Here is a 143,805-nt window from a genome sequence, read left to right on the forward strand (position 1 = left end):
ACATATTTGTGAATTTTCTGGTTTTCCTTCTACTGTTCATTTCTAGTTTTATTTCATTGTGATTAAATACAATGCTTTTTATGATTTTAATCTTTTAAATAAAGATTTCTATGACTTACCATGTTCCATCTGAAGAATGCTGTGGGTGATCTTGAGAAAATTTTGTCTTCTGCTGTTGTTGAGGTTTTTTAAATATATCTACCAGATCCAATTAGCCTAAAGAGATATTTAAGTCCTTGATTTCCTAATTTATCTTTCACCTGGTTGTTCAATTCATATTGAAAGTGAAATTTTGAAGTATCTTATTGTTATTTTAGAGCTATTTCTTCCTTCAAAACTGTCAATTTTTTGTTTACTTTTTTCTCAATTACAGTTAACATTAAATATTATATTATTTCAGGAATGTTTTCTTCATATACTTAGGAACTCTAATATTTAGTGCATGATTTATATGTTTTTAATTATTATATGTTTATAATTATTATACCCTCTTGCTGTAGTTCACCTTTTATTACTATATAATGTCCTTCTTTCTCTCTTGTAAACTTTTTTTAATTTAAAGTATATTTTGGGCAGGTTCTCTTACAACAACTGCCTAAGAGGTGCACTGTAAGAAGCAACAACTGCTCTTCTTCCTCTCACCATCTGCTCTGCAGCCGCAAAGCAATGATCATGTGCGAGTACATCTCCATTCACATTGGCCAGGCTGGTGTCCAGATCTGCAGTGCCTCCTGGGAGCTCTACTGCCTGGAACATGGCATCCATCCCAATGGCCAGATGCTAAATGACAAGACTATTCGGTGATAAGATGACTCCTTCAACACCTTCTTCAGTGAGACAGGCACTGGCAGTCATGTGCCCAGCACAGTATTTGTAGACTTGGAACCCACAGTCATTGATAAAGTTCACACTGGTACCTACTGCCAGCTCTTCCACCCTGAGCAGCTGATCATAGACAAGGACTATGCTGCCAATAACTATGCCTGTGCACACTACACCATTGGCAAAGAGATCATTGACCTTCTCCTGGACTGAATTGGAATCTGAATCGGAAACTGGCTGACCAGTGCACAGGTCTTTCGGGCTTCTTGGTTTTCCACAGCTTTGGTAGGGGAACTGGTTATAGGTTCACCTCCCTGCTGATGGAACATCTCTCTGTTGATTATGGGAAGAATTCCAACTGGAGTTCTCCATTTACCCAGTCCCCCAGGTTTCCACAGCTGTAGTTGGGCCCTACAATTCCATCCTCACCACCCATACCACCCTGGAGTCCTGGAGCACTCTGATTGTGCCTTCATGGTTGACAATGAGGTCATCTATGACATTTACCATGGAAACCTCAATATCAAGCACCCAACCTACACTAACCTTAATAGGTTGATAGTTCAAATTGTATCCTCCATCACTGCTTCCCTCAGGTTTGATTGAGCCCTGAATGTCAATCTGATCAAATTCCAGACCAAATTGGTGCCCTATCTCCATATCCACTTCCCTCTGGCTCGTATGCCCCTGTCATCTCTGCTGAGAAAGCCTACCATGAACATGTTTCTGTAGCAGAGATCATCAATGAGTGCTTTGAACCAGCAAACAAGATGGTGAAATGTGATCCTTGCCATGGTAAACACTTGGCTTGCTGCCTATTGTACCATGGCAACATGGTTCCCAAAGATGTCAATGCTGCCAATGCCACCATCAAGACCAAGAGTACCATCCAGTTTGTGGACTGGTGCCCCACTGGCTTCAAAATTGGCATGGATTACCAGTCTCCCACTGTGGTGCCTGGTGGAGACCTGGCCGAAGTACAAGTGGTGTGCATGCTGAGTAACACCACAGCTATTGCTGAGACCTTGGCTCACCTGGACCACAAGTTTGACCTAATGTATGTCAAGCATTCCTTTGCCCACTGGTATGTGGGTGAGGGCATGGAGGAAGGAGAGTTTTCTGAGGCCCGTGAGGACATGGTTTTCCTAGAGAAGGATTATGAGGAGGTTAGGGTGGATTCTGTTGATGGAGAGGGTGAAGAAGAAGGAGAGAAGTACTAAAGTTAAAATGTCACAATGGTGCTACTTTTACAGGGAAGCTTATTCTGTTTTAAACGTCAGTTAAGTTATATGTAGCAGTGTATACTCATATACAATTACTGGCCTGTGCTTTAAAACATGATGCTTTGTTATAGACCTAACCAGTCCATTTCTCTGATGGGTTTGAATAAAGTATTCCCTGTCTTAAATTAAAAAAAAGTGTATTTTGCCTGATATTAGTATAGCCAACGTGCTCTCTTTTGGTTACTATTTGTAAGGCATATATTTTTCTATCTTTTCATTTTCAACCTGTATGTGTTACTAAATCTAAAGTGAGTCTTTTGTAGACGGTGTATAGTTAGATCCTATGTGTTTTTTCAGCTTTATTGAGGTATAATTAACAAATATAATTGTAAAATATTTAAAGTGTACATCATGGTGATTTGCTTTAAGTACACATTGTAAAAGGATTCCTCCAATCTAGGTAATTAATACATTCATCACCACACATATTTAACTTTTTTTGTGAGAACATTTAAGTTCTACTTTCTTGGCAAATTTATATTATATAATACAGTGTTATCAACTATAGTCATGTTTATCATTAGATCTTCAGATCGTATTCATTTCATAGCTGAAACTGTTTTTTTAAACCATTTTGTTTGTGATTTTAGTTCATTTACCTTCATAATAATTACTCATAAGAAAGAACCTTACTGTTGCTATTTTGTTATTTGTTTGCTGTAGACCTTATAGATATTTGTCTTTCATTTCCTCCATTACTATCTTTCTTAGTTGATTTTTGCAGTTACATGTTTGATCTTCTTTTTGTTTATATTTTCCTTGCAGTTTCATGGGGATTGTCTATAACATCCTAAAGTTATAACAATTTACTTAAACTGATATAACTTCACTTCAGTGGTATATACTAAATCTTTACTGCTTTACAGGCCCACTCTCTTCCACTTTATGTCACAAATTTATCTATATATATTATATACTCATTAACATGGATCTAATTTTTTATGCATGTGTCTTTTAAATCTATAGAAGACTTCTGGTCAAGATGGCAGCATAAGCAGACATGGCTCACCTCTTCACACAACCACACCAAATTACAACTAAATATAAAACAACCATCATTCAAAACTGTCAGAAACCTAGTTGAATGGAAGTCAGACAACTACAAAATTAAAGAAACCACATCCATCCAGACTGGTAGGAGGGATACAGATGTGAAACTGGTTGGTTCCTCACCCACATGTGGTGGATAAAAATTCTGGAGGGTATCTTGGAAATGAGGAATCCCAGCCCCACACCAGGCTCCCCAGCCCAGGGTTCCAGTGCCAGAAAGATAAGTCCCTACAACTACTGGCTGCAAAAGCCAGTGGGGATTGAGTTGGTAGAAGAAACTGCTGGACCCCCATGCATTTTCCCTTAAAGAACCCACACATGAAATCACCTACTCAGATTCACTCCCTCTGAGCTCCAGCACTAGGATAGTAGTTTGAAAGGCATCAGTGAAATATACAGAGAAACTGAAGTGTCTGGCATTAAGGCAAGCAGAGGCCATTGTCCCTTTTCTGAACCCTCCCCCACACAGCTGGCAAGCTGGTGCCATAACTGATACTCCATCAACCTGGCTAACACTGTTTGATCTGCTTTAGGGATCCCCAGAGACGCCACCCGATCCAACTTAAGGCCCACTGGAGCTGCTTTTCCATGTGAATGGCTGGTCTTGGCTCAGGCTTCACAACTTCCTAAATCATCTCAAATAAGCAACAAGTGGCTCCAGAGAATGCTGGATCTGGCACTAGCAGCAGCCAGCTTAGATTCACAGCTTTGCTTTGCCTGGGAATCTCTAAGCCAAGCACAAGTAGAACCCATCCAGACTGTTTTACAGCTATGCAGGGTGGTCCCAGGAAAAACACAGGTGGGGGCTGACCTTGGTCTGCACATCCCAGGAAACCAAAGGGCCAGAACACCCAGTGGACAGCTACATACCACACTGGAGCACCACCACCCTGCCCGTGCACAGCTGATCCTCTATGGAAGGTGGAGGTTTGTGGTAATTGGTCACAGACAATCCTTGAAGCTAGCTGGCCTGGATAAATCCCTCCTATTGATCTGCCAACAGCAACCAAGACTCAACTACAATAGGAGGGTGTACTCAGCCCACACAAAGGGTGTATCTTGAGTACTCAGCTTGGGTGATAGGAGAGGCTGTGCCACTACAGGACACCTACTATATTAGGCCACACTACAAGACACAAAGTCAAAATAGCTCTACCAAATATATAGAAACAAATATAGGGAGGTTGCCAAAATGAGGAGACAAAGAAATACAGCCCAAATGAAAGAACAAATCAAAACTACTGAAAAAGAGCTAAATGAAATGAAGATTAGTAATCTATCAGATGCAGAGTTCAAAACACTGGTTATAAGGATGTTCAAGGAACTTAGTGAATACCTCAACAGCATTAAAAAGATCCAGTCAGAAAGGGAGGATATGCTAATTAAATAAAGAGCAATTTACAAGGAAACAACAGTAGAGTGGTTGAAGCTGAGAATCAAATCAATGATTTGGCACATTAGGAAACAAACAAACAAACAACAACAAAACAATCAGAACAACTCAAAGAAAAAAGAATCCAAAAAAATATGAGGCTTGTATAAGTGGCCTCTGGGACAATTTTAAGAGGTCTAACGTTCACATAATAGGGGTTCCAGAAGGAGACAAGAAAGTACAAGAAAGTGGAAATCTATTTTAAAAAAATAATGAAAGAAAAGTTCCCTAATCTGGTGAAAGAAATAGACATGCAAGTCCAGGAAGCAGAATCCCAAACAAGATGGATGCAAAGAAGTCCTCTCCAAAGCACACCATATTTAAAGTGCCAAAGGTTAAAGATAAAGAGAGACTCTTAAAAGCAGCAAGAGGAGTTAGTTACCTACAAGAGAATTTCTATAAGACTGTCAGCTGATTTCTCAAAAGAAACTTTGCAGACTAGAAGGGATTGGCAAGAAATATTCAAAGTCATGAAAAGCAGGGACCTACAGCCAAGATTTCTCTACCCAACAAAGCTATCATTTAGAGTCAAAGAGCAGATCAAGAGCTTCCCAGACAAGAGAAAACTAAAGGAGTTCATCATCACTACACCATTATTATACAAAATGTTCAAGGGACTTATTTAAGAAAAAGAAGATCAAAATTATGAACAATAAAATGGCAAAAATGTATATCTACCTACAACTGAACTTAAAAAAGAAACTAAGCAAAGAAGAACAGAAACAGAATCATGGATATGGAGAGTATTTTGATCGTTGCCAGGTGGGAGGGGCATATGGAGAAGAATAGGTGAAGAGGTGATGGGATTAAGGAGAACAAATAGGTAGTTACAGAATAGCCATGGGGATATAAAGTACATTATGAGAAATAGAGTAGCCAAAGAGCTTATACGCATGACCCATGTATGTGAACAATGGTGGGTGGATTCCCTGAGGGAGTGAGGGTGCTGGTTGGAGTGGGGGAAAGGAAGAAAAATCAGGACAACTGTGATAGATAATCAATAAAGGAGAAAAAATCTATAGAAGAATAAGGGTGGAATTACAAACTAAAACTATAGTACTACTGGTTTTTATATTTGTTCATTTATTTACCTTTATAGGAGAACTTTATATTTTCATATGGCTTTGAGTTACTACCTGGTATCTTTTCAATTCAACTTGAAGGATTCTTTAGCACTTTTTATAGGGCAGGTCTAGTGTCAATGAACTCCCTCAGTTTTTGTTTAATGAAAATGTTTTAATTTCTCTCTTATTTTTGAAGGACAGTTTTTGCTGTATATAGATTTCTCCATTGACAGGTTTTTTTCTAGCAGTATAAATATATCATCTTACTGCTTTGAGTCTTGCAAGATTTTGCTGAGAAATCTGTTGACAGTCTTATTGAGGATCCCTTGTACTGGGTAAGCTTCTTTTCCTTTTCTGGTTTGAAGATTCCCTGACTTTGGATTTGACAGTTTGATTATAATGTGTCTCAGCATGGGTCTCTTTATCTTAGTTGGGGTTCATTGAGCTTCTCACATTTGTATATACATTCTTTAAATTTTGGAAGTTTGGGGCCATTATTTTTTCAAATAATTTTTCTGCCCTCTTATGTCTTTGTTCTTCTGGGACTCTCATAGTATATTAATTTTTTTATGCTGTCCCCAGAAGTCTCTTAGGCTCTCTTCTAATTTTTTTTACCTTTTTTCTTTCTGCTTCTCAGACTTGACAGTTTCATATTTGTGTTATAGTTTTCTGATTCTTTCTTCTGTTGAATACCTCTGGTGAATTTTTCAATGATATTATTGTATTTTTCAGTGCCAGAATTTTTATTTGGTTCTTTTAAATAAGTACATCTCCTGTTGGTATTCTCATTATGTTCATATATCATTTTTCAGAATTCCTTAGTTCTTTAGTTCTGTATTCCTTTTATTCTTACGCATATTTGAGACAGTTGTTTTAAGGTCTCTGTGTAGCAAGTACAATGCCTGTGTTTATTCAGGGACAGTTTATGGGGACATTTTATTTTATTCCTTTGAATGGGCCATATTCCCCTGTTTCTTTGCGTGCTTTGTGGTATTTTGTTGAAAACTGAGCTCTTGGAAAATAGACACTTCTCCTAGCCTTTGAAAACTGGCTCTGTACAAGGGAAAAGTTTTACTAATCAACCTGGTGTGAAGACTAAGGTGTACTCAGGCCTTTCTGGACATGTCTCTTCCTTGGGCACATGTGTGTGCTGTTTGCCAGTTCTCCCATATACATGGCTGCTTTTAAATGTCTTGATTTCCATAGAGTCTCACTCTTCTTCCTCTCAGGACCTTAGTTGTTTTATTGCATTTCTCAATCAGTAATCTTTTGTCTTGTGGCCCTGCAGGTCTGTCAGCCCTTGCAATTTTCATGGGCTGTTCCAGCTGTGTTCAGTGGCTCCAAGCTGTGCTCCTAGTGGCCATCTGAGTTCCAAGTTAGATGATGCAGAGACCAATCCATCAGGGAGCCCCAGGACAAATTAGAACATTCAAATTTGGTTGGTTCTATTCTATCTAGTTTGCAGGAGGGAACTGGGCACCAGGACACCATTTCCCCCAAAGTGTGCTATGCCAGGAAGTGGTTGGGGAAAAAATGAGTGAAGACCCCATGAAATTTCCTACTATTTTGAATCTTTCTCTCAGTTGGGCATTCACTTGTTTGGTATAGATCTTGACTGATTTCTAGAGCTCCTATAATGCTATTTTATCCAGTCTCTATTGTTTATTTAATATTTCAATGGAGAACCAGGGCTAGTGATTTTTAGTCTACCTTCTTGCTGATGTTTGGCCTGCATTCATTAGTTTTGATATGTTCTATTTCATTTTCATTACTCTCAAACTATTTTTTAAATTTTCCCTGTGATTTCCTTTTGACCCATTCTTCAGTTGACCCAGTCAGGTATATGTTGTTTAATTTCCACATTTTGGTGAATTTCCCCAATTTTTTAAATTTTAATTATTTGTAACTTAATTCTTTTGTGGTGAGAGAATTCTTTGTATGATTTCCATCTTTTTAATTTTATTTAGGATTGTTTTATGGCCCAGCATATGGTCTATCCTAGAGAATGTTTTAGGTGTGCTTCAGAGAATGTGATTCTGCTATTATTGGGTGAAGTGTTTGATAGACATCTTTTAGGTCTAGGTGATTTATAGTGTTGTTGAAGGCTTCTATCTATCCCACTTATTGAAAGTGGGGTTGAAGTCTCCAACTATTATTATGCAATTAACTGTTTCTTGGCTTCTTGATTCATCATAAAATTCTTCAATCTTTCAATATTTTCTTGGTACCATCATTAGTAAATGATATCTATATAGTCAGCTAGGGCTATCATAACAAAATACCATAGACTTAGTGGCTTAAACAACAGAAATTTATTTTCTCACAGTTCTTTAGAATGAAAAGTCTAAGATCCAGATTCTGGCAGAGTTGAGCTTCTACTGAGAGCTCTCTTCATGGCTTGCAGATTGCTGCCTTGTTACATATGGATTTTTCTCTAAGTGTGTGCAGAAATGAGAGAGAGAGAGAGTGTGCTCTAGTGTCTCCTAAGACACTAACCCTATCAGATCAGGGCCTCAATCTCATTATCTTAACTACTTCTTTACTCCAAATATGGCCTTACTCCAGAGTTGAAGGTTGGAGCTTCAACTATGAATTTTGAAAAAATACAAAGATTTAGTGCTTCTACCTTTAATAGCTTCTACTTTCAAGCATACCTCATGATCACAATATATCTGCTGCTATTCCAACATTTACTTCTATGATCTAGACAAGAGAAAGCAGGTAAGGGTAGAAGGGCACTTGCCAGATGAGTAAGATTTCTTTTAAAGAAGATTTCCCTAAAGTGCCACTCAGATTTCACTTAATGTTATGGGCCAGAGCCTTGCCACAGGGTTACCCTATTTGTTAGGAAGGCTGTTAAGGGTGGTTTTTGTTTTGTAGCTAAGCACATTGTTCCCTCAACAAAATTAGGGTTTGTTTAGTAAGGAGAAACATCCTCCTCATGGATATTGGCCTTGTGGGCCCCTACCATGTTATACAATCTTTCTATCCATGGAACACATTTAGCCTGCCCCACATCTCATCCAGTGATTGATTGTATTATGCTCAATGTCCAGGCTCCCTGGATGGTGTGTAGTACTTGCCATCAAGATAGGATGTCAGGACCTATAAATTGAAAAAGAAGTCAACAGTCCCAAACACACCTGATACACAATGGTGGAGGATGAGATGTCCACAACAAAGGGTCATTTAGAGAAGAGATAGTAAGGAGAACAGTGCAACAACTGACCCAGGATATGATCAGATGCTGCTTGGGCAGTGTAGCAAATGCCTTGGTTAGCCCACGAGACAATCCTGGTTCTGATTTCTGTGTTGGTCTTCTGGGTCTGTTATCCTCCATTCTCACAGCTGCTGTGAACATTGAGGAGATGTCCCTCCCAGAAACCCTAATCAGGGCTTTAGCAGCTTGCTTCCTGTTGGCCTGAGTATATGATCAGGGCCCTGTAGCCAGCTTTTTAATTTTATTTTTTGATAGTATAGGTACTTAATTTACTTATAGAATATATCCCTCTGGTCAAATTTATGTGTAAGCTGTGGAGAAAAGGGGACACTAGTGCACTGTTGGTGGGACTGCAGACTGGTACAACCACTATGGAAAACAGTATGGAACTTCCTCAGAAAACTAAAAATGGATCTGTCTTTTGACCCAGCAATTCCACTGCTGGGACTATACCCTAAGAACCCTAAAACACCAATACAAAAGAACCTCTGCACCCCAATGTTCATAGCAGCACAATTTACAATAGCTAAGTGCTGGAAGCAACCTAGATGCCCATCAGTAAATGAATGGATCAAAAAACTATGGTACATTTACACAGTGGAATTCTATACAGCAGAAAGAAAGAAGGAGCTCCTACTCTTTTGCAACAGCATGGATGAAGCTGGAAAGCATTATGCTAAGCGAAATAAGCCAGGCAATGAAAGACAAATACCATATGACCTCACCTTTCACAGGAACCTAAACAACAAAACAAAGAAACAAGCAAAATATAGTCAAAGAGACTGAAATAGAGGACAGAATGACAGTGACCAGAGGGGAGAGAAGAGGGAATTTCAGGGGAGAATGGGAAAGGTTAACAGGAACAAATTTAAAGGACACATTGACAAAAACTAGGAGAAGGATGGTAATGGGGAGGGAAGTGGGGAGGGATGGGTGGGTGAGCTGGAATGGGAGTAAAAGGGAGAAAACTGTACTTGAACAATGATTAAAATAAAAATAAAATAAAATAAAATAAAACCATAAAAAAATTATGTGTAAGCAACCATAGCCCAATAACTTGCCTCCTCATGGCTTTTTGTTTTATTTTTATTATAAAGCGTATCATTCATAAAATAGCGAATATAATTTCATGGACATTTAAAAACGGAAACAAACCTCCATTTTCCCCAGTGGCACTTAAAATCCTGACTTTGTATGTTCACATATCCCTTTACAATATGTTTAATTTTGTCTGTTTCTGCACTTTTCTTCTACAATTTGAGTTTTCCCTTTCAACATTATGTTTCTGAGTTTCAACCATGTTGATTCACATGGCTGTTTTTATTTTATTTTCACTGCTGGTTGTATTTTTTGTTTTAGGAAATTTGTTAATTAATTCTACAGCTGAGGATGGCTACCATTCTTATTTTTTTATGAATACTGCTGCTCTGAAGATTTTTTGCAACTGACCTCTAGTGTATAAGTTCAAGAATTTCTCCAGAGAATATACCCTGGGGCAGAATGCTGGGGCATGGAATGTGCACAATTCACTGTTTCTTTCCAGACTATTTTCAACAGTGGTTTGCCAGTTTGAAGCACCCTTAGTGCTATTCGACATCCTGCCCAACGCTTGGTGTTTTCTGACTTTGAAATTTTTGCTAGCCTGAGAAATTTTATCTCATAGTCTAAATTTGTATTATCCTGATTACTAATTAAGTTTGAACAATGTTTATAAGTTTATGAGCCATTTGTGTTTCCACTTCTGGGCAATGCCTCTTTGATTATTGTGCCTATTATTTGATTGAATGGTTTATCCTGTCTTCACTGATTTATGGAAATTCTTAATATTTTCTGGACAATAATTCCATGGCAATTATATTTACTACAATGACTATTTTTTTAATCTGAAAATTTTGGGCTCTGTAATTGTCATTTGAAAAATAGGTTCAAGTGGGAAGGTGACACAATCTGATTTTTCTGGTAGGTTTGCCCCTGTCATCTGTCAGAAAACTCTCAATGGAGGAGGATAAGAAAAGGCCTGAAGTTCCATTTCTTTATCCTCTGCTAAGACTGCTTCTTCCCATTCACAATACAGAGAACAGAGGGGATGAGAGCAGCTGTATTAAACTTTTCAAGGTTCCAAATGACAGGATCAGGATCCTCAGTTAATTTAGAATTCAAGCTGTAAGCAGAGTTGTATTTCCCTTCTTCTCTGACTCTCTCTTGGGTTTTCTCTTTCTTATAGCACTTGGCTCAAAGCAGCAGAATGAGCGGAGTCAACACATGTCAATAACCTGTCCCCCTTTCCACCATGTGCCCTAACATACTGCCTTGGTTGACATGGAATCCAGTTCCCAAAACACTACAGGAAACAATTTGACCAAACATTTCACTACCACATAACTAAACTGGTGATAACTTTTCTACCTGCCAGGTCTTGACTTTCACAGCCCCAAACCTAACCCTCTCCATTCAGTCAATTTTAAAACTTTAGATTCTGTAACTTGTAGCCAATACTCTGAAATAGCAAATTAGAATCAATTAATATCATTTAAGATCTGATGGGCAATCTGGGGCTGACATGGTGTCTTCATGAGGTCCTTAGGGTTGTAGGCTCCTTTTGTATTTCTGCTCAATGGGCAGTTAGCCTTCACAAGGGGGCTGCCTGAGCTTCAGTCTGCATATCCACTTTCAAGGCAGCAAGGAGGTGAAAAACACAAGGCAAAAGAAGAGGGGTCAACTGATTCAGCTTTCCCTCCCTTTTTTTTTTTTTTTTTTTTTTTTGCTTTATAAGCATTTAGGGACTTTTAGGCATATGGATAAAAAAAGAGGGGTTCTATAGAAAGTAAACTCACAGGATGATCTGATCATAAATCCCCAACTAGACAGGTCATAGTGGGTAGTCATGCCCCAGGCATATAACTTTTTTTGTAAAAAGTTTATTTTTGTCTTAAATAAGCCCTATCCATTGTTTCTGTGCATCAGAAATAAGCTGTAACCACCCTCAAGAAAGCATAAATTTATCTACTACCCCGTAACCCAAACCTCACCTTGCTTTTTCCCACCTCCATGTAATCTTCTTTATGTTCCCCCCTTAATTTCAAATGCATAAAAGAAACTGCAAAACTGTTATTCTCCAGAGCATTTGAGATCTTGTTCTCTGGCATTTGTCATTTGTTTGGCTCAAATAAACTCTTACAAATATTCTTTACAGGTTTGGACATTCCTTATGTCAACAGATGGGAAAGATGATGGATTTCACTATCAGGTTAATAGAATATAACTTCAAAGAATACTCTTCCAGTGTGGACAATGCAGTGGCACATTGAAGCAAATGTTAAAACAGAAACATTTAACCTACAAAGAAATTTATAATAATAATTTAAAACTTCATCAGGCAGGATTATTTCATTTTAAAACACTAAGAAATAGGACCATTAGGAAACCAAAATCAACTTCCAAGGGTACTGAAAGGAATGTAGGACAAAAAAGAGGGGTGAGCAGTCAAGATGACAGGCAGATAGGTAAACACTGGGTTCAGAATCTCCCACAACCACATCAAATTTACACCTAAACTACAGAATAACTACCATTCAGAACTGCCTAAAATCTAGCTGAACAGAAGTTCCACAACTAAGGATATATAGAAGAAGCCACATAGAGACTGGTAGGAGGGGTGGAGACGCAGAATGGGTTGATCCCATACCCAGGCATGGCAGTTAAAAACTGGGAGGGATAGCTTAGCTTCAGAGGCCACTTCATTGAGGAGCCAAGGCTGGTCCCAGCCCTATGCCAGAACACCCAACCCAGGGTTCCAGTGCCCAGAAGAGAAGTCCCCATAATGTCTGCCCATGGAAACCAGTGGTGATTATGACTGAGTGAGAAGTCTCCTGCAGTCCCAGGTATGGACTTACTTGGACTTGTTCACTCTGAAATCCAGCAGTGGGACAGCAGCATGAAAGGTCCCATGGATATATGGGGAGGAAGTGAATTGTCCGGCTTCAGGACAAAGGTTGGAGGAACAGTTTTCTCCCACACAGAAGTGTTGGCTCTAGCCATTGATTCTTTTCTGAGCCTTCCCCTTACAGTGCAGTAGGCAGACACCACATCTGAGTTTCCATCACCATAGCTCACAGTGTTACCCATGCCCTGATATTCCCTGTGACCCCACCCCAGAGAACTTCCAGGCCCACCAGAAACCACTATTTTAAGTGGTTTTCCCATACAAATGGCCTCTCGGCGTATGCTTTAGACTTCCCTAAAAACTCTTGAATAAGCAGCTTCTGGCCTCTACATACTCTATACCTCTTGCTAAGTGACCTCTGACCTGGTACTGTTGGCAGCAAGCCTCAGTTTGAAGTGTGGCCTCTGCTGGGCACCTCCAAGCTCAGCACAAGTACAAACACCTGCAGATCATTTTGTAGCTCATGCTGGGTGGCCAAGATCAGGGTATAGGCAGAGGATGACCTTGTCCTGTACCTCCTAGGAAGCCCCAGAACCAGCATACCAAGTGAATAGCTTTGGACCATGCCAAATTACAACTCAATGACCTCCATGAGTGTCATACTCATGGACGTGGAAGACACCAGAACCCCACTGAAATGAGTCCTGCTTCTTTGGGTGGGTCCTTCCCTGCACAGATGCTCCTACACTGTAGTCATAACCAGTCTTCACAACCAATAGACTTGGTGGTCAGTCCATCCCTGTGAAGTGCCAACAGCAAACAAAGCTCAATTAAACAGGATGCACACAGCCCACACAGTGTAGGAGGAGCATACCCAGAGTACCTGAGTTTGATGTCAGTGTGCCACTACGCCCTACAAACACTTACTACATAAGGCCACTCTACCAAGATGGGGAGATGTAGCAGCTCTACCTAATACACAGAAACAAACATAGGGAAACAGCTAAAATGCAGAGACAAAAAACAGGCCCCAAATGAAAGAAGAAGAGAGGCTTCCAGAAAAAGAATTAGATGAAATGGAGGCAAGAAAACTACCAGATACAGAGTTCAAAACTGTTTATAAGGACCTTAGTGAGAATTTCAATAACATACAAAAAACATGGAAACGATAAAAAAGAACCAGTCTCAAAATGAAGGATACACCAACCAAAATGAAGAGTAATATACAGGAACTCAACAATATAATAGATGAAGTAGAGAATTAAATCAGTGACCTAGAAGACAAGGAAGCAGAAAACACCCAATCAGAACAGCAAAAAAATAAAAATAAAAAAATAAATCCAAAAAGTGAAGATAGTGTAAGACCCCTCTGAGACAATTTCAAGCATACCAACATTCACATCATGGGGGTGCCAGAAGCAGAAGAGAAAGAGCAAGAAATTGAAAACCAATTTGAAAAAATAATGACAGAAAAATTCCCTAATGTGGTGAAGGAAATAGAAATATATGGTGACTGAATGGATAACAAAACAAGACTCTCATATGTGTTGTCAAGAGACAGACACTAAACTGAAAGACACGCAGAGACTGAAAGTAAAGGGATGAAAAAAGATACTTTATGTAAATGGAAACAAAACAAAAACCTGGGTAGAATACTTATACCAGACAAAATAAAATTTAAAACAAAGGCTATAACAAGAAACAAACAAGTACCCAGCAACCCCACTTTTGGGTATTTATATCTCCCAAAACCCAAAACACTGAATTAAAAAGACATACATCCATATGTTCATTTCAGCATTATTTACAACAGCCAAGATATAAAAGCAACCTAAATGTTCACCAACAGATGAATGGATAAAGAAGAAATGATGTATATGAGGTCTGTTCAGAAAGTATCCAGCCATGTAATATGAAAAATAGAGACATTTATTGAAGAAGATACAAGATACAAGAAACATTGTACATAGGACAATGGTTCCAGTATCCTTCAAAGTAGGCACCCTGGGACCTCACACAGTTCTCCCAGCATCTCTTCCACTGTTTAAAACACTCTGAAAAATCTTTTGTTGGAATCTCCATCAACAGCCCCTTCATAGTTTCCAGAATCTCATCTATGGTCTGAAATCTGCTCCCTTTCAAAAGTGATTTTAGTTTTGGGAAAAGCCAGAAGTTGCAGGGTGTCAAATCTGGGCTGTAGCAGAGTTGAGTCACCTAGGTGTTTCACCAAAAATTTCTGTGGGAGACGTGATGCATGAGTAAATGTATTATTTTGATGAAGCTCACCAGTTGCCTGTAATTGCAGCCTTTTGAATCATATGAACAGCTTCCATGGAGGAATGTTCAAGCTTAATGCAAAATTTGATGTGGATTGTTTGCTCTACTGATTTAGTCATTTTGGATGTGATGGTCACACTGTACAGTGCTCACTCAGTGACATCTACCACCCCCATGATTAGTACAGTGAAGTTGTCATTGTTCACACATGTACATTCAATTTAAAACAAAGGCTATAACAAGAAACAAACAAGTAACCAGCAACTCCACTTTTGGGTATTTATATCTCCCTAAATCCAAAACACTGAATTGAAAAGACATAATCCATATGTTCATTGCAGCATTATTTACAACAGAATGGAAGGGCACTCTCCTTGGTTGCCAAGTTACAGCAATATCTTGCAAACCATTCTTGTTATATTAACAATGGCTGGATTTTTTCTGAATAGACCTCATATATACAAAGGAACATGACTCAACCATAAAAAAGAATGAAATCTTGTCATCAGCAACAACGTGGATGGACCTAGATAGTATTATGCTGAGTAAAATAAGTCAGACAGAGAAAGACAAATGGCAGATGATTTCAGTTATATATGGAATCTAAAAAAACAAAAAACAAAAAACAAAATTAAATGAACAAGCAGAACAGAAACAGACTCTTAGATAGAGAGAACATTTTGATGGTTGCCAGAGGTAAGGCAGGCTGGGGGGATAGGTGAAAAAGTTGAAAGGATTAAGAAGTACAAGTTGGTAGTTACAGAATAGTCACGGGGATGTAAAGTACAGCATAGAAAATACAGTCAGTGATATTGTAATAACTATGTATGGTGTCAGTTGAGTGTTATGTTGATCAGGATGATCACTTTGTAAATTATGTAAGTGTCTAATCATGGGGTTATACACCTGAAATTAATATAATATTGTATGTTAACTCAAATTTAAAAATTAAAAAGATAAAAAAGAAGAAATTAGTATTTGTTGAATTATAAATATAGATTTTCCCAAAGACAGACATTATTTTCCCTCCAACTTCATTGAGGAATAACTGACAAATAAATTGTACATATTTATAGGGTACACTATGATGATATAGTACTTATACACACATATTATGGAATGGTTACCAAGATCAAGATAATACACCTATCACCTCACCTAGCTAAGGACATTAGTTACTATTCAATGACATATCTTCCTAATACAAAATAAACACCAAATCAGTGGTCAGGAATTCAAAATTTACATGCACAAAGAAGGCAAAGCAAAAAACTGAGGGTTTAGCCTGTCAAATATTTCCTTCAGTAACATTCTCTACAGAAGCACTACCAATTTTTACCCAGCAATGCCTCCTATACTGGCATTCAGGCACAGTGATACTAAGCGAAAGAACATTCTCCATTGCCTATAGGGGTTATCAATGGACAGCTGGAGACCTAAGGTTCCCTATATAGGTTGTCTTATCACATTTCAAATATGCATTTTCAGGGTGTGATTTTGTTTTGAAGCTCTTTCTCTTGAATATGTGCCCTATGGGTACAATTAACAGTAATAAATGAAACTCTAGCTTTGAGAAGCTAATCCAGCCCACCATACTTGAGAAACAGTACCTTGTGGAATATACTGAGGTTAGCTCACCTTCTAAGGGATTTCCCCCAAAAGTCACCTATCAATGTCTACTTACATGTCATTGGCCAGAACTTAGTCATGTGGTTAGCCCTCTCTTTGAGGGATTCTGGGAAATGTAGGTTTTGTTTTTGGTTTTTTTTTTAAGCTGGGCACAAATAGTTAAGCCTCAACAAAATCAGGGTTTTGTTAACAAGGAAGAAAAGAAATGATATCTTAGGTGGGCTATTCTAGTTAGTTGTAGCAGAAAGGAATTCATCTCATGCAGAATTGTTGTAATGGCTAAAGAAGCAAGTCTAGGCAATGTTCCCAGATGTAACTGCTTAATTGGTTTACTTAACCTCAAAAACAGTTTTTCTGAAGCCATGTTTGCCAGCAAAATAAGTGACTTCTGCCCAGCCTGTTTCTTCATTTTACTTCTAAATTAGAGCTTTCAGTGAGTGCATCTTATTGGTAGAAACAAGGTCACAGGTCTACAAGGAAGGCTTGGAAATGTAGTTTTAAAGAACTCAGCCTTAAGAATGTGTGAATCACAGTTGTGATGAGCCAGCATGTTTCATTGATTCTAAGACATGTGATTTTTTTTTCATTTTCATGTCTCTAAAATCAGAATGCTTCTGACAATTGGTGATGGCTCTTGGCCATTTGGCAGGTTTGACATTGTCTGCATGAAATTGCCTTAAAAGGTCAAGAAAGCAGCTTCACCAAAAGTGGGCAGATGGGGTATCAGTGGCTTGGAATAAAATTCTGGAGCCAACAGTGAAGAGCTCTGCTCATATATACTGCAAAACCGGTGTTCCCAATGTTCCCAAAGATAGCAGAGGGTACAGAACCTGCAACACAGACAATTCTGGGTCACAAAGGCACCCAGAAGAATTGTGCATGAGACACAAAGAACTTCTAAAAATGATCAAACTGATTATATTGCTTATATTTTCCTTTTTTAAGTATTCACAAGATATACCAATGCCTCAATACATATAAAGGAGATCTTTCAATATGAACAAAATGCAAATGCTAAGTGGTAAAAAAAATGTATAATAGTTTCATTGCCAGTGTTTTCCGTTATTGGTGTATAAAATAATGGTGAATCTTACAATTGATGGCATTTTAGGTTTGATGAAATACCTGTCACACCATAGAAAAAAGTTGAAAGAATTTTAGGTGACCATGGCAAATGTCTATTGTAAATTAGGGCAGTGAGGAAGGGTCTCTCTTCTCTTGGCCACCAGAGGTGGCACCATAGGAGCAGAGGAAGCAATGGTAATTATGGGGCACTGGACATATTGGGGTGTACCTGGTTTCACTGGGTCAGTTCTCAGGACACCCCTGGCTACACAGGGCAGAGCAGGGCAGGGAGCTGCCCAATGGGTTGGGACTGAGTCCTGAGTGATCCAAAGGAACAGGAGGGAAGCATGACTCCCTGAGAACCACGATAGGGTCCTGAAGGTGGTAGATGAGTGAAAGGTAGTGGCTGCTGTGTGCAGAAGCCTGCTTTTTCCTAGGGCTTTTCAGGCTCCAGAGCCTGCCATGACCACTCCTCCTTGGTTGCTCACAATTCACACACCATAGCAGGCTGTGTGTGTGCTCACACTTTTGTCTTCTTAGATCAAACCCTCAGCTCTGTGAGGATGGGGACTGTGTCTGTGTGGTCCCCAACACATAGTACAACTCAACAAATACTCATTAAATGAATGAATTAATAAGCTAACAAATAATAGGTATAAGATGAGGACAGTGAGACTTAGAGAAGCCATTTGCTCCAGGTCAAGGAAGGCCTCAGGCAACACCACAAGTAGCTCTGGAGTCGGGATGGCCCTGCAGTGTTGTCCCAAATTGAGGCATGGGAGGCAGGACTTTACAGCCTGTGTCAATCAGTCACTGAATGTAGACTGTACCAGAAAAGGAGACATAACAGCTAAGGGAACATTCCAGAGAAGTGGTCAGTTGCAACTTGTCAGCAGCCAACATTCTCTCAAATGTGGGAAAGTGCTTGGTCCTAAAGGGCATATCTGGACAGCATCCACTATACCCACAGAGGCTGTCATCTCTGGATGAAAGAAAAAATCATTCTGGGTGTTGGGGGGTGTGAGTCCATGGTTGTCTGAGTTGGCTCTGATCTTGTCAGGGGCATGCGCTATGTTTATCCAATGTCTGACTGTGCTTCTGTGCTGACTGTGCTGACTGTGCTGAGGCAAGAGACACTCAATGCATACTTGTTGCATTGGACTGAACTGAGGGGAGGGAACGATCATGAACAGAGCACTTACCATGTGTTGGCATTGTGCTGGACACATCATACACTGTATCTCGTTTAATCCTCAAAACTTCCTGGGAAGTAGGTCTCCTTTCACACGTAAAAGGCTAGTGAGGTTAAGATGCTAATCAAGGTCCCACAGGTAAATAGCAACAAAGGCAGGACTTGAAGGCAGACTTGTTTTACTTCAAAGCTCAAGCTGTTTCCTTGGTGGGCCTGGCCTTCACTAAAGCCTGGGCTTGGAGGTCCAAGAAGCAGTACTGACCCTGAGTCTGTGGAGCTTAAGTAAAGGAGAAGGACATCTGACCTCCTCTGTTAGGGAGAAGAAAGGCTTCCTGGAGAAGGGGACAATGAGTTGAGCCTTGTGAAATTATGCTAGGCAAAGTGGGGCTGGGGAGGAGGGCATTGAGCAGAGCACATTCTAAGAAGTGGGAACAGTAGGGAGGCAAAGAGCTGAGGCATAGAATACAGGCCCTGATGGCCTGTAGAGCTCCAGGTGGACACAGTCATGGGTGCACAGATTGATGAGCAAATGGTGCCCCTTCCTCTGGGTGGCAGCAGCTCCATTCTTGGTTCATGGCTTGGTAGGAGGAGCACGGGCTGGATTTCAGTTCCTCCAGTTTGCCTTGGTCTGCTACAGGCAGTACGCAAATGGTGCCACCACACGCTGCAGCCTCGGTGAAATGTACAGTGAATGCATCATCTGTGAGGACTAGAGAGAAGGACGTGGCACCCTTTCTTTCCATCCCTAAGCTCTGGCTCAGGAACAGGTAATGCCGGCACAAAATTGATTTCTTAATGTTTTCTCTCTCTGTGTAATCTCTATTTCCTTCCAGCTGATTCCCATTCCCAACACCCTATGACCATATTGGGTATTGTGGTCTCTATTTTTATGTTAGAACCCTTTCTCAGATGTTGAGTGAGGGGCTAATCAGCTGATTGGTAGCTCAGAATGTTTGGAAGGGGATTGACTGTCACTGCAGGCTGATCTGGCTGGGCTGTTTACTGGGGAATCCCCAATGTTGAATTCTTCAGTATCCTGCTTCAAGGGTGAAGGCTGAAGAGCTTTCATTATAGGAATGGAACTGGGTGGGGTTGGGAGCAGGGAAGGGAGAGAGTTAAATGGGGTAATGAGTCAGAAGCTTAAACACCTTGGCTGTGCCCCTGCAGGGGCAGGGATCTATGCAGTCTCACTCCTTGCTTTCACCATTTCTCTGGAGTAGCAGCCCCCTGGGGAAAAGGTGGTACATGTGGACTCCCTGCAGATGCTGGTGCTTGTAACTGGGGGAGTTTCTAGGTGGGGCTCTAAGAAGATAACAGGCTCTTGTTTGGTTCGTGGAGGGAAGGCACTATGACAAAGTGCATGTGGCTGTCACCCAGGGCAATTCACTGACTGCAGAGTGGGAAGCAGGGCAGTTCTCATCAGAATAAGAATACTTGACTGACAGGAGAATCTCAGGGGAAGAGAAGAGAATTGGCAGAAGGCAGTAGTGAGATCTTTGGAGTAGGGGAAACTGAGGTTCAAATCTCAGCTCCTCCACTTGTTAGTCATATATTCCTAGTCAGGTTGCCTGATCTCTGGGCCTTCGTGGACCTCCATAGTCTTATCTGTGAACTGGGCACATCAGTTGTCTCACAGCGCCAGTGTGAGAACTAGACAAGCTAGTAAACATAAAGTTCCCATGCATTGCTTGGAACATGCTAAGGATTGGATATACAGTAGTTATTTGTTAGAATCTACCCACCCTGTCTGGGCTATCTGGTGAATGATAAATTTTGATAATGGAAGTGAGCTTTGCTTTAAGAGCACCAAACCAGTCATGCCCAAATGTATCAGTCTGACTATTTGAATCCTAAATAAACACTTTTTAAAAATCTTTTCATTTTGGAATAATTTTAGAATTACAGAAAAGTTGCCAATATAACACAGAGAATTCCAATATACTCTTCACCCAGTTTCCTCCATTGACAACATCTGAGATTACTGTGCACATTTGTCAAGACTGAGAAGGTGAGATTGTACAGTGTTATAAGGAAACTCCAGTCTTATCTGATCTGAAGGAACATCTTTGAGAAATCACTGTCTTCTCTTGAGAGAGCAAGTGAAGTTATTGACAGAGAAACTGCACCATGGTGCTGGAGGTGACCAGTACGGACCATTAACCAATGGGATTCAAAGAATAAAAATGTGATTTAGCCGCGTTTGCAGGGTAGCAGGGTGATGATGAGGCAACTGAAAACTAGGAGGCCTCAGTTCCTGCTTCAGTCTGCTTTTAATCTGCATTTTAGCAAGTCTACTTACCCATACCTCTGTTTCTTCATCTGTAAAGTGGGAATAATATTCCTTGCCTGGTGCCCCAGGCAACTTATGGCAGATACTAGTTCCCCCTCAGATCCATTCTCCCACCTTTCTCAGTAAGAAATCCCTGATTTTTAGCTGGGCACATGCCACTCCAATAAAAACTACATCTCCCAGCTTTCCATACAACCAGGTGAGGCCAGGTGACCAAGTTCCAGTCAATGGGAAATAAACAGAAGTGGTATGTACTCTTCCTTGAAAAGAGAAGGTCTACCTTATGCTACAATAATGGCTGGAGCTCCAGTTGCCGTTTTAGACTGTGCCATGACAATGCAAATGAAAGGTACACCTGGCAAAAAAACAAGATATAAGAAGTTCTGGCTTCATGATGCTGTAGAATACTATGGAGTAATTAAACTAGACCTCCTCAACCTGTGCCCTATGAACATTTTGTGCCAGATAATTCCTCGTTGTGGGGGAGTGTTCTGTACATTGTACAATGTTTATCAGCATTCCTGGCCTCTGCCTGCTATATGCCAATAGCCCCTAACCCCACGAATTGTGGCAACCAAAAATATTTCTAGAGAATGTCATGAGTCCTCTGGGGAGCAAAATCACGTCTGCTTGAGAACCACTGCTCTAGACTGGTTCTGTCCAATAGGAATGCAAGCTACAAATGCAAGCCACAGGTTTAAATTTGAATTTTCTAGTAGTCATTTTTAAAAAGTAAAATAAATAGGTGAAATTAATTTCAATAATATACATAGGATATTTAACTCAATATGTTCAAAATACCATTTACTATGGGATCAACATAAACTTATTACAGGCTAATTTTATCCTTTTTATACAAAATATTTGAAATTGGTATGTACTTTACACTTATGACACATCTTGATTAAGACCAGCCATACTTCAAGTGCTTAATGGCCACATGTGACTCCTTGGTACTGTATTAGAAGGTATTCACTATAGACTTTTAGAACTTTAGGGAGAAATAAGCCTCTACCCCATTTAAGCCATTTTTATTTTGGGTTTTCTGTTACTTGTAGTAACATTTAATCCTAACTAGCACCTGGGATTTTTGATGTACCACACAGTTTTGAACACTAGAGAAGTAATTAAAAATGAGATTAATGATGTACAGCTGAAAAACTGAAAGCGCTTTAGAGAAGAGTGGGAGAGGGTGTTCTGTACCCTCCATGCATTGTCTCCCTTTGTCCCCCATGGAGCTTCGAGAGGTGGGCATTGCCTTCATTCCACAAATGGAGACTCAGCTTAGAGAGCGTGGTGGGTGCTGGTGTGCCCAGACCAGGTGACCCCACCCCCTACCCTGGTGGAGGCACCCAGGTTCCTGCTTCAGGGAGTTTTGTCAATCAATTATATTGAGTGGGTCCTTCTCCCGGACCCACCCCCAGCTAATTCACCTTGCTCAAAGCCATGTCCCCTCTCCATCCCTCCCCAGGGGCAACCTTCCTCTGACCAGAGCTCCTATAGGATCCACTGAGGTCTCACAGCTTAAACTTGCCCTTCCGTGAACTCCTTCCTCACTCCCAGACAGCTGCTGATCCCCACAGCACTCCTCAATAAATGTCCATTGCATAATCAGCAACAAGAAGTTAAGGGATATGCCCAAGGTGGCACAGCCAGTCCACTCCCCAGAAGCCAGAGGTCACTGGGGCTTATACTGTAGCTGGGCTGCTGCTTACTCCAGGGGCTGCCCATGGCTCCCATTATTGTGTCCCTGAGAACCATACACTTTCCTCCTTCTGCACCTTTGTATATGCTGTTCCTCATGCAGGGCAAACCCCCTCTTTTCTTTCATGTACAGAAGTCTTATCTCCCTCAGGGCTTAGGTCAAATTACTCTGCCTTCCTCCCTTGGGAAGTTTGCCTGGGTTATGCAGCTCTCAGCTCTCTGGATAGCTTAGCATCCCTAGTGTGCCTCTGCAGTCTCCTTGTGGATACATGTGTACCAGCCAGCTCGGGAAGGACCCATGGGAGGTTTTGAACATTAGAGTTGGATGAGGGGAGAAAGGGGATGCTGAGATATTTCTTTGTTGGGCATGACTCCTTTAAATTTTGTGCATATTTCTATGTTATTCCCAGAGAATTAGTTAATTATGTTAATGGAGTGGGGGGAAGTAGAAGAGGGTATAGGGGAGATAAATGGTGATAGAAGGAGACTTAACTTGGGTTGGTGAACACACAATACATTATGCAGATGATGTATTATAGAATTGTCCACCTGAAACCTATATAATTTTATTCACCAACATCACCAATAAAGTCAATAAAAAATAAATTAAAAAATTACATAATAGACTATACTATTGCTTTTCCTATTAGAAGTATCTGCCACAGTGTTTCACATCAGTCCACATCCGTCAAATTAAACAAGCAGTTCATAAGTAGCCTCTCTGTGATGACTCTGTGACAGATGCAGGGGACACATTTCAAATGAGGACATGACCCTGCCTGCATTACAGAGCCTGGTGTGGTCATAGACTTGAGGAAGGTCACTGCCTTCCCGGTAGGGCCAGCAGCTCCTGAGGGCCTCAGAGGCTCAGCCTCCCCACCTGTCTGCTGCAGGTTGGGTGTTGCCCAGATTAGGCCAGGACTCTGTGCTCAGCTTTCTCACCCATGCCCTGGCGTAGGCTGGCGGATCGAGAAGCTGCACTATGACAGGGTACTGAGCATGGAGGTCCTGAGTCAGATGGCCTAGATTCAAATCTTGAATCTTAGCCAGCTTGCCTTGGGCAAGTCACTCCAGCATTCCAACCCTCCATTTTCTCTGCCTGGGTTACCATACTGAACTTCAGGGATGTAGTGGGGATGAAATGCATTAGTTAAATTGAAGCTTGTGCAGAGCCAGTGCTCAGTAGATGGGAGCTTCCTTTCTGCCCCCTGCCTTCAGCCCTACCAGACCACGCACAGAAGTCAGGGTCTGAGGGGCTATAAAGAGGGCCTGGCAGGCCTGAGACCAGTCTTGGAGGGCTCCCTCTGCCAGTACTGGATCCATCCCATCGTCCTGCCTGGATGGTATTCATAGCAGTGAGGGCTGGCCCTGCCTCCAGCCTGAGGACACTGTACACTCTGTTTTGGCAAAACACCATTTGGCAAGTCTGTCAGTATAACAGGAGAGGCTCTTCCTAGCAGAAAATCCCTGCCCAACAGTTCTTCAGGGGCACCCTGCCTAGAGGGAACCCCTAGGACAAACTGCCTAGGGGCAGGCAGGGTGTTCCTCTGGTGATAGGTGGACAGACAGGCACCGCAGTCTCCACCTCCTGTTAGTCTTTTGCCCTCTTCCTTCCATCTCTTGGCCTTGCAATCTTTGGTGGCTGGCTTACTCCACTGAACCTCAGCTTTCCCATCTGCAAATGGACATTCAACCCCTACCTCTGAGGGCTACTGTGGAAGGTGTCCAGCCCAGAGCGCATATTTTAAAAATAACACTTGGGATTTCAGTTCTTTCCCCTTCAGATATTCTTAAGTCAAATATAACAACAAATATAACAAGGGGTCAAATAGTCTGACCCCTTATCAGGGTCAGACACTGTTGAGGCCCTCTAGCCTCTTTCATTGACCCTGAAACCAAGCAGGGCTCCTCACATGTGAGCCCTGGGCAGCTGACACTGGGGAATGGGGCACAGCCTGTCCATGGAGGGGACATGGTGTCCAGGTAGATACGAGCTGCTTGCTACCTGCAGATACTGGGGGGCAGCCACACGTGCCTTTTCAGAAGGGGCTCTATCCTCTCTCTCTAGGAAGAACATGTGAAACTTGAGTGCCGGCAAATTACAAACAAGATCCTTCTCTTTTTTCTCCTATGTGACAGTCAGGGCCTCTGAGGCTGCTAGTTTTGGCATAGCCTTAAAAATAAATCCATTAATGAAGTATTTCAGATTGCTAAAATATATAAAAAGTGTTATAGTGGTCAGTCATGTACATACTATCCCACCTAAGAAATAATTAATGTAAATAAATCACACAATGGAGCCCTTGCTCCACAGAGGCAAGCCCTACTCTGTGTTTTGTGTTTATTACTTCCTAGTCACATATGGAAGAACCCCTGTAAAATGTATAGTTTTGTTTTGTATGTTTCTAAGCCTTATCATAAAGCAATATCATACAATGTGTAATCTACAACTTGTTTTTCTTTGCTCAACATTGTGAGTTCATCCAAGTAGCTCTACTTTCATGTCTGTAGAGGATTTGTCATGTGACTAGACCACAGTTGATATATCTAGCCTGCTATTGATGGGCATTTAATTTGTCTCCAATTTTTGCTATTATGAACAATACTGTGATAAACATATTTATACAGGCTTTTTCCTCTGGCTAGAATTTTCTCCTTCCCCGCTTTGGCCATCCTTCAACTCTTATTCATCCATCAAAACCATCCTTTCAAGCCGAAAGCTCAGCAGCGGGTCATGGGATGTCCTAGGCACAGGAGGTGCAGGCGAGAAGATGGATGGTCTTGATGGGGCCGGGGCATTGGTGTACAGGAGAATGATGAAGATTAGGAAGAGCAAGAGGCTGGCACTTCAAGCAGGAAAGGGTCCAGACTGCCTCCCACCTCTGGTGCCCCAGAGCCCACCAAATGGAGGGTGAAAAAGAAAAAGAACAAGAAGACCGAGGGATTGGACAAGAGGAACGCAGATAATCATCAGAGTAGAAGCCTAAAGAATCAGCACTGTCTTCATTTTTTCATGACATCTTAAGTCCCACCAAAGATCATGACCCAAGGCAAGAACAAAGACATGACAAAGAGGAAAACAAGTTCACCTTCCTTTCTCCCCCCGTGTAAGTCTCCCCCAAATGCTGAAATAGAATAAAACCTTTCGAACTACCTCCAGAGTCTGAGTTGGGATGGAAGTCTTCCTGACCTAGAGGCAGAAAAAGAAAGGATTCACATATGGAAAGTGAATGGGAGGAAGTGGTACCAGATTTTGGCCATCAAAGGCTTCTGCTGTGACCCCTGTGTGTGGGCACCTGAGAACCTAGCCTACCTCTTAGATAAACATGGCAGCCCTCTTTAAAAGCCGACCTCTTTAATCACTACTTTGAAGGAAACTTTATTCCAAAGCCCCCATACTGTGATTTAGTTATTACACTACTGAGTAAAAACCCACTCATGATACTGACAAGTTTATAATTTATCCTTACCACAGGTTTATGTATTAAAAAAAGAATAATAACAAAAGGGAATCAAACCTAAAAAATAAAAACAAAAACAAACAAACAAACAAAAGACCATCCTCTCAAACATCAGGCCATCAGGCCCAGAACCTTCTCCAAGGTCAGCTGGAGTTCCTTGAGGAACTTCCAGGAGGATATTGCTCCCTGGGGAACCTGTGGGGCCCTGGGCTACTCCTTGGGAGCAGACACACATCTGACCATAGGACATTTATTCAGTCTATGTGAAGAAAGGATACAGGGCCTCAGGACAGGAATTGATGGTAGCCAAAGATCATAGACCCTGAGATGTTGCTTCAAAACCCCAAGCCTTGGTTTTCTCAGGCACAAGACAGGGTGATGGGCCTACCTCTCAACATTAGGAGATTCCAGTGTGTGGACCAGGACTGGCAAAGTGTAAAAGCAAATATTCCTGAGTAAGTGAATGGTGGATACTTACAAAATAAAAAGAGGGACTGGCAGGCCATTGTCTCATATCTGTCTTTTCTCTTTTCCTCCTCACTAGACTGGAAGCCCCTGCAGTCCAGACTGGGCCTAAATGTGCCCTGTAACAACAAGGATTCAAAGGCAGGGTTATGCTACCATGTGACTCAGATGCAGTCTCTGTGGGCTTTGTTAAATCCTACCCTCAAGAGAGTCAAAATCTAGGAAAGGGAAGAAGGTATGCAGTCACCTGAAATGTACAGAAAGAGTCAAACATTCCTGAGAGGCTACACTCGCCTGACCCTGAGCTTTATCACAGCCCTGAAGCAAAGGTTTATGATCCCTTTTTACCAATGGCCAAACAGATTCAAAAGGCCCAGGATATCATTTCTTCATTGGTATAACAAACCATCCTGTAATTTAGTAGCTTAAAACCACCAGGGCTTGCTGGGATGTCTTCATCTGTTCCATGGGACTCCTGGGGCAGATCCACTGGTGCATCCAAATGATCTCTGCAGTAGGCAGGGATGTCTGGAGACTCACCAGGCCTTTCTCTCCACTGAGGCAGTTGGATTCTATACAGTGATCCAGAACTTGAGGGAGAGGAGTTGGCAGCTTCCTGGCCTTCTAGGGCCAGCCTGGAACAGGGACATCATCTCCACTGCACTCTATGGTGAAAGCAAGTCACAGAGCCAGCCCAGAGGATAGTGAGGAGGAGAGCAAACAAACACCATCTCTTGATGGGAGACTATCATGCAGGCAATTTACCTCACCCAGGGTCACCCATCCTCACAGAGCCAGATGGTAAACTCAGGTCTGAGCCATTGTAATCTCTGTTTCCCATATTTGGTGCCCTTCCTCCAGGCTTCTGCACATGCTGTGTGCTCAACTCGACACCCTCCTCTATTCCCTACTTCACAGATTGGCCTAACTTCCATCTACTCATCCATCAGGATACATTACTTTACCTGGGGGGGTTTCCAGGGCTCAAAAGTCCTCCTTTATATTCCCAGAGGAGCAGCCTCTACTTCCTTAATCACACACACTGAACTGCAATTGCTGCGTACCCACTGCCTCTTCTTTTAGAACGCAGGCTTGCACCCTGGAGCCCAGTGCCACGCCTGGCACATGGCAGGTGCTCTGGAGGAAGGAATCCAGTAAAGGTAGGCTCTTTCCATACTACCCAGAGTGCCTCTTATTTAAATGCTGTGCTTGCCATGGACCCTGAGATAAAGATTAGCGTTAAGGATGTTAATTGGGAAGTTCCTCTGAGATTGACACCTGTCCAAGGGATGAGAAGGAAACAGGAGTGGACTGAGGGAGCTCCCCTCCCTACAGCTTCAACTGGTCCATGGGGAGTCCTGGGGCTGAAAGAGCCGGTCAGCAGAGATGGCCAGACTTCTTAGTTCTGCCTCAGTAGTGACTCTCTGCAATAGAGGCAGTCCCTGAAGTGGCTGAGGGATATCTGCTTACAGTGCTCCCTGTGGCTAGTCCAATGAGTCCTTCCTTGAAGGTGGACCCGAGTGGCACATTTTCATCTTTCTCATGAGACAGAAGAGCAGTGGGAGGTAGTAGCAGTGAGAGCTCTCCCTGAGAACTGCTTAGGATAAGTGGCCTGCCAGTTGTGGTTAGAGGAAAGGGAGCTGAGAGAACAGAGTGGGGAGCTGGGAATTCTGGGTCCAGGTCTCCATGGGACTTCATTTTGTTTGATTAACACTCGGGGACAGAACTTGAGTATAGGTTATGGCTGTTTGATCTCTGCTCCCTCCTAACTGATCCCCACTAGGGCCCACTGTCCAGACTTCTTCCAGACTGATCTTTCCTAAAGGCAAAGCAGATATGCAACTCCTCTACTTAAAACACACAATATAATCCCAGCTCCTTGAAGGGTCTGCTAGGCCCTCTATGATGGGTCCTGCCCACCTCTCCCAACTCATCCGCCAAGGTCTCCCTTCTGTCACCCACCCCCAGCCATGCCTGAGTAGGTCTGCCTCAGGGTCTTGGCAATTACTGTTGCCTCTGCCTGGAACCACTTTCCCTCCTATAGATGCTTCCTCAGCCCAACGTCACCTCCTCCAGGTGACTCTGGTTACTCACTTGATGCATTCCTTTTTTCATATTTATTCAACAAGTACTCATAGAGCACTTACGGCGTCCCAAGCACTTTTCTAGGCGGTGGGTTAGAGTGAGTTACCACCCTAGGCAATAGGGTAAGTTAGAGTTCAGGCCTTGCTCTATTGGAGCTTGCATTCTAGGAAGGAAGACAATCAACGCGCAAGTAAAAATAAACACACAAGGATTTCAAAGAGTGTCAAGTGCTATGAATAAACAAGAGCAAGGTAAGGAGTAGAGGGTGATTACGTTTTGGTCCCTAACATCTAAGCTCAGAGTGTCTTTTTCTCAACTATTGTGAGGCTCTCAGGACCAGCCCTGGGCACAAGGTCCGGCGCGGTCCCGGAGGAGGCGCTTGAGATGAGTGGGGCTGCGTTTAGGGTCCCTTGAGTCCCACCCTCGGGATACTTGGCGGGGCAACACTCTCCGCGCTCTTAACTCCCAGGAAGGGCGCGCTAGTGCAGATTAGCCAGTAGCTACGGCCTGGCAAGGAGGGAGGGCTGGGACGCAGCCCCGCCCCCTGAGCGGTGCATAAAAGCTCCGGGCTGGCCAGAACGGTGTTTCGGAGAGTGCTTTCTGTTGACTGTGCCAGGTAGGCGCAGCCTGCGTCGGGTCCTGCACGCCAGTCGTGGCGGGCTCGGAGGTCCAGCCATGCTGTTTTGGCACACGCAGCCGGAACACTACAACCAGCACAACTCCAGCAGCTACCTGCGGTAAGTGCCGCGCCGAGCCCCCCCCCCCCCCCCCCCGAGGACCGGGACCGGACGGGGTCGGCGGGCCAGGCTCTGTCGGATGTCCGCTGCGCCTAGAAAAGCATTGGGGTCCGGGTTCTTCAGAGCCCTCGCAGCGCTACATTTCCTCGCTTTCTGCCCTTTGGCTGCTGAGAAGATACAGCAGCCTAGAGTCCCGCTCAGGGACGGACAGACGGACGCCAGCGTGACCGATCGCGCGGTGTTGGGGACCCGGCTTGCAGAACCTGGTGCCGGGGAGGGCGCCTCCCCTTACGACTCCCGCAGGCTCGGAGCGCACACCTGTTGGCCGCAGCTAACCCAAGTGCGCCTTAGAGCCTCGTCTCCTTACCTCTGGCGTTAGAGTTTTGCTTGTCCCGAAGAAGTCTAGTGTCCTGCTCTTTGCCCCTCCCCGTCCGGTCCTTCTCCGAGCCTCGTGCCCTCTCCAGTGTCCTTGGTCCCGCCAAGGGTGGAGTAGGTGGCGAACGCTGACTTGCATCGCAGCCGCAGTCTCGCGGGTGCCGGCGGGGGCTCGAAGGGTCTAGTTGCTCCCTCTTTCTAGGTGGTCTTACGCGTTTTGTCCTGAGGCCCACACGCTTCTTGCCCTTGATAGAAATCTTTCTTCTTCAGGGGTTTGACTAGCGCTCTTCAAGAAGAAAAATAAGTCCTGCCTGTCCGTGAAGTTCTCTTTTATCTGTTAAACTTAGGAAGTTGGACCCCATTAGCGTCCATCTCTGGAGGATTGTTTGCCACTGTTCTGCAGCTGCCCGGGTACTAATGGGCAATCATTTCACTTTCTGAACTCGCCTGAACCAGCTTTAGCCTGTCTTTATTTCCATCCTAGTCACAATTTATGAAATGTGCCCAATTTAACCCAAATGGAATTTTGGATGGGCGCAGAGAAAGGGAATTGTGAGGCCGAGGGAGTCTCTGGAGCTGAAAGCCCCCAAGTGAAAGCCCCTGGGAGTACTTTTTTTCTTTTTTTTTCTTTTTCCCTCCAAGAAAGTTCCACTCAGGTTTAGCAGTACATGTTAGCGCTTTTTTTTTTTTAACAGCTTCTTTGAGAATTTATTTTTATTAACTGTACAGGTTATTTGTAAATCCTGGCTTCTTTTTTTTTCAAGATTTTATTTATTTATTATTTATTTTTAGAGAGGGAAGGGGGGGAGAGAGAGAGAGAGAGAGAGAGAGAGAGAGAGAGAGAGAGAGAAAGAGAGAGAGAGAGAGAGAGAGGGAGAGGGAGAGAAACATCAATGTGCGGTTTCTGGGGGTTATGGCCTGCAGCCCAGGAATGTACCCTGGCTGGGAATCGAACCTGGGACACTTTAGTTCCCAGCCTGCGCTCAATCCACTGAGCTATGCCAGCCAGGAAATCCTGGCTTCTGATAGGTATTTGTCCAGTAGTTCTCCTTGAAGACATCCCCCATCCAGAAGGCAAAGGAATGACTGAGTTGGTGTGTCTGTTGTTTTTTATTCATGGTCAGGATCATAGGGGATGGCATATGTCTAGGGTCTTAATTAAGGACTGATGGCCTCCCTGAAGACCTTCATGATGTCACAAGAGGGAAGCCCTCTGGGCATATGGTAATCCCAGGCAGAAGATCGTGTCCATTCACTTACACAAAATGCTACAACATATTTATTATAATGCAAGATGCAGTTTTAATGAGTTTTGCCTAAGTTTTAGTTTGTGGCCATTAAGTGTGTGCCATACCTTAAAATTGATTTTGAAGGTGACCTTGAATGGAGGGTGAGTGTATTTAAAACTTCCTGGATACCTACAATGTCATCCCATTAGGGAGTAATTCCCCTTGCATGGGAGGCACCTCTGCTACTGAGGAGGAAATTTGTCTGTGGAATACCTGAGAGGTTTTGGTATTGCCCTGGAGGTTTGGGGGAGGGCATGGGGTTGAGGTGAAAAGTGCCATAAAGCCATATTGGTTTCTGGGATCATTTTGGGTCCATGGATAAAGAAGCATCTGGTCCATGCCCCCCACCCTTTTATTTCACTTCTTAGAGGCTGGGTTTTTGCCTTGTAGAAGTTGACCTCAAGGAAGGCCAAGTTCTTGGCGGCGGGGGGGGGGGGCAGTAAGTAAATATGTATCTTGTTCCCCCAACTCTAGAGTGAGGGTCTTGTCCTCTTCCTTGGTTTTTATATTTTATTTTTGGTTGCCTCCTCACTGCAGAACTTTTGCAAGTTGTTTGACCTTACCAGGGTGGTGGCCTTTATAAAACTCTGTTCTCCACCTTTTCTGTTTGGTGTTCTCATGACTTTTATTTCTTGGCAAATAAGGATACCAGGCTTGAAACAAGTTACTGTTGAGTGATGGTTCTTACTCTGCCCACCCCCAACCCCCTTTTTTTAAATTTAAAGGCAGCAGCCAGCCCATGCATTATTAATTTAACATGGTCTGGGCAAACATGAAATTATGCCATCCCTGGGTGGGCAGTCCTGCCTGCTTCTCCCTTGTTCCTACATAACCACTGGGGTTGGGGGTGTGTGCCAGTCTGGTAAAAGGAAGGCATGGTGTGTAGGGAGAGTCAGCATAGCACTGTGCTCTGGTCTTTTGGGCCATGGACCATGGCAGGGGAGGTGCACTCACAGGAGGTTTTCCAGGTGCGCTCCAAGCCTGGTTTCCTTCTGGGAATTGGTTAGACATGGCTGGGGTGTGTGCTGAGTTTGTGTTTTAGAGACATTCGTTTATTGTGCTGTATAAGGAACAGATTGTACCAGTGGCTCTGCTGTTTATACGGTGAAGTGGGGTCAGTAAATCTGATTTATAACCTGGACACACAGAAGGAGGAGGGTTATCAAGATAAGGGCAATGGCAATTTTTTGGCACCTGTTTTTGTGCTGCTTATAATTTACAGGTCTTAAACAAGTCTGTCCTGCCCACAGGTCATTCATGTTCTCAAGAATTTCTTTTTTCTTTGCAAAGGCATTTAAAAATACATCTAGAAACATGTTCTCTAGTCATAGGCTGCTGTGAGGCTAGGTTTCTTTTTAAATATGTCAGGGAATTTTGTTCAGATGTGGAGGAAAACAATTTTTGAGCATCTAACCATTTTCCATTTGAAAAAGAAAACAGAATTGAAACCAATGTCCTTGTTTTGCATTTAGGAGATATTAGTATGACCCTTATCATAGGGATTATGGATCAGCTGTCCTTTTTATTTTTAGAGGGGTGGGGGGATGTCTCAGTCTGGGTGAGTAAAGCAAACAGTTTCTGTATTTGCATAGTTTACGGAGCCCCAAGGACAGTTGTATTATTCTGAGAAGTGGCCAATAAATAGAATAGTTTATTTAAACACTTAAAATATTTGCCCTGGCTGGGTGGCTCAGTTGATTGGAGCATTGTCCCATACACCCAAAAGTTGCAGGTTTGATTCCTAGTCAGGATGCATACCTGGTTGCGGGTTTGATCCCTAGTTGTGGCGTGTACAGGAGGCAACCAGTTCATGTTGAGCTCTCACATCGATGTTTCACTCTCTCCCCCCTCCCCTTTCTCTAAAATCAAATAAACATATCCTTGGGTAAGGGTTAAAAATATAAATAAATGAAAATAATTAAAATATCTGTTCAGAGTCTTATTTTAAAAGCAAGATTTTATAATTCTTTCATATGGATGGAAAGAATATGGCATCTAAAGTTCACTCCATTGCTGTTAGTCCCCCTTGTCATAGAGAATATTTTCCTGATTTGTATATGTTAAATGAGTTCTCATTTTGACCTCATTAATTATTCGATTGACTGAATCACTTGGGGGACACTGAGAGAAAGTGGAATCATCACAGATTGGTTTGCTCCTTCTGAAAGTATTTGTGATGTGCGGTGTGGGAAGCTGGCCCAGCACGCTGCCACATGCTTTGCTGTGCTGCCCTTGGTGACTGGTCTGCATTCACTGCTCCCAACTTGGCTCTGTCTTTGCAAATGGGCTCTTGGGGCTCTGCTCCTGACTACTCCCTCTGTGTGTTGCAGTGATGTGCTCGCTCTGCCCATCTTCAAGCAGGAGGAACCCCAGCTGTCCCCTGAGAACGAAGCCCGCCTGCCACCCCTGCAGTATGTGCTGTGTGCTGCCACATCCCCAGCCGTGAAGCTGCATGAAGAGACACTGACCTACCTCAACCAAGGTAGTGGCCAGAGCACTGGGCCAGGGCAGAGCCAGGGGGCTGGGGAGAAGGAAGGAGGAGTTGACCTGAACCCCTGAACCCCTATTTGGGTTCATCACTTTGTCACAGTAGGGGAGGTGGGGATCAGGAATGAGGCTGTGGTGTCAGATGGATTACATTTCCTAGCTGTGAGATGTCAGTGAGCCTCAGTGTTTTCATCTGAAAAATGGACACATCAACTCTGCTGTTACTTAGGCCAAATATGGGTAACATTCTTTGTACAGGCCCTCCACACAGCAGATGGTAAGTGATTGCAGCCATTGTTATAATTGCTGTTTATTGTGACCACAACTGATGCCCTTTCCTGCACATAGATTAAGCACATTTGGTGTGCCAGGTCTGTCGTCATTCTGGAGCTGCACACCTGGTGCTGGGAAGACGGGCTGCAGCATGGGGGCTAGACTCCACACGTGCCAGATAGACATCCTTTGCAGTGATGGGAACACAGTGTCTCGCTGTGTACCTCAAGAAAGGGCATGGGCTCTGGAGTTTACATTCCAACTTTAGCATTTCCTAGGTCTGTGACTTTGAGCTGCATTTTCTTTTTTCTTTGAGCTCCAGTGTTTTCATGTGTAAAATGGGACGTTTAATTTTGTGACATTTAAAACAGTGAAGGTATGTGAAGTGCCAGATATGATAGTGGGTTTTTGATTTCGGACTCCCTTTATCAGGAACCAAGTATCACTGTCTTGATGGATGGCGTTTTTGTAGTTTTCCTGTGACTATGTGTATGCGTTTATTGCATTTTCTTCCTGAATCACCTCATAGACACCCTGCATCAAGTGAATTGATTGCCCCTCAGTTTTAAATGGGAAGAGCAGCCCTGACTGGTGTGGCTCTGTAGGTTGAGCATCATCTCACAAACCAAAAGGTCACCAGTTCGATTCCCAGTCAGGGCACATGCCTGGGTTGTGGCCAGGTGCCCGGTTGGGGGGTTGTGAGAGGTAACTACATGCTGATGTTTCTCTCTCACATTGTTGTTTATCTCCCTCTTTCTCCCTCCCTTCCCCTCTCTCTAAAAAATAAATAACATCTCTAAAAATAAATATAAATAAATAAATACATGGGAAGAGCAGAGGGGCAGGGAAACACAGTGGTCTCTGCAGACTTGCACCGAGTTGCAAGGGAGCTGGAGTGTGCTAGTGGTTTATCTTACACAGTTCTCTTTTCTGTAGAACTTGGACTCCTCAATTTGGGAAGTCAGCTTTGGGTGGAAGTTCAACCTGATCATCAAGCTCTCCTCTGAGCTCTCCTCTGACTGCTGAACTTGCCAGCTTCTGGGCCAGAGAACCAAATTAGCAGGTGCCTCTGAGTAGAAACAGCCCTTTCCCATGGTTGACTTGGCCCAGTGGAAGGGCATGCATATCCCTGTAATAGCTCTGTGGCCTCAGTGAGTTGCCAGGCCAAGCAGTAGGGCACCTGGCTCAGGTCCTGAGATCTGTGCTCCATCTGCTGAGTCCAGTATCCATTGATGGTGGGTGATGTGGCCATGTGGAAGGTAGCTCTGTGAGTCTGGGCTTGTTTGTGGAAGGGCTTCAGCCATTTTTCTTTCTCTTTTACCAAAGTCACCTGCTGCCAGTTTGTTGTGTTACACAGTTGTTTCTCTCTCTTGCCTAAATGTAGAGTGAAGAAATTGGATGATGTTTGTGGAGCATTGCACTCAGAGGCAGTTCTTATTCCTGGCCCCATTCTGTGGTGTGAGGAGTGAGCGCTCTGAGGAACTGCTGGACCTGGGTGCACACTGGCTGCACACACCTCCCTGGCCATCTTTAGGCCTTTGACTGCCTTCCTCACTTTCCCTCCGGCTCCTGCCTTTAACCAGTCAACTTTGGACAGTGTTTTATAGTCAGCATACCAGGTCTTTTTAAGAGTTTATCCTGTGCTCAGTATAGATAAGCTAAAAGAGAGGGAGAAAGAATTGTCCCATGATCTTACCATCCTGTGTTAATTTGGTGCATTTATTTTAGATATTTTTTAAGCTGCATTTTCCTGATAATTAAAATAACACATGCTCATTAAATTTTTTATATGATTTAGAAAAGTATAAGGAGGAAAATCAAAAGAAAAGCAAAATCAAAATCTCTAATTTTACCTGAGAAACACTGCTACCCTTGTTTCCAGACACTTGTATAGACCCCTTTCACAATTATGATCATGCACAGACACATGTCCTGTTCTCTTAATTTACTGTGTTTGTGAGCTTATGTCACTAAAAATGGTTTGAGAACTGCAGTTTTCATAATGGCTGCATAGTATTACATTTTGCAGTTGTTACTCGTCCAGTTTCATAATATATATACTTAGTTTTCAGTTGTTATCTTTGTGGGAAATGTTGATTTTTGTTTATTTTTAGATACATAACTTAGAAATAGAATTAGAATTACTGGATCAAAGGGGTTGAATAAGGCTTTCAATGCAGTCACCACATTGACTTCTCAGCATAGTGTACTGGTTCCGGTGCTGGCCAGCGGGTGCGTTGCACTGTTACCCTGCACCGGATGCTTATTAGTGAAAAGGAGCAATTCTATTACTGCTGATGTGGTTGAATATTTTCAGGTGTTTATTGATCTTTTTTATTTCTCCATCAATTATGTTCACATCCTCTGCACATTTTCCTATCAGGATGTTTATATCTTAACCGATAATAAGAGCACACCATATATGAAGAACATCAACCTTTTAGCTGCTGTACATCGCAAACATTTTTCCCAGTTGCAGGACATTTGACTATTTTATTGTGTGATAATGATATTTACGGGTGGGATATATGTCATGATTTTTTGTGTGTGTTTAGAAATTTAAGTTTCTGTTGTCAACATTTTGTCTTTTAAAATGGTTTTTATTTTATGCTTAGAATGCTTTCCCACCCCAAATCAGTTTAGTAGTTTCCTAAATTTTATTAAATGTTTTTTAAATTTTAACATTTAAATGCAGCAGGAATTTGGGGGAAAACTTAATAATTCATTATTTGATGACATTTTGAATTATTAAAACATAAAATATGTTTTCTTTCCTGCTTTTCCAGTAAGATTTATGTTATGTTGCATTTGGAATTTATTAAGTGATATAAAGGTCTAAGTTTGTATATTTTTCTAAAAAGATAACCTACTTACTAGTTATTGTCTAGTTTATCCTTTTCTATGGGTTTAAAATGCCACTTTGGAAACATTTAAAAAACCATATTCTAAACTTTTAGCGTAAAAACAGACCCTTATGCAGGTATTTGCCCTGTACCCTGTGCTTAACTGGCACCCACTCCACTTCTTGGAAATAAGTAGTTCCCTATTTGGGAGTAGAAGCACCTTACAAAATTATTCGTAGCCATTCTCGATTATTCTTATAGATGGATTTTACAACCATTTAATTTTCCTTCTATATCCTTTTTATTAACATTTATGAGGTCATATGCTTTATAAAATTATTTCTTGCTTTTATTAAAGTACTGGTACTGTATAATATTTTCTGTCATTATTAAAGCCTCTTAAACATAATTTACTATGCCTGAATACTGTTTTACTATTTTCGTGTATTATTTATGACAATATTATCATAACTGCTGGAAGAAAATATACAGTGTGATTATTATAGTGCCTGTCCCCCCATAATAAAATGGAAGCTCTATGAGGGCAGATATATATATATTGGACAGATTATATCCCTAGCATTAAGCTTGGTGCCTTGATGATAGGTGCCCAATGAATATTCAGAAAATTAAAATTAGTCATGATTTGTGCTGGCCGGAGTGGCTCAGTGGATTGAGCACCAGCCTGCGAACCAAAATGTCACAGGTTCAATTCCAGGTCAGGGTCATACCTCAGTTGGAGGCCAGGTCCCCAGTTGTGGGGGGTGCATGAGAGACAACCAATTAGTATATCTCTCACATATCAATGTTTCCCTCCCTCTTTCTCCTTCCCTTCTCATCTCTCTAAAATAAATAAATAAATAAAATCTTTAAAAAAATAACATTAGGCACAATTTATTTTATTCCATTTTCTCTCTTTTTGTTCTATTATCAGTATGCTCTACTGGATATCTTTTTCAGCATACCTTATTTAAAGTAACCTGTCCTTCTGTGTCATATGACATAGGCATTGATTCAGTTAAAAGATAGTTTTGACACATCAGCCTCAATTTTTTTGGTCAATTGAAAAGTTTGCTATTAAGTATTTGTTTACCACACTTGGTCTGTGATGTTGCAGTCTTTCTATTGAGCCATCCCATGTCATTTTCCTTATAATGATGTGTTTCAAGTACTCTGAAGACATGGAAAGGAGGCTGTACCTGTAAATCAAAAAACCACTGAAACCATTGGATGCCCATTTCTCAGTGCAGTGTCAAACCAATGCCCTGACCTCATGTGCCTTGGGCAAGGAGTATTAGATATGATTTCTTGTCACCGAGCCCAATGACTAATTTTGGATATGGTGAAAATGGTTTGGAAAACAAGTATGTTGCCCTGATTAGTGTGGCTCAGTGGGTTGGGCATTGTCCTATAAATCGAAAGTTTGCCAGTTTGACTCCTGGTCAGGGCAGATGCCTGGGTTGCAGGCCAGGTTCCTGGTTGGAGATGTGGAGAGGCAACCGATGTTTCTCTTGCAGATCACAACGATGTTTCTCTCCTTCTCTCTCCCTTTCCTCCTGTCTCTCTAAAAATAAATAAATAAAATCTTTAAAAAAAAAAGGAAAAACAAAGTATGTCATCTTCCTCTGAAATGGAATCCTGAAGAAAAGGGGTGGACAGCTGTTAAATGTAAGTCTGAAAACCTTCAGATCGACTTTGTCAGTGGCCAAAGGTCACAGGGGACACGTCTTTCCTGAAGGCAGGCTGGAGCCAGAGGGAGGGGATGAAGTGGGTGGTGAGGGAGGAGTCCTGGAGAATAGAGGAAAGAACCCCAGGCAATGTGTAGTAAATTCCGGCTTTGAGATAAGATACAACTGTAAGAATGACTTGTTTTGGAGAAAGCTGTGGTATTTCCTACCAAAACAACTTCTTGAATCTTAAATATAGTTATGAATTTCTTTTGGACTCTTACTTTCATTTATTCATGGAAAAAAACTTCCTGTTCATTGGAAGGAATGGTGGTTCAGTGAGAAGAGAGAAAAGCCATGTGCAAAGGCAGGAATGGGTTGGGATGGTGGTGGTGCAGTTATGCACACTATCTATCCAAAGAATCCAAGTAGTTCAGGATGACTAGGATTTGGAACACAAGGAGTGTGAATGATGGCCAAGATCTCCAACTTCCTTGTTGAGGCAGAGTTATTGGACAGCCATTTGGATGAGTCACTTAGCCACTCCGTTTCTCCATTTTCACCTGTAAAATGGAGGAAAGAAAATTCCTACAAAGCAGGTGCTACTGTGTGGATGAAATAAGTAAATATATGCAGGACACTGAAAACGGTGTCTGGCTCATAGTAAGCACTGACATGTCAGCCATTGTTAATAATAAAGCAAAGGCATGTTTACCCTAGTCCTGTTTTGGAAGTTAACAAGGTCATCAAATTGGGACTTTGAAATTTTTCACTACTTTTGTCCTTTCCCTAATTCAAAGATTAACACAGGATTGGTTCTAGAACTAAGAATCACACCTCTCAGAATTGAAAGGTAGTGGCTTTCGGACAGGCAGGCAACAGGCAAGAAGGTCTGCTGACCTTTTCTTCTGTTTTTTATTCTCTGTATAATCAGACGATAGACAAAACCTGAAGGAGACATATCCTATGCATGGTGTTAAAATACCATCTTTATAATTGTGATTACAAAGAACACTGGACTCCTAAATGATGTGAGTGTTTGTGTCAGGGATTACTTGATGTGGGCACCTCAGTCTTTAGGGTGATACTTTGTTTAGCACTTTAGAATTTGCATAACACATGACATTTTCTCTTAAATTATTCTCCCAAAATGTATTTCGTATTCCCATTGTACAGATGGCAGGTTGAGAGAGGTGCAGTCAGGTTTGCCTCCCACGGCACATCATCAGGCTAGACTGGGCAGTGGCTGAGCTGTGATGTGGGGTTCTGGAAAAGGAGACACCGTTTTTGGCCACTTTTTCTAGGATTGCCTCCTGGCAGGTTTCTAGGCTGAGCACTAACGTGTGAGGTGCAGCTCTGGGGGAATCAGTAAAAAAAACTTTCAGGGGAGAGGACCATGAAGGAATGGAGAGAGGAGAAAAATCCCTCCTTGAACAAAAAATAAACATAATCAGGTTCTCCTACCCCATGCCCACCATTCAGTCTCTCCACCTCCACTCAGTGACCTGAGGGAATGGCTAGGGAGATAAGGGACCCTGCAGGGAGTCTGTCTTCCCTGCTCCCAGAGCCCAGACAGAATGGCAGTACTTTTTTTTTTCTTAACCAGCATCTGCTTTGGGAAATCACTTGATCTCTAGGAGCCTCTGTTTACCTGGAATTGGGATGGTTTCATTTTGTGTGTTGCCTTGAGAGTTAAGTGAATAATGACTGTCTGGCAAATAATAAATGCATAGTTATATTTTCCCTTCTCCCTGATTATATCAGTGACTTTGAATTTCAGGAATGAGGCAGATGATGAGTTACTGTAGCTGAAATTTTCTTTCCAGATTAATTTTTAGTCTGAAGTTTGGGATATAAACTGAGTAAATCAAGTGACCCTTAAATATTACTTTTTAAAAATGCTTTCTCCCTTATTGTTTTTTCCAGAGTATAAAAGTAGCACATAGTTACTATAAAACAAAATAGCCAAATAGTACATAAATTTGTACTCTAGAAAGCTTCCCCTAACCTTACTTCCAAGATTCTTCTTACTCATATGTTAACCCATATATGTCTTAATTGTATAGTCATACATTAACCTACATATATCTAATTATATATAGATACCCATACGTAAACACTTGTGGAAATGTGTGTGACTCTTTTTAAGAGAAATGGGATTGTATTATATCTACTGTTTAGCAACTTTTTTTTTTTTTTTTTGTCCAACCAAATATCCTGAAAGTCTTCCCAGTGGAAACATCACAAAAATAAACCAAAGCTGACCCTTCCTGTTTACATGATGACCCATGGTGTGGGTGCTACATTACTTACCCTCTTCAGGAACATTGGGCTTGTTCCCACTTTTTCATGATTGCGCCTAGCACTCCAGGGAGCATCTTTGTACCCACATCTTTGTGCTTGAGCAGGAGTGAAAATCTCTGTAGGATAAATTTCTAGAAATAGAACTGCCAGCACCACATTTTGTAGATACTACCATACTACCTGTAAGACATTATTCTGATTTGTACTTTTATGAATAATAACTGTATGGATAATTGTTTGTTTCCTCCTCCCTTACTATCTGTCCCCCACCTCTCCCACACCTGGAATATAAACTTCTTGAAGGCAGAGACCTTGAATATTTTGTTCACTGCTCGTCTTAGCACAGTGTCTGGCATGTATAACTTATTTGAATGAATGAAGGATGTCTATATTATATCTATACCTTTGCCAGCACTCTTTAACCTTTGGTCATTAGTGGGAGAAATATAAAATATTCCTGTTTTAGTTTTTCATTTCCTCAATTTTGTTGAATATATTTTATATTTTATTTGGTTATTTTTATCCCTTTTGCCATCCATGTGATTTACCCATTTTTCAAATAGGATTTTCATCCTTATTTGTTTGTAAGAGCTCTTTGCATCTTGGACCAATGTGTTGGAATGTGTTAGGATGCCTGCTCTGGGTGGAGACTTGGATTTGAACTATAGGTGCTTTGTGCATTTGATTTTCTTCATGTAACTTTTAAAATACTCTTTGTTTTTCTCTCTAAATGTTAGGGAAATTTTTAAGTTGAGAGAATCATTGAATTTCTTCAAATCATGTCTGACTCCTCATCTGGGTCTCTGTTTCCTGCCTCACTCTCTTTAATCTGAGCAGGTGAGTCACTCATTTTAGTGCAGCTTCAGTGTGAGGTTTTAACTGGCCCCCTCCATCATTGCCCTCCCGATCCCTTTGTGTGTGGAAGCTTTCGGGCACTTCTTGTTCTTCCTCAGCTCCTCTACTCTTTCCCTTTGGGGAACATTTCTTGGGCAAGCAGCTGGAGGCTTTCCTGAAGCTGGCTGTCGTCACCCAAACCATGTACTGTTTCCATCGGATGTCGTTCTACAGTCTTCTGAACTGTCTTTCAGATGTTTTTGGCCTCAGTCTCCTAGGACTAGAAGGATTTTGATGCCTGTGAGTGACTGTGTCTGCCCTCTGGGTGGGCCATCATGATACTCCATGACGTGAAATTTTAGAGGACTTGCTTTTCTGTCCGCAGTTGAGGAGGTCTGCTGTGTCCCTCCATGACAAGGAGGCCCTGTTCGCAGCTTCACTGAGTGCTGCCAAACACAGTTTGTGATGATAGAGGACTGGCCCCCACTTTTAGTGGCTCAGGGGCTTCGGTGGCTTCTGTGATATGTCCTGTCTGCTTGCTGATGTACATGCTCTTCAATCTGGGCAGCAGCCATTTAAGCCAGCTCACATTCCTTCCAAGTACCTTGGCTATTACTGTAAAAATAATCAAAGTAGCGTACTCCAAAATTTCAGGGGCAACTCAAACAGGCTGCCCATAATTTAAACTTCATGAGCACACTGCCTAGATGCCACAGGACCAGCAGCACAGACGTTTTTGTGGCTATCTGTACGCCCTCCCTGGTTCCAAAGGGTACTGTGGCTTTGTCCCTGGCCAGTAGCTTGTGGGCCATAGCTGACTGCCTGGCACCTATGGGTGCCCTACCCCTGAACCAACCAGGACAGACCATCAGTGGGGCTGGAGGACCAGGTTTAACAAACTCTGCTTGGGTCACTGCACAGGTAGAAAGGGTTATAATTTGTATGGTACATTGTAGGAGGATACTCATTTAATGGGAAGATACATTTAATGCTGGGTATATCAGCAGATCTTTTTTTTTTTCTTTTTTTCTTTTGTAACATTCTTTTGTGTGTGTTTAAAAAAAATTTTTAATTTTAATTGTTGTTCAAGTACAGTTTTCTGTCTTTTACTCTCATTCTAGCCCACCCCTCCCCAGTGCTCCCCACCTCCCTCCCATTTCCACCCCCCTAGTTTTTGTCCATGTGTCCTTTATACTTGTTCCTGTAAACCCTTCCCCTTTTCCCCTGAAATTCCCTCCCCTTTCCCCTCTGGTTGTTGTCAGCCTGTTCTCTATTTCAGTGTCTTTGGTTCTATTTTGCCTGTTTGTTTGTTTTGTTGTTTGGGTTCCTGTTAAAGGTGAGATCATATGGTATTTGTCTTTCACCACCTGGCTTATTTCACTCAGCATAATGCTTTCCAGTTCCATCTATGCTGTTGCAAAGGATAGGAGCTCCTCCTTTCTTTCTGCTGCATAGAATTCCATTGTGTAAATGTACCATAGTTCTGTGATCCATTCATTTACTGATGGGCACCTAGGTTGCTTCCAACACTTGGCTATTGTAAATATATATATATATATATATATATATATATATATATGTGTGTGTGTGTGTGTGTGTGTGTGTGTGTATGCGCACCCAACATAGGAGCACCCAAATACATAAAGAAAATCTTAGAGGACTTCAGGAAAGATATTGACAGCAACACAATTATATAGTAGGGGATTTTAACACCCCACTGTCAAAAGTGGACAGATCTTCCAAACAAAATATCAAAAAGATATTGTGGCATTGAACAATGCCCTAGATGAAATGGACTTAACTGATATGTATAGAGCCCTTCATCCCAAAGAAGCTAAATACACATTCTTTTCAAATGCACATGGAACATTTTCAAAGACAGACCACATAATAAGACACGAAACAAGCCTCAACAAATTCAAGAAAGTTGAAATCATACCAAGCATTTTCTCTGACCACAAAGGACTGAAACTAGAAACCAACCCCAAGGGAAAAAACCCAAAACACTAAAAATCATGGAGATTGAATAGCATGCTATTAAACCATGAATGGCTCAAGAATGAAATTAGGGAAGAAATCCAAAAGTTTCTGGAAACAAATGAAAATGAACTCGCAAAAACCCAAAACTTATGGGACTCAGCAGATCTTAATAAGTGTTATTTCTCTTCTGCCATTAAGTTTGGCTATTTTTCATGGGTGTTTGGAGGGGAGAGGAGCAGGGAAGAAGGTCAGGGGTAAGAAGAACCCCTTTACACTTTACTCTTTGTAAGTGGATCCCTGAGTCAGGTTTCAGGTGGATTATGGTAGAATTAGTGCTTAGAAGAACGTATGCAGATTATCTGCTCTGAACAAGGAATGCGCTTTTGTATTTTGTTATGTGTCAAAGTAGCCAGTCTACACAAGTAGGTGCCATGATTGTTTTAACCCATGTATTTTACAAGAGAAGGAAGGAAGCCCAGAGAAAAGATGAATATTTCTAGGCCATTCAACCTGCTGAGGCAGGGCCAGATATGAGCCCAGGTATGGACAGTTTTGGAGTTTGTAGAGGGCATGGGGAGAAGGACAGGTGTTTCCTTGTGTTAATTAGGAACTGATGTTCCTACCTCTTTTTTTCTCAGGGCTGTGTCCCTCTCACATGTCCCATGGGGCACTCTTCCTGTTGGACCTATCTGGCAAAGAACCCATTGTATGAGAGGGTTGGTGTTTCTTGGCTGGAGGTCAGAGGTAGACAGTTGGCCTCTTTTTCTACTTTCTGTTTTGCCTGTCACCTTGTCTTACACATGAATGTCCTTTGCATACCTTAAGGGGTATCTCATTCAACTATTTATTGATGGGGAAACTGAGGTCTGGAGGGTAGAATTGACTTGTCAGCATGTGTCATGGGTTCCTGACATTTCTCTTGGATTGCAGTTATGTCTTCCCTCCAGAATGGCTCTAGAGTGGTATTTGGCCTTGAACCAAAATGCCAGGAGCATCAGAACCTTCCAGACTATGTGGTTCCTACTGTGTTAGAACTGGGAGGAGCAGGAATCTGTTTTCACTAAGCAGCCCAGTGATCAGATGCTAGGGTGTACTGGGATTTGTTAGCCACTGCTTTAAGGGTACTGCTGTTCTCCACTTTTTTCTTTCCAGAAGGAGAGGGATGAACCTTGTAAAGAAAACGTGGGCCCTGCTGCATTCACGGCTCTGTGCTTTGCAGGTCAAGGACCTTTGTGTGCACAGTCTGGGGCTCTGTGCCCAGGTAGATTTGGGAGGTTCTTGACCTTCCTTTGCCAGAGACCATGTTTTGGAAACTTCTTACTGGGTAGTTAGAGGACCCTTTGAATCCTGAAGGGGAAGGAGAGACCACACTTAATCTGGGAATTCACAGAGCTGGGCAAGACCAGACTCCTTAAGTATTAGAGTGAGAAGGGGCCTAAGGCATCTCTGATGACCTGCTACTGAAAATGTGGTCCTTGGAGCAGCATTACCTGAAAGCTGGTGAGAAATCCAGAACCGTGCATCTGTTGCAGAACAACTGAATGAGAACTTGCATTTTAACAAGATTCCAGCGATTTATGAACATGTTAAAGTTTGAGAAGCACTGACCTAGCTTAGGCAGCCCCCATCTCACTCCTGTATTACAGATGGGTGAACAGAGGCCCAGCAAGTCTGTGTGACTTGCCCCGGTCACAGAGTAACACTTTACTCTGATCTCCTTTTTAAAAAATAGTTCTGTTGGGATACAATTCACATACCATACAATCCACTCATTTAAACTATACACTTCATGTTTTTTAGTACATTTAACTAAATATATTAAACTATTATCACAGCTAATTTTAGAGCATTTTTCTTCCAGAAGTAAACTCTGCACCCATTAGTAATTAATTTTCATTCTTTCCCTGGTCCTAGGCAACCACTAATCTACATTCTAACTTCATAAATTTGCCTGTTCTAGCCATTCCATATAAATGGCGTGGCACAGATGGCATGTCTCTCGTGACTGAGTGCTTTCAGTCAGCACAACATTTTCGAGGGCCATCAACACTGCAGCGTGCATCGCTACTTTGTGCCTTTTTGTTGCCCAGTGACCCTTTGTTATATGGATGTACCTAATTTTATTTATTCATTCCTTAGTCCATGGACATTTGGGTTGTTGCCACTTTGTGGCTGTTATGCATATGTTGCTGTGAACATTCATGCACATGTTTTTGTGTGGACCTGTGTTTTCATTGTTCCTGTGTATAGACACCCAGGTGTGCAATTTCTTGGTCACATGGTAATTCTATGTTTAATGTTTTGAGGAGCTGCCAGACTGTTTCCCAAATTGGCTGCAACATTACACATTCCCACCAGTGTATGAGGGTTCCAGTTTGTCCACATCCAGCACTTGTTATTGTCCATCTTTTTGGCAGGTGATGGCAGAGTGATGGAACCGCTTCTGTGGGCCACTGTTGGCCGCCCGCTGGCAGCACTAAAAGCCAGGGCTCAAGGCAGGGCTGCACAGCCTCAGGAGCAAACTGAAACCCCATGAGGATTTTCTGACTCTCTTCTCTGTTCCTCCCTGGGGATCTGCCTCATGCTGTTTCTTCCCACCAGCTTCCCTGCCTCTATGACTAGAGAGCTGACGGCAAGGCCATCAGAAGCTGCTGGCGACACCTGGGGAGGCTGCTACTCTCGTTCCCTGCTTCCAGTTCCACATTCCCAGGGAGGGATTGTTGGCCAGCTAGGTGGCAGGCTCACCTGGACTGGGTGTGGCCTGATGGCTGGGCCCTGTGTAAATACAGCTGTTCCAACCCTTTCCTTTTTCTACTCTGGAAGCAGTGGCTAATAGTGGAGTGGTTTCCTGAGGTGGTCCACCCGTGCCTCTGGAAGGCCTGGGGGTCAGAGGGAAAGGAGGCTTTGGTTGTCTCAGGGCTATACTGACAAGCCTGTTGACTCCCAGAGGAAGGAGAATCCTTTATCTATCTTGCCAGAGGTGTCAGGCAGAAAATGGGCTGGCTGGGGCCACACAGTGATGGTTGGAATATGAGCACCCAGGCTGTCTGGCTTCCACATCCAAGATCTTGGCTGATCAAGGGCAAGTAAATACCTTTAGCCTCCACACGGACGTGGGTCCAGGGCTTGGAGGGAAGGTGCCTGGGTAAGTCACAGTTCTGACTTTATCTTAGGGATTTGATTTTCTACTCTGTACTGTCCTTTCTCATTCTAACTTTGGTGTTTATACCTCTACCACCTGTGGAGGGCAGTACCTCTGTCTCCACATTCTTGCCTGCATTCTATAATGTCTACAGTTTGAATTTTTTCTAATATTCACACAGAAAATTAGCACTTTATTTTTATTTACACTTACCTACTTTTTAATAGCAGTAGTAAAATTGAATGTCTTCTCATTTGCTTACATGTATTTCCTTTATACGTGGCTCTTTTTTGTGGCCCTTTTGCTTATGGACCTGTAAGGACCATTGCATTAGGTGGAACTATATGCATTTGCCATTCTGTAACCCAGAATGGGTTGCAAAATTAGTGAATTTCCTATGAACCAGCAACAACCAAGTATAAAATAGGAAAAAGAGATACCATTCATAGCAAAGCAACAGTTTTTTAAAGTGCTGACCAAGTGCCCAGGGGTCCAGAGGCCCTGGATTGAGAATCTGCCAGCGGTGCTTATGAGCTGGCTCACGCCTGGGCCCTTTGCCTTTACTGTCCACAGTGCTGGTTGGGGCTTGGGAATCCAGGGCATCATGGGGAAGAAAAAGAGAGTAATTTTAGACTGAAAGAAAAGTAAAAAATAGTACCAAGAATTCCTGTATACCTTTAACCAGCTTCCCGTAATGTTAGCATGTCATCATGGCACAATTGTTGAAACCAGGCAGTCACACTGGTATGATTCTGTTCACTCTCCTACAGTCTTTATTTGAATTGTGCCAGTTCCTCTACTACTGTCCGTCCTCTTCCTGTTCCAGGTTTCTGTCTGGGGGTCCCACACGGCACTTCACGGTCATGTTTCTTCAGTGTGCAATCTGTGACAGTCCTTTAGTCTTTCCTTGTCTGCCATGAACCTCACACTTCCAGAGGTCTTACCAGGCAGTTTTGTACATGCTCCCCAATTTGTGTTTCCCTGATGATTTTAATGATTTGACTGAGGTTATGCATTTTTGGCAAGAATGCCACAGAAGTGAAATTGTGACCTTGGCAGTACATCATATTAGGGACTGCGATGCTGAGCAGTCTTCCTGCTTGATGGTGGCAGTAACTTTGATGATTAGTGTCCACCAGGTTTCTCTACTGTTTTTCCCTCTGTAATTAATAAATATTTGGAGGGAGGTACTTGGAGACTAGGCTGATATCTTGATTATCCTTAAATTTGCACCAACTAGTTGTAGCATCCATTGGGGGATCTTGTCTGCACTGATTTTTATTTATTTCCCTCTTCCCACATTTCACAGTTGGAATGCCATTTCTCTTCTCTACCATTCATTTATATATCTATACTTATTATATCAGTATAGACTCATGGATATTTATTTTATTCTGTGGGTTAAAATTCAGCATTATTGTTCTCTAGTTTGTTGCTCAAATTGGGCCAGCTGTGGTCATTGGGAACTGCTTTAGATTGGCTCCTTGGCTGCTCTGACATGCCTCCCTCCTTTTTCTGAGCACCTCCTCACTTTCCATACTCCAGGATGCTTAAGACAAGAGGAGCATCTTGTCTTTTCCCCGCCCTAGCCTGAAACAGTTTTTCTCTAAAAAGACTCCAGGATATGACTTACGCTTTTACTTCTGTGCACATGCACATGCACACCCACTATCTGCCAGGTACTTGTTGGAGACCCGTTGTGTGCCAGGCATGGTGCCGAGTCCCGGGCATCTGTATGTGTTCGTGAGGAGGTGGAGTGCCTCGCCCAGGGTTGCCTAGTGACAGGGCCTCAGGATTGGGATCAGGTCTGTTGATGAAAGAGCCTTTTCCCTGAAGCATGCCTGTGTGTGAGTGCTGTGTGTCCACAAACTTGGATACTGTTGGACAAGACAAACCACACATGCTGAACACAGTGTGAGCAGCGTTTGCTCTCTCTGTCTGCCATTAGGACAGGAGTGTTGGTGCCCAGCCCTCCTCTCTCTGAGGTAACGATGGCCTCCATTATGTTTTATGTGGCATTAATTATCCAAAGCAGTAACTGTTGGAAAGTAAACAACCTGTAAATCTTGGCTGGCCAGGGCAATTGCCTCCTGTTCTTGGGAACATCGTGATCTGGGCAGGAGGCCCTGCACTGGGTTCCGCTCACTGGGCAGAACCTCTCTGCGGGAGAGCCTGGTGGGCACAGCCCAGGGGAGGCAGGAGGGGGGGCCTGTGGGGGCAGTGCCTGCATCACAGCAGCCTGTCTGGCATCCCCCACCTCCCTACCCCCTGAAACCTTTGAGCCTCCCCACCCAAACCCCTTCTGATGGAGTCATCCCTACCTGGGTGTATGTCCCAGCCTAGCTGTTTCCTGGCTGTGTGACCTTGGGTGGCCTTGGGCAGCAGGCTCAGTCTGTGTGTGGAGCTGTTGTGAGGGTTGGAGCAAAGTTGTGCAGCACTGAGTACAGTCGCCTGTGACGGGCAGGCTCCATGCAGGAGGGAACATTTAACAGTCATTGTTTGGAAGTGGTAGTCATGACTGGCACTTGTTGGGTACCCATTACACACCGGGCTGCAGGACATTATCTCATTTAAGCCTCATGGCAGTTCTGCAAGGAACAGTTTGTAGATGTAGAGAGTGAGATGCAGAGAGGTGTGTGAACTTACCAGAACATGGAAGAGTTTGGCTCAACTCTGTGTGTCTGACCTGATCTCAGATCCTCCTTACCCTCTTGCCCTGGACCAGGCCACAGGCTGTGCTGAGTCTTCCCCACTACCTTGGCCACATCAATACTGCTCTGGGCCTTGGTTTCCTCACCTCTAAAATGGGCACAGTCTTATTGTACTTGTGGGTTCTCAGGGTGGTCTCCCAGAGAGATACTGGGTTGAAGGACCTCTTTATGTCTGACCGCATGAGGCATGACGTCATGTGTTTGCTGTTCTATTTATTAAATGAAGACTATTTTCCCCAAGACTATTTTCTCCTTTATGATGGGCTTTTGGGCCCCAGCCAGGCACTGTAGTAAAAATACCGATCATTGTCTTGGTGGGCATCTGTTACATGCTTGGAACAGGATGTGGCACTCCCCCCTTTTTGTTTTGTATTTTTTCAAATCTATGTATATATTCCTAGTTTTTAAAAAGCTGATGCTGAGGATGTATATAATTTAAAAGGGAAGTGCGCATAGGGATATGTATATAACATTTTAAAACAAAAGTGCAGTCACATTGTGTACATTGTCATTCAGCACTTTTCTGATGGGATAGTTAGGTCACAGGCTTTTTTATTTGCTATATTGATGGGTATTGTCTGGATGCCCAGTAGGTTGTGACATGGTATCTCTCACCTCCAGCATGTGTGACAGCCCATTTCCCCATCTTCAATCCCTGTGGGATGTTAGCAGTCTCTGAAAACGTTGGCAAGCTGAGAGAATTATTTGAATTTGACATTTCTTTGACCGTTGTGGAGGCTGAGCATCCTTCACACACTTCTTGGTTTGGCTGACTAGTTTCAGCTCTGTTATTTGCTTTAGGGGGTTTATATCAAGTTCTGCCACCATCAGTTTAAGTCTGTCACATGCCAATACTGTACAGGGGCTAGTATGTGTGCCCGTGAATGCACATGGGTGCAGATTGGTTTGGGTAAACTGGTAGCTGGTGTCAAGAGCTGCCAATCCGGTTGAGGAGCTGCAACTTAACCATCATGCCAGACAGCTGAGGGGCATAGTTGCAAGGTGCCCAAAGAAGTTGGGAGGAAGGAAGAGGTCCTCAGGAAGACTGAACATCCTGTGAAAATTCAAATAAAGTTTTATTGGAACGCAGCCATGCCCATTCACCCACATATTGTCTATGGTGGCTTTCTTGTTACAGAGGTAGAGTTGAGTAGTTGTGAAGAGACCTGTAACCCACAAGGCTGAGAATAGTTACTGCTGGCCCTTCACAGAGCAAGTTCGGTGATGCCAGGCGGAGAGATGTTGGATGTTGTGGGCTGCATGAAAGAAGAGAAGGAAGCAAAGGTTTATTGAGCACCTGCCTGGGCCAGGGACATTGTAGAGTGCTGAATGTGTGTATTTCATTTATTTTTCTTTGGAAAAGTTTTCTCTGCTATCCCTTATTCTCATTGTCCTTCTTCCCCCATTTCTATGTGGGTTGGAGGGGACGAAGGGCAAAAGGGTGGGTTGGGGAAGAGAGAAACTTCTAACCCTTTGGAATGGCTTCAGGACCCTTTGGTCAGGGCCCAGGTGGAGGCTGGGGCTCCCCACTGGGCCTGAGTGCAGCCAAGGAGCCCCCACCCCTTCCTGTGCGCTGAAGTTGGAGTGCTAAACTGGGCGGGGCTCCCAGGGCTCAGCAGGCCACTGCTGATGGGGGTGGAGAGGTGTGAGTACAGCCTGTGACCACCCTTCTTCCAACTCCTGCCATTCCAGGCATTGGGCTCCTCTGGGCTAGGCTGGTGGCCACCTGTGGAGGGCTAGTTTACATCACCAAGTGCTGACCCAGGGCTCCTCCCCTGCTTTAAAAGCCCTTAACAACTCCAAAGTAGAGGGTGGGGCCAGAGATATTAGAGAGAATTGTCTTGAAGGGTTTGAGGCTGTGGAAAGTCCACCACCAGCTGGAAGGGCCCCCTGCACTATCTATCAGTGCTGACAGATGTGGAGGTCCAGCCAAAGACCTCCTGTGTACCATCCATGCTGGATGCGCCTTCAGTTCTCCAACAACTGTCTGCATGGAAGTACCAATGTCGCCCACTTTTCGGAGACGTGGAAAATGATGCTCACAAATGGAGCCGTTTACCCAAGTGGTGGGAGCAGTGGTGAGCCCAAGCTCCAAACCTGGGTGCTAGGGGCATGTAGGAGAGCACTGCTTGTTGCGTATCTATATAAGTTTTACAATAACTGTTTATGGCATATGATTATGATTTCGTACTTGCAGGTGTGACATACACTTTAAAAATTAAATTTAAAAATTGAGTTGATTAGGCTCTTCAATGTTTCAGAATGATTTTAATTTCAGTAGCAAAATTGTAGGGTGGTATGTGAATGAGTGGGGTGAATACAGTACAGTAGTGTCTCAGGATGCCCTGTACCAGCACCTCACTGGCACACAGAGGGTAGTGGTGGGGGTGTATAGTGACTGCTGAGCAAGGAACCCAAGGGACCCTCCTTCTAAGGTGGGGTTGGGGAGTCAGAAACATAGCCTCAGTGCAATGCAGAACAGCAGCTGCTGGCTCCAGTGTTCTCCCAGTCATTCAGTGTGCACGATGGAAGTATTTGCATTTCAGACTGCCTGAATTCTACAGAGAATGAGGATGGAGAGTCATGCTCAGCACAGGGTTTTCAACCTCACCCAATTTGTTTCTAATTTTTAATTTTTTTCTAATCCTGTTACCTCTCCTCCTCCCCAGAAGCAGAACCAGCTTGTGAAATCCGTGTTGGTTTGCCTCTCAGTGTACATTCTCAAACTTTCACTGTTTGCCTTGTCAGCCGTGATGACGAACAGTATTGTTTTGTGTGTCTTCAAACTTTATACAGGTAGTTTGATATATATCACCATGTACTTTTTTTGTTTAATATTATGCTTCCGAGATTTCTCCATGTTTATGTGTGTCTCTAGAGTATTTAAGTGTCATGTACTAGTCCATTCTCAGTCAAATGATAGAATTCACATATCTAATTTTCTCTTGCTGGATCTGTAGGCTGTTGACATTTTTCCCTATAATCAGCAGTTTTTGCTGGTCTCCCAGTGCATATCAAATGCTTCTTTAGGATTTGCCTCTAGAGTTGGAATTAATCTATTATGTATGGTGTGAGGTAGGGATTTATTTTTCCAAATGAACAACCAGTCATCCTGCACTCTTGAAAAACTCTCTTTGTTTCTCACTGTCATAGATCAAGTTTCCAAGGATCGGAAAGTGTATCTGTGGGCTCTTTGTTCCTTTCCATCGGTCTGTTTGTCCTCATGCCAAAATTGACATGGTTTTGGTTACTGTAGCTTTTGGGGTATTTTAAAGGATTAGGAATGTGTGTTTTATGGAGACATATGTATCAGGAGGAAACAAATATGTACTTCTTGATTCAGAGAACTGAGGTCATGGGGCATGAGGATTTGACCTTAAAGGAAGGGGAGGGCTTAGAGGTCATGAAATAAAATGATTATCAAGAAATTCAGGGGGAATGAAATAGATAGACTCCTTGAATATTAGAACCAGAGGGGTCCTTTTGAAGACACTAGATGCTGTGTCTTCTAGTGTGAGTAGTTTGGCTTAGTGTTTAGTACGTGGAGGGAGAGAGACCCAGGTTTGATCTTCAATAAGATACTCAACCCCTCTGGATCTGAATTTCTCCATCTATAAAATGGGGTCAATAATGGCTTTCCTCCTGGATTGTGGAGAGCACTGAGTGCACTGTAGGGGTTTAGCAGTGTTCCCATGCAGGCTGGACGGCAGGTGACTGGTAGTCACTTATTACTCTGTTTCCTTGACTCTCAAACCAGCTTCCCATTCCCACCTCCCTTTCACAATGCTAAAATTAGAACAGGCATTACTATGGTTTGCTGTAGTGATTTGTTTTTTTTTCTTCTCTCAGATCACTGCTTAGAATGCAGGAAACAGTATTTTGTGGGCAAGAAAAGGGAGCCAGCATCTTTGAGGTCACCTGGCAGGCTGAGTTGGTCATCCTTGGAGTCACCTTTATTGTTAGTCCTAAAGGGAAGAAGGAAGGAGAAAAACACCATCTTCACTTGGGATGGCAAAGGTAGGGGTGCTTTAAATGCCATGAGACACTGTAGGCATACATTTCTTGCTGTGCAAATAACTAGCTTCCAGAAAGGAGAAGTTGAGGATTGTAGACCTGCAAATTCCCTCTGAGCAGCAAATGACACCCACCAGGTAGGATGTGGCAAAGACTGTGATAGGCTCTGGAAACATTTCGTTTCTGCTCCTGGCTCTGCCACTGACTAGCTGTGCGCATGTGCCCAAGTCTGGTAACCCCTCCAAGGCTCTGCTTCCTTCTCTCAGTGGGGCTCATCCTAAGTGTCCCCACTGATGTGTTCTGAGACCCAGGTGACTTAATACCTGTGCAGGCTTGGCCCCTGGATAAGCCCCCAGTGAGTAGGTGAAAGCTGTTATTGTTCCCCAGAGGCACACCTCTCCCCTCCTACCTCCTTGCTATAGCTTTACTTATGGGAACTCTCTTATCCATTTGTCCCTCACTGTCGATCCTGCCCACTCTTCAGATTCTATCTCTGATGTCATCTCTTTGCTCAAACCGTGTTTTTTACCGTCCCTCTTCCCCATTCCAGGTGAGTGTTGCCCATCTCTTAGAGGGATTTTTCAGATTCTGCTTTTTATTAGTGTTTTTCTTGTACTGTTTAATGCACCCCCAGAAAATTGCTAACCCTTTCAGGGCAGGAGTGTGTCTTTTGTAAACCCCCTGGCTGTAGCACAGAGCAGCACAGCAAAGAAGTTGAAGTCATATTCAAGCTTTTGCTGAGTACCTACTATGCATCAAACAGTACAGTGGTGAGCAGAACAGTCTGTGCCTTCACAGAGCCCACGTTTCACAGCCCCACCCATGCCCCAAGATGACCTGGCCAAAGCAGAGACATGCCTGTGTGCTTCAGGTTGGTTTAGGTTTCACGTTGCTCATCTGCTGGTATTTGACCTTGAACAGTGGCCTTCTGGATGGTGCTGTGCTGTGTGAGAATGGAGTTTGGGGAGACCAGTGTGCTGGCACTGAGGCAGGCATGGCAAAGGAGGCTGGCCGTCTGTCCTGCCTGAGGCCTGTGTCGTGCCGTGTTGCCGGGAGGAGCACTGGAGTACAAGAGCGGGGGTTGAGGAAGGGATAGTGCCAGGCTCAGGTCTCTGCTGCTGGTAAAGGAGGCTGTGACCAGGGTCTGAAGCCCCTCTTAATAAAGCTGCTCTGTTTGGAACAGCAGGTGCCTCCTGCTGGGCATAAGCTGAGCTTGCCCTGCAGAGCTCAGGGTCAGTATTAATTGGGCCCTGGAGCCAAGTAATGACCACTTGGGCCTTGGGCCTCAAGCCAGAGCCTGTTACTTTCTTCCTTGGGGAAGGTGGAGGACACTGGGAAAACCAGCTAGGGTGTGAGATGCTCCATTTTATGCTGCTGTCAAGGGGGTGCTGGCTCAGGAGCCTGGCAATGGGTGTCACAGTCTGGCTCTTTCAGAAAGTTAGAAGTGTTGGTTAGGTCAGCAAGACCCTTCTGTGAGTTGGTCTTCTGAACTGGCAGGTGGGCAGGACGACAGTTTGGGGTTGGCGCCACTGCCCTCTGACGTGATATTCCCAGGGCATTGCCCTGACCTGGGCCGTGGTGTGTTCATTAAGTGTCCCCCGGTCCTGTGTGATAGGCTGGTGAAAGCTGGGTGGAAGGCCCCACCGTCTTGAGAAGGAGGGAGTACCGAGTGGGCATTCCTGGGCCGGCCAGCGTCGTCGGCAGCCTAGTTGGGTGCGGGGTGGTGAGCTCCCTGGCACACAGCGCCCTGTCCGTCCTGCCAGCTCCGGGGCCTAGCAGTACACAGCCTTTGGCACATAGCTGTTGCTCAGCAAATGTTTGGAATGAATGATGGAGTTTCAGATTTTCTTGGCCATTCTGTTATTCATTGTGTGTATTAGTTTCCTGTGACTGCTTTATCAAATTACTGCGAACACGTTAACTTAAAACAATGGAAGTTTATTCTCCAACAGTTCTGGAGGCTAGAAGTTGGGAATTCGGCAGGCCGTGCTTCCTCTGGGGGCCTGAGGGGTGACTGGTCCTCGTCTCCTCCAGCCTTTGGTGGCTCCAGGTGGGCCTGGCTTGTGGCTGTATCACGAGAGTCTGCACTCCGACATTCACATGGCTCCTCTTCTTTGTGTCTCCTGTGTGTGGCTCTTACAAGGACACTTGTCACTGGACTCAGGGACACTTGAAGACAGTCCAGGATGCTTTCCTTATCTCATGATTTTTAACTTAATTGCATCTGCAAAGACTCTTTTTCCCCCAAATATTGGGTAACACGGGTTCTGGACATTAGGGTATGGACTTACCTGGGGGTGGGGGCACCATTCAGCCCACTATAAGGGGGTCCTAGGCGGTCTTAATAGTTTTATAATTGTTTCTCTTTTAGTTATTTTAAGATTATTAGCCACTGGGTTTGTGTTGTGACTACTTTGTTGTTCGATATATATATATCGAATATATATATTCATTCTAGATTTCACTTTTCCCCCATGATTTCAGGTTCAGAAAGTCTTTCCCTACTAAGTATCTGATAAGTAGTCATTCATGTTAAAATAAAACCTTGAAATTAACTTTTAAATGCAGTGGTAACTTGTTTTGATGTCTGCTGTGAGGTGAGGGTCTGCACTTTGGAAAAAATAGCTAATCTTTACATGTGGAAAAATTTAATAGACCTAGACACATACACACAAGCACAAAGAGAGGGGCACACCTGCTGAGCACAGGGCAGCCGGTGGAGTGTGGGCCTGGCCGAGGTCAGGCCCCGGTGCCGGCCCAGGAGCCTGGGCCTGGGTGTCAGGGCCTTGCTGTGCGGTTTTTGTCATTTCTTGGGAGTCTTTCATTGTTTAAAACATTTTTAAAAAACTGTGAATCAGATTTACCATACCAATTATTAAATCATTTATTCCATTATTTGTGAAACATCTTTTAGTAAGTTGTGATATGTGCTAGGGTGTATTAGAGTTGTGGTGAAATTTACGTAACTTGGGAAAAACAGACACCATTTGATACATGGTCTTTCCATCCGGAACCCTTGCGTGCTCCACTTACTCAGACTCTGCATTACCTTTCCAGTAAAATGTGTGTAGTTTATTCATAGATACTTCTTGTTTGTTATTGTAGATGAATCCTTTTTTTCATCTATATCCTTTAACCAGTTTGTTCTGATTATATGTCACCAAATAGAATCACCATACCCTTTCAAATACATGAAATTCTTTTAACTTGGGAAAATGCTTTTCATTCTGCAGTTAGAGACAATGTGTAACAGGCTCCTCTGTTCATTTCATTAAACCTGCCCTCAGGAAGTATGTGGTCAGTTTCATATGGATTTAAGTAGCTGTGCTCTTCATTCAGGTGTGTGGGGCATTCTTTATGAAGAAATAATATGAAGTTACATTCCATAAATTTAATGCTAGCTAACTATGTTTTGTCCGATTCTATTTCTTTAACAATTATAGGAAGTGCTGGTTCTCAAGGGTCCCGTGGTACGTTCCCCTGGCCCAAGCAGGCTGGGTGGGCAAACAGCACTGTCCAGGCCAGAGGGTGGTCGGAGCTGGACGTGGACTCCCTTCCCTGCTTTCCTCCTTGGCCGTGAGGCCTGGGTGGGCACTGAGGAGGTTGAGAAGGCCTCTAGCTGGGGGAGCCCCTAACTTGAAAACACTCAGAAATGAGAGATGTACCATTAACTCTCCTCCTAGGTCAGTCTTATGAAATTCGGCTGTTGGAGAATCGGAAGCTGGGAGACTTTCAAGATCTAAACACAAAGTACGTCAAGGTAAGCGTATGGGGCATTCCCTCTGCCCGGGGTTGGTTGGGGATGTGCTGTGGGGGTCCGGCGTGGCCTGGGGGCTCAGGAAAGGCTCTGGAGGGAAAGTAGGCTACCGTCCCCAGCAGCATGCTTTCTGAGGGAACAAGGACAGGTCGCAGTGCTGGGAGCCGGGGCCCTCGGCAGGGGACTAGGCTCTGTGCTTTAGCCTGCCTTTGCCACTTACTGAGCTTTTCTGAGCTTCTGTTTGCTCATCTGCACAGAAGGATTTATAAATCAGACATGTATGTAAAGCACTTAGTAATCATGGACAAAAGGACAGTCATCAATATTCTTGCTGTTAGTGTGATTGGGGTTCTGTGGAGCAGCACATGGGCTACGGAGCTGGGATGGCAGTTCCAGGAAGAGTGGCCTTGAGGGCAGGGGGTGTGCCCTGGCTCAGAAGGTACATACAGGTGGGTTCCTCTTGAGTCCCTCTTGGCAGCCACACCCAGCTGTCTCCTGCCTGCCTTCCCTCCCAGAGCATCATCCGCGTGGTTTTCCACGACCGTCGGCTGCAGTATACAGAGCACCAGCAGCTGGAGGGCTGGCGGTGGAGCCGGCCTGGAGACCGGATCCTGGACATTGGTGAGTCTCTCTGCTAAGATGAGCCCAAGATGCTCCCACACGTTGGGGTTCTTCCTGAACACCATCTGGACTGTGCAAGGCATCTTAGTGCACTCCTGCCTTGTGGGCAGCCCTGTGGCAGCTGGCAGGGGTGAACGTGCTACCAGGCCTGCTCTCAGAGTGTCCCCCTTTGGTGGGAAAGAAGGGCAGCTGGAAATCAAAGACCTGCTGTCAAGGAGTCCAGGGAAGGCTTCACAAAAGGATTATGCATTAAAGGATTTTGATACGTGATGAAGTAAGGATGGGCATCACAGGTGGGCAGTGGAAATGGCATCGTGGGGGCTCACGCAGTGGCCACAGTCCTTTATTTACAGCTGAGACCAAGAGGGTTTCAGAATTCAGAAGCTAGAATGACAGCAGGGTGTGGTTCACAGACCCATAGCATCGGGACAGGCCTTCCACAGGCACAGCAGTTTTCATGCAGCAAAATAAAATGGCGTAAAGACTAAGTAGCTTCATGGCAACTCAAGTCAGGCTTTCTGCCAGAGTTTTATGAAACTTAATGTCTGAACATTTGTCATTTCCAATGTGGTTAGAGAATTGGGCCCAGGAGGGGTGCCTCCTTCAAGCACTGGGAGTGACTGACAGTTGCACTCTGTGTGTGTGTGCAGATATTCCACTGTCTGTTGGTATCTTGGACCCCAGGGCCAGCCCAACCCAGCTGAACGCAGTCGAGTTTTTATGGGACCCTTCGAAGAGAGCCTCTGCGTTCATTCAGGTACGCAGGCCGAGGTCACCCTCCGTGGGAAGCCAGAGGTGGGGTTTTGTGAAGTTCCTCAGGATCAGCCCTGCGTGGACCTGCGGGGTTCCTGCCCTCTGTTGTGAGGAGGGAGGCTGAGGGGGGAGGAAGTGTGGAGTGTCGCATAATCAGAGCTAGTTGGTCTTGGGGTTGGGAAAGGACTAGAATGTTTTGGAATCCTGTGTGGGGTTCACTTATAAATATGTAGGCTTTTTGTAAGATAAAGTATTTCCTAGCATACATAATTTGAAGTTAAAATTTTTTCCATAATGGTTTCTGTTATTAAATTAATTATTTAATGGTCAAGTCCCTGGTATGGGTCCAGCCTTGGGGTAGATGTGGCAGAAGATGGAACTGGCTGAGGGTGTGGCCACAGGCCGTGCTCCAGGGCTCACCCTGCCTCTCTCCCTCTCTCGTGGCCCCTTTGTGAGCATCTTGTCAGTCAGATACTGAATATGTAGCCTTTACCTCAGTGCCCATTCATAATAATCACTCAGTAGAAGGTACTGATCTTTTTTTCATAAATACAGTATCTTTGTTGTATTTTAAAACTATCATTATCATATAATTGTATTATAGTAATATGTATTGTATTAACACAGTATTATAATAATAAGTGTACATCAAGTGCCTTCTGTGCAGCCAGAACTTAGAGAAACACGAAATGGCTCCAGCCTCATCCTCTGGCCTGGCCCAAGGGCCCTGGATGCCAGGCTGTGTGGCATGGAGCTGTGGCCCCATTCAGTCTTTAGCATATGCAAGGGAGGCCTCTGGGCGAGGAGTGAGGGTGGGGCCCTTGGGGTCAGTGGGCCTGGAGCAGTAGCAAGGACTTAGCTGGTCAGGCAGGGCCTCTGAAGTCAAGGGACAAAGGTGGGAGGGTGTGTCATTTGTGGACAGGTGAGGGGGAGACCATCTGCTCGACAGTGGGCAGCACTGGGGAGAGCAGGGTGGTTGGCAGGCAGGATGGAAGCCTCCCTGCGAAGAGGAGCCCGCCTTGCCCTCTCCTCACTGCCAGCCCCATGTTTCCCCTTACAGGTGCACTGTATCAGCACAGAGTTCACGCCAAGGAAGCACGGGGGCGAGAAGGGAGTGCCTTTTCGAGTGCAGATTGATACATTTAAGCAGAACGAGAATGGGGAGTACACCGAGCACCTGCACTCTGCCAGCTGCCAGATCAAGGTGTTCAAGGTAGGGTGGCCACACCATGCCCGCCGGCAGTCTGGGCGCTTGGGTGTGCCTTCGCTCCCCTACCTGCACAGTGACATATAAACGTTCCCACAGTTCCACGTGGAGGCCTGGCAGGGAGCTGGGCATCCCTGCAGCTGGGCTCTGCCTGTGCTCCTGCGTGTGCTGGCATGCTGGGCCCGCAGCTGTGGCACCCTCCTCAGCTTTCACCGTCACACATGTCAGTGCACATCTCTACTGTGTAAGAATGATTGGAGTTGCACATTTTAAAATTTTGTTTTCCTACCAAGAAAACAATTGGGCTTTCCTCACAAGGAAAGACAGGGACTGTGCCATTTATTTCTCTAGCACCTTCTGTGGAGCCTGGTGCACAGTGAGCACTTACTTGGCAGTGATGTGAAGAACATGCCAATCCCAGCAGCTGTAGCAGAAACAGAGCCAGAGCAGATGGGTCTGCACGTAGGAGACTGCCCAGCCGGGCTGCCGGCTCATCCACGCTCGTGGATCTGGTGCCATGGCCATGGGCACAGGATTCCAGGTCTGGCTGGGCTTCCAGTGATGCCACCTGCATGGGAGGGCAAGGTGTGGCAGAAGTGCGGGTTTGTCTTTCCTGCCAGAGAGGCAGCCCCCTTCAGAAACCTGCTTGAGGCTTTGAAAGCCTTGAAGTCGACCTCTACAGGAAGCTAAGCTTCCCCCTCTCTGTCTTCAGTTGCTGCTGCAACAAATTACCATGTGTTTAGTGGCTCAAAACTATGTACATTTATTGTCTTTCAGTGATGGAGCTCAGAAGTCTGATATGGATCTCCCTGGGCTAATGTCAAGGTGTTAGCAGGCTGCATTACTCCTGGAGGCTCTGGGGGAGAAGCCTTCCTGGCCTTTCTGGCTCCTGGGCCTCTGTATTCCTTGGCCCTAGGCCCCTCCCCCATCTCCAGAGCCATCAAGAGGGGGCTAGTTCTCACACTGTGTCACTCTGACTTCCTGTTCTCCCTCTCTCCCACATTTAATGGTCCTGTGATTACATTGGGCACCCCTTGGGATGATCTCAGATCATCTTCCTATTGTAATCTCACACTGTTAGCAATCTCAATTCCATGCAAGTGTACCCCTTCTGACATACTTACAGGTCCTGGGGATTAGGACGAGTTCTCAGCCGATCATGGTGCAGTGGGCATTGTAGCCTCAGGTCTTACTGCCTGCTCCACAGGCTCGTGTTCTGGTTCACCATGGGCATCTGCACTAGAGCACTGCCGGTGGTCTTTCCCTGGGCTCTAGTCACACCTCTGTCCCTTTGTATACACACGACATCCACCCTCAGATGGCGGTTAATGTCCTCGTCCAGGGGCGTCCAGTGTAATCCATGGCTCTGGCAGTGTGTGCTCTGCAGTTGAGACTATGCTGGGCAGTAAGAGAGAGGAATGGGGTGGCGCCTCTCTGCCCATGGAGCGCCCAGTCCTTCCCATGGTCCCTACTCACTCCCCTTTCTGCACCTCAAGGCAGAGAAGCTCAGCTGTGAGGGTCCTGCCCACCAGGCTCCTTGACCATGCATCAGGTATGATTTCAGAAACTGGGCCAGGAGCTGCCATGTCTGAGTGACTCAGGAACAGTCTTGACCTCTCCTGTAGGGGAGTATCACCAAAAACTGGCTCCTCAGAATGCCTGAGGAGGCACAGCACCTATCCACCTGTGCCCATTCACAGAAGCAGTTCAAACAGGTGTTTACAAGTGCCAGGAGGGGTCCAACCAAACCTTCCACCACTCACCCACTCCTGGTCACCTCAGTTCCTGTGAAGCCCCCAGCTTCTTGGAATCATGCCCTGAGGCTCTGTGTGGGGTAACAAGGCATCTGAAAGGGAAGACAGGGTCCCTTTCTGACCGGCCAGCTCCCTGTGGGTGTCACTGGGGCTGAGTGCCATTCCCCCCAACACAGGCTCAGCCTGCAGTAATGCCACCTTGCTTTGTGTCTTCTGGACGTCTTCTCGGGAACTGGTACATGGAGATGGAGCGGGTGATAGGTGCTCGGCGGCCACATTCCCAGCTCTCCCACTGAACACTGAATCTGCCATTTATGTCCCCGTGTGACCCTCCTGCAAACCCACCTCTCTTCAGCATAGGGAATACTCTGAGCATTGTTCCCTAAAATCCCTTGGGCTGGGAGCCAAAAGCTGTACCTGAGGAAGGTGCACACAGGATGAAAATCCTCGAAGGTACCATTCAGCTTGGGAATGACTTTTGTTTACTGAGTGCCCACTGTGCGTGGTACGCTGTGCACATAGTAACTGCCCTGCCCTGGGCTGCCAGGGGTCTTGGTGGCTGACCTCACTAAGCCCACTGTGAATACCTAGGAGGTGAGTCCCGAAGGTCCTTGTCAGCCAGCCTGCTGGGGCCAGCCCGGTGGTGGCGCGTACCTGGGCTCTTCACATCAGGACTTTCGACCTGGTCAGCACTTGCTTCCTCTCCAGTCTTAATGGAACACTTGAGCCTCGGTGTTCTCACCTGTAAATGGGGGGAATAACAGTACCTGTGAGGTGTGGACACCAGTGAGTTCCTCAGGCTTACTGGCACCCAGGACAGGCTCTCTTAGGGCAGAGGCCTCACCCTGCATGTGGAGTGTGAACCTCGAGTGGCAGGAGCCCTAGGGCTGGGCATGGAGGCCTTCGTGACATGTCTGGGAACTCCCAGCCTGAACAGGCAGGCCAGACCCTGACCAGCAGCCCCTAACTATTTCTTTTCCCTTCATTCTCCATAGGTGACCCTAGGAGTGCGTTTGGATTTGTCGTGACTCCTAAGGGTTCCCTTCTATGAGCAAGTGGCCATTGGTAAAGATCTTTTCCAGGCATTTCCCCATGAGCAGCCTAGTGGCAGGACCCCTGCCTTAAAGAAGGGAAGGGCTCCAGGAAGGAGGACTGTGTATCTGATGTCTGGGAAGTGAGAGAGATGCTGTCCTGTTTGCAAGAGCCTGCCTGGGCTCTTGCAGGCTTTGGGGGCCACTGCTCAGCCCTGTATCTTTCCTTGATAGTCATATCTGCCCGTTTTTCACTAATTGGAACACTGTGCTTTGCATTTGTAGCCAAAGGGAGCAGACCGGAAACAAAAGACCGACCGGGAGAAGATGGAGAAGAGAACTGCCCAAGAGAAGGAGAAGTACCAGCCGTCCTATGAAACCACCATTCTCACTGAGGTGAGCCGGCCAGGGTGCTGTCGGATTAGATTCTTGGGAGATTGCCCGCTTGGGTGAATGCTTCCTTTGAGAGCACCCATTAAACTGTGGTGTGCTCTTGGGTGTGGAGCTGTGTTCCTCTGATAAGGCCCAGTGGTCAGGAAGGCCTTTCAGAGATAACTGCTAGCTCTCTGCTGCCATTTGCACTTTTCAAAATTGGCATTTTTTAAAAGAATAGGTAATAGGTCCAAAATTCAAAAGGTAGAAGAGAATGTACGTTAGAAAATATCTCTCCCAGTACTTTTCCAGCCTCATGGTCTCCCTCCCCAGGGCAGCCAGCATCTCTGGTTCCTCCCGTATCTGACCTGACTTCCTCTGCCACTGAATCCAACTGGCCCACGTTCTCACACCAACAGCACACACAGACATACTGTTCTGTAACTTGCTTTTATTATTTAATAGCATATCTTGATATCTCTTCCCTATCTGTTCATAACGAGCTTTCTAGTTCCTTATCCAGCTACGTTGCCTTTATCATGTGGTGGACATTTGGTTGTTTCCAGCTCTTGGCTTCTCAGACAGGTGTGGGAGAAGTTCTGCACATGGGCAACAGGTCTGTGGGCTTCCATTCTCGGAGTGGGATTGCCGGTCACAGGGTGTGAGCGCTTGCTGTTTTGTTGTTTGGGTGGCTATCAGAACACATTTTCTTTTAACCCTGACGCTAGTCCCAAACTGCCCCAAATCCTTCTGTTCAGAGTACTCTGAGATGCTCACTGTCTCAGACCTGCTCTCCTGTCACAGGTTGCTGCTGCCACCAGCGTTTTCTTACTGTGCCCTGTCTCTTTTTTTAAACAGTGTCCCTTGCGGCGTTCTGCCATCAGGCGAGCTCATACATGTTGGTGTGTGTTCACCGAATAACTTGACTTACTCAGAAGGCCCCCTGCAGATCTGTAGGGCTCAGCAGGGCCATGCTGGGGTTAGGGTGGTGTTACAGGACAGGCCAGGCACAGAGTGTCCCAGAGGACAGTGGCCTGGTCCTGTCTGACAGGCTGTGTGTGGGCGTGCGTGTGCACCTGTAGTAAGCCATGTGCAGAAGAGTATTTGCAATAGGCAGTGTGGAATCTAATTTTGTGGCAGAGACAGATGTGTACAGGTGTTTTATCTGAGGGTAAGAGTGGCCAGAGAATCCTGTCCCCACCCCACCCCCAACCCAGTGCTAGATCAGAGCTCAGACCAGGGGGTGTTTTCCCAGGTCTAGATCCTGCTTGTGCTGCTTGTGATCCCCGCCTCCTGCCCATTGCCCTCCATGCTCTCCTGGTCCTTCCCAGGCCGAGCCTCACTCAGCCTGTCTACCCTGGCTCTTCCATAACTCCCTCAGTGGAAGACAGGTGTGTGTGCTCACACAAGGGCCGTCCAGGCACAATCACTGTGTGGCATGGTTGGTTGAATCGCCTGCCTGGCCCATGACCTCCTGAGGTGATGGCTCCCCTTGTATTGCCCATCAACTCTGTTCTTCTGGATTTTACACCAACAGATTCCAGCCCACACTCATGCCAGAGGTAAACATTTACCAGCCCCATGTTTGGTGGGCAACAGACAGTAGATCTTTAGGAATGCTCTCTGTGGGCCCTCTCTGAAGACGTGCCATCACAGGGAAGGCAGGAAGTGAGCGCTGTGTCCCCTGGCCTCCCATCAGGCCAAGCCTGTGTCTGCTTGCTTTGGGGTACTCTCACATGCACTCGTCTTCGGCATTTGCACAGAAAGTCCTTTGAAGTTGAGGATGACATCTTCTTGTCCTGTGCCTCCCTTAGCTCATAGAGGATGCCTGCAATGTCCTGAGTGCTCACTGGACTGTGTTGCAGAGGGGCTGCTCTTGGTGGATGTGAAAGGTCATCAGCATGTTCTTTTTCAAAATAGCTCAGGTTTTAATACTGGCCTTTACTGATGATTTTTTGTTTGGGTATTGTCTGTGGTCCCCTGCTCCCTACTTCATACATTTACACCCATTTTTCTGCACCAGGAAAACCTGCTTGTGGGCAGCTTCTCCATTCTGTTTTTCTCTCTGTTTTCTTGTGGGCCCAGGAATCATGTGACTGATGATGTTTCCCTCTTTGGTGTGACTACTAGGAAGCTCACAGACACTGTCACACTTAGCTTGCTCTGCAGATGGCCTGTTGAGCGTTTAGTCTCTGCTGCTGTATTTGATTCTTTGGTGTGGCCCTAGTAACCCACCTGTCCTGGTTTGTGTGGCCATTGGGTAAATGCAGGTTAAGTGGGGAAGGGATAGCAGCTTTCCATGTCAGCTTTGGTGGATGCTTGCTTGGGTGATCCCTCAGCACTGGGGATCAGCACCTCAGCAGGTCCAGCTCCTTCGAGGGCCACTGTCCTCAGGTCACTGCTGCTCTGTGCTCTCTTCCCACAGTGTTCTCCGTGGCCCGACATGGCTTACCAGGTAAACAGCGCCCCATCCCCAAGCTACAACGGCTCTCCAAATAGCTTCGGCCTTGGCGAAGGGTATGTGTGACCTTTTCCATGTGGACTCTGGAATGATGATGGGTTTGGGCTCCTTTCCTGGTCTTCCTCTCTGAGTCTTCTCTCCTTTTGTAGCCTGGCATTGATTCAGGTTTCAGGGCAGCTAACTGGTGTTGCATTCACAACTGTTTTTATCCTTTTTATCATTTTGTGTGTTCAAACACACTTCTATAAACGTTGTCTGGTAGGGCAGCAGCTGAGAACCCACCCTAACCTCCTCCTCCAATAAAGGCAGAAGTTGGCCTACTGGGCACTGGGTCGGTGTTGTGAGATGGCCTGTAGGCACCCCTATGCAGAGTGACCTGCCTCCTAGGCAGTGTGGCCTGGGGAGGCAATTGCTTGGGTAGAAAGTGGCTGCACAGGCCTTCTTGGGTATTTGTACAGCCCTTGTGCACACTCACCGGGTATCATGGGTCAGCTCAGGATCCTCTCTCCTGGGTTTCAGAGCTTGAAACCCAGAAGAGGCCCCCCTGCCAATCACCTAGCCCTGCGGCTGCACTGACTATCCTGACTCCAAGGTGACAGAGTGCTGAGCTGGTGGGCAGCTACCCTGCTTGTCCCAGGCTGCAGGGCCTGTAGCATCACTATGGCATCTCTTCATGTCCTGCTCACGGGGGCGGGGAGGCAGCGAGAATGCTGAGCAGGTTTAACAGACGAGTGAGCGGGCTCGTCGAAGCCTGTGCTTGGCAGGCAGAGAACTCAGCTAATGGGAAAGCAAGACATGCACTTGATTTACTGGGTGTCACCCTGAGAGGCAGGTGACAGCAGAGGTGTACATTTAAATTCAGGCAGACCTAGCCATAGGTCTGCACCTTCGGGGGGATAAGGTCCTTAGCCATCCTCAGCCTCAGTTTCCCCGCTGTAAAGGGTGTAAGAATTTCCTGCAGGGCCAGTGGGATGTGTACAAAGTACCTGGCATCCTGTGGACACCTGAGGAAGTGCAGGTGTTGTACCTATGACTGGTCTAAGGGCCATCCCTGTGAGGGTCCTCTTGTTTCTCATTGTGGCAAAACAGACGTAATATAAAACTTGCCGTTGAAACATTTTAAGAGCATAGTTCAGTGACACGAAGTAGTTCAGATTGTAGCATTGTTACAGAACAGATCCAAGGCGGGGTACGATGTACTATTACCGAAACCCCCCGACTAGGTTCGCTGTGCCTGCTGCTACAGATTTGTGCAAAGGAAAGGAAATGTTTATTTAAAGCTATACAGACTTAAAGTAGTGACCCAATGTCTTTATTAAAATACTAAAGTCCTTTAGGATACCCACAAATTCACACAGTCCTTCCTTCTCCCTCTGCCCTAATCTGGGGTACCGTATCTCAGGAAAAGAAGCAGAAATCCACAGTTCAGGCTCCCGGCACCATCAGCTGTGTCACCACCACGATCTCCAGTTAATCCAAAGCCATGTGGCACCTTCTCATGGCCCACCAGCTCCTTTCACCCCTTTTCTTCCAGGCAAAGTCTCTCCTGCTTCCTAAGCCATGTGGCAAAGGGGAGCACCCCAAAACCATGCAGTCCTCACTCTCGCCAAAGCTGTGGGGGTCCCCACTCTGCCAAAGCTGCATCTGGGTTTAAATCCCTGTGCCAATCTTCCTCTGCATCCACATTTCCAACTCCTACAATAGGTTACACCTGCCAGCATTCCCGTATCCTTCCAGCTTTACTGGGCTGCCATAGTGGGTCTTGGACAGGTGTGGCCCCATAACATGGAGCCAATCATCTCCAATCTCTCACGCAGGTGCTATAACCAGGGGGAGTTGCCTCCCAGTTACATCTTGGGTGGAAGTCACTTCCATCCCCCTGGCTCAAAGCATGGCCACAGCTATTTAACATATCTATGAACCCAGTTAAAGATTATAGATATGTTAAATGACCATGCCAGAGGTTAGCAGCAAAGCTGTGGCTGTACAAAATAGCTCTGCATGTTCCTGCTCCATGTGTCCCTTCTCCCAACTCACACCTGTGGGGGGAAGGGGTGAGGATATCCTATATATCTTTCTAATATTTCCTGGACACCTTGAGTTCTGGACCCCATTACAAATCCCTATTTGGGGGCCCCCTCTGGGCTGCACCCTGTTACACTATCACCAATGTTCATGCGGGAGGCCATCTTAAATACATCTTTCTCTCAATTTAAATCCAGGTGCTCAGGTCTGTGCCTCCCTTGAGTCCACCCCTGATGAGGGTCAGAGGGGAAATACCATGAGGATGTTTTTCTCACAGATGACATCAAGCTGGGGGTGCTTGTTCACTGCACAGTGATTCCCCTGGTGCAGGGGGGGCCTCCTGTGCCCTCTCCTGCCACCGTGGAGTGCAGTGCTCAGCAGCCCCTTTGTTTGGCTGCTGCTGCCGGCACCGGCACCGAGTCACTGTGGACACTGCCTCTCCTCAGGCGGAGGCTGGGCTGGGAACTGTGAAACTGTGAGGGGGAGGAAATTCTGACCGAAAGGAGCCCTGAGCCTGGGGTGGGGTGCTCATTGCTGGCTGGGACAGCACGGTTCATTTGTCCACACCAAAGAGCTCATTAGGGATTGGATGGTGGCTCCTGCCTGCATTCCTCTGACTCAGGGGAATTCCCACTCAAAAAAAGCCTCTGAGCTGAGGGGAGTAGGAACAGCCGGCAGGGGAGGAGACCCTCATAAGCCCCGTTGGTGCTCGTTCTCATTGCTCTCATCACCTGTTCTCCTTCTTTTCAGGAACAGCTCACCAACCCACTCCCACCCAGTGGAGGCCCTGCCCATGGGCAGTGATGTAAGTGTCTGTGTGGGCGCTCAGGCTGCCTATCCCGTGGAGCAGACCCTGAGCAGTCATCTCAAGGCCCCCTCTCTCTGTCTGCAGCACCTGCTCCCGTCAGCCTCCATCCAGGACACCCAGCAGTGGCTCCACCGCAACAGGTTCTCACAGTTCTGCCGGCTGTTCGCCAGCTTCTCAGGTGAGCATCTCCAGACCCACAGGGATCTTGCAAACACCAACAAGGCCACTTAACCTTCCAGGACTTGCTTGCCCTTGGTGCCTGTGGGGCTGTGGTTTTGGCCTGGGGACCCCGAGTAGTGGGAGTCGCTCACTCACGCTTGCTGACCTGTGCCAAGTGCTAAGAATTGGGGTCCGGTCCCTAGAACTTTCCGATCAAGTGTGGCTCTAAGGCAGGATCATCTGGGCACCTTTATCAAGATCCCTGTCACCTGCAGGGTGGGCTCTTGTCTGCCTGGGTAGGGCCCTTCAGCCAAGCAGGCCACAGTACATGCTCACAAGCCTCCCTGGCATTTGTCCTACCAAAATGCTGCTCATCACATGGTGTCCAGGGCCACAGCCTGGAAGATGGAGGTGAAGCCACTCGTGAGAAGGGAAGGCTGGTTCTTCCTTCTTTAAAAGGTTTTTGAAGCCCTTACTTTGGGTCCATCAGGCAGAAGCCCTGTGCTCGGGGCTCTGGGGTTAAAAGGATAAACTGAGCATGGAGCCTTGCTGCCAAACAGAGTCAGTTCAGAGAGACAGGGACCAAACAAGAAGGGTGGCTCTGTGGGGCATCTCTGGCAGCGGGAGGAAAGCACCCAGTTCTCTTTCAGCTCAGCTTTTCCAAGAACTTCCTTTGTGTCAGGGGGAGGGACAGGAGATCCATGTAGGGACCCTGTCCTCAAGGAGCCTTCAGCTTTGAGTCAGCATAGACACATAAACCAGGCATTTCAATAGAGTATGATCCATCTGTGACAGAAGGGCTCAGAGAGGCACCTGACTTACCCTGGGTGGAGGGATGAGGGAGGGCTGGCTGTGGTCTTGAATAGGGTGGTCAGCAGAGGCCTTACTGAGATGCAATAAGCTGAAACAAGGCAGGAGAGTGGGCCAAGTGGGCACTGGAGGACCAGGGTGGAGGAATTCGCTTTCCAAGGAGTGCGAAAGAGCAAAGGCTGCAAGAGGACACCTGCCTGGTGTGGTCATGGAGCAGAGGACCCAGGTGATTGGGGCTGAGTGGACTGGGGCAGGAGGAGCACAGAGAGGACTGAGGGGCCCTGGTGGAAGGGGACAATGGAAGGGCTTTTTTAAAAAATATATTTTATTGATTATGCTATTACAGTTGTCCCATTCCCCCCTCTTCACTCTCCTCCACCCAGCTCACCCTCTCCCACCCACATTCCCCCCCTTTAGTTCATGTCCATGTGTCATAAGTTCTTTAGCTTCTACATTTCCCATACTATTCTTGCCTTCCCCCTGTCTGTTTTCTACCTACCTTCTATGCTACTTATTCTCTGTACCTTTTCCCCCTCTCTCCTCCTCCCACTCCCCTGTTGGCAACCCTCCATGTAATCTCCCTTTCTGTGGTTCTGCTCCTGTTCTAGTTGTTTGCTTAGTTTGTTTTTGTTTTAGGTGTGGTTGTTAATAATTGTGAGTTTGCTGTCATTTTACTATACATGTTTTTTATCTTCTTTTTCTTAGATAAGTCCCTTTAACATTTCATATGATAAGAGCTTGGTGATGATGAACTCCTTTAACTTGACCTTATCTGAGAAGCGCTTTATCTGCCCTCCCATTCTAAATGAAAGCTTTGCTGGATGGAGCAATCTGGGCTGTAGGTCCTTGCCTTTCCTGACTTGGGATACTTCTTTCCAGCCCTTTCTTGCCTGTAAGATCTCTTTGGAGAAATCAGCTGACAGTCTGATGGGAGCTCCTTTGTAGGTTACTGTCCCCTTATCTCTTGCTGCTTCTAGGATTCTCTCCTTCATTTTTACCTTGGCTAATGTAATTATGATGTGCCTTGGTGTGTTTCTCCTTGGCAACTTCTTTGAGACTCTCTGAGCTTCCTGGACTTCCTGGAAGTCTATTTCCTTTGCCATATTTGGGAAGTTCTCCTTTATTATTTGTTCAAATAACTTTTCCACTTGTTGCTCTTCCTCTTCCCCTTCTGGTACCTCTGTAATTCGGATGTTAGAATGTTTAAAGATGTCCTGGAGGTTCCTAAGCTTCCCCTGATTTTTTTTGAATTCATATTTCTCCATTCTTTTCTGTTTGGTTGTTTCTTTCTTCCTCCTGGTCCAATCCACTGATTAGAGTCCCAGTTTCCTTCCCATCACTATTGGTTCCCTGTGCATTTTCCTTCATTTCACTTATCGTAGCCTTCATTTTTTTCATCTAATTTGTGACCAAAATCAACCGATTCTGTGAGCATCCTGATCACCAGTGCTTTGCACTGTGCATCTGATAGGTTGGCTATCTCTTGGTTGCTTAAAAGTATTGGATCTGTGGCTTTGATTTGTTCTTCCATTTGAGCCTTTTTTTTTTTTTTTTTGGTCTGGTCGCGCCTGTCATGTAGTGAGGGGTGGAGCCTTAGGTGTTCACCAGGACATGGCACCCCAGTTGCTGGGTTGTGACATTGTATGTGGGGGAGGGGTCCAAGAGGAAACAATGGAACTTGCTCCTCTCTCTTCTGGATTTCAGTCCCTTCTGCCTTTTCCCTCAAGCTAACTGGGCCTTTCTGGTGCTAATTCTCGTGTGGGTGGGCTTGTGTATGTTCTAGGACCCTGTGGTCTCTCCAACAACCTCTCCTGTGAGGCTAGGAGTCTCTCCCGGCACCTCAACTCCCGCAGGTGTTTTCAGTCAGTATCCCAAGGCTCTTTTTCCCGGGGCTGGTACCCTGGGTTGCATGGTCTGTCTCACTGTCCAATTTTGCCTGGTTCAACTGCACTCAAATGTGGCCCAGACAGCCAGGCACCTTGTTTTCAGTGCCTCACTTCACAGTCGCTGCCTCGCTGGGTCTGCCAGCCACCTGTGCACTTGGGATGCCTTACGCACCTGGGATGCGTTAGGCATTCGGTGCCACTGCTTTTTGTGTTGCTACCCCTCTCTGCCCAGCTGCCTGACTCCGCCCCTCCTACCGGTCTGGATGAATGTGTATATTTTAACTCCTTGGTTGTCCGACTTCCATACAGTTCAATTTTTCTGTCAGATCTGGTTGTTATCTTGTTTCTAAATTGTTGCTGACCTTATTTTGGTTGTGCGAGGAGGCACAGTGTGTCTAATTATGCCTCCATCTTGGCCGGAAGTCCAGGACTTTGGCCTTTACTCCCAATGGAAAGGGAGCCATTGTGCCTATGGAATTGTACCTGAAATGGTGTATTAACTGTGGCAGGAGAAAAGGGATGGGATTTGTGGCTCTAGGCCACATAGCTATTGGCAGGGTTTTAGCAGAAGGCTGATATCCTGTGTGTACCTTTGGGGAGTCCCAGTGGTCACAGGCTTTAGGGGACTCCTTGGCCTTTGAGGAGGGGACTGCATTCACATCCAAGGATGTGAATATAAGCTCTCTATGTGTTCATAGAGAGCTATCATGTTCATGATAGCCTGACTAGAAGCCCCCCTGATGCCCATCAGCAGAGAGTGGCTATGTGAATTGTGGCATATTCATGCAATAAATAACATCTAATAATGGGCATGAAGGGCCTATAACTACATACAATAGCTGTAAGCCCTTAAAGAGCTTAGAGGGTGGGAGCCAGACATAAAAGGTTATATATACCATTTAATTCCATTTACATAAATTTCAAAAAAAAACAAGCAAAACTTGTCTATTCTGTAGGAAGTCAGGACAGTGGTTCCCCAGAGGCTGGAACAAGGGGCCAGTGGGATGCTGGGAATGTTCTGCCCTGATCTGTGTTCTGGGTGCATGGGTGTGTTCAAAATGACTGCAGCCAGTGAGCTGTGTACTCTGCACGCAGGCAAGTGTACAAGTGACCGATGCCACATGCCCATAGAGGTACACATACATTATATGTCAATAATACAAAATACAGAGGGAGGGGTGAGCAGGCACAGGCTTCTGTAAACACTTGTGTGTGCTACTGTGTTTTGTGAATGTCAGTCATTTAGCTCCTGACATCTTTGGGGCTGTGATCTGATGTTGTTTGACTCTTTGTTGCTTCTCTCTCCATGGAATGACTGATTCCCCCTGAGGGTGAGCCTGTCCCCTGTCCCCTAACCCCTGTGCAGGGTCTGCAGGTGCTTGGTGATGGAGCCTTTTCTTTGTGTCCCACTTAATGGTCAGTCCCATTTACCTGCCTAGGTGCTGACTTGCTGAAGATGTCTCGAGATGATTTGGTCCAGATCTGCGGCCCTGCAGATGGAATCCGGCTTTTCAATGCCATCAAAGGCAGGTGAGCGTTAATTTCCAAGTGGAGGCAGGGTGTGGCAGGAAGCTGACCATGGGCCCCCTGGGGCAAGTGCAGGAGGAGAGGTGGTGAGAGGGACACAGGCTGGGCTGCAGTATGAGAGTGAGCGGCTGTGACTGATGCAGGCTGCTACAGCACAGCCTACCTGAAGGGCACTCCCTCTTCTTGCTTTGCCGCAAGCCTTGGCCTCTGGATCTCAGCCCTTCAGCCACAGGTTGTCAGATGCTGGCTTCAAGCTGCCTGCTCCTGGAGGGAAGCCGTGGGCTGGTGAGGCCACTCAGCCCCATGCAGTGGTTTTTCGGGAGGACTGCGGAGCAGTGCTGTGTCCTGATGGAACTCCCTACCACGATGGGAATGTTCTGTGGGGCACACATGGCTGGGGAGCACTTGCTCTGAGGCTCCTGTGACTGATAAACTGAGTTTTAAATTTTAACTAATGAATTTAAATTCTAATAAGTACACATGAACAGTACAGCTTTAGAGTTAATGAGAGCCTGGGTTTGAATCCCAGATCTGCCTTATAGGAGCTTTGGAACTGGGCAAAAGCTCTTAACCCCCACGAGCCTCATTTTCTCATCAGTAGAGTGAGTATGGAGGTCCTTGCTTTATCCTCACATCACCCTTGTAGGTGATGTGAGGATAAAACAAGTTATGCATGTAAAGTTCTAGAATGTTGCCTGGTGCAGAGTAAACCAGAGAAAGTATTTGCTTTTATGACCCTAACACGTACCTCATTCTTTAGATTTGTGTTCTCAGCAGATCACCCTCCACCACACCCCTGCCTTAGCAGGTCGGTCTGGCTGGGGTTCTGCCCCCAGCCATACTGTGAAAGGCATTCAGCATCCCCACAGCCTTCTTTCTTTCTCCCTGCTTCATCCACCCTGTGTTCCGGAACATTCTGGAACAACAGAGCTTGGTCTCCCATACCTGCTGTTTATTTCCTTCCTGCCTGCCAGGAACGTGAGGCCGAAGATGACTATTTATGTCTGTCAGGAGGTGGAGCAGAACCGAGCGCCCCTGCAGCAGAAGCGGGATGGTGGCGGGGACAACAGCAGCCTGTGTGGTGAGTGGTGAGGGGCTGCCCCACCAGGGTTACAGGGCGGCAAAGCAATGGAAGAAACAGGCTGCCTTCTCACTGAGAACGTTTTCCCAGATACACCTCACTTTGGTTTCTTGCAGGATAACTTTGTGCTAAACTTTATTCTAGGGTTGAAATGTTTAAGGTAGAAGGTATCCTGCAGGATATCTGGTCAAGCTCACTTATTTTGTATCCAGGGACACAGAGACCCAGGGAGTGGGGTGTGTCCCCCAAAGCCACTGAGCTACTCATGGTAGAATTAGGAGTTGGGCCTTCTGGCTCCCAGTCAAGTGGCCCCTGATGGCTGTCATCTGAGGAGCACTTCCTCCTGTGATTTCCCATGGCTGGATATGTGTTTCCCACTTTGGTTTGGTTGATGCTTGGGGCCAAGGAACGGAGCTGAAGGAGTTTGGAGCCCCTCGGGTCATGGGACTTCTGTGGTTGGCAGTTTTGAGAGGGAACACAACTTTGAGGTCAACTGTCTCTGTATACCAGTGCTGGCCATGCCACCTAGTGGCCCTGTCCTTGGGCAGGGTACCAGGGCCTCTGTGTCAGCTTCTATGTGTGTAAAGCGGAGACAGCAGTGCGTACCCCACAGATGTGTGAGGTTTCAGTGAGATGATGTATTGTTTCTGAGCTCCTTGCTGCTGCTGCTTTTTTAAAAACAAAACCCCCCTTTATTTCTCTTAACTACTTTTATAATTCCATAGAAGAGTGCTAAGTCACCTGGATGCAACAAATGTTTTCATTGTCCTTCCCTCATACTGATTTCTTAGAGAACACAATATAGAAGGAATACATTGGAGAAGCATTATTTTGTTATCTGACTTTGATGTCTTGCCTTATTTAAAAATAAGGAACGCTTCATGAATTTGCATGTCATCCTTGCGCAGGGGCCATGCTAACCATCTCTGCATTGTTCCAATATGAGTGTATGTGCTGCTGGAGTGAGCACTGTGTTCCTTGTTTCTGAGCACCCATGAGCGCTGAGCGTCTGCTGAGCTACCAGTCTCAACTTGCATAGTCAGTACTCAGTATTCTCTGCACAGAGAGCCCTGTCTGCCTCCCTGCAGGTCCCTCCATACCAGCAAGGATGCCCGACAAATCCCTGTCTTAAGGGCTTCCCATGTAGTCACTTATTTGCTTCGAGTCATAGGAACTGTTGCTAACATTGTTTCACTGTGGGGGAAATTGAGGCACAGTTGATCGGCTCCAGATGACAGCACTGAAGTTGCAGAGCCAGGATCCAAACATCGGGACCCTCACAGCTGGCCTCTGAGCCCTCAGCTGCCTTTGCATGTTGCTGGTGAAAGTCTGGGTCCTCCCCCTGCTCTTCAGCTCAGTGAGGCTGCGAAGCACAGAGCCCTAGGGCCATGCTTTTTCACACACATGGAAAGGGCTGCTTAGTGCATGCATTTGTTCAGGGCAGGTGTGCCATGCACAGTGCATGATTTAATCTCGTGGTGGCCCTGCGATGTGGGTGCTGGCAGGGCACTCCAGGGCTCTGAGAGGTGTGAAGAGTGTCTAGGGTCTTGCTTCAGTGAGCAAAAGAGTTAGGATTAGAACCTAGAATTGCCCAGTGTAAACCTCTTATTCCCCCCACCCCATACTGCTCCTGGTGGGAGGAGGTGCTGTGCACCATCTACTAGCTCCAGGCACTCCTGGTGGCCGTGTTCAGCCTGGGGCAGGAAAAGCCAGGGACAATAGTTTACAACAAAAGGTGCCTGTGATCCTTTCAGTTCCTTTTTGTCAGCAGTGATTTGTTTGAGGAGTAAAATCAGAACAAGTTGAACAGGCTTTCTAAAAAGTTGGGAAAAAGCAGTCCAATTGCAATTGTTCCTAAGGAGAATCTCAGCAGAGAAGCCTGGTTGTCAGTACTGGAAGGAGCATTACTCAGGGACCACATTTTCTAGACAGAATCTAACAGTGGGTCAGCATATGTTCGAAATCGTGGGAAGATGAACCTGTCACATGGCTGGAACCTGTGAGCTCTGCCACTCACTTCAAGGGACCCACTGTGTGTGTGTGCATGCTTTTAAAGTTGGGCCTGTGATCAGATTTCTTTTTAACTGAGGGTTCCTTAGTTGAGGGAGGAGTTTGGAAGCCCCTCATTGAGTCCAGCTGCGTTTTAGTTTTGAGGAACTCAAGGCCCTCGAACATTGAGTAACCCACCCAGGCCCCCATGGAGTTTGCTCCTGCCTGGCTGGTCTAGGGTTTGTAGAAGAAGCCTTTCTAGCCTCAGGGTCACTGTTGCTTTCTGACAGGCTGATGATGCTCCTAGTGCCCCCTTCTCCCTTCGGGGTCGCAGTGCTCAGCAGACTATAATGTATGCTGTGGAGAAGTGTGACCCAAACACAGGTTTGACTCCTGCTACAGCAAAAGCTAGACTCATGAGACAGGGGCTGGTGCAAAAGGAAGGAGGTTTTTCCAGGTCTGTGACCTGGGAGAATGGTGGACCCTCTTCTCAAAGCCTGTCTGCGCCTCTGCAGTAACAGAAGGGCTCTTCTGTGGCCCAGTAGCAGTTATCTGTCACTCCCACTCTGCCGCCTGAAGCCATTCCACAACCCCTTTAAACCAGGGAAAGAAAGGAAAGGGGACGCAGGATTTCCTTTTTCATTCTGCAGTGAAGTGCATGTCGGGCCACACGTCAGAATCACTGGAAACTTGTTAGAAATACAGACTTATGCCAGCCCTTCTCCCTCCAGCCACCATCCCTATTAAATGGGTGTCATTGGGTCTGTGGTGGATCCAGGAATTCTATATTTCACAGAAGTTGCCCAGAGGGACTGAAACTGGAAAAGAACCAGACCCTGGCATCTTTTCACCTGTCGGTGGGCTTCACAGATGCCCTGTGGCTTCTGGGTGTGTGCCATTACATACACCTCCGGGGCCTGAGCGTCCTCCTGAGCACATCACTGACTTCTTTGGGTGGGGTGGGGTGGTGGATAGGCGTGCCCCTTGAAAAGCAGGCACCTGTTCTACAGAAGGACCTGTTTCTCCCTTCTCCAGTGTACCATGCCATCTTCTTGGAAGAACTGACCACCTTGGAGTTGGTTGAGAAGATCGCCAACCTCTACAGCATCTCCCCACAGCACATTCACCGGGTCTACCGGCAGGGGCCCACGGGCATCCACGTGGTGGTCAGCAACGAGGTGAGCCTGCTGCCGGACCCGTCCCGAAGAGCCGGGGCTTTGTGCTCCAGGCAGGAGCAGTGGAACCTGCACCAGAAATACACCCTTTGGGGTTTGGGGATGACTCAGCACAGGGGTGGCAAGCAGGTTTCACTTGGCATGCCCCTTGCCTACGGCTGCGGCTGCCTGGAGTGCTGTGAAGAAGAGAGTTCGGAGGCCACGACTGGGCTCTGAATAGCTATGGAGTATCCGTTCCATACCTCATCCTCATCCAGGTGCCATGCAGGACCTAGGAGCATGACTGTACCCCTGCCTGCAGGGGACTTACAGTAAGGGCTGTAAGGAGTCAGGAGGAGGGCGCTCACCCAGGGTAGGTGGCCGACTGCAGTGAGGGATGAACTGGACTGGGGGTTGGGCGAAGGAAAGGGTGTGACTCCTGGAGAGAACAGACGCCTGCTCTGCTGAATGACGAAGGTGCCACAGCCTTCCTGGGCCTGTCCCTGGCCACCCAGACATGGCAGGGCTCAAGTAGCTGCTGGCAGAGGGCACAGGTATTGAACAGGGCCCTGCTGGAACTGTGCCCTCAAGTGATCTGATTCCACTCAAGGCTAAGGAGGGGGTTTTTCAACAGGTTTGCTGACATGTGTAGGCATTCCTGCAAGTTGTAGAACAGAGCTCTCTAAGTTTGTTCTGTCTTGGACCTTTTGTCTTAATCATAGTAAGGAGTGCTAGTATTATTGAGTGCCGACTGTGTTCCCACTACTGTTCCAAGTCCACACATAGTGACTCATTGAATTCTGATGGCCTCCCTTGAGGTAGGTGCTATGGTTATCCCATTTCACAGGTGGAAAACTGAGACACAAAGAGGCCAAGTGCCCGGGCCCCATAGCTGGTAAGGGGTGGAGCTGTGGTGGGAATCCTGGTAGTCCAGCTGCAGAGCCTAAGCTCTGAGCCAGCAGGCTCTCCGACCTCTTCTGAAATGAACCCTTTAAAAACACAGATGGGCTGATGGGAGCACAGCTGGGACCCTGAGCCCCTGTCCAGCCCCTAGCAGATCCTAAGGCAGTTGTGGGAACGCTGAAAGCCTCTGTATAGAGGATTATAGAGGAAGTGGTACTGGCTGGGGAAGTAGAGAAAATGTGGGACTCGGAGTTGGACTGGTGTCCCCAACCTGGAACTAGTAGCTGAGCAACCTTAGGCAACTTTATTGAACCTCTTTGAGCCTTAGCTTCCATATCTGTAAAGTGGAGACATTTAATACATATCCAGCAGGTAAGGTTAAAACAAGAAGACTGTTAGGTACCAGGAGACGGAGACGCTGAATAAACAGCAGATGTAATTGACAGTGCTAGGCACTTGTTTTGGGGAGCAAGTGATGGACGGATTCTTAAATTTGACAATGTATAAAATGTGCATCTTTTAATGGTCTTTATATTTATTTCATAATTGTCATTATTAGTAATAATCCTTTGCTCCTTGTTACAGTTGCTGAAGCCCCTGAAATAAGAGTCTCTGTTTCAGGAGTGTTTCAGCCTGAGGTCTGCAAGGTGCCGTTTCCTTCCTTTTTAATTAAAAAGTTTTCACAGAGTAAGCGGTCAAGCAACCTCAAGGAGCAGAAGGCAAATGTGAGAGGCCCTCATCTTCCCCAGTCTCTTTTCCTGGAGGATTTTACAGTGGGTTTGTGTGGTCCTGGCAGACAATCTTGTGTGCCGGTGTCCGCTGTGTGCCTGGGTGGGTGGACGTGCAGGTCCTCTACCGTGCAGCAAAGATACGGCTGTGCCTTCATCTGCAACTTGCTGTTTTTGTCCCCAGTTCAGAATTCCTTCCATGTTGTTAAGTTCAGATATAATGCAGCTATTTTTTTACCCCCATTTCACAGATAAAGAAAATGAAGCCCAGAGTTCCTAACTTTAGAATAGCCTGCAAGGTTAAACTGTCCTGAGCAATGGGTTGTGGCATGGAAAACTCATCACTTTGTAATTCAGAATAAATTTCTTCTGTGAAGACAGAAGCCAAGAATGTATGGAACCCTGGCCATTTCACCAGTCTCTGAAGGAAGTTCCTTCCCCAGCTTGCCCTGTGACCCCAAGAGTAGGCAGTTAAGCAACTGAAGCAGAGAACAGAACTCAAACGCCACCTCAGCTAAACAGGCCATTCCTATTCACCCAAGTCTCCTTGCCTCTTAACCCCAAATCAATTGGAAACCTTTTGCTTCTTAATTGCCGGGAGCACTGGAGGCAGCCTGGCCAGCCCCTGCTGCGGGGGTGTGGTGGGGGTGTGGTGGGGGTGGGGTGGGGGGTGGTGGTGCAAGGGCACTTAATTAAACAAAGGAGTTACTGATTAAGCCTGTGTGGACAATGCCTAGGGCTTTGCATGCCCAAGTGACTGGGTGGCCCAGGGTCCTAGAGGGCACAGGCCAGCAGTATAGAATGAGTGCGCTTCACGCATCATCAGGCCCTGCAGGGTGGGGCGGGCATCTACAGGTGGGTGGATTTGCAGGATTTGGGGAAATAATCAGAGGGGGCAATAAAATGTGATTGCATTTGTTTAATTGGAAAGCAATTTTGCTATCATATTGGCTAGTGTGCGAGTGTGATGTGAATGTTTATGTATATGTGTGTATTTTTATAATTTTTGCCATTTATATTGTGACAAACAGCATACATATGCAAAGAGTATATAAAGTGTATGTGTACAGTTTAAAGAATAATTGAGCCCTGACTGGTGTAGCTCAGTGGATTAAGCACGGGCCTGCAAATCAAAGGGTTGCTGGTTTGATTCCTAGTCAGGGCACATGCCTGGGTTGCAGGCCAGGTCCCCATTAGGGGGTGTGTGAGGGGCAACCACACATTGATGTTTCTCTCCCTTTCTTACTCCCTTCCTCTCTCTAAAAACTAGATAAATAAAACCTTAAAAAAAGAATAATTGAAGTACCCAATACTTGCTCTTCAGTTAATGTAGTGTTATGTTAGAAGCCCCTTTGTGAGCTAATTGCATATTCGTCTCTACCTCTCCACCTGTTGGTCTGAATTTTGTATTTATCAATCCCTTGTTCCTCCTCAATGTATTGTTGAATTTTGTCTGTTTAAAAACGTCGTATAAGTGGCATAATAGTGTATTCTGTGATTATCTGCTTTTGTTCCACATGATATTATTAAAAAAAATTTTTTTTCATCCTCACCTGAGGATATGTTTCTTGATTTTAGAAGAGAGGAAGGGGGAAAGAGAGAAAGAGAAATATCGATCAGTTACCTCCTGTATACACCCTGACCCAGGATCAAACTGGCAACCAAGGTATGTGCCCTACCCAGATTGAACCCACAACCTTTTGGTGCACAGGATGATGCTCCAACCAGTCAAGCCAGCCGGCCAGGGCTGCACGTGATAACTTTGAGACCTGTGCATGTGAGGTGTGCTGCTGTAGGTCACTGGCACTGCTGAAGCCATGGCATAACAGTCCTTGCTCTTAGTGTTGATTGACATGGGGGCCGTTTTTGGTTTGCATGCAGTGTTGGACATTCTTAGGTGTGCTTTGTGTGTGCATGTGCAGTGTATCAAGGGTGTCTGCCTAGAGGACAGATGTTACTTTTCCAGGTCCCATGGACAGTTCTGTAAAGCAGTTACACAGATTCACACTCCACCAGTAGTAATACCAGCCTCCATTACTCTACCTCCTGCTTATATTTTTTTTTGTCGTCGAAACAGCCCCATTTTATGTGGAGATAGGAAGAAAAAGGCTGACTTTTTGGAAGTCATGAGGTAGCTAATCAAAATGGGAACTCCAGAGAGGTGGCTGATGAGTAATCCTTTGATTCCAGCCATATTTTTAGATGCAGGGAGTGGCACTCTGTTTTTTTCAGGGTTAGGCATCAGTAGGTTTACAGTTGCTTATATGGAAAAAAAAGTTGCAGGGTGTGAGTATTACAATAGCTTTGTCAACTCTGTGTTTCATGTACTCAAAACCATACACCTACTTTTGCCCACCTCTGTACCTGGTCCTCCTAGGACTCTAATTAGCAGATCCTGCTAATTACCCAGGTTTTTTAAAGCACATTAACTTTCATTGCTACTGTACACATACACTCTTCTATACTGTGTCTGATAGAGGGACCGGAAGACCCAGTAACCAGAACAAAGCAAAGCAAAAACAAACAAAAACTTAATCCCATATTTAAATTTAATAACATTTTGATTCCTTTCCAGGCACCTTTTTGTCTCTTATGTTCAATTTTTGGTTACTTAAAATTGTAATCATATTGCACATTTATTTTATATCACATTTTCATAGCTGAAATCAAGCATCACCACTGGCCTGTGTTTGTGCAAACACAGTGACCCTTGTCTCTGATGGCGCAGTGGGCTGCTTAGCACCGAGGCTTTTCATGTGGTGCACACTCGTAGTTGAAGGGAGTGGTCTCTCTTTTGCCTTTCAGATGGTGCAGAATTTCCAAGATGAATCCTGTTTTGTCCTCAGTACCTTAAAAGGTAAAGCCACCCTGCTCCCCGCCCCCAGCTTTTCCTGTTTATTTAAAGAATGCTGGTTGCGCCCCCAGGGTAATGTGTAGTGAGGTGAGCAGGCCTTGCCTGCACACTGCCCCCTCTGGAGAAGGTTCCCTGGGAACGTCCTCTGGGAAAGAGAAACAAACTTCCTGTGGAACCCTAGTCCTGAACAGGAGAGTTAGCGAGACTGGCCCCAGAGTCACTTCTGGAAGGGACCCCCTGGCCCCCAGGCCGGACAGTGTGTTCTCCATGGACTCAGTGCCAGGTAGACATAAGATGGATTGAGTTTTTCTAAAACGTGTATCTGCAGGAAGAGTAAGCATGGAATACAGCAGCTAAGGCCAGTGGAATGGAGACCTGGGCTGGGGGATGGGGTAGGGTGTGAAGGGCCCTCCATGAAAGGGCCTGAGAAAGAACTTGGGGGCCAGGAGAAAGGAAAGACCAAAAGTGGATTTCCTTAAGGTCAGGGAGAGGTGAGAGGTGTTAGTCTGGCATCTGTCCAAATGTCCATCTGTGTCAGGACAGCGCCTGAGGTCCACACCAGCCCAAGAAATACTGTTTGCCCAGAGCCTCCTTAGATGTAGGTCTTTTAGTCTTTGGGTCCAGAGCTGTGGTGGAAAGGCCCATTGTCAGAGAGAAACTCAACAAGACAGATGTAAGAGCATGTGCTGAAATCTCTGCTTTTGTCAGCACACTGTGCTGTGCACAGCCTTATTTTGGTGGTGTCTGTCAATATTCATGCCTTCCGTGACTCCCAGATGCTAGGGCACCATGCCTTTCTTCCTGGAAAATGCCCAGTGTTTCCCTCTTGCAGCTGAGAGCAGTGATGGCTACCACATCATCCTGAAATGTAGCATCTGAGCCGAAGTACAGCCAGCAGCTGCCTCCACCTCCCAGCCCCATGGACCCCCTTGGATGTAGAAATTGCACCACTGTAAGCTGCAGCCTCCCCTGGCAAGCTGCAGCTAGAAGTGACCTTGCCTGGTGTGTGAAAGCCACAGACCAACAACCAGCAGAAACCCACAGATGTGGAGTCCTGGGCATGCAGAAAGCCAATGGCTCCTCTCTCCCTTCCCCTTCAGCTTGAATGGTTCTTTGGTCTTGTTCCCAGACCTGCCACTCTAGAGACACAAACAGTGGGGTATCTGCTCTGAAACCCTTTGCGCTCTGAGCTGGAGGCTAGTCCACTGGCTGTCTTGGTGCCTCCTGACCTCTCTTCTGCTGCCAGACGAAGTTCTGCCTCACCCCAACCTTCACCTTCTCTGGTGACTGGCCCCATGGCTGAGACTGTTGACTAGATGGGGGTGATTCGCCACCATCGTCTGTCTTTGTTTGTGTTGGCTTCCATCTTTGGTGGCCCTGGTGAGCATCTGTCTGTCCTGCTCTTGGATGGATTGATGGGAGTGGGGTTTATTCTGTACCTTCTCCTTTCACCTTTACCTTGTTTCTAAGGATCTGCTACTATAAAGCCCAGAGCTGGGCTCATCTCTCTGCATTGGTGGGATACCACAATATGCATGTAGGACCCGCCGCACAGACCTGAAGGCTGCTTTTAGGCATATTCTCATGAGTGTACAAAGGATGAGAACAAAATGATTCCTTGTGAGCTCCTTTGGTGTAGTTTTATTTCCTAGCCATCATGGGTAAGGACGAGGAAATGGTCATCCCAGTGTATGATGAGGTGACCTTGACTGTCACAATGCCTGGCCCTCTTGGGTGGGCTCACCAAACCCCATTAAAGAAGACCTTAGCTACCTATGGCCAAGCCTGCCAAGTTTCCTAGGGGCATTGCATTTTCTGTGAGGGCCCTATTTAAACGTTGATCTTTCTTCACTTGTAGGGGATGTGGGTAAAGCATTTTGCCTATACCAGTGTGATTGGATCACCTTTCGTAGTGGCCTATGAGGAAATTTGAGTATCAGTAACTGGTAGGCTGGCAGCTGTTTCCTGGGACCCAGCAATCCATGCTGGCTCAGGACTTCAATTCTTTGCTAATTTAGGTTTATATTCCAAAGCGTGGTGAATTTATGACCGCTGAGCAGGATTGTACAGCTTCTAGAGTAGAGCTTTTGGGGAGTACTATGCTAGGGTCGGGGATGATCAGAACTGGGTAGACCTTGTTTTACAGATATAGAAACTGAAGCCCAGAGGGGCACAGCCACCAGCCTGATAACACATGGTGATAGGGTATGGACATAAATTTATTATACAAACCAGGCCACTTTTGAGAGTGAATGGGATCTATAATAATTAGGCTGGGACAGTGGGTGTGGTATTTCTACCGAGTTCCTGATTCCTGATCCCTTTGCCCTTTTTGAAAGGGAAGGAGGAGCTGGTAATGGCTTTATTGAGATGTAATTCACTTACCACACAGTTTACCCATTTATCCATTTATGGTGTACAATTCAGTGATTTTTAGCAAATTCACAGAATGACCATAATCAATTTCAGAGCATTTTCAGCAGCCCCCAAAGGAACCCTGCACCCTTTAACAGTTGCTCTCCCACTTCCCTCCATCTGCCCTAGTCCTAGGCAACCATGGATCTACTTTTTATATGGCTCTACCTATTTTGGACAGTTCATATGTATAGAATCATACAACATATGGTCTTTTGTGACCAGCTTCCTTGACCTAACACAGTTTCCTGTGGCTGTCCCTGTTGAATGTGTGCCAGCATACCAGTCCTTCTTATTTTGTGGATAGGCCATGTCTTGTTTGTCCGTCTGTCACTTGATGGGCATTGAGCTGTTTCTACTTTTTGGCTATTATGAATAATGCTGCTACAAGCATATTTGTACAACTTTTTATGTACACATATGTTTTCATTTCTCTTGTAAATGTACACAGGAGTGGAATTGCTGGGTCATATAGTCACCCTATTTAACTGGAGTAACTGCCAGGCTGTTTCCCAAAGCAGCTGCACCATTTTCCACTCCCATTTCACCGGTGTACAAGAGTTCCAGTTTCTCCACACCCTCATCAACATGGGCTGTTAGCTGTCTGTTTGATTACAGCATCATAGTGGGTATGAAGTGGTTTCTCATGGTGGTTTGGATTTGCATTTCCCTCATGGCTAATGATGTTGAGCACTTTTTTCATGTGCTTATGATACAGGTCCTATATCAGATACATGATTTGTAAAACTGTTCTCCCATCTTGTAGGTTGTCTTCACTTTCAAAGTTTTCAATTTGATAAAATCCAAGACTACCTATTTTTCTTTAGTTGCTCATACTTTTGGTGTCAAATTGAAGAAATCATTGCCTGATCTAAGGTCAAGAAGATTTATGCCTATGTTTTCTTTTAAGGCATTTTATTGTTTAGTTCTTACAATGGTCTTTGTAAGAACCATTGTAATGGTCTTACAATGATTTGTTTTGAGTTATTTTTTGGACAGGCATACCTAATTTTATTGTGCTTCATGGATGTTACACTTTTTACAAATTGAAGGCAAGACTCTCCACCAGCAAAAAGATTATGACTCACTTCATTGTGATAGTAGCTTTTTAGCAGGGGTCTGGAACCACACCCACAGTATCTTTGAGGTGTGCCTACATGTGGTATGGTGTTGGGGTCTCACTTTATTCTTTTGCTCGTGTCTGTCCAGTTTGTCCCAGCACCAGTTGTTGAAATGATTAGTGGAATCCCCATGGAATTAATCGTCTTGGTACCTTTGCTAAAGGCCCCTGATTCTTGCTGAAAAAAAATTTTTTTTTTGGACATAGGACTGTTGTTGGCAAGCTCACCTTTTCTTTTTTGTAGCAGGCTTTCTGTTCTCTTTGTGTTGTCTCCCCCTTTACCTATCTCAACAGTACTGGGTCATACCAGTTTCTGGTGTTCTGCAGTCTTTCTTGCTGCATGTTCTAGTCTCACATACTGTTCCTTGGGGAAGGTCAATGCCAATTATTTTCTTTTTGAGGAAAGTGAGTCACACAGAAGTGAAATAACTTGCCAAAGTTTACATAGAACCAGGACTCGACCTGTGGTCTTCTGACGTCCAGCCTTTCAAGTTGTCTTTAGTCACCTGTACCTGAGTGGTGTTACTACCCAGGCCAAGTGATGGCAGGCTCAATTTTAATTCTAAAAATATGGTAAGCTAATATTTTTATTTCTTAATTCCAAAAGAGGACCTAATAAAGATCTGTGATCTTAAGTTTGCTGTTAGTAGATTCTTTCATTCTCTGAAAAGTCTACTGCTTTCTCCTCTCCTTTCCTTCTCTTAATGGTTGTAGTTAAATCTTGTAGCTTACAAAGAAGTAGAAAGTAATAAATGCCAAGAAAGAATACACATCGTAATTTGTTAACAAAATGTTTTGACCCTTCCACACAAGTCATATGAGATAAAGCTGTAGGTTTCATTGCTCTCATTGTATCAAGTACAGAAAAGCTGTAACCCTTTCTACTCCTATGCACTGTCTGTCCTGTGAGCTGAGTCCAGGGTCTGGATCTACTAGTCAGGGCAGCCCTCCCTGCCAGGGCTGCGCCCTCTACCCCACATGTTCTAGGTTGTGGCTTCACTTTGGAAGGAGCTGCTTGGAAAGGTGGTCTCCAGAGGGAAAAGAAGATAAGCATATGCTCAGGCTGCCATCTTTAACCAGGATCGCAAAGCTGTGTTCGTTCTTCTCAGGCCATCGTGGTCCTCTGCTGGGCCAGTGTCTGTTTGCAAGGTGGTGGTAACCTTTTCCTGTTTACTAGGTTGCACCTTAAAATAAAAACACAGAGGCTTTTGAATTGGGGAACACTAGGATTTGCTGGGGGATGGGGCTTTGTGTCTTTGGAAAAAGGAGGATAGAGTGGGGACTTTGAAGTCTTGGCTTGAGGTCCTAAGCAAAGGTCAGGTATTGCCCTGGGGACCTCCTGCCAGGCAGCCTCAGGGCACCTTAGACAGAGCTGGGGGGCGGGGTGAGGGGGGCTGGCATCTAGTGCTTTCCTGGGAGCAGACTGAAACTGGTTGAGCAGTGTGTCACAAGTTTCCAAGTCCAGGGTGGCTTCAGGGGCCGGCCTGAGTAACTGAAGGTTGGAAAATGATTAACGAGTTGGTGAAAAACACGGAAAAGCCTCTTTCTATATTGTCATTGGAGTGGAGGAAGGAAGCCCTAAGGCTCTTGGAAAAGCTGGAAAAGCAGAGGCTGAGAGGGGTGGGGTGGAGAGAGTAAGAAGCACAGGGGACCAAGTCAGGGGCCCCAAGCCCCAAGCCCCTCATTTCCATGAGTCTCTTTGCCTCTCTGGGTCTCTGGGACTGCCCTTGAAAAAAGAGCTGAGAGACCTGTGGAGTTGTGGCTGGCTCAGGCACGTGGTAGAACTAGGGGCGGTGGATCTTTCCTATATTCTCTCCATCAGAGTCATACCATGAGCAGGTGCCGAGTGTGTGCGGGATCCTGGTTGTGCACAGAGCTGTTATTGCTCTCCCTCAGCTCAGGGTGCCGAGTGTACTCCAAGGTTGCAGGCGCCTTGATGTGAGGCATAGTGTCTCAGACATCCCTGCAAGAATCAAGTCCGGCTCACAAGTGGGCTGACTGCTCCTTCAGCACTTTAGAGTGGCCACCAGGTGTTCCCCTGCAGCCTGAGCCTGGACACGGAGTCAGCCTGCTCTGCAGCTATGTTCTGGAGGTGTATGTATGTTACAGAACAAACAAGGGGGGCCTGAGACGATATACTATTATTGAAAGAAGCCCTCAGGTCCGTTATATCCGCCACCAGAGGAAAGACGTCTCTCTATGCCAGAGATTCGTGAAAAGGAAAGGAAATGTTTATTTAATGCTATACTAACTTAAAGCAGTGACCTAATGTCTGTATCAAAAATCCTAAAGTTCCTTAAAACACCCACAAACAGACACAGTCCTTCCTTCCTTCCTTCCCCCTTTGCCCAGTCCAGAGTACCGTATCTCAGGAAAGGAAATAGAAGTCCATGGCTCAGGCAGTCCTCTTGTTATTCCCAGTTAGTACTCCATCTCGACTGGGAGACCTCCCTGGGTTCCTGGCACCCTCAGCTGGGATCTGTGTCCCCAGGATCTCTGCTAAAACCAGGTGGTGGTTCCCCTTCTAAAGTTGTAGGGGTCCCCACTCTGGCAAAGGCACGTGATCCTCTCTCCCAGGGCCACGGGAGTCCCCACTCTGCCAAGGTCGTGTGGTTCTCTCCCTCAGGGCTGTGGGAGTCCTCATTCTGCTAAAGCTGCGTGGTTCTCTCTTAATGGCTGTGATCTTCTCTGCACTTCCACAGCTGCATGGTTCTCCCTCTCCTCAATGGCTGCTGCATCTGGGTTTAAATCCCTGCGCCAATCTTCCTCTGCAGCCCCATTTCCGACTCCTCCTACACTTGGGCACACTTGCCCTCAATCTGCTGTCTTCTCCAGCTTTTCTGGTCGCCATCGTGGGTCTGGGCAGGTGTGACCCCATGTCATGGAGCCAGTCTTCTCCGAGTTCCCACGCAGGCGCTGTAACTCAGGGGACCTGCCCCCCAGTCACTTCTTGGTGCGGTAGTTACTTCCATTCCCCGGGCTCAGAGCATGGCCACAGCTATTTAACATGTCTAAGTGACCAGCCAAAGGCTATAGATATGTTAAATGGCCACACCAGAGGTTAGCTACAAGGCTGTTGCTGTGTGAAACAGCTCTCAAAGGCCCTGCTCCATGTGTCCCTTCCCCCAACCCACACCTGGGGGGTGGGGGTGAGGACATCCTAAAATCTCCTAGACACCTTGAGTTCTGGACTCCATTTTAAATGCCCATTTGGGGTCCCCCCTCTTGGCTGCACCCTGTAACATGTACACACACACATCCTTCTCCCTGCCTCTGTGTTTCAGGGGAGTGTGGCCCTGAATGCTCTCAGCTTCGCTACATGTGATGACTGCTGTTCCCCTTAGATCTTACATGGTTCTCCTGCTTCTGGCTTTGCTGCTGAAGCTGGTTATGGTCAAGTTGCTCTACCTGGGGGGAATCCACACCCCAAGCCCAGCTCACCTGGGGAGGGAAGCAGTGCTGGCCACTGCCATCCTACAAGGCCCCTTTGAGCAAGGCCCAGGGAGTCTCCATACAACCGCCCCATGTCCTTTTTTCTCTCCTTGGTTTTGTACTGTGGGTGTGATGTCAGTCCAGCTGGCTGATAGGAAATGATTACATATCTTTTATGACCACCTCCCAGCCCCCTTCCCTTCACCCTATGGAAACAGGACAGGGAGGACAGGGAGGTTTTCAAGACAGCCCAGCCCAGAGATGTGGGTGTTACAGTGAAATGCTCGGTGGGCCTGGGGTGGGGAGCTGCTGCTCAGGTCACCCAGCCTCCTGCCAGGGGCACACAGAGCTCCTCAAAGCCTGTAAAAAGCTCTCCAGGCCTCTGCAAAGGCCTCTCATGGGTTTTCTTTTTCCACTCTGTGGGTGACAAGAAAGCCAGGAGGAGAAAGGCAGTAGGTCTCTAGTGGTGGCTTTCTTGCCAATGGCCCAGAAATGAAATTGCCACCCCATTCCCCTCTTGTCATGTAGAGACTAAAGGCAATGTCCCCAGGAAGTCAGCTCTGACTGGTGGATTGGCTGCCCTGTGCAGGGCTGCTGATGTGAGTCTGGGGCTGACCGGCCCTGCCATTCAGATAGGCAGACCAGTGCCCCTCCAGAGGGACATTGCCTCAGCCTCCCTCACACCCTTCAGCCTAGGAACCCCAGGGGCTGGGCTGCAGTGAGCCACCAGGGCACAGGGGAACCTTTTATCCTAGCAAAGTTTGAATCTTCATCCACGAGAAAACAATATAATTAACCCCAGCACCCAGCATCCATCAGCAAATGCCCACTTATCGGGAGCTGGCCAGCTGCAGCCTGAACCAGCTCCCTGCCCGGTCTGTGACAGCTTGATGATCGGGAACACTGTCTTCAAACCACTTAAGTGAGATGTTATCTGGCACCCTTTCAGAAAAATATGTTCTTCTCATTAGCAGACCTGTGTTACAAAAAAGTACTCTTATCCTATTTTGAATTTCACACAAAAAAATATAGAAATCCACTCTCTCACACCTACATAATATTGATTTGCTACTTGGCTCTTAAAGATGAAAACATTAACTGTCTAATTCTGTATACACAAAGTTTGCCAGCCACTGAGCTAGACCTCCATTCCTCTCTACCCCCAATGGGTTATTTTAAACAAAATCCAGAAAGTAGAACTTTTTAAAAATAAAAACTATTTTGTTTTGAGCTTTGAAGCAAGACAAGCCTTTAGCCAAGCAGCCTTTGGGTCTCCCCTGCTTTGTGGTCTCACTTCCCCTGTGGCCGGGAGCCCTCCCACCCTTGTGGGGTCCACTCTAGCGTCTCGGTGGAAACATCCAAGCCCCTTCTGCCTGCTGGCCCATCCTTGCAGACCTCACAGGTCTTTAGGTCCCTGGGTCAAGTGCTAGGGGCTGTGGGAGAGGTCTGTGTGTGGGAGGGGTTCTCTGTGCCAGTACTGACAGGCCGCCCCTCCATGCTGGGTGGTGGCTTCTGGACTGAAGTCTCTGGAATGTTCCTGTTCCAGAGGGTGCAGCCTGCACTGCACTAGCACTGGTACCTTGAGAACCGTGCACCTTTTGGTTTCTCTGGATTCCTGCAAATGCCTCCTAATGTCTTCCTCCTCAGAGAGAACCAACCACTTGTGGCGGCCTCAGCTTGGTGATTGGGAGGGGCTGCTTTCTGGCCCTCCATAAGGGTTTCACAGGCCCAGGTTTCAGGTTCTGCCCAAATGCCAGCCTCACTGAGGGTGACTCCATGTGCTGCTCCCGCTCTCAGCTGGGGCAAGCCACCTTCCTGTGGCTTGGCCAGCCTTGTTGGGCCCCTTGTTCCGCCTCCTCACTGGACACTGCCTCCAGTGCTCCATTAGTACCAACACCAAGGGCAGCAACTGGTGCTGACTGGCCTCTCGTGGGTCAGGTGTTGTGCTCAGTGCTTTTGCCATTGTTTCATTTGGTCCTCCCCACAGTGCAGAGAGGCCTCTGTAGCTCAGCTTCCCAGGGAGGAAATCAAGACTGACAAATCAGATGTGATCCCATGGCCCTACAACTACTGGTGGACTGAGCCAAGATGAGAGGCCAGGTGCCTGGGTTGCGATCCCAAATCAGGGCACATGCTATCCCCAAGTACACAGAAGAGCTCCTGTGTAACACTGGCTTTTATGCAGACTTCGTTTATCACTGGGCTCAGAGCACCCAGTGGGGAAACGGTGGGGCTTGTTAAAGACAAAGGTGGAGAAGAGTTTCTTTTGTGTGCCTTCCCCTGCCCTTCCCTTGCTGGGTATAAACTTAAGTTACTTTGTTTTCTAATGTTCATGTATTTAAAGTGATTTCTTTATTAAAATGTAACTTCCCCACCTTTTCCCAGATCGGGTGACTTTTCCTAAAGGTCGTGGGAGTCTCTCTTGGGGTGGCATGGCCCTTGGATGTGTCAGGTGGGAGTGATTGATGGCCATGGGGGGTGAGCTTGAGACAGAAGTTGGCATACTGCCACATTGTGTTTGTACCTGAAATAAGGCCTGTTTGCAGTTGTTACTGCACCATCGTGCAGATGAGCAACCTGTATGTGGGATCTGTGCTCAGGTCAAAATGCAAATAAAACTCGTTTGTAAGAAACCCCTGTGCCCTTGCTGGTGTGGCTCAGTGGATTGAGTGCTGGCCTGCAAACCAAAGGATCAAACTGGTTTGATTCCCAGTCGCAGCACATGCCTCGGTGGCTGGCCGGGTCCCCAGTAGAGGGCGTGCGAGAGGCAACCACACATGGATGTTTTTCTCCCTCTCTCCCCTGTTCCTCTTGGTCTAAAATAAAATCTTTAAAAAAACAAAAAGAAGCAGCCCCTATGGTTCAGACCTCCAGGCTTTTTGTTTGTTTGTTAGTTTCTGTTTATTTAGTGGTAAAATACAGAGTGCGAAAGGCACCTTCTTAACCATTTTTAGGTTTATTAACTTGAGTGGCATCAAGTGCATTCACGTTGCTGTACTGTTGTCAGCGCCACCCGTCTTCAGAACTCGTCTTCCCCAGCCAGAACTCTGTCCCCAGCAAACACGGGCTCCCCATTCCCTGCCCCAGCCCTTAGCTGCCACCATTTCACTTTGTGGAATGTGACTGCTCTGGGTATCTCATATAAGTGGAGTCATTCAGTATTTGCCCTTCTGTGGCTGGCTTCTTTTCATTGCACATAATGTTTTCAAGGTTCATCCATGTGTAGCATGTGTCAGAGCTCACTTCCTTTTTAAGGCCGAATAATATTCCATTATGTACACATAGTACTACATACATTTTGTTCATTCATTCATGAACACTGGGTTGCTTCCACCTTTTGGCTCTTCTGAATAATGCTGCCATGAACGTGGATATACAAATCTCTGTTGGAGTCTCTGCATTCTCTGGGATCTATGCCCAGAAGTGGGATTGCTGGATCCTAAGCTAATACTGTTGTTCACAGCAGCTGCACCATTTTACATTCCTACCAGGGGTGCACAAGGGTTCTAGTTCTTCCACATCCCTGCCAACACTTTCTCCCCTCTCCCCCTCCCCTTCCCTGTCTTTGATAGTAGCCATTCTTATGGGAGTCCTCTGGTCTTCAAAGCTTGATCATTGAGAGAGCTGTGTTGAACCTTGTGGTAGGCACATTTGCACTGCCACCACCCCAGGTCCTTGTCATCATCTAAGGCCAAGGCTGCAGTCTCACAAGCCATCCGCTGGCCTCCCTAAACCGCCTGGTGTTCTCTTGAGGACCATGGACCTCTTGGCTTTGCTCAGAAACCTTCTTACCCAGACCACACTTTTCCCGAGCTTCTCAGCCCCCCATCCTCCATTCCAGTCAAATGTGTATGCTGTTCCCAGGTCTGCCTCTCCTCTGTGTCTCCTGCTAACGTTCTCTCCACCCTCCTGAAACCAGTGGATCCTGCTCCCCACAGCACTCTGGTAAGGTCCCCCTCTCCTCTCAACTTGCCTGTGCTCCTATGAGAAGAGCAGAGGGTGTGCACAAGGGTGAGGGGCCAGGTCTTAGGTCAGGATCCTGGCACCAATAGATCTAAAGCAAGCTGCTTCACCTCCCCAAACCTCAGTCTTCTCATCTGTGCAGTGGGATGGGAGCGGCACCTGCCTTGCAAGCTTGTGAAGCTGACATGAGACTATGGGTGTGAAGCAGTGAGCATGGCTGTGCACAGGAGCCCCTTGGATGGGGCTGTGAGATGGGAAACAGTTTCTTCCAGGACCCAAACGAGAGTGACACCTAGGGAGGTTGGAGTAGACAGCTGAGTGTTGGGTCAGATAACAGTGATTCTCAGAGTTTCACAAAATTATGCTTGAACAATTCCATTACATGTTTTCTTTAGGAATGCAGGTCCTGACCTGCCAAGTTGACTTTTTGGCCCACTGGTAAGCTGTGCCCTGCATTTTAACCACACTGACGCAGGGTCTCACAGACCATGGCAGAAGGGGCTCTGATTTGCTTTCTAAGTGCAGTGGGAAATAGCAGTGGAGGTCCTTAAACTAAGAAGGGACAAGATGAGATTGGGTTCAAACACTCAGAGTTGAACTAGGGAGCTGGTTGAGGCTGTGGAGGCATTAGGGGCTGGAGGCTGGAGGCTGGAAGCTACCCTGCCTCTCATCAGGCTCAGCTGATGCCACTGGTGCAGGGAGCACCCTTTGAGAACCCTGGTATGGTAGATTGACAGCACCTTGTTCCAACTCAGTTCCCAGCTCTGTGACCTGGGCAAGGTTATTTAACTCGTCTGAGCCTGGCTTGCCTCATCCCTGTGGAACTGACATTTGTACCTGCTCTGTAGGATGTTACACAGATTAAATAGGTTAAAGTAACTTTCAGGAGTGCAGAATGGCTCTGGCACAGAGTGAGCTGGTGGGTGAGAGGCCTCCATTCATGGTTTGTGGTTCACTGGGGGCCTTTGTAGTCCCTGCTGAGAACTGTATCCTGGTTGGCACTGGGAGGGCTGGTAGAACTCAAGGCTGGCCCCACACTTGGGCTCTTCCATTCAGTAGGGGCCTGCGAATGTGCTATTAGTGGGGACCACACTTTGGGAACCACTGGCCTGGAGGCCCATGTTCTCTTTGTTAAAGAAGCATCCAAGAGGAAAATGAGTCCCTTGAGACACAGACCTGGCTGTGAGCTAAGAGTTGGGGGGAGGGTGGGGGCACTAGAGGATGTTAGGATCAGCTGGCATGGTCACCCAGACCCGAGGAGTAGGGTCACAGCTGTCGGATCTATCAGGGGCAGCTGATTTCAGTTGTGAAACCTATCTATGGGACCCTCTGGGGAGGCCAAGGGGCCTCCTGGGTACAGGCATGGCAGCCGCCAGCTCTCCACCCACTGTCTGCTCTGGGCCAGGCACAGCAGCCACACTCTCAGCCCTTCTAGGTTCTAGAAAGTTGTGGGCTGCAGTGGCCCCCACGTGATAGTCCACATGGAAGACCAGAGAAAGTCGCCAGTGGTGGAGGTGGCAGCGGCTGGGGAACTGTCTGGGCCTCTGTCCTGTGAGCTCAAGATTCCACTATCAGATAGGATGGACCCTATGAGGCTAAGACCAAACTCTTAGGAGCCTGAGGGAATCAGCTGAGGGCCAGCAAAGCAGAGTCTCCGAAGGAGTGGTGTGTGGGCTTGTTCTCCCAATTGAGCACAGAGACTGGAAAACTGGTTTTCCCTCTGCATCTTTCTCTGTGGGAGCAGTGTGCACTTCCCAAAACACCCCGTCCTGTCCACACTGGGAAAGGCTGGGACGTCCATGCTGCAGGCACTGGTCGACACAGGCACTGAGGCTCCCTTTTGGAGAAGATGCTTGGATCTGCCAGGGGCAGAACCAGGCTTAGGCAGCTCCCAGCCCAAGCCCCCAGATGAACATGCTTTCCAAGGAAGCTTGCACCCCAGGGCTGCCCTTCCCTCAGCCCCACCTAGTGGCAGGAGGCTTCCAGAGCTCAGCTGTGTTGAATATTAACCTGCCTTGATTGGGAGGATAGATATTTAAATTCAATTACAAGGGAAAAGGGTTGTCTGGAGAGAGCTTATTGGGCAAGAGCTGCAGTTGGCATATCTGATAATCTGAAAGGCTGACATGGAGTGGGGAAAGGGGCTGGGCCCCAAACATGTCCAGAGTGGAGAGCAGGGATGGAGAGATACCAGCCAACTTCCCCCCTTCATCCATTTCTTCCTTCCCCACTCCCTCCTTTCCCTTTGGGCACCCAACTCTCTCTTTCTTGCCTCCAAACCACAGAGCTTGCCAGTCCTGCTCTTTCCTGAGCTCCCATGGCTCCTGTGCTTAGGCTGAACTGTCTGTCTGCCTGCCTGCCTCTCGAGCTGGGCTTTGCTCCTAGAGAACGGGGATGGTCTGCCTGATCGGTGCCACTCTGAAGTCCAGCCCAGGGCCTGGCAGGGAAAACCCTCTCCAGGGCTGTTTGTTGAATAAGTAAATGACAGCAATATGGCGGTTAGCAAATGAGGGAATGGGGCCCAAAGACTCTAATTCAAAAGTACCTGTACTGGACCGGAAACCAGCTGTTGTGCCTTAACAGGTGAGTTTATTAGCTTTGACCACCAAGAACAGGCTACAGGGACAGGAAAATTTGGAAAGGGGAGTAGGGATTTGAGAGAAATACTAAGCATGGTGCAAAGGGCATTGGGGTGGGTCAGCTTAGGGAGGATCTGGGAAGGGCTCCCCCAACCTGTTAGGTACCTGTCATGTGCCAAGGGTCTTACAGACTTCTGAAGATCCAGAATATACCATTATGAAGAGGTGTTTTGTTTTGTTTTGTTTTGAACTCTTATCTGCAAAAAAGTAGAGGCTCCCCAAAGAATTCAACTGTCATAAATTCTCTGCCCTGGAGTTTCACAACAGGGAAGATTAACTCCTATCAGCAGAGAGGAGACGAGAAGGCGACATCAGGATAAGAAATCACCTGGCAGACGTTGTCACCAACTGTCATCTCTCATCTGTTCTTCTGGGGCCCGTTTATCTTTCCTAAACATCCTTTGTTTTCCCAAAAGTGCCTTTCTCCTCCTCCACTTCCCCTATTCAGATGGTATATATTATTAAATCCCAAATTCTAACCACCTCCTTGAGTCTTATTTTTCCGTGAACTTCTGCATACGTAGGTGAATAGAAATCTGTTTTTTCTCTTGCTACTCTGTCTTCTGTCAGTTTAATTCTCTGGCCCCTCAGGGCAGTGTGGCTTTGGGACAAGCTACATCCCATGATCACACCTTGGGTCTGGGCAAAGGGGTGAACCAGAACCACCTCCCTGTTTCTAGCACAGCACCAGAGTCCCCAGCTGCCATTGGCTTCCCTGGGAGGACAAAGGTGGTGGTGGGGGTAGGTAGAGGTACAGCCAGGGGCTAGCTTGGTAAGTCTTTGGTTTGGAGCCCAGCCCCCTCCAGGCCCATCCATGGTCACTGAGTGGGCTTCTTTCCTACAACTGCAGATGTCCCTCTGCTGCCCTCTGGAATGTGTGCCCAGGAAAAGAAGCCCTTACCCAGGTCTCTGCCTGTGCAGCTCTTCCTCTGGACCCCAAGGGTTCCTGATCTGAAGTTATCTCAGCACCCTACCTGCTCAGGGTGTCTTCTACATAGCTCTGGGTGGGCCTCAGAGATGGCACTTTTGCTGAGTCTGTTCAATGTTTGCATTGACTGGAAGGTGTTGAAGAATGTTTGAGTCAGGCCATCTGAAAGTCTCCTGTTTTAGGGGCAGTTGGGCCTGGGCATGCCCTGTTACACAAACATCATTCTGGCAAACCACTGCTGCCGGCCATGAACTTCAGGGAAAATTCCGCGTTTTCCTTTGGGCTGTAAGAGTACCCCAGTGGTGTCAGGACCCAGGGGTGGAGGCCCCAAACTACCCTCTGGGGCACCAGAGCACTGCAAGGGGTCCTGAGGGACCCATCAGATTGCTGGGCCTTCCAGCGTTGACTAAATTGCCCATTTGGAAGCAGCGGCTGCTCCCTGTACCCCTGCTGCCCCTGATAACAGTGGCCTTTGTGTCCTGACATTAATCTGACTTTGGGAAAGAGGTCATGAGGGCCCTGGGCAGAGCCATGTGTTCTGAGTAGTGTTTTGGGTGACATGTTTTAATTGTGTTAGTGACTTAAGAGTTTGAAGATGAGTCTGTAAACCAACTAAACGTTTTGTAAAGTATCCAGAAAGTAACACTAAAAAGAAGACTCTCCAGAATATAAAACAACACCATTATGCTAATAGCTATTAGACATATAATTAAGTTGGAAATAGCCTGAGGAAAATAGTCTCACACTATACCCTTATTAGGTAAGTAATACTAGGTACTATAAAACAACCCCTAAACTTTAGTGGCTTAACACAGTAAAGGTTTATTTCTTCTTCGTGTCTCAGGTTGACCTGGGTTACCAGGGCTGCACTCTACTTGGTCATTCAGGGGCCCAGGGTCTCTCCATTAAGTGTTTTTCTAGGGCCTCAGAGTCCTTTGTGTGGCCCTTTGCTGTAGGCAGAGGAAGAGATGAGGGAGAACCTGGAGGGCAGAAGGAGAGGTTTAGAGACCAAGCCTGGAAGTGGTGCTCATGAGTTTCCTCTCACTCAACAGTGGGCAGAGCACAGTGGTGTGGCCCACCCTGGGCTTGGTTGGGTGGCTGGGAAATGCATTCTGGCTATAGGTCCACCATCTTTTGTCACAATAGTGTTTAATAAGTAACTTTAAAAACCACCAGCATGAATGAAAGAAGAAATCAACACCATGTATGGTGTCAGCCTGTGCCAGGCTCTGTTTGGAGTCTGCAGATGCCAGCGCTCCTGACAGCCCACTTCAAGTTCCGTCATAGGTTGTATTTTAGGATGGAGGAGACTGAAGCCATGATCCGTTCATTAACTTGCCCAAGAAATAATTTGAACTTGGCTCCAACACTGTGCATTAAATCACTACCCAACATTCTCTCAACAGAGATACAAGGTAAAAAAAAAAGAGAGGGTCAAGGGCCTTTAAGGGCCCTGCTGTGAGACCCCTATGCAGGGTTGGCAGTCGGGAGATGTGGGAGTTAAGAGAGTAACTGTAGTTTTCCCACTGCCCCCCTAGGCTCCTCTAATGGCCTCTCTGTGCCCCCCGCACCCAGGAGTGTGCACTGGTGCCTTAAGAAAAAAGGGGGCATCATTGTTAGAAAGATAAAATCAAGCTGTAGGTTTCCAGTGCCCCCAAATGGGTGTTTGGTTGGGGTGGGCCAGGGTGGCAGGTTGGACAGTGGCACATAGCGTCCAGGCTGAGGCTCCAGCTTCTTTTAGTTCAGAGCACCTCTGGCATAGAAGGCAATGGAGAAGACATGAGAGAGAGGACACAGCTCTACTGTGACATGGCTGTGGCACTGTGGGGCCAAATTCCAGCCAGAGCTTGTACACCCAGACCTAGAGTCAACACCATAAGGACCTTAGACATTACCCAGGTCAGGCTTTTTCACATGTGTCCCCCAACCTGTTCATTAAAGGAGACAACATGACTTCTGGCCAAGATGGAGGCATAGGGAGACACACTGTACCTCTTCTCACAACCAAAACAAAGACAACAGCAAATTTAAAAACAAAAAACAACCAGAACTGACAGAAAATCGAACTGTATGGAAGTCTAACAACCAAGGAGTTAAAGAAGACACATTCATCCAGACCGGTAGGAGGGGCAGACATGGGCAGCTGGGGTGGAGAGAACCCACAGCAAGGTGGCAGCTGGCAGACTGGGCAGTCCCACATTTGCATGCAGACAAATTGGGAAGAACAACTGGGGAGTGAGACGGACGGTGCAGCACAGGGCTCCAACGAGGAAATAAAGCTTCAAACCTCTGATTGAAAACACCTGTGGGGGTTGAGGTGGCAGTGGGAGAAACTCCGAGCTCACCGGAGAGTTCATTGGAGAGACCCACAGGGTCCCAGAACGTACACAAGCCCACCCACCCGGGAATCTGCACCAGAAGGTCCCAATTTGCTTGCGGGTAGCAGGGAAAATACCTGAAAGCTGGCAGAGAGCGGAGCTAGCAGCACTGTTCTCTCTCGGACCCTTTCCCCACATACAGCACCACAATGAAGTGACATGGGTTGCTCCACCCTGGTGAACACCTAAGGCTCTGCCCCTTACCACATAACAGGTGCGCCAAGACAAAAAAAAATGGCCCAAATGAATGAACAGATCAAAGCTCCAGAAAAAATATAACTAAGCAACAAAGAGATAGCCAACCTATCAGATACACAGTTCAAAAACTGGTTATCAGGATGCTCCAGGAACTCACTGGGTACTTCAACAGCATAAAAAAGACCAAGGCAGCAATGAAGGTCGCATTATGTGAAATAAAGAAAAGTCTACAGGGAACCAACAGTGATGGGAAGGAAACTGGGACTCAAATCAATGGTTTAGAGCAGAAGGAAGAAAGAAACATTCAACTAGAACAAAACAAAGAAACAAGAATTCAAAAAAAATGAGGAGAGGCTTAGGAACCTCCAGGACATCTTTAAATGTTCCAACATCCGAATTATAGGGGAGCCAGAAGGAAAAGAGGAAGAGCAAGAAATTGAAAACTTATTTGAACAAAAAATGGAGAACTTCCCCGATCTGGCAATGAAAATAGATTTCCAGGAAGTCCAGGAAGCTCAGAAAGTCCCAAAGAAGTTGGACCCAAGGAAGCACACACCAAGGTACATCATAAATACATTACTCAAGATGAAAGATAGGCAGAGAATCTTACAAGCAGCAAGAGAAAAAGAGAGTTAACTTCAAAGGAGTTCTCATTAGACTATCAGATGATTTCTCAAAAGAGACTTTACAGGCAAGAAGAGGCTGGAAAGAAGTATTCCAAGTCACAAAAAGCAAGGACCTATAGCCAAGATTATCCAGCAAAGCTTTCATTTACAGTAGAAGGGCAGATAAAGTGCTTTCCAGATAAGGTCAAGTTAAAGGAGTTCATCATCACCCAGCCCTTATTATATGAAATGTTAAAGGGACTTGTCTAAGAAAAATAAAAAAAAAAAAGAAAAAAAAAAGAAAAATAACATAAAAAATATGAACACTAAAATGATAAACTCAGAGCTATTAACAACCGAACCTAAAAAACAAAAACAAAAACAAACTAAGCAAACAACTAGAACAGGAACAAAACCACAGAAATGGAGATCACATGGAGGGTTTATCAGTGTGGAGGGGGAGGGGAGAATGGGGGAAAAGGTACAGGGAATAAGTAGCATAAATGGTAGGTAGAAAATGGAAGGTTAAAAATAGCATGGGAAATGGAGAAGCCAAAGAACTTATATGTGTGACCCATGGACAGGAACTAAAGGAGGGGGATGCGGGTGGGAGGCAGTGTGCAGGGCAGAGGGGGATAAAGGGAAAATGGGACAACTGTAATAGCATAATCAATAAAATATGTTTTTTAAAGAAGGAGACAACATGTGTCAGTGTATTCCAAACCAAGAGCCTAACTGAGGAGGGACCAGATCAGGGTGGGAGAAGGCCATGGACTTACTAGAGGGGCTCTGAAACCACCCAGGACTATGAGGCAGGGTGTGAAAAACCAAGCTCCTCTAAATTGTCTTGCTGCTGCTACTGCGGTGGTGGTGGTGGCGGCGACAGCGGTGGCAACGATGGCGGCAGTGGAAACTGAGGCCTACAGAAAAGAAGCAACACGCAAGATCCCCTGGAGACTTGTAGTCCATTTGGGCCAAGAAGGAACCGAGGTGCCCAGGTGCTCAGCCAGGCTCTGCCCTGAAACTCAGGCCCTCCCTCACCAGAGACATTAGGAACACACCTGGGTGTGGGTGGCTCCTGGGATGGAGGGGACACTGAGAGTGCAGCACTGGCACAGGGTGGGAGAGGGGCACTGGACCAGGATGGCTGCCTTCTGGAAACAAAGGTGCTGGAAGAAGCTGGAGGGGGTGAAGATGGTGGAGCCAGCAGTTGAATGTCATGGGGAGCCCCTAGGTGGCCAGTTCTCCTTCCCAGGGGATGGTGCTGACACACGTGGATATTGGCTGTCTGGTTGGGAAGTGCCAGGCTCTTAGCTTCCCTCTGCCAGCTGGCAGCTGAGCCTCTACCCCCTATGAGGGGTGACAGGAGTGGTGGGGTTGAGAGAGTCATTGCTGCAGATATTTGTCACCTCCACCTCCTGAAGGCATACACCGTGGGTTCAGGTTGAACACTCAGCAGACAATGGCCATTTAATCCTGCAACTGTCCTTGTTCTCTGAGGAAAATGTTGATTATCGTGGTGAGATGCTGGCTCGGTCTGAGTACAGGCTGGCACCCTGAATGTGGGGTTTCTGGCCGCACAGCCTGGGCTTCCACATTTTCACACTGTCTCTCCCATGGGAGACACCAACTGTGTCCAAGACCAGTGGCCTGATTAACTGGTGACCACTGAGGGATTCAGGTAGGAAATACTGCTGCAGGGATTAATTTTCACCGTCTGGGGCCTGTGCTGCTTGTCTCCAATTTAAGGAAAGTTTTTCAAACCCTCTTTCTCCAGCCCACCCCCTTTAAGGTCCAAGAGGACATTTGCAGGCTAAGTGTGGATTTCATTTCTCTAAGTCAGTGGGACATCATTATGGGTGAAAATGCAAACAGACTCAACAATACAATTATGAAGCATTCATGTGAAAATGAATGTGTTTGATTTCATTTTACTTATTTAATTTTTTTATACCACTGTCCTTTGTCTCTTAATATTGATTTCCACCTGGCCAGGACTCTTGACCCTTTGATGTCAAAAGGGCGTCATGGCCAAGATGGCCATGGCAGCAGGGCTGGGCCAGGGGTGGGGAGGCAGCTGTGCCTGGGTGGCCCAGCATCCTGATCAGGAGGGGCCTTGGTCATGGCAGGCTGACCTGGTGGGCAGGGGTGGCTGCCAGGAGGAAGCTCAAGAGTGACTCCAGGGTTCTGCCCCACAGCCCACCGGCCAGTGGGGGCCCACAACTGTTGGTGCGCCAGCCTTGTCTGGAGATGTCACCTTCTGTCTGCCCTTTTCCTCCCAATACTGGACATTTGCTTCCTGAGAGATGGCCTCTCTGACCCTGCTGGGATGGTCTGAAATGGCAAAACTTGTGGAGAAAGGGATTTGTTGCATTCTCTGTGGATACCCTCGCTCTCTGGGTAGAGGAATCCAGGCGTAAAGGCAAACCCAGAGGTCCTGGAGGCTCCTGCTAGTTCAGGACCTGGCAGTCTGCTGGGGCCCGGGGCTCCCCCCAGGGCAGCAGGCTTTTTCTTACCCATTTCCTCCCAGCCCAGCAAAGGGGCCCAGGCAGACAGCTCTTGCAGATGCTGTCCATTGAGGTAGGTGCTGTGGTGGTGTTTCCTAGATACCTTAAAGCTTTCAAACATAAAGGAGAAAAGGCTCCCCTCTTACACCTGGTCACTTTTTAAGTGACATGAATACGTAACAGCAGGTTGGAGATGTTAGTAGTTTGTAGAAGTGATGTCTGCCGTGCATTTACCCAAACATTTGTAATTCTCCAAACCATCCTGCAAGATGTGTGTCATCACTGTTTTACAAGGAGAACATGAAGGCTCAGAGAAAATGAGTATCTTATTCAAACTACACAGTTAGAGAGTGGTGGAGCCTGCATTCAAACTCAGTTCTGGAAATCCAGTCAGGTGGCAGGTCACCATGCTGGGCCACTACCCAGAAGACCTCGAGCATGTTCATGGTGTTCACAGACAGGTGCGGAGAGGCTGGAACCTGCTTGCAGCCCTGCAAGGGGAACGTGGTGGGCTGGGACCGGAAGCCAGCCAGTGGGCCCCAGGGACAAGGCTCGAGCCTAGCTCTAGATGCGAAGGTCAGTAAAGTGACACCCAAGTGGCCGCACCAATGGATGTGTCTCTGACATACAGTGAGTGAAAGATGCCAGGAAGAAGGTGGTGAGTGGCCAGATTTCACAGCTGGATCAAGCAGGCACACCGAGTAGTGTTTAGGGACACTTTGTGGTCAAAGGTGCCCAGAAAGGCAAGGAAGTGGTTGCCGTGAAGGTCAGGCTAGTGGTTAACTTTGAAGGGAAGGGAGAGGCACTAGGGGAGAATTTAAGGTGGAGGGTGGTTCGGGGGGATAAAGTGCAGAAATGTTCCATTTCCTGCCCCAGGGTAACTTAATGAGTGTTTGTTTTGTGATACATCATTGAAATGCATTTCTGTTTTGTGACCTTATCCCTATGCACATTACATTTCACAATAAATTGGTTCTAAAAAGAAAGTAAAGAAAATGTCATTCTGCAAAAAAAAAAAGACCCACCCCTGGAGTGATACCAGGTGGGCAGTTCCTGTGGGTCTGGAGAACCCCCTCTGTATGATCTACCTTTCCCCCAGTTTCCTCCCCAGGTTCAGGTCCACATCCCCAGTGCGGGCTTGAGCAGGAGGTGCAGCACTCTCCCCTGCAGGTGCCCAGCCCCTCTCCACCTCACATCCTGGTCATCACACCAGGCAAAGCCCGGTGTGGTTCCCCATTGTCCTCTGGCTGAAAGCCTCAAAGAAAGGGGAAACTTCACGTTGGTGGGAGCAGAATGGGACCTTTGCCTTCCCCCTCCACCTACTGTCACCTATGTCAGAAGCCCAGCCCTCAGGAGCAAACACGCAGCTTACCACAAGACATTTCAGTTCATACCTGGCCATCTGGTATATGCAAGGACTCAGGCAGATCCACCCCTGACCGCTTCTCTGGGCCTTGGCTTCTGGGTCCATAGAGCAAAGATAATCACACTTCCCTCCCAATGGCAGATGCCTAGTTTCAGTGCAACGACACGGGAAAAAGCACATTGCATTGTACTTGCAGAGAGAGGGTACAATACGAGGCTTCCTCACGCAGGACTGCTTTCTCTTCCCAGGGGCCTAGGAAGTGTCTGAGCCCTACTGTCATCATGCTACACTCTGGCTTCACATTCTTCAGATATCCTCCTTCTTCAGTTCCTGCTGCCCTGGGCTTGCCCTAGCAATGGTGCTCAGTTCTGCTCTGTCCTTCCACTGGGCCAAGAGCTCTTGGAGCACCGCAATCTGTCTTTTCAGCTCCACGTTCCAGGCACTCTAGCAGCAGCCAAGGCCTGGACACAGCAGGCGAATGATCCATAGATCTCTGTAAGACAGCCCTGGGCCTCCAGAACCCCACTGAGTTAAAGGCAGCTAACCAGCTGTCCAGAGCATCCTCGATCTTCAGTCCAATGTCTTTGTTTCTGCAGATTAATCTGGATACAGCTCACTTCAAATGGTATCATGTTGCTGAGCTCAAGTGCAAGGCCAGTCAATTAGGTGCTAGCTTAAGTGCACCAGAGGGACGGACCATTTGAGGAAAGCCTATGATGAGTAGTTCTTTGAGAGAGTAAAGGGCTATTTGTAATGCAACAAAGGCTACCTAATTTTTTTTCTTCTATAAATTTAGATTTTGGACCTTGGGGGCATGGGTTCCCTAGGAAGCAGACTCTGGGGCAGTGATGAGTATGCAGGACGCTTTATAGACTGCTCTTGAAGTCAAAGGGCCAGGGGAGTAGAGGAAGTAGGAGAGGGCTGGTGAAGGAGTTGGGCTGCCATGCTGTCTTCCAGTGAGGCCTCCATCACCCACAGGGAGGTTGTAGCTGGACCACATTTCAGAGTTGGCCTCACCTGGGTTGGGGCAGCCAAACCTTCATACCTGTGCCAGTCCGTCACTGGGTGCCTGCTGCCTCAGCTGGGGCATGACCTTGAAGGAGGTATTCCTCATATGAGCATGGGAGGGCTGACTGCCGGCACCTCTCCCAGCAGCCTGGGTGCAAGTCCCTCACGCCTGGAGGGTACTCTGAGGCTTGTCTGTATCCACCACACCTCATCACATGAAACTTTTACAAAGGGGATAAGGGACCTGCTGTTTCCCGAGGGCCTAATTTGTGCCAGGCCCTGTGCTAGGTGCTTTATGTCCATTCTCTAAGAAAACTCTCTCAATGGCTTTACAAGGTGGGTGCTACTGTACCAGTTTTCCAGATGAGAAAAGAGAAGCGAAAGAAGGTAAGTCATGAGGACAGTGTCAGAACTTCACTCCCCACGCTTCTGCTATGGCGGGACTCTGCCAGGCACACTCACACTTCACCTGTCTGTCCTCTCCATCCCCTCCCTGACCATGTCCTGTGATTAGCTATAGGTCTGCAGCTTGTCCAGAGACGGTGTCCTTTCAGAGCCAGACAGACGACTCCCCACCAGCCATCATTCATGTGTCTTTCTGGTGAATGAGAAGTTGAGCCTGGGGCGAGGCCCTGTGAGGCTGACCACCGGGGGCCAGGGACCAGCAAGGGGTTCAGGGCAGGGCAAAGCCAGACCCTGGGCCAAGGAAAGGTTGTGTGATAGTCCAGTTTTCAAGCAGGATCCGGGTCAGGTGGGCAGAGTCAGGTAGGCTGCCCTGGAAACTGCCCTATGCAAGTGCCAACTTGCAGACCTGAAGGTGATGGATACACTGGTCTATAAGGACAGCCGTGCAACAGACACTGGACCTTTGAACTGTGCCAGGAGCAGTGCTTGGCACTGGGGGCTTGAAAAGTTAGGTGGATGGTATGTACGATAATGCTGGAAGACAAGCAACTGCAAATGACTACAACAAATGCTGTGAAAATGAGGTCACTGACATCTATCAAGAGGCTCCCGGGGCCTGGCGCCAGCCAAAGCATGTGGAGTCATTATGGCACGTGTGCACCGATGACCCTGCCGAGCAGACCCATGCAGGCCCACCTTTACAGAGGTGATGACTGCATTCTGAGGTTGCTTGAGGCCACAGATCCTAAGGGTCAGGATTAGAACACCGGTCCTTTTAACTTGGTTCTTTCCTCAAAGTTTTGCACTGTAATCCCCAGATGATGATTCCTTAAGGTGACTTATGCTGGCATCAGGTAGGGTGGGAGGTCCAAATCCACCAATAGGTGACCTTGGCTATGACTTTGGGGAAGACCAGAGACTCTGTGCTGAGGGGGGAGACTTGGGGAAGAAGATGGTCCTGGGGACAGGGCCCTGGGGACAGGGGTGGTAAAGGGGCTGAAGCTGAGGTCCACTCTCACAGCTGGAATTGCCTTTGGCCCTTACCCAAGGCCACTGCTCCTTCATGCCAGCTGGAATGTCAAATCATACTGGGGAATAAGCCTGGGTGACTTCCCTCTAGATAAGGGCACGGGTGCCTTGAAAAGGCATCAGGGGAGGGTTTCCCAGCACTAGCTCCCTTATGGAAGTTTGAGAACAGGGTCTGGCCCAGTGTCCCTGCTGGAGACCATTATTCCACTATTGTGCTCAGCTTCTTAGGCCTGGACTTCAGCTGTTCCCTGGGGTTCTCTAGGCAGAGTCATTTTCTCTCTACTGGTAGGGTATGCTGAGTGTTTCCTTAGCAAAGTTCTTCATTGGGCAACTCCTTTTGCTGTAGCACACCCCTCTTCCATGTCCTTCTCCTTCAAGGCCCAGCCCAAGGCCACCCCTTTCATGAAGTGGCCCTTGACAGCTCTGGTCCAGCTGCCCCTTTTTTTAAACTTTGCACCCTGTCTTAGGCAATTTTCAAAGTCCATCAACAGCAAACAGTCACTAACAGCAGCTCCAGAAATGTGGGTAGTTGTGACCCTGTACAGCAAGGTTACTCACACAGAAAGGGATGTGTCCTCCTCTGGGTGCCAGGTGCTGTCCTGGACTGGGAGTGCAGTAATGGAAACATACCTTTTCCTGAATTCATGCAGCTGACATTCCAGGAGAACCTGGGGTTGGGGACAAGCACAGGGTCAGAATGGGGCTGCCTGGCCTCTTCATCACGGCTTGTCTGCCTCCCAGACCTGACCACTTCCTGCTCAGGCAGGCTTCTCCACTGGGTGTGGTGAGCAGTGCCGAGAGCCCACACATTTCTAGGGGCCCACAAAAATGTTTTAATTTTATTTTTTATGAGATCAGCAGAAAAGATGAACACAATAATAACTAATATATATTTATTTTTACACCAAAGTGGCTATAAAATGTAATTTAAAAGTTTGTTTAAATGAAGGAAGTGGACCACAAAGACAAAAGTACCTCAGGCCCCGCAGAGACATGCTGTGGTTGGGACCAACAGCATCATCTCTCCCCTGGTTGCTGCAGCCACCTCCTCACCCGTCATCCTGCCTCCAGTCTGGCCCTGTCCACTCCCCCAGCCATACTCTATCCTCCATGAAGCAGCCAGAAATATCCTTTGAAAATGTAAGACTGATTATGTTACTGAAATTCTCACTCATCAGGCTCATGATCTCTCTGATCTCAGCATCCTCCCTCTACCCCGCATTCACTGACTCCAGCTATACTGGTCTCTTTGCTGTTTCTGGGGTGTTCTGTGTGTGCCCCACCTCAGGCCTTTCTGCACAGCTCCTCTTGGAAATGGCTCTCCCTGCAGGTCATTGAGCAGAGAAGGCTCCCCATTACTTCCTGTAGGACCCGGCTCCAGTCCCTCACTCTCTCTGCTTTATTTTGCTTTACAATACCAAAGGGGACCAGACATGCTACAGACCCCTATGGTTGTATGGAATTGACTGTCTCCTGCAGCAGGGTGTCAGGTCAGGTCATTCCCAAGCACATGGGAAGTGCCCCCTGTACTTGGGGCAGATTCCAGACAAGTAGGTGCTCAACGAACAGCAAGGACTATGTGAAAGGGCGACGAGGCTGGGCCTCTCTGTGTGTCCCTGACATTTACTCTCTCCATCCACTAGCCTCTTGTGTCACAAGTACCAGCTGCCATTCTACCTCACAGAGACCCTGATGGACCAGCCCTGAGCCCCCCACTTCAGTCCTTGGCCTTCCACTCCCTGGCCTTCACTCTCTGCACATTCCCTTTCATATTCCCTGGAGGGACACCAAGCTCTCAGAAAATTCTGGCCCCAAGCTCATGGCAGTCAGCTGTCAGTAGGTCTGGTGGCAGGGGAGGGTGTCTGGGTGGCTCAGGACTGCGGTTCTGGCTAGGGCGAGTGCCAGCAGCCACATGGTGCATTCACGCTGCTCGTGGGCTCATGATTCAGTCCACTCTCATCTTTCTTCCTAGTTGGTTGTGAGCTCCTAAAGATGAGGTGCCGTCTCCTCTTGCTGTGGTGTTTTCAGGACACTGAGTCTGGAGCTGGAGACACACACAGCATTTAGATTACAGATGTGAATTAGACTTGGGCCCTGTCCTCCAGGCATTCATTGTCTAATGTGGGAAACAGGCCATTAACAGAAGTGGGGCAGGAGCCATGAAGAGGTAGGGGAGGGGCCAGAGCTGGGGAGAGCCTGGAAGGAGCCCCATAACCAGCCTCTGGGGTTGGGGTGCTTTCTAGAAGTGAGGCTTGAGACTATTGGGTTTTTAAATTTATTTCTTCTCTCTAATTTTCTGCATTTTTAAAAAAAATTATTTCAAACTTGGAGAAAATTGCAAAAATAGGACAAGGATTTCTAATAGCCTTCACTCAAGTTTCTTAAAATGTTAACATTTTACCACATTTGCCTTTTCTCTTCTTCTCTCTTCCCCATATCTGTCTAAATATCAATAACTGTTCTTAAATGTTTCTGAGTAAGTTGCAGATATGATGTCTGCTCACCTCTAAATGGTTCAATGAGTATTTCCCCAATGCAAAGGCATTCTTTGACAGAACACAGCATATGGTCAATACTAGGAAACTGGGGGAGCAGTGGGGCCAGAGCTGGGTGGTAGACACCTGTGAGTGCTTCTGTGCTGAGCGCCTGGGAGGGATAGCAGACACCAGACTACAGTGCAGACAGCCCTGATTGGTCAGACAGGCCTGGGGCTAAGTGGAGGGTTGTGCTTGATCCAGAAAGCACTGGGATACCCTGTAGATTTGCAGGCATGCCCTTTAGTCCATCTCTGCATGAGGCCCAGGCCTGGAGCTGATGAATCCCAGGTGGCCAAGGCCCTCAGTCCATGGGAGAATCAGGTTGCCCTTCTCAGTAAGAAGTTCAGTAAGAACACAATGTTCTCAAGGAGCCCAGGGAACAGGGAGTGGAAGGGCATGGAAGAAATAGAAACAAGAATGTCTGGCACGAGCCTGGCCTGTTTTATAACCATGGCAATATCTCCTGGTGAGTCACTGCTCTTCTCAGAGGACCTGCTTTTTCCGTGTCCACTGCTCTGCCACGTTTCCTACTGCAGCCACTGGTGCTGCACCCCTCAGGCCTCCGTGTTCCTGGGCTGAGCACACGGACTTGGAATTATTAAGAACTAAGTTCAAATCTCACTGTGGTTGCTGTGTGAGCTCAGGCAAGTTGTGTGACCTCTCTGAGCCTCAGCTTCAGTCCTTTAGAGTGGAAATGGCAATCCACACTTGCTGGCTGTGTTGGGAATTCATAGGGCTGGTAGGTGTTCACACAAAGTAGGCTCCCATGCAAGCCTGGCTGCATCACTTGTGACTATGTGAAATCTCTTTGTGGGTGAGGCCCCACAGCTCCCAGAAGCACTGTCCAATGCCCTGCTCTGAGGTGGACCCTCGCTTGCCAGAGAGCAGGCCTGCATCTGACTCACCTAGACACTGTTGCCAGGGTGCATGGCACTTAGTAGATATTTGTAAAATCTATGAGAGAGATAAACCCATGTCTTTAAGAAGAATGAGTTGTCTTATGTGAGGCCTTTAAGCCATCTGTAGTTAGGACCCACAACACCTGCTCAGAGACAGGTAAACTGGTCAGTGAGCCCACTGTGTGAAGTTGATGGGTGCCCATGGCAGGCCAAGCTATGCCAGCTCCCGCTCTGGCGTGTGTGCTCCGTTTGGGTGGGGAGGATCCCTGCACATGGAATTCCTGGGCCTGAGGAGGAGAGGTGGGAGCTGTAGCCAGGCGCCCATTTGGCATGCTACAGAAGCTGGTAGACAGGAGAGCAGAGGCTGGCCATGCTGAACACTGTGCTCCTGGATGTGGGGGCCCTGGGGACATGTACCGCATAGGGGAGAATATGGCCACACTTGTGAGAGGGCTAGGCTGCAGTCCTCAATCCTGTTGCGGCCTTTCCTCTGGCCCCCAGGTAACATAACACCTGGCCATTGTCCTGTAGGCTGCACATCACCTGCCTTTCTTGGCTACTCCAGGAGATTTGAAGGTGTTGCAAATTGCTCTATGACGTTCTGGAGCCAAACCATGTCCTTGGACTGCAGCCCACACCCTGAGGGCCTGGCATCAGCTGTGTTGTCCCTGGAAGGTACTTCGCCTTTGAGGCTTTGGATTCCTCAGGGCTTTGGTTTGAAGGGCCAGGTGGATAGCATGTCTACCTGCTGGAGGGCTGAGCAGATTCCAGGTGGTCAGAGGACACCTCCTTGGGCGGCTCCCATCCAGGCCCCAGCCACCCAAAGGTGCTTTTGTGATGAGTGGTGTAGAGGTTAGTTAGGAGCATGTGCTCTGGAGCCAGACAACCCAGGAGCCAATTACTTGGTGTGTGACCTTGGACATGTAGGTGTCTTCATGTCTCAGTTTTCTCATCTGTCACAGGAGTTAATGTGTTCATACAGGTAAACTGCTCAGAGCAGCCCCAACTCATAAGTACTGTACAAACATGAACCATTTCAACCAGGTCAGAAACACCATACACAGGTCTCTCCCTGGGCATGGAGCAAGGTCAGCCTTCCCTTGCCTGACCCTCCAGTCCTTTGTGATCCAGCCCCACCTACCATGCAGTGCTCTAACCTCTAAACTCTCCCCGCTCTCCCCTGCAGCCACCACAGACTGCCTCCTGTGCCTGCAACAGCTTTTCCCACACCATTGGGCCAACCCTTACCCCCCCCCCCCCCCAACTTTCCTCACCTCTCAGCTCAGTCATCCCCTCTTCCAGGAAGCCTTCCACTTAACACTGTGACATGCTAACCTCACCAAAGCCTGCAGGTTTAAAGAAACTGAGGCTCTGAGAGGGGAGCTGCTTGTCCAGGTGAAGCTGCAGGAGTGGAGAACTGGGACCTGGCTTCAGGTTCGGCCAGCTGTGAAGTTGGTGCTTTTCCCTGTCACCACCCTACGCCTCACCATCTGGGTTTGTGGAAGATGCTGGCAGGAGCTACCCAGGTCCTGCATCAAGGCCAAGGGGCTCAGTCCCTGGCTGCTGGAATGTGGCCTGCCAGCCTCTCCTGGCATTGCTTTGGCTGAGGAGACCCCCTAAACTGCCCGTGGAATTGGCTGAGGCTCCACAGAGACTGGTCACAGGGCAACTTCTCCCTCTGCCCAGTGTTTCTTTCTCTCCTTCTCCACCCCATACTGATCCCCAAAGGGCTTCCTGATAAAGGTCCTACATCTGATTCTGACCCAGAGACTGCTTCAGGGAGCCTAGCCTATAGCAGGTTCTTGGTGGCAGGCATCTAAATCCTGGCTGGGGGGATGAGGATCATCCCAGAACCCTGGGTGGGCCAGGCTTGTGACTACAAAGCAGGAAACTCTGCCAGGCTACCCAGGACGGTGCAGGTGAACACTCCCTTACCACTGTGGCTGGGCCAAGGCTGGATACTCGGTGTCTGCCACAGTGTCCCCAGACCAGTGGGTGCCTTCTGCACATGGAGAAAGGAGCTCAAGGAGTAGGTGAAGGATGGGCTAAATCAGGAATGACAGGGGGAGAAGGTGGGAATGGCTTGGACTAGGAGACCTGGAGCTTCTTTTGCAAAAACGGTGTCTCCTATACTTGACACCAGGGGAAGAGTCTCTTAGATCAACTACCCCTAACACCACTGCAGGCACTGATCCCAGCTGAGACATTTCTGTTTCTAGGGTCTGGCACTGGGTTTGGACTTACAGAGTGAGTAAGTAAATGACAGAAAGAGGAGTTAGGTCTGTCCCCACTGGAAGGTAAGCTCCATGAGGTCAGGGCCACATGTGCCCTGTTCACTGCCCCATCCAGTGCTCAGCATAGGCCTGGCACACTTGCTGGATGAATAACTAATGGATGAGTTTTCCAAACTGCAGTCCACAGGTGTCCTTAGAATTTTACAATCAGTGTCCAGATAAGTCTGGGAAAGGCTACACGTGGTATCTTCCTATCAGAGAGAGCCTGGCACCAAGAACCCGCTGCAGGTCACTCCACACTACAGCTCACTGAAGGCTCTGAGAAGGTCTGCTGGGCAAACACTCTTTCACCTTGTTTTATCCAACATTTCCCAAGCTCATGTCCCGTTTGGCAATTCATGGACAGCAGGGCACCATGGAAGACATTTTGGGAATTGCTCTTTAATCTGAGAATCTGAGTGACAGGACAAGGAAGTCAGGCATGTGCTTGGGAGGAAGGGAGAGGAGCTATAGCCCCAGCACAGAGCAGGAGAGAGGCTGTGCCACCAGGAACCAGACTGTCTTTAGACCTGAGAGGTCACTCTATGGGTGGGGTGCCCAGGAGGAGCTTCTGTGTGGTGTGATAAGGGCAGAGGACAAGCTGCTGTGGGAGGGATGAGAGACAGGGTTCACAAAGCCCCCTTGATTACAGAGAGGCACCCCAACCAGCTTTTCTGAGGTCCAGCTACCCAATCCAATGCTGGCCCTCTTCCCTTCTGTCAACTTTACCATATCACTGTGGCTTCCTCAACCACTTCACCATGTCTCTCATGCTCTGGCTCAAAACACATGCAAGCAGGTTTATCTCGCTGATAAAAGGAGGATGGAAGGAAATAAAGGGAGGAGAGTGAGCTCATGCTTGACTTTGGGCAGCACTCCTGGACCCTTGGGGTTGCCAGCAGGCACTAACTGTGGTCATCCAGGCTAATGGATGGCTGGCCCTGCACTGTGCTGTCATAGGTGGGACCTCCTGGGGACCAGAGGGAGAAGAGTGAGTCTGAAGATGTGGGCCTACTTGTAGACATCACCCTGAGGTGGGGACACAGGCTACATGGGGACAGGCACCAGGGAGCTGGTCAGGGCAGTGCTGCCAAGCTCAGTCTGTGCCAAAGGAGACGCTGAAAGAAACACCAACTGCAGTGCAGGTGACATGTGGGGAAAGAACAGTCTACTGTGGGGCCTTAGGTTCTGCCCATAATTCCAAGTCTACTTAGGGAGTTCTGTAAAAGTGAGACTCAGGTCCATGGAGGCTGAAGGGCTGCTTCTTGCTTGAGAACAGGTAGAGTTGGGAGGGATCGTGAGAAGGAGTTTGAAGAAAGAAGAGAGCCATCCTGGAAGGCTTCACGGAGGAGGCAGGCCTGGGTGAGGAGAAGAGGATGGGTACAGGTGCCCAGGCAGGGTGGGAGCAGGGACATTGCAGTCTAGCATTTGGACCAGAAGCTCCCACTCCTGGAGAGCGGTGGAGACAGCTCTGACAGGGCATAGACTGTGACCTGTAGGGCATGGAACCTGCTCAGAGGAGAGGCTTTAAGTATATGTGATTCATAGTGAGGTGCCCCCAGCAAAGACCAGCCTCTGAGCACATAAATCAAAGACAATAGCATTGATCAGAGAGGACAGCCTAGTCCCTTGAAGAGGACACACAGGTCCCAGGCCAGTCAGGCTACACTGCACCCTGACCAAAAGTTACAACTTGTCCATAACAGACACTGCTGGTTGTTTGGCCAGCCTCTATCCACTACCACTTCTCCTTGTCTTCCTCTACTACAGAGGTCAGAAAATGAAATTACTCAATTGTTCAATCTCTCTTGCTGCTGGGAGTGTCCATATGACAATGTCTGGATACCAGCATATAGGCAAAAGTCCCTTGGGAAAGGCAAAGTTTTGCCATGAAGAAATCCTTTGGCCCCTTTGCTCTTCCCTTTTCCTCTATGACTGGAATGTTGTTGTGAAACTTGGAGGGGTGGGTAGCAGCCATCTTGTCACCATGAGTCAATAAACATAAAGGAAAGGGCTCTCGAAGTATCTAAAGCCAGATGTATTTTTATCTGTGATAGCATCTTAAGAAGGAAAGTTTCTGTCATAGCCACTCAGGAAGAAGTGTCACGAAGGCCAATACTGGCAGTGCCCAGGCCAGCAATGTTCAAGAGAGGGATCTCAGTGTTCTGGACCCTTAGCAGTGCTGCTCAGTTTTTCCGGCTCTCTCTGTTCCACGTTAATGCTCTCTGAGCAACCAAGAAATAATTGCTGCTCTTCTGATGAAGGTCTACTGTGGAGGAGAAGATGCCAGTCATAGGCCAAGAGTGGCTTCCATCGTGTCCCATGGCTGCTCATTATCAACAAATGTACCAGCCTGCAGATGGGATTGCACACATGGGAAACAGAGCTGCAACTGGAGGATTCCCTAAATTGAGTTTGCAAACCCTTGGACTGTGGGGCACTTACTCCATGAGCTTGGGAACAACAGATGTACAATACCTGTTGAATGCATGAGGGAGTACACCTTGCCTTCATGCACTGGAACTGGGTTCCTGAGGGCAAGGTCTGCATGTGCTTCATGCCCAAGTCTCCTGTGCAGGGCCTGGCACTTGCAGGAGGTTTTCAAGTGCATGTTAAGGATCAGTGGCTGGGGGAGGGTGGACAGCAAGGCTTACCAGGTACGCAGGAGGCGCCTGGGGGGCAGAAGTTCAGCTGTTCCTCTCCACTGCTCCCAGAAAACTTAACTGACCCCAGGTGCTCCAGGGGACCCTCAGCCCATTTCCAGCGGCATTGAAGGGATAGGTGTCTCTCAGACCCCTGAGTCTCTGGCACAGGCCTGGGGCTGGGGTCTGGGCTGCAGGTGCATTTTCCATACTGGAGCTGCTCTTTGCATCTGCTTTGCCTTTGCCGATCTTCCTCTCACAGGATTTCTGAGTTCAGTTTGGTCACTTGTCATGCAAGGGTTTCTCAGACTTTCCACACTGGTAAAGACTGACTGCTGACTTTGTTAAGGTTCAGATCCAGGTTCGGGTCAGGATTAGATTTGACTTCCTGGATAAGGGTAAGGTTTAGATTCAGGTTAATATTAGAGCCAGGGTCGGAGAGTCAGCTACAATGTTTTGGGTCATGTTTTGTACATCTCATGGGATGTGGAGTTTGGAGTCAGAGTTTCACAGGACTGGAGTGCCCACCACAGAGACATTCTGAGGTGACACTCTCTGACCACCTTTGACCTGGCCCAACCCCCTCCCCTCGGCTCCCACTACACCTGCTCAGTAAAGGCTGATGAGAGCTTGTGAGTTACTCCCCAGTGTGTCCAGTCAGTTCTCTGATTGCACCAACTCCCTGCAAGCAGGGCCCTGGCCTTCCACTGACTGTGCTTTCTTTCCCTTTTGGGCCCCAGGAGGCTTTTAGTGAATGTTGACTGCATGAATAAGGGGAATAAAGTCAGCACCCCAAGGGCAAAACTTGCCCTCTGGTGGGAAGTTTTCAATTAATTCTTATCTCATTATTTTCAAAGTTTTAATTGATTGTGGAGGATGTTAGGACATTTAGAATCTTTTTACTGTTTATAAGTATCCATCATCCATCCATCCATCCATCCATCCATCCATGCAATAAATGTTTTTTTACTGTCTACTGTGCTGTGGGACTCTGCTGAACCTACAGGAAATGAAGGAGACATGGAGACTGTCTTCAAAGAACTCAGCCAGTCTATGGAATCAGGACATGAGCAGCTGATGGAAGGAGCCTAAGTTCTGTTGGCCTCAGAGGAAGACACCCAGCCCAGCCTGGAGGCACCCATGGAGGTTTCCTGAGGATGAAGCCTGAGTCTTGAAAGATGAGAAGGTGATTATCTGTTGAAGAAGAAGAGAAGAGCATCCCAGCGAGAAGAACACAGGATGTGTTGAGGCACATGGCAAGAGAGCTTGGGATAGTGTTTGGGGCAGTCTGTGGAGTGGGCACAGGAGGGCAAGGTGTCTGCATGGTTGCTGGGAAGAGAAGAGGTTTTAGAGAACTTTATTCTAAAAGCCTGGAGAACCACAAAAGGGTTTTGATCAAAGGATCAACCTAATGTGAGTTAAGTGCTAGAACCATCACCCTGGAGACTTGTAAGGGTGGGAGGGCTTGGGTCTTTGTACTCCTGTGGAAAGAGAGGTGCCCTGAGGATACAATAGACAGGACCTCTACCCACAAAGTCCCAAAGGATGTGTGGTTCTCAGAGTGCTGAGCAGTCAGGGGAAAGAGCCAGAAGGCCTGGCGTGGGGAGCACCTGCATAGGCTGAGCAGCACTGTAGCTGACTCAGGGGCCTGCCTGGGCAATGGTTCTAGAGGGTTGTGTTAGGCAAACCTGTAGCTTCAGGCCAGGAGTGGGGCTAGTGCATGACAACCTGGCCATGCACACCTGCCTCCAGCAGAGTAGGTCAGCAGTCCCTGGTTCTTTCCTTCCCAGCCCTGCCTTGACCCACAGAACAGCCACAGATGAATGGAATTGTTGTCAGAGGCCTTGTCGGAGCCAAGTCCCCCAGGGTGTTGTGATCCCAGGATTAAAAGCTGTCTCAGGGTATAGTGGAGGTTCTGGGGGCAGGTGTCTCTAGAGCTCCTCATGCTGCTGCACTGAAAAGGGCCTCCACACTGTTGTTCAGGTCTAAGGCAGCTGAGGGAAAACTGAGGGCAGGGAGTGACAAGAGAAGCCTGAGGGCTGAGTTCTGGGGCTTCTCCCCACTTTTGGAGAGAGAATGTGTTGTACGTGCATGACCTCAACCAGGAAACCTGAAGCTTGTTGATCTTGAAGCACCTGCTGGAATCTTGGCCCTGGTTCTGAGCTTACTCTCCAGGGTGTGCACTATCTAGCCTGTGAGTGCTGGATTTGGAGCTGGTGGAGGAAGGGGACAAGGCTGGAGTGCATGGGGGACTTGGGGTGCTGTGGGCTCCTCCACCACCACAGCCAGACAGTGAGGAAGAGCCTCCTGGATTCTGTTCCCAGCCACTGCCTCTCTCTGTGCTTGTTTAAGTCTAGAGTCTTTTTGTTTTGTTTTGTTTTTAATTATGAAGCACCTGCTGGACACCAGGCCTTGTGCAGAGTGCAGTGTATGCATTGTTTCATTGCATTCTTGGAGCAGTTCCACCAGGATTCAGCCCCATTTCACAGAGGAAGGAAGTGTTGGAGAGAATCAGTTATCCAGCAGTGTAAAATGAGCAAGACCCAGACCTTGGCATTGTTTTTCAAAATATCTTTCCTGTGTCACAGAAGAAAAACCTGAAAAATTCTTATACCTATTGTCTTGACCTAGGTTCATCTAAGCAGAACCTGAGGACTTTTTAGGGAATATGACCCCAGAGATGGAAAGATGGACTGCGGAGTGAATAAGGGAGGGACCAAGAATTGATGTTGAGGTGAGATTGATGATAGACTCTGGGTCTGAGCTCTGAGGAGTCGCCAAACTCACCCTGGGGAAGAAAGGAGGAGAATTTATCCTGTGCTCCTGACTCCCTCCCTTTCAAGTTTCAACTGTGTGGCTCCCAGGCCAGTTGTGCTGAGTGGGCAAGAACCCAGAGCTGGTTTCTGCAGAGGTAGAGAGGTCACGGGAGCAGGAGGCAGGTGAGGTCCAGAGAACTGGATGTGGAGCAAAATGGCTGATGCTTCTAGTCTCCTTATCATACAGTTAGGGACACTGAGTCATAGAGTGGAGATGTGAAAGGTCATGCACTGGTGTCTGAACCAGGACCTGCTTGAGGTTACCTGACTCCCAGACTGCTGAGGTGATTGCAATGGTGAGAAGCAGGAAGTGGCATGACCCTGTATGTGTGTGTACAGTCTGTGTGTGTGTGTGTGTGTTAGAGAGAATTTGGAGTGACGTGTGAGTGGCCAGAAAATGAAGCATGAACACAGAACTCTTTAGAAAGTTCTAAAGTGAGTGTGCCTCATTATGAAGCAGGGGTATTAAAACTTTTGGTGTCCTTAGACCACACTGGTAGAAGAAGAGTTGTCTTGGACCACACATTAAATATATTGTGGCATGTAATTACAAACAAATCTCATAATGTTTTAAGTAAATGTACAATTTTGTGTTGGGCCACATACATAGCTATCCTGGGCCACATGTGGCCTGCAGGCCATGAGTTGGGCACCCTTGGGAAGGAAACCCCCCACCTACAGCTCAGAGTGTCCAGGTCTCTGTCAGAGGAGTGTCAGGCCAGCCCAGCTCCCAGCCAGTACAGTAACACTGGTCATTCCCAGCAGGAGAGGGGATGTCAGGGCAGCATATGTCTTGGGATGTGTGGCTCTTCCCTTTGAGCCTAGGGCATCTCAGGGGTTCAGGTAGATTGAGATTGATGAGCAACTGGGCTTTGGCATCCAAGTAAAACCCACCCCAAACCCCAGTGCAAACCGCTGCCCATGTTTGCCAGCTGCAGTTGCCAGAGTAATCAATACCCATTGTTCTCCTAGACAAATGTTCCCTCTGCACTTTTGGCCACTCTGTTCTGGAGAATGGCTAGGTGTGCACTTACAGCATGTGGACAGACACAGCTTAATGGGATCTGTTCCCCAAATTGCTCCACCTCACAGCAGGGTCACGAGGATGAAGGTAGCTACTGGCTGGATCAGGGCAGTTAGCTGGCCTGGGCCCAGGCAGACTTTAGTCCTTGAAATCTGGCTGACCTTGGCCTTGGGTTCCTGGACTACTCAAGGGGATATCATATGTGGCCCTTGCAGTCTCATAAGGTTGGTAGGAAAGATGTGAAAATTCATGGAAAAACCATCCAACAGGAGTGAAATACAAAGTGTTCCCGCTACTTCTTAGGTCTGTGGGAGTGTGGTGTCATGGTTGATGGGTCTGGGTTTCCACACTGGCTTCCCTGGTACCAGACATGTCTGTATCTGTTTCCTGATCTGTAAAATGGAACCAGTGAAGCTAGCCTGCATGATTGGAGGGTTAGAGAGTACACATGCCTAGCCCTTAGCACAGTGGCTGGGGAAATTGTGATGTTGATGCAGCAACACAGGCACTATTGGCTCTTGGACGACCACCTGCAAGCAAGCTGACAGCATCAGGCCAAGCTTCATGGACGGAGCAAGTGCCACATCCTCTTTGTGCTCAAGAGGTTGAAGACACACCTCTGCCATGAAGAAGCCTACTTGAGTTCTTGCAGCCCTCATCACAGGTGTTTCTCTAGGCTAGATCCTGTTGATTACACTCTTTTAGCTCTTAAGTACTGTAGGTGGTATTTGTTATTGGGGTGGGGAGGGGACTACCTAGCACACTTACCACCCATTTTTGTGAGTGTTCAGAGGAGATAAGCCAACCCACTGTGGAAGCTCAAAGAGGCAGACATGATCTCACCCAGTTCCTGGACCCAGGCTTGGCTGAAAGGACACTTTCACCGAGGGTCTGGAATCTTCAGTGGTGGCATCATACAAAGGGAGAGCTGAACTCCACTCCATATGGAAGTATCCACATGGGGCAGCAGCAGTCCCTGGGTCCAGCTGTTGTGGGGGTGGACTTCCCCAGAGGACCTGGGGGTGTGACTTGGCTATGCTTTTAGCTCCTGGCCTTCCTTGGCTACTGCTCATTTCTGGAACTTAGTTCTCCCTGTAGCTGCTGAACTCCCTGGCAGCCAGGGCTGTTACTGGTGTTCACACTCAACACACATATTTGCCCTTGCATGACACCAACTGTTCCAGGAGAGCAAATAACCTTTCCCCAACTGGAAACCCCCCAGGGAGCAGGAATGCTTCCCCACACTCATATAAATTCTATCAAATGCCTCCTGTTACAGACTACCTGTGTTTGTCTGTATGTGTGTGTATGTGTGTGTGTTAGGGGGTGCTAGATGCCAAGTGCCCTAAATATGTTATCTCATTGAATTTTCACAAAACTTTTAGGAGGTTAGTGTTATTCTAAATCTGATTTTATAAAAGTGGAATTTGGGGCTTAAGAATCTGCCCAAAATCATGTAGCAAGTATAAATGGAGTTAGGATTTTAACCCAGGTACATCTGATTCCCAAATCCATGGCCCAACCACTGCTTTTTGGTGTTTTGGTAAAGAAAACTTGGGGTGCTATAGAAACCTAGAGGAAGAATAAGATACTTACATTGGCTAGAGAAGTCAAGGAAGGCTTCCTAGAAACAATATGGTTTGAATTAAAAACCCTTTAAACCAACTTTTTAATGGGTATTTTCAAGCAACCACAAAAGTAAACAAAATATGAACTAAATATTTAAAATGAAGCAGAGTGGAGGGAGAGATGCTGGTGGAGCCTGGGATTGTCAGGCCATGTGGTATCTTGGGGCACCCACAGGTAGAGGATCTTGTAGAATGTAAAGTGTGGCAGGTGCAGTGTGGGGAGGCGTGAGGCTGGAGTGATGGATACCCCTTGGCAACTGAGTTATTTAAAACAGAAGATGATTTTTCCCTGTCTTTGGATTTCCACCCCCCTGATTTGGGACAAAAATAAAATATCTGCACGTGGCAGATGAGGGAATTTGGTGTTTTGGATTTCCCCAGCAGCAGGTAGGTAAATATTACTTTCAGTATGGCACAGATGGGCTCACGGTGAGGACTTGAATCTTTAGGTAAGAGATGGGGATCTGAGTCATTGCAATGAAGTCTTAATGCATGAAAAAGCCACAGGACTTCACAGCTGGGGCAGATGACAGAACAGAGTAGAGCTGGGTGCAGCCCTGAATTTTACAGCCAGGGTCCCTGGGCAATGATTTTTCTTCCTGGCATATATATACATCAGAGATGGTTATTGCTTGGATTTAAAAAATGTTTTATGGCTGCTTATATTTTTTCACATTGGAAATGTCCCATGTTTCACAGGGCAATCAAACTTCCTTAAAAGCAGAAGAGAAAATTCCCTGCAATGTCCATAACAATGAAAGTTGTCTCTATGCCAGTCCAGTCAACAACACCATGAACTTGGATTATGGATAATTTTTCAATGACCAGACTAATTGTCCATTCATTCATTCACCCACTTATTTGTTCTACACATTTGCTTTTGATTTATGACCCTATCTTGGTTCTTGTCATTCTTCTGCTCTGACATCCAGGTCAACCCAGATGAAGAGAAAAGATGAATAGCCAAGATGAAAAGTTCTGTGACGCTCCTTAATTTCCTTGCCAGCTTGTTTTTCTCAGCCTTAGATTTTGGTGATCAAGGAAGTGTGAAAGACAAAGCATATCTGAGCCTCACTAGGACACATAGTAAAATCATTCCCAGTTTCCTTGTGGACTAGATGGAGAGAGAAAATGTCAGGTGCATGGGTTTGCCACTTTCTAGCTGTAAGTCCTTGGCAAGGTACTGTCAATGGCCCTCCATCTTTCTCATCCTATGGAGTAAGGATAAAACTACTATGTGCTAAGTACCTGTCACCTACCAGAGCCTGTGGTGAGCACACTACGTGTAATCTGACTGCCTCACAATCATATGATGTTAACACACCAAACTTTTCCTTTCATAAGAGAAAACTTGGGAACCTAGAGAGGTTCTTGTTCTGAGTCACAGGGCTTGGGAATGGTCTGACTGGGATTTGAACATAGGCAGTCTGATTTTAGAGACTGTATTCTTAAACAGTTAACTTGATTTCTGTGTCATAGGGTTATTTTGAAGTGGGAAAATTGAATTGATGTAAAGCACTTGGCATAGTGCTTAGCACCTTGTAGGTGTTCAGCAAGTGTTAGCTGTGAACTTTGTTACTTAATAATTGGGTGGAGACATAACTGAGTCATGACCTGACCCAGGCAAAATTGAAGAATGGCTTGAGAACAAATCCAAGGGATATCTGTATAGGTTGGCCATATACGTGCTTTATCTTTGTCTGCTTCCTGCCCATTATATTTTATGACTGGGGTGAGATTATGATGTGCACACTCATGAGCTTTGTGTGTGTCACAAAGCTGGTTGACACTAGGAGCATAAAATGGATGACAGACTGTAAATTCAATAAAACCTCAATAGGTAGTAATGAAAAAGCAAATATAACAAAATTAAATTTAATATAATAAATATATGATTTTACCCTTAGAATTGAGTTCAATTTAATGAGTGTTTCTGTAGCAGCTACTATATACCATATTCTGTATAAAATACAGGGGTGAAAAGTTGGATAAGAAGCAGTCCCTACCCTTAAAGACCTTTGTTCTCTTTAAAAATGACTGCCCAAGTAAAAGATATGTCCTTGATAATCTACCTTCCTTGCATAAACCCTCCTGGCCCACTATGGGACGAAGGACTAGGCCTATTTCCTGTCCAGCTTCCACACCAGACTAGGTTGGTGATTGATGGCTCAACAGCAGCCGACAGGAAACATGCTTAAGAATTCTGGTGATGCTCTCAGCCTCACAGGAGAGGTATCCCACAGGGAACACAAGCCCACCCACATGGGAACTGGCACCAGAGAAGCCCAATTTTCTTGGAGGAAGCAGTGGAAGGGACTGAGGCCCAACAGAGAGTGGAGCAAGCACCATTGCTCCCTCTCAGACCCCGCTCTCACATACGGCATCACAACCCAGTGACTGGGGTGCCCCCCCCGCCCCCGGTGAACACCTAGGCTCTGCCCCTCATACCTAACAAGTGTGACCAGACCAAAGAAAAAAAAAGATGGCTCGAACAGAATTGAAAGCCCCAGAGCCGATACTTTTAAGCCACCAAGAGATAGTCAACCTATCAGATGCACAGTTCAAAGCACTCATGATCAGGATGCTCACAGAATTGGTTGATTTTGGTAGCAAATTAGATGAAAAAAATGAAGGCTACGATAAGTGAAAGGAAGGAAAATGCACAGGGAGCCAATAGTGAGGGAATGAAAACTGGGTCTCACATCGATGGAGTGGACCAGAATGAGGAAAAAAACATACAATCAGAAAAGCATGAATAAATAAGAATTAAAAAAAATGAGGAGAGGCTTAGGAACCTCCAGGACATCTTTAAATGATCCAGCATCCAAATTATAGGGGTACCAGAAGGAGAAGAGGAAGAGCAACAAGTGAAAAACTTATTTGAACAAATAATAAAGGAGAACTTCCCAAATATGGCAAAGGAAATAGACTTCCAGGAAGTCCAGGAAGCTCAGAGAGTGCCAAAGAAGTTGGACCCGAGGAGGAACACACCAAGGCACATCACAATTACGTTAGCCAAAGTAAAAATGAAGGGGAGAATCCTAGAAGCAGCAAGACAAGGAGACAGTAACCTACAAAGGAGTTCCCATCAGACTGTCAGCTGATTTTTCCAAAGAGACCTTGAAGGCAAGAAGGGGCTGGAAAGAAGTATCCCAAGTCAGGAAAGGCAAGGACCTACATCCAAGATTGCTCTACCCAGCAAAGCTTTCATTTAGAATGGAAAGACAGATAAAGTGTTTCTCAGATAAGGTCAAGTTAAAGGAGTTCATCATCACTAAGCCTTTATTTTATGAAATGTTAAAGGGACTTATCTAAGAAAAAGAAGATAAAAATTGTGTATAGTAAAATGACAGCAAACTCACAATTACTAGCAACCACACCTAAAACAAAAACAAAAACAAACTAAGCAAACAACTAGAACAGGAACAGAACCACAGAAATGGAGATCACATGGAGGGTTAGCAACAGGGGAGTGGGAGGAGGAGAGAGGGGGAAAAGGTATGGAGAATAAGTAGCATAGATGGTAGACAGAAAATAGGGAGAGGGCAAGAATAGTATGGGAAATGTAGAAGCTAAAGAACTTATGACACATGGACATGAACTGGGGGGAATGTGGGTGGGAGAGGGTGTGCAGGGTGGAGGGGAATGAAGAAGGGATAATGGGTCAACTGTAATAGCATAATCAATAAAATATATTAAAAAAAGAATTCTGGTGATGCTTGTCTTTCTTCTGGGCTGCCCAGCACAGGGAACCTCCTTCAATCTGGGAAGAATTCACCACCATATGAGTTTTGATGAAAGGTAACTTCATGCTCAAATTGTCCCATTTTTGACTAATGGGGTGTAATTTTAATGACTCCTGAATCTTTTTGAACATGGCCCTGATAATCTTTAAATTTAAAGAACAAATGAAGAAAAATAAAACAAGAATTTGAGACACAGTGACTGAATCAAAAATGCACAAAGAAGATCCAATATATGTATGAGAGTAATGTCTGAGGAAGAAAACTAAAGTAATGGGACAGAATCATTATTAAAATCTATTATTAAAAAAATCTATTATTCAAGAGAAGTTTCCTGAAACAAACTATTGAAAGCTGATACTATATACCTAGTAAAATTGACTCAGAGACTGACAGTAAAATAGGTTATAGACAAAAAGTCTGTGGGTATCCAGGAAAAGAAATCAAGTCAATCTAAGGTTGCACTATTCAATATGGCAGTAACTAGATACATGTAGCTATTTAAATTAAATTTAAGTAAAATTAAAAATTTAATTCCTCTCATATTTGAAGTGCTCATCCCACATGCAGCTGGAGGCTGCCACATGGGACAGCACCGATCACAGTGCATCAGTGCTCTGGCAGCAAGCTCTGCTGGATAGCACTTCTCAAAGGAGAACCCAAAATTTTGTCTGAAGCATTCTACACCAGAAGACAGTAGACAAACATGTTTAGGATATTGATGGGAAGATATATGAGCTAAGACTTTTATTTCTTGAAAAACTGACCTTCTAGCATGAAGATGTCAAACTGCTATGAATTTGTAAGAACTCAGGAAATATAATTCACTTAAGCCCTGCCTGAGAATCCAGTAGGGTGTGAGTTTCAGACAAACAAATGACTGGAAATAAATCAGTACAAGGAGTAATGGTGAGCACTAAATGTGCATTTACCTGTAGATTTAAGACTGAACCATAGTTATAAGGGACACCACATAGTATGTACTGGCTACATAGTCTAACAATGGAGATATAGGATGAACACCAAAATGAGGCTTCTGTCATGCTAGGTGTGCCATGAATCTGGCCCTGCCAGCCGGACTCACCTGCCCTGCAGTTGGACAGGCCCATGATGCAGAGACACAGAACTGTGATGCCTTCTCCCTGGCAGGAGGGGCAGTTGCAGCTGATATACATTGCTGAAGTCAAGTGGACAGTGCCTAGTATCAAGTGTCCACATGATACTTGTTCTGAGACTCATCAAATCTTGGAGACTGCAGCATTATGCCCAGTGACAATAGGTGTCCTTGTGGGCCATTTCTACGGTGAGACACAGCTTTTTAGCTCACCCAGTGGGTCCATACATTACATAGTATGCCCCACTTTTCTTATTTTTAAAACATTTTTCTCATGGGCACTTTCAAGTATACAGTGATCCTTCACCTATCGTGGGAGTTACATTCCAGAGACCCCCATGATAGGTGAAATCCGTGAAGTAGTGGCGTTATATTTATTTTATTATTTATATATATTTTAGGGCTTTATAAACCCTTCCCACACTCCTATAAACCTTTCCCACTCTCTTATTAACCTTTCCCACACTCTTATAAACACTTCATATGCTCTTAAACACTTTCTACACTCTTAAACCTACGTAATTTTAACAATGTATAAAATTCTATATGGTTTCTCACCAGTGAAGTATACTACAACTGGAATGATGAAGATCATGAATTATGTAGTTGTGCAGTACTGATGGTGATGAAGGTGATGACAATGAGATGAATGCATTGCAAAGCCAAGAAGAGCATTACGGCTCTTCTGAAGGCACCGCTTCATCAGGCGCTTCATCAGGTGGTACAGTATCTTTGCCCTGGGCTGTAACTTCTATTTCCGCTAAAGGCGTAGGTATAACTGATCTCTTTGTCTGAGTGATGAACATAGTTATGGGGAGTTGCTGGTGCTGCTTTTTATCCACAGAGGCAGCTTCTCCATGCAGAGAAATACTCTTGAGTCCAAAGCGTCTCTGAAATTTCTCAAACCAGCCCTTGCTGGCACTGAATGGGGTTGATCTAGTGGGAGAAGCACTCAACAGTCCTGCTTCGGTGTCATCGTCCTCGTTTTCATCCTTATCACCGTCATGAACATCCATGCTTTCTGCAAAACTATCATAAAGTTTCTTGGCCTTCGTCCAGATGGTGTTGGTACCCAGTGAGATATTCTTCTTCCTGCAGTCATTTATCCACAGGGCCAATGCAGACTCCATCCTCACAATGGCCTTATTGTGGGAAGTGACCACCCCCTTTGCAGTCCTGTTAAAAGTCATTGTTGCCATAGACCTAACATTCTTCTTGTCTTTCTTTATGTAGTGAACAGTAGATTCGTTGATCCCATAATGGAGGCCTACAGCCATGTAGCTTTTGCCTTCCTTTAACATGTCAAGAAGTTCCACCTTTTCTTTGATGGTAAACATATTCCTCTGGTGCTTGGGTTCACTGCCAGAAGCCTTAGAAGGTGCAGACCATTTGGGTGTCATCATAGGGCTTGAAATAAATTAAAAGTTTTAGGAAAATTTCACAACAACACAAAACAGAGCAACACTACGCACAGTGATCAGACATCCATGTGAAGTGGACAAGGAGAGATGTTGAATGTACAGGCACAGTACGGGAGAGCAAACAGACCAATGCTATGGTCACTGAGCCAATCAGCACCCAGGATACAGAGCAAAGTGCTGTGGTTGGTCACCTTCCATTCCATCAGCCAATAGTGTGCCATGTACAATCTCACACAGGCAAACTTGTGCAAGTAGTAGTGGCTACTGCATTTCCATTGTGTTTAGTATGGTATTCATCTGCAGATGAAATTCATACTGTATTTTATTTTGATTTAATATTCTTTTAATATGTTTGAATTAACATTTTTATATTTTTATATTGTTTTAAAATTTTTAGAAAAAATAAAATAATAAATATTATACAAATACCTATATATGCAAAATCCCATGATATAGCAAAAACTCTGCGATACAGAATTAGATACATTTTTTTCAAAAAAGCCCGCGATACAGTGAAGCGATAAGTGAACTGCAATATAGCGAGGGATGACTGTATACCAAAGTAGTAAGAAAAATAAAATCAACCCGAATGCCCTATCACCCAGTTTCAACAGTCACCAGTGTATGGCCAGTCTCGATTTATTTCCTCACTTTCCACAGTCCCTCAGACTGTATGGAAGTAAATCTCAGATTGTAGATCATTCCAACTGTATTTCAGTATATATTTCTAAAAGATAAAGCCTCCTTATAAAGGCCCACAATATTATTATCAAAACTAAGCAAATTGACTTCCAGCAAGATGGAGGAATAGGTGGATGCACCGTACCTCCTTGCACAACCAAGAATAGAACAACAATAATTTACAATGATTTGCAGTCATAATATCAGAACTGTCAGAGGATTTATCTAAATGGAAGTCGGACAGCCAAGAAGTTGAAGTAGACCCGTACATCCAGACTGGTAGGGGACAACTAGCTGAGCGGGCGTGGGACTGGCGCAGGTCGGTGGCTCGCGGAGGTCGGGGGAAATTTGGCACAAAATCGGTGCGACAGCCATCTGGGGCACAAGAGCGCAGCGGTGATCCCTGAGTACGCAAGCAGCAGCTGGGGGAATCAGTGGGGCAGCGATTGTGGACCAGGGCAGAGCTCGCAGCCCAGAAGCCCAGGGAAGTGTCTGAATCCAGGAGAACAGAACTGTCACCATTGATCCCTCCTATCCCCGCTCCCGCCCCTGCCCCCACATATAACGTCACAATCTAGCGACTGGGTCGCCCAACCCCGGTGAACACCTAAGGCTCTGCCCCCCACCGTAACAAGAGCGACCAGACCGGAGAAAAATAAATAAATAAATAAAATAATAGGAGAGACAGGGAAAGACATAAGACATGTTTCCAGCAGAACAGATCGGTCCCCCAAGACTCATCCTTTTGAGTGACTAAGGAATAGCCAATCTATCAGATGCAGAGTTCAAAACACTGGTGATCAGAAAGCTCACAGAATTGGTAGACTTTGGGCACAATTCAGATGAAAGGATGCAGGTTACCATAAAAGAGATGCAGGAAGATATACGGAGGAGAGCCAATAGTGAAAGGAAGGAATCTGAGTCTCAACACAATACAGTGGACCAGAAGGAAGATAGAATCAACCAAGCAGGAAAACATGATGAAATAAGAATTCCAAAAATCGAGGCAAAGATTAAGAGCATGCAAGACACCTTTAAACGTTCCAACATCCGAATTATAGGGGTACCAGAAGGGGAGGACCAACAAGTGGAAAAGTTATTTGAACAAATAATAAAGGAGAACTTCCCCAATCTGGCAAAGGGAACAGTCTTCCAAGAAATCCAAGAAGCTCAGAGAGCCCCAAAGAAGTTGGACCCAAGAAGAAACACACCAAGGCACATCATAATTACATTAGCCAAGGTAAAAACGAAGGAGAGAATCCTAGAAGCAGCAAGAGATAAGGGGACAGTAACCTACAAAGGAGTTCCCATCAGACTGTCAGCTGATTTCTCCAAAGAGACCTTACAGGCAAGAAGGGGCTGGAAAGAAATATTCCAAGTCATGAAAGACAAGGACCTACATCCCAGATTGCTCTATCCAGCAAAGCTTTCATTTAGAATGGAAGAGAAGATAAAGTGCTTTTCGGATAAGGTCAAATTAAAGGAGTTCATCATCACCAAGCCCTTACTTTATGAAATGCTAAAGGGACTTATCTAAGAAAAGAAGATAAAGAAAAGACATGTATAGTAAAAGGACAGCAAACTCACAATTATTAACAACCACACCTAAAGCAAAACCAAAAGAAACTAAGCAAACAACTAGAACAGGAACAGAACCACAGAAATGGAGGGCACATGGAGGGCTAGCAGTAGGGGGGGGGGAGGAGGAGAGAGGGGGAAAAGGTATAGAAAATAAGTAGCAAAGAATGTAGGTTGAAAATAGATAGGGGGAGGACAAGAATAGTACGGGAAATGTAGAAGCTAAAGAACTCATAAGTATGACACATGGACATGAACTAAAGGGGGGGAACGTGGGTGGGAGAGGGGGTACAGGGTGGAGGGGAGTGAAGGGGGAAATGGGACAACTGTAATAGCATAATCAATAAAATATATTAACAAACTTTTTTAAAAAACTAAGCAAATTAACATCAATTTCTCAGTGTCATCTACTACCTGCTAAGTGTTTACATTTCCTCTCTTATTTTAGAAATGATTGCTTGAATTGAAATCCAAATAAGTGTATATATTGTTATGGATTTTATAGGTCTCCTTTAATATATAGTTTACTTCACCATTTTTACTTTTACTTATAATACATTTGTTGAAAAGAGTTGCTTTTCATGTAGAATTTTCCTTAGTCAAATTTCACACACTCTATATTTAAGTTAATTTTTGTGCCTTCCAGTGGTGTTTTATAGTATCTTTATATAGACATTCCTTATAGCTTAGACCTTATTTTATTTTTTAATTTTCACTTTTATTTTTTGCATTTCCCCCCAAATAAATGTTTTATTAACAAAGTACTTGTTTTTTACTTTAAGGAAAAGACAAATCAGTTACTACCCCTGCATCCTGCCTTCTCACCACATCCCATCTGAAATTTGAACTCTGGAGGAAGAGCATGGACCACAGTCCTCCAAAGTGTCTGAGGTGACCAGCAGATTCTCAGGTAGCAGAGCTCAGCAGAGTCTACCAAACCAGACACTGAGCTGATGGCTCCACCCTCAGGGGTGCACCGATGCACATGCAGGCAAGGTCTGTGCCCACTGAAAGCCAGTAAGGCACAAGCTGCCTCCCCAAACACCTCTGACCCCTGGAGCTGTGGGCAATAGGCTACTGGGGTGTGGCAACTTCAAAATGGGAAAGAGATCTTCATAGGTCTTGAGAAAAGGCAAGAGCTGAAGTCCAGCTGACCCCCACACCTGGTCCTGACTGACCTGCCATGTAGGTAGAGTCCCTCTGCTTCTTACTTGTCCTGGGCATGCAGCAAACAGGAAGTTGGAGCTACCGGCAGTGATGGCCAGTGCATTTAGCGAGCCCTGGCCTACACCAGTGCAGCATAGCAGCATTGTCAGGGTGATGGTTTTTCTTTCAGTGTCACAGCCTCCTGGGTCACCTGAGTGCAGTGCTCCTTGTGGACTGAGTGTAACCTCCTGTTGTAGTTGAGCCTTGATTGCTATTGCACAACTATGAGAGGAACTGACCCTCAAGCCAATTAGTTAGAAAGCTGCATGACTGCAGCTTAGAAGAGCTGCTGTGCAGGGCCCACCCTACAGAGTAAGACTTGCTTCAGTGGGACTCTGATGCCTGCCGTATCTGCTCCTTGAGTATGTTGCCTGTGGAGGTGGTTGGGTGGTACTCCAGCATAGTCTGAAGCTGTCCACCAGATGTGCTGGCTCTGGGGCCTCCTCAGAGGTGCAGGCCAAGGCCAGCTGCTGCCCGCATCCTGATGGAGGCCACCCAGCATGACGTACAAAGCAATCTGCAGATAACTGTTACTAGTGCTGGGCATAGAGGTTCTTGGAAGAGGCCAAGCAGTGAACCAAGGTCGCCTGGCACTAGTGCCAGATGTGGGGCTGAATAGCAAGTTTTATGGGCCATGGTAAGGCTAGATGCTGCTTATTTAGGAATTGTGAACTTCTAAGAAATTTCAGGAAAGTTCACAGCATGAACCAAGACAGACCATTTGTAAAGAAACCCTACTGAATGCATCTTGGGTAGGACTTCAGTTTGGATATGGCAGGGTCTCAGAGAATCAGCAGGATAGAGACTCAGATGTGGTGCACACCTGTGCATCATGCAGGGGGAGGACTCAGGAAAGGAGCAATGGCTTCTGCCAACACTTCTGTCTAGTAGAAAGCTGCCCCTCCAACCCCTGTCCCTGAAGCCAGACAACTTAGTTCCTCCCTACGTTCCTGGTTCCTTTAGAGCTGTGGCACTAGCTCAGAAGGAATAAGTCCAAGTAAGTACTCCTTGGGCTCTTTAAGAGAAATGCTCCCTGATTCCAGTGTCACTCCCTCTCATCTGCAATCTCTGCTGATTTTTACAGGCAGAAATTATGGAGATCTCTCCTCTCAGCATGGGAACACTGGGCTGAAGATCCTGTGTGGGGTTAGAAAACTTCACTCTTTAAAGTTGAGATATCCCTCCCAATTTTTAACTGCCTCATGTGGGTGTGGTACCAACCCATTCTGTGTCTCTGCCCCTCCTACCAGTCTTGACGTGGCTACTTCTGTATATCCTTAGTTGTAGGACTTTTGTTCAGCTAGATTTCAGGTGGTTCTCAATGATGGTTTTCTGTAGTTTAATTGTAATTTTGATGTGGTCATGGAAGGATGTGAGTACTGTGTTTGCCTACTTTGACATCTTGACTGAAAACCTGTATGATTATTTTGTAAGCTATTTATTATTTTTTAAAATCGTTTGTAGCTGTTTTTTCTATTGGTTTTGGGGGGTTTCCTTAGACATAATTTGCAAATATAGACCTTTTTTCCACTTCTTTATTTCTCAATTGCTTCATCTTATCAAATTGGACTGGGTGATGTCTCCAAAGTTAAATAGCTGTGGAAATAAGGGGCCTCCTTACTTTGTGTCTATTGGGAAGAACTCAAATGTTGTCCACTAAGTAAGATTTGGTCCTTACATTAAGGTATACTTATACATATACATACACATACACATACACATACACATATACATATACATATACAAAGTTTAACTCCACATATACAAATATATTCAAAGAAGTGACCCTCAATTTCTCGATCTTAACAATATTGTCTATGAAACTGTGAACATGCTTTATCTCTCCACTTATTTACATCTTCTTTCATCTCTTTCAGTAAAATTTTATAGTTTTATAGTGTATAGCCACATATCTTTCATCATATTTATCCCTAAATATTTCATGTTCTTGTTATTATAAATATCATTGTTTTTGAAATTCTCCTTCAGTTCCTAGTATATTGAAACACAATCCATTTTTGTGTATTGATCATGTATCATGAAAACTTGGCAATTCATTTATTTGTCTTAGTAGTTTTTGGTAGCTTCCTCAAGATGTACTACACAGACAATCATGTTATTTAATTAGAGATACAGTTTTTTCCTTTTTGGCCTTTTAGAATGTCATTTTCAATTGATTTCAAATCAGTCTCACATTCCTGAGATAAACCCCACTTGGTTATGCTATATTGTCCTTTTTATACATATCACTTCAATTTGCTAAAATTTTGTTAATAATGTTTACATTTATGTTCATAAAGATTATTGGTTTGTAGTTTTCTTGTGATTTTGGTTTTGGTATCAGTATTTGATATCAGTAAATTGGAAAGGTTTACTTCCTCTTTAATACTCTGTGTGACTTTGCAGAGAACTAGTATTAATTCCTCATTAAATATTTTATAGAATTTGTCATTTAAGCCACCCAAGTCTGGAGTTTTCTTTGTGGGAGGATTTTAAGCCACAGATTCAATTTCTTTGATAGATATAAGGCTTTGGTAGTTTGCATTTTTCAAGGAATTTGTTCATTTCATCTAGCTTGTTTATTGGCCTAGAGTTGTTAATAATATTCTTTAATAATCTTTCTAATATATGTGGAATCTTTAGTACACCATTTCTTTCATTCCTGATATTAGTATTTTGTGTCTTTTATCTCTTTTCTTAATCAACCTGGCTAGAGGTTTATCATTTGATTAATTTTTGAACCAACTTTGACTTCATTATTTTTCTCTGTTGCTTTTCTATTATCTATTTCATTGAATTCTGCTCTGATCTTTATTATTTCCTGCTTTTTCTTACTTTAGGTTAAAGTTGCTATTTCTTTTCTAGTTTTTTAAGTTAGAAGATCATTGATTTACAACCTTATTGTAAATTATTGTACCTTATTTCTGGTACAGGGATTTAGTGCTATAATTTCCTTCCAACCATTATTTTTTCTGCATCCCACAAATTTTGATATCCTGTGTTTTCATTTTCATTCAGTTTAAAATACTTTCTAATTTGAATTGTGGTCCTTGCTCATGGGTTTAAAATTTTGTTGTTCTTTAGCTTTTAATTATTTGGAAAATTTCCAGAAAACTTTTTAAGATTCTGACTTCAATTAAATTCCTAGTTGGTTGTATCTTGTTTGATCTGAAAACTTTTTAATTTATTAAAACTTTTTAATGGACCAGGATATGATTTATCTTGGTAAATTCTTCCTGTGTGCTTGCAAAAAAGTGTATTCTGTTGTTGAGTGGTATTCAATTAAGTGAAGTCATCTGTATAAATATTTATTGATTTTCTGCTTACTTGTTCTACCAGTTGTTGAGAGAGAGGGGTGTTGAAGTATCCATCTATAATTGTGGATTTACTTATTTGTTCTTTCAACTCTATCATGTTTTGCTCTGTTTTTTAAAGCTCCATAATTAAGTGCATGAACACTTAGAATTATGTCATCGTCGTGTATTGGACACTTTATCATTAATGAATGACTTTCTTTTTTTTATGGGTTAACTTCTTTAAAAATTTTATTTTAATCGTTGTTCAAATACAGTTTTCTCCTTTTTACTCCCAATCCAGCCCCCCCATCCGTCCCCACTCCCCTCCCATTACCACCCTCCCCCTAGTTTTTCTCCATGTGACCTTTAAATTTGTTCTCATGAACCCTTCCCACTGTCCCCTGAAATTCCCTCTACTCTCTTCTGTGGGCACTGTCAGCCTGACCTCTATTTCGGTGTCTTTGGTTATATTTTGCTTGTTTCTTTGTTTTGTTGTTTAGGTTCCTGTTAAAGGTGAGATCATATGGTATTTGTCTTTCACTGCCTGGGTTGTTTTGCTTAGCATAATGCTTTCCAGCTCCATCCACGCTGCTGCAAAGGGTAGGAGCTCCTCCTTTCTTTCTGCTGTATAGAATTCCATTGTGTAAATGTACCATAGTTTTTTGATCCATTCATTTACTGATGGGCATCTAGGTTGCTTCCAGCATCTAGCTATTGTAAATTGTGCTGCTATGAACATTGGGATGCATAGGTTCTTTTGAATTGGTGTTTTAGGATTCTTAGGATAGAGTCCCAGCAGTGGAATTGCAGGGTCAAAAGGCAGATCCATTTTTAGTTTTCTGAGGAAGTTTCATACTGTTTTCCATAGTGGTGTACCAGTCTGCAGTCCCACCAACAGTGCACTAGGGACCCCTTTTCTCCACAGCCTCTCCAACACTTGTTGTTTGTTGCTTTGTTTATGATGGCCATTCTGACTGGTGTGAAGTGGTATCTCATTGTGGTTTTAATCTGCATCTCTCTGATAGCTAGCGATATTGAACATCGTTTCATGTTTCTTTGGATTTTCTGTATGTCCTCCTTGGAGAAGTGTCTATTCAAGTCCTTCGCCCACTTTTTAATTGGATTCCTTGTCTTCGTAGAGTGCAGTCTTGTAAGTTCTTTACATATTTTGGAGATTAAACCCTTGTCTGAGGTATCATTGGCAAATATGTTTTCCCATACAGTTGGTTCCCTTTTAATTTTGATACTGTTTTCTTTAGCTGTGCAGAAGCTTTTAATTTTGATGAGGTCCCATTTGTTTTTTTTTTTTTTTCTGCTTTAGAGCATCTATTTTCCTTTTTTTTTTTATTTCAATCATTGTTCAAGTACAGTTTTCTCCCCCCTACTCCCGTTCCAGCCCATCCACCCAACCCTCCCCCCTTCCCCCCATTACCCCCCACCCCTAGTTTTTGTCCATGTGTCCTCCAAATTTGTTCCTGTAATCCCTACCCATTACCCCCTGAAATTCCCTCTTCTCTCCCCTCTGGCCACTGTGAGACTATCCCCTATTTCAGTGTCTTTGGTTATATTTTGATAGTTTTTTGTTTTGTTTTGTTTTGTTGTTTAGATTCCTGTTAAAGGTGATATCATGTGGTATTTGTCTTTCACTGCCTGGCTTGTTTCACTTAGCATAATGCTTTCCAGCTCCATCCATGCTGTTGCAAAGGGTAGGAGCTCCTCCTTTCTTTCTGCTGCATAGAATTCCATTGTGTAAATGTACCATAGTTTTTTGATCCATTCATTTACTGATGGGCATCTAGGTTGCTTCCAGCACCTAGCTATTGTAAATTGTGCTGCTATGAACATCGGGGTGCAAAGGTTATTTTGTATTGGTGTTTTAGTGTTCTTAGGATAGAGTCCCACCAATGGAATTGCTGGGTCAAAAGGCAGATCCATTTTTAGTTTTCTGAGTAAGTTCCATACTGTTTTCCATAGTGGTTGTACCAGTCTGCAGTCCCACCAACAGTGCACTAGGGACCCCCTTTCTCCACAACCTCTCCAACACTTGTTGTTTGTTGCTTTGTTTATGATGGCCATTCTGACTGGTGTGAAGTGGTATCTCATTGTGGTTTTAATCTGCATCTCTCTGATGGCTAGCGATATTGAGCATCGCTTCATGTGTCTTTGGATTTTCTGTATGTCCTCCTTGGAGAAGTGTCTGTTCAAGTCCTTCGCCCACTTTTTAATTGGATTCCTTGTCTTCGTGGAGTGCAGTCTTGTAAGTTCTTTACATATTTTGGAGATTAAACCCTTGTCTGAGGTATCATTGGCAAATATGTTTTCCCATACAATTGGTTCTCTTTTTATTTTGATAATGTTTTCTTTAGCTGTGCAAAAGCTTTTAATTTTGATGAGGTCCCATTTGTTTATTCTTTCCTTTATGTCCCTTGCTCTAGGGGACAAGTCAGTAAAAAAGTTTCTGTGTGAAATATCTGAGATTTTTCTACCTATGTTCTCCTCTAGCACTTTAATGGTGTCACGTTTTATATTTAAGTCTGTTATCCACCTTGAATTTATTTTTGTATATGGTGTAAGTTGGTGCTCAAGTTTCATTTTTTTGCACATAGCTGTCCAGTTCTCCCAACACCATTTGTTGAAGAGGCTATTTTTACTCCATTTTATGTTGTTGCCTCCTTTGTCAAATATTAATTGACCGTAGAGACTTGGGTTTATTTCTGGGCTCTCTGTTCTCTTCCATTGGTCTATGTGCCTGTTTTTATGCCAGTACCAGGCTGTTTTGATTACAGTGGCCTTGTAGTATAGTTTAGTGTCAGGTATTGTGATCCCTCCTACTTTACTCTTCTTTCTCAAAATTGCAGCAGCTATTCGGGGTCGTTTACAATTCCATATAAATTGTTGAAGGGTTTGTTCTGTGTCTGTGAAATATGCCATTGGTGCTTCAATGGGAATTGCACTGAATGTGTAAATTGCTTTGGGTAGTATGGACATTTTGGTGATATTAATTCTTCCAATCCATGAACACGGTATATGTTTCCATTTGTTTGTGTCTTCCTTGATTTCTCTCCTCAGCGTTATGTAGTTTTCTGAATACAGGTCTTTTACCTATTTGGTTAGGTTTATTCCTAGATATTTTATTTTCCTTTTTGCTATTTCAAATGGGATTTTTTTCCCTTGATCTCTGCTTCTGCTGTTTCATTGTTGGTGTACAGAAATGCCTTTGATTTCTGGATATTGACTTTGTATCCCACTGTTTTGCAAATTCATTTATTAAGTCAAGCAGGTTTTTGGTGGAGACTATAAGATTTTCTATGTACACTATCATGTCATCTGCAAACAGTGACAGTTTTGTTTCCTCCTTTCCAATTTGGATTCCTTTTATTTCTTTTTCCTGTCTGATCGCTGTGGCTAAAACTTCCAGTACTATATTGAATAGAAGTGGTGAAAGTGGGCAGCCTTGTCTTGTTCCTGATCTTAGTGGAAAAGATTTTAATTTTTGCCCATTGAGAATGATGTTGGCTGTAGGTCTCTCATATATGGACTTTATTATGTTGAGGAATGCTCCCTCTATTCCCACTTTGCTGAGTGTTTTTATCATAAATGGGTGCTGTACCTTATCAAATGCTTTTTCTGCATCAATTGATATAATCATGTGGTTTTTGTCTTTGCTTTTGTTTATGTGATGTATTACATTTACTGACTTGTGAATATTGTACCATCCTTGCATCCCTGGAATGAATCCCACTTGGTCAAGGTGTATGATCTTTTTAATGTGTTGTTGGATGCTGTTTGCCAGTATTTTGTTGAGGATTTTAGCATCAATGTTCATCAGCGATATTGGCCTGAAGTTTTCTTTCTTTGTTGTGTCTTTATCTGGTTTTGGAATAAGGATGATGTTAGCCTCATAAAAAGAGTTTGGGAGACTCCCATCTTTTTGGATTTTTTTGGAAAAGTTTGTGAAAGATAGGCGTTAGCTCTTCCTTAAATGCTTTGTAGAATTCTCCTGTGAAACCATCTGGTCCAGGGCTTTTGTGTGTTGGGAGTTTTTTGATTACTGCTTCAATTTCTTTTGCTGTTATTGGTTTGTTCAGGCTTTCTGCTTCTTTTCCATTGAGTTTTGGAAGATTATATTTTTCTAGAAATTTGTCCATTTCATCTAGGTTTTCAATATTCTTGGCATACAGTTCTTCGTAGCAATTTCTTACAGTCCTTTGTATTTCTGTGGTATCTGTTGTTATCTCTCCTCTTTCATTTCTGATTGTGTTTATTTGGGTCTTCTCTCTTTTTTTCTTGATGAGTCTGCTTAAAGGCTTGTCGACGTTGTTTATCTTTTCAAAGAACCAGCTCTTGGATTCATTGATCCTTAGAATTGTGCTTTTAGTCTCTATGTTATTTAATTCTGCCCTGATCTTGGTTATTTCCTTCCTTCTGTTTGCTCTGGCCTGCCTTTGTTGTTGTTCCTCGAGTTCTTGTAGAGGTAGGGTTAGGTTGTTTGTTTGGAATGTTTCTAACCTTTTTAGGTGGGCCTGTATGACCTCCCTCTCAGGACTGCCTTGGCTGTGTCCCATAAGTTTTGGGTTGTTGTGAGTTCGTTTTCATTTGTTTCCAGAAACCTTTTGATTTCTTCCCTAATATCATTCTTGACCCATTCATTGTTTAATAGCATGCTATTTAATCTCCATGAATTTGAGTGTTTGGGGTTTTTTTCCTTGGGGTTGGTTTCTAGCTTCAGTCCCTTGTGGTCTGATAAAATGCTTGGTATGATTTCAATTTTTTTGAAATTGTTGAGGCTTGTTTTGTGTCCTATCATGTGGTCAATCTTTGAGAATGTTCCATGTACATTTGAAAAGAATGTATATTTAGATTCTTTGGGATGGAGGGCTCTGTATATATCAGTAAAGCCCATTTCATCAAGGGTATTGTTCAATGCCACAATGTCTTTGTTGATATTTTGTTTGGAAGATCTGTCCATTTTTGATAGTGGGGTGTTAAAATGTCCCACTATAATTTAAAATCTCCCTCTAAGATTTTCTTTATGTTTGTGGGTGCTCCTATGTTGGGTGCATATATATTTACAATATTTATGTCTTCTTGATGGATTCTTCCCTTGAGTATTATGAAGTGACCTTCTGGATCTCTCTTTATGGACCTTTTTTGGAAGTCTATTTTGTCAGATATGAGTATTGCTGCCCTGGGTTTTTTTTCCTGTCCATTTGCTTGGAAGATTTGTTTCCAGCCCTTCACTTTCAGCCTGTGCAGATCTTTCATCCTGAGGTGGGTCTCTTGTAGGCAGCATATATGTGGGTCATTTTTTTTTATCCATTCAGGTATTCTATGTCTTTTGATTGGAGCTTTTAATCCATTTACGTTTAAGGTTATTATTGATAGGTACTTATTCATTGTCTTTTATGTACGTGTGTTCCTCTCTCTCTCTCTCTCTCTCTCTCTCTCTCTCTCTCTCTCTCTCTCTCTTTTCCTTCCCTTCCTTAAAGCAGTCCCTTTAGAATCTCTTGCAGAGCTTGTTTGGTGGCGGTGTATTCTTTTAGACTTCTTTTGTCTGGGTAGCTTCTTGTTTGTCCTTCTATCTTGATTGAGAGCCTTGCTGGATATAGTAGCCTTGGTTGCAGACCTCTGGTTCTCATTACCTGGAATATTTCTTGCCATTCTCTTCTGGCTTGTAGTGTTTCCATTGAGAAGTCAGCTTTAGCCTTATTGGGGCTCCCTTGTATGTTACTTCCTTTTTCTCACTTGCTGCCTTTAAGATTCTCTTTTTGTCTTGAAATTTTGCCTTTTTAATTATGATGTGTCTTGAGGTGGGCCTCTTTGGGTTCCTCTTGATTGGGAATCTCTGTGTTTCCTGGATTTGTGTGACTTTTTCTCTCATCAAATTAGGGAAGTTCTCCTTCATTACTTGTTCAACTAGGTTTTCGATCCCTTGCTCTTCTTCTTCTCCTTCTGGTATCCCTATTATACGGATATTATTACGTTTCATATTGTCTTGCATTTCTCTTAATCCCTCTTCATTCTTTCTGAGCCTCTTTTCCTTTTCTTGCTCTTTCTGGATGTTGTTTTCTACTTTGTCCTCCAGCTCGCTAACCCGATCTGCTTCATCGATCCTGCCTTTTATTCCTTCTACTGTATTCTTCAGTTCAGAAACTGTATTCTTTGTTTCCTTTTGACCTTTGTTGAGAGTTTCTATTTCCTTTTTCATGTTTATATAGTTTGCAGTGAGATTGATGTAGTTTCCCTCTAATTTCTGAAAGCTCATTGTGAGTTCATTGACCTTCCTGGTAATCATTGTTTTGAACTCACTATCTGATAGTTGAGTTGCCTCTATTTCATTTAGCAGTTTTCCTGAGGCTTCCTCCTTTCCCTTCAATTGGGGGTTGTTTCTTTGTTTTCTCATTGTTTGTGGGTTTCTTCTTTTTACTTCTTGTTTCTTAAATTGATCTGTTCTGATTCCCTGTAATTATGGTGTGAATTTCTGTGGTAGACTATTGTAAGATTCAGTGGTGCAATCTCCTTCATGTGTCCTGGTGTTCACAGCTTCCCCCTACCCTTTTTTTGTGATCATTTGGAGGAGTAAGGCAAAATGGTTTAAGACAGCAAGACAATCTACTATGATAATTACATTAGCAGCCTGTAGAGAAGAGATGGGTTTATCCTTTGGCTCCTTATAGTGTTAACCATGATCCTCCACCCCACTAGCCACGTTTTAGAAAGGTGGAAAGAAGGTAAGACTCTTATTGGGGATGAGAGTATTGGTAGTTGGATCTAGAAAGCTGTGAGGTTGTGGGAGGTCAGATTCTAAGGTAGGGTTGGATTAAAGATTAGTATATAGGAGTAGTGTGTAAAATAATAGAGACAACCCCCACAATAATATAGTTCATAAAATTGCAAAGTGGGCTGAGATCAGGTAGGGGTATTGAGTAGTATTTACAATTGTATGGACTAGGTCTTATTAACAGTAATAGTGAAGTGATGGTCTCGTGGCAGAATTGATGAGATCTAGATAACAAGAATAAAGAGTATAGAACCTTGAGAGGTGTATTAATGGAACACATATGAATAGTAAATTATTAACACATTGTGACTGAGATACCAGGAGGAACCTATCAAATGACAGTATAACCAGCCAAGCAAAGAAGATTATACAGAAAGAAAAAGAATACCAAAATATTATTAAAATAAAAAAATGTCGGAAAAGTGAGAAAAAGATAATACAAATTTACAGTAACTTGTAAGATTAAAAAAAAAGGAAAGAAAAGAAGATGGAGTGCAGGACAGATAAATTTGGAGTGGAAAGAATAATATTAGGATGAATGGAAGAGAAACATAAGGGATTGTGAGGTATAAAAGTAATAAGAATTGAAAAATAAAATGTCACATAAAACACAAGATAAAATCTATCAACCAACAACAGCCACAAAAACAAAACCAAACTAAACAAAACCAAACAAAATAAGAAAAACCTCTTGTTGGTTTCTAACTGGCCAGACCAGTTTTTCTGATCTTGCTGGCTTCAGCTGGCTGAGGGACCTTTGAAATGCTTCTGTCTCTTCCCAGCCAGATCTCAGCAAGACTGTCAGGTACCCTGGGCACTCCTGAGCACACTCGCTCTCTAGAGCTCACTGCCGCATTCTTCCGGACTCTGGGGTCCTGCAGGGTTCCAGCTCTATGATCTCAGAAGGCACCTGTGAAGTTTTGGGATTCACTGTGCCCTCCCTGGGAATCGTAAAAGTGTGCAGCCCTTCTGGGTTCACAGCGTGCGGGAGTCAGGCTTCCCGATGGAGTGGGAGCGGAGCTCTTCCCAGCTCTTTGTTTTCCATCGATCCCCACCCCAACCAGGCTAGGGGTGTTGGTGCCTTTCCTGACCAGAGGCGGTCATGTTGGCTGGAGGCCCTCACTTCTCCCAGGTCTCTGGGTGGGTGTTCATAGTCCCTGGGCGATTTTTTCCCAGACCAACTGGCCAATCTGTTCCTTCAAGCAACACGTTCTCCCCTGGAGTTGCTCAACCCCCGTATTTGGGGGAGGGAGCAGCGACTCCCCTCTCCTGGGAGCCCTGTGGCAGATCCGGGAGCACCGGGCCTGGGGACTGCACACCCCTAGACCCCGAGCTGATCCCTGGGTCCCTTTTGTCCTGAAGCAGTCTCCTTACCATCTGGTTTTTTCAGTGATCGCAATAATTTTTGATGTCCTGCTTTCAAAAGTCATTTGGTAACCTAGTCCACTTGCTCTGTTTCTCCACCGATCCGTGAGTTTCCCTCCTTTTCACAGAAGCCGAGAAAAATGCTGCCTAGAGTAAAGCCGCCATCTTCCCAGGTCCTGAATGACTTTCTTTATCCCTGATAATATAACTTGCTTTGAAATTGATTTTCTCTGATATTAATACAGCATGCCAGCTTTCTTTTGATTACTGTTAGCATGTTATATCTTCTTCTATGATTTTACCTCTAACCTATTTGTGTTTTTATATTGAGAATGTAATTATTGCAGACAGGATATGTTGGACCTTGCTTTTTTTGATAGCAAAATTCACAGAACATAAGAGGCATCATTTCAACCATTTAAAGTATACAATTCAGTAACATTTAGTATATGTCTATGCGTGTCCTTACTGAGGACTGAAAGAGAGCCCTCAGCAGATCTCTGCAGTCCTCTCTCTTTGGAATTTCACCTCTTCAGTACTCTGCCCTCCTAATGTTAGCCACCTCAGCCTGCCTGAACTCTCAGCTCTTTCTTCAGTTCACGCAGAAATCTCACTCTACTGCTTCCAATCTGTCAGGGATCCCTGTCCTATACTATCTATTGTCCAATGTCTGAAAACCATAGTTTTGTACATTTTATTTTGCATTTGGTTATTTAAGGTAAAAGAGCACATTTTCCCCCTGTTATGACATCATGCCCTTCTGGTCTTTTTAGAGAGCTTATTCCTTATATGACCCCTCTGGGATGCCATGTAGCAGTATTCTATGAATTGTCATTTCATAACAATATGTCTATGGTCTTTTTATATGGAGGTCAATTTACATGGAGGTCAGCTGACTCACATTTTTGAATATATTAAATATGTCACTCTATTGTCATCTGGAAATGCTGCTATCAGAAAGTCTGATGACAGTGTGGTTATATTTCCCTTCCCAGTAACTAGAATTTTTGTTTTTGTTTTTGGACAGGATGCCTAGCATACTTTTTTTCATAAATCCCAATAATTTTACTAGACTATATCTTGATATTGGCCACATGGGTTACTTTTTCCCTAGACTTGTGGTATGTTCTTTCACTTTGTAGTCACAAGTTATTTTATCTCAAGAATTCTTTCTTCAATTATATGGCTTAGTATTTGAGCTTTTTGCTTTCATGTGCTTTATTTTAAAATCTCTTATTATACATATGTTGACTTTTCTTTGCCTATCTTTCATAACTATCATTTTTCTTTAAATCATTTTTATGTCCTTTTAAATGTTAAAAACATGTTTTTATGTTCACTTTCTATTTCTTATAAGGCACAATTATACTTGTTCTTTCTTGTGTTTCTCTATTGTAGTCCTCACTTAAAAATATTTATTTTATATTTTAGAGACAGGGGAGGGAGGGAGAAAATAGGGAGAGAAATGTTGATGAGAGAGAAACATCAATGGGCTGCCTCTCACATGTGCCCTGATCAGGAACCCAAACTGCAGCCCAAGCATTTGCCCTGACCAGGAATTGAACCAATGATCTTTTGTTTTGTGGGATGATGCCAACCACTCAGGGTTGTAGTCTTCATTTTTTAAACATTTTTTTCTAATTATATCCTGAGTGTTGTAATTTTTCTTTTCAAATATTCCTATTTTACAATCAGCTCATTATCAGTTTTTCTAATTTTAATTTATGTGGTTTTAAAATAATGTTTATCATTTTTTATAATATATTTTTGCTTGTTCTTTTTAAAAAGATTTTATTTATTTATTGTAGAGAAAGGGAAAGGGAGGGAAAAAGAGAGGGAGAGAAACATCAGTGTGTTTCCCACTGCCTCTCCCATGCCCCCAATGTGGGACATGGCCCACCACCCAGGTATGTGCCCTAGCTGGGAACCGAAGCAGTGACCCTTCAGTTCACAGGCTGGTGCTCAATCCACTGAGCCACACCAGCTAGGGCTATTTTTTGCTTGTTCTTAACATTAGATTATGATTTTGCTCTCTTTCATCCATTTATTTCTGGTGTGTTTCATTATTGGTGGAGATATTTATTCTCTGACTTTTATACATCAAGTATATATTCTTATCATACCCCTTATTCTTTTATTTCCTCCAAATATGTTTCCTATGGGATTTGACTGGTTCTTTTCTACTGCTCACTTTTTAATGCAATTCATTTTTCTTGTTTTTTAGCATGGAAATATGTGCTAGAATATCTTTTTCAGCTTCTTTTTGTAGAACTCCCCCTTATGTTGTTTTCACAAAGTGATTGAAAACAAGGCTTCTTACTTTTTGAGATCTGACTACTCTGCTTCCCTCCTCCACTTTTGTGTGGACCTTTGTTTTCCTTTCCTTTTGTTGTTCCTATCCTATTCAATTGGTATATATTTATGTTTTTTCTCAGTGTGGGTCTTTGTTTGGAAAAGGTCTTTGATTTGTTAAATTTCATGATAGGCCCATGTGGCTCCATTACCATCAGCTCTGTTGTATTATGGTCCCATTGCATTCATTTCATACAGGATCTTTCAAAGCCTTCCCGGTTTTGATTGCTCTTCTCAGCATTGACCCACAGGGCTTTCCAGTTGGTTCATACTGGTGACCTTGGAGTTTTTCTGCCCTTATACATATCAGAAGCCCAGATGCCTTCCTATGCTTCCTTCTGCGCAAATGTAGACACCATGAAGTTCTTGTATTTACCGGTGGGTTGTTCCCACCCACTTAGGAGATTCTTGGGGAGACCTTATCACTTAGTTTCATTGTCAATTTTGTCTATGACTCTAATTTTGCTATCTTAGTCACTCTATTTATATTAAACAACTTGAGAATTAAAAAAACCACTACTGTCTTCCAAGAATTACAGTGTGTGCTTACTATTTTTTATTTGCATAATTCAGCTAGAGATATTTTCTATTACTCACAAGTAAGAACATGAATTGACATAGAAATTTTAGTTGACTGGAAGTGCAGAAGAAGTGGGACATGGCTCCCAAAGAAAGTGGTTACATGAGTGTGATTTTAGCCCACATAAAAGAAAGTAGATCATTTTGACCACTGGAGGTGATGATCCTGTCCTTTCTGCTCTGGGTAGCCTTTGGGTGTGCCAGGGTTTTAACAGACACTTGTCTGTGAACTGTGTTTAGGAAGGAGAGACATGTCAATATCATGCTATTGATGCAATTGTTGAGGGAACTTGTAAGAACATTTACCAGGGAGGGAAGATCTAGGGGCCATCACCTTGAGATACTTGATCATGAGAAAAGGCATAGACTTGTCTGTGTGATCCGAAAAGATAAAGTTTCTGTCAATGGGTGAGCATTAT

General features: G+C 45.6%; 1 protein-coding gene, 1 non-coding gene and 1 pseudogene across 5 annotated transcripts; 2 read left to right on the top strand and 1 right to left on the bottom strand.

Annotated features, from left to right (window-relative positions):
• The first annotated feature begins 672 nt into the window (after positions 1 to 672).
• Positions 673 to 2,090, top strand: LOC114514373 (annotated as a pseudogene).
• Positions 2,091 to 29,504: 27,414 nt separating this feature from the next.
• Positions 29,505 to 92,629, top strand: TFCP2L1 (transcription factor CP2 like 1). Of its 4 annotated transcripts, XR_004902660.1 has the most exons (16): positions 29,505 to 29,659; positions 33,654 to 33,805; positions 57,262 to 57,338; positions 57,851 to 57,956; positions 58,607 to 58,713; positions 59,770 to 59,922; positions 62,987 to 63,097; positions 65,499 to 65,590; positions 68,310 to 68,364; positions 68,452 to 68,545; positions 72,662 to 72,752; positions 73,724 to 73,830; positions 76,855 to 76,997; positions 81,410 to 81,461; positions 82,291 to 82,393; positions 92,619 to 92,629. XR_004902660.1 is itself a non-coding variant. In XM_028533520.2 (15 exons), the coding sequence occupies exons 1-15, from the start codon at positions 29,598 to 29,600 to the stop codon at positions 82,335 to 82,337; spliced, it is 1,449 nt and encodes a 482-aa protein (XP_028389321.1). In that variant the 5' UTR covers positions 29,505 to 29,597; the 3' UTR covers positions 82,338 to 84,494. The 4 variants fall into 4 exon arrangements, 3 of the variants coding, with proteins under 3 accessions (XP_028389321.1, XP_035879489.1, XP_035879490.1); XM_028533520.2 differs by lacking the exon at positions 92,619 to 92,629 and having other exon boundaries at positions 82,291 to 84,494; XM_036023596.1 differs by lacking the exons at positions 59,770 to 59,922; positions 92,619 to 92,629 and having other exon boundaries at positions 82,291 to 84,494.
• LOC114514390 lies at positions 74,694 to 74,800 on the bottom strand. Its single transcript, XR_003686047.1, has one exon. It is a non-coding gene; the product is annotated as a U6 spliceosomal RNA (small nuclear RNA).
• Positions 92,630 to 143,805: the final 51,176 nt, after the last annotated feature.

The sequence above is a fragment of the Phyllostomus discolor genome, chromosome 4 (genome assembly GCF_004126475.2).
Source record: "Phyllostomus discolor isolate MPI-MPIP mPhyDis1 chromosome 4, mPhyDis1.pri.v3, whole genome shotgun sequence".
NCBI classification, from domain to species: Eukaryota; Metazoa; Chordata; class Mammalia; order Chiroptera; family Phyllostomidae; genus Phyllostomus; species Phyllostomus discolor.

What these genes read in the sequence shown, in the direction of transcription:
- TFCP2L1 (XM_028533520.2), top strand. Translation starts at nt 29,598, where the DNA reads ATGCTGTTTTGGCACACGCAGCCGGAACACTACAACCAGCACAACTCC. An exon ending in AGCTTCGGCCTTGGCGAAGG is followed by an intron (nt 65,591 to 68,309) that starts GTATGTGTGACC and finishes CCTTCTTTTCAG; the next exon opens with GAACAGCTCACCAACCCACT. An exon ending in GCTGTTCGCCAGCTTCTCAG is followed by an intron (nt 68,546 to 72,661) that starts GTGAGCATCTCC and finishes TTACCTGCCTAG; the next exon opens with GTGCTGACTTGCTGAAGATG.